Here is a 144,179-nt window from a genome sequence, read left to right as displayed (position 1 = left end):
TTACGTCAGTAAAAAGTTGATTTCCAAGAATAAAAAGCAAATCTCGAGAAAAACTGTGAAAAATACGCAATTGTTCAAACGTGCCCTACATCTTCTAGGCTCATTTTAACTGCCTTCCCAGTGTCCAAATGAGCCAAGGATAGCTCATCGGAAATCATGTCATGTTTAGTTTCCATATATACCTTCCGTTTCCATAATGGACATGATTTGACCCTCCAAAAGTTGAATCGACCAAGACTGGTCCAAGGTGAAAAAAGAGGCAGAACATTGACGTTTTAGTTGTTTTTTCACGTTTTCACTTGTCAATTGTGAAAACCAAGGCTTGTAAAGTTGCTTTCCTACATGTACTCCCTACTATGAATCTAATGGTGGTCTTATTTTGGCCAAAATGTGCCCGAACAAAAGCGCAGTGCCATGGGCGCTACACCTTTGGCATTTTAGCTGTCAAGAAACTATGTATGATTACCTAACAAGCACAAAAGATTCGAAATTACCCCAAAAGTTCTAAAAATTGGTGAAATGATTTTTGATCATGTGGTTTTTGCATGGAGTGGGGTTTCAACAAGGATGTCAAGTCTTCCTTCCTCATCTTGCTTTTTTAGGGCTTCAATCTTTGCATTAGATCTTCTAAGCTTTGCCCTTGCAATCGTGTTCCTCATGGCATAATGTTTTTCCATCTTTATCTGAATGTCATTTTCTTGATTGGCCTTGTCTAAGAGCTTCTCTAAATGCTGGTTTACCTTGTATAGCCAGTGCTCTCGGTTCTCATTAATCATGATGGAAAACTATTCATTCCATGTGAGCTGATTTGCAAGCTTAGCCCCCTTTTGTCTTTCTAGTTCTAGAGCTCTTTTTAGCCGTCTAGTCCTAGGTCTTGTTTTTGTTTCTTGTTCAAGTTCACCATACCTGTCATAGGCTTCATCAAGAAATGCCTTAGCTCTCATTTCTTATCCTTTATTCCTTAATGAGTTGAATCTCCATGACATCATGTTTGGCTTGAACCTCTCGGTTTTATTGCTCATAATATGAAATAATATATTTGTACCTCTCTAAGCTGGTCTGGAGATTCGTGATGAGTGCATATTTTTCCTTGATGACAATGCTAATGTCCTCATTTTCATCATGCTCATCTCAGTCAATAAGGTCAAAATCTTGTTCCGTTTCATGGAGGTCCTCCTCCTGATGTTGAATCTTTGTCCCTGTCATATTTTATTTACCTCTATGTACCTGCTTTGTTGGTGAAGAAGGTAGGGCCCATCCCACAATATGTGGGCCAAATACCTACCTATGACCTCTCTAATAAGTGTGTGCCAATATTCCCAAATCTTTGCTCTTAGGCTTGATGACCTCAACCTGCTTAGTTTGCTTCGGCTCACTGATCTCATCTCTGCTAGATGACTCAATGCACTCATGAAATGGTGGTGGCGAAGGAGACTGATTTGATGATGACGTACGATCTATGGGCTAAGGGAGAAGGTTTTACTATAGTCAATTCCATCAACTTGTGAAAAACCCTTAGCAACAAGATGATCTTTATGTTTATCAACTTTTCTGTTTGGTCCAAATTTGGTTTTGTAAACCCATTTGCATCTAACAATTTTTTGTCCCTCGGAAGAGGAACAAGATCCCATGTATCATTTTATAATAATGGATGATATTATTCATTCATATATGCGTCCCAATCTAGATGGCCTAAAGCTTCTGCAAAGTTGTCAGGATCATAATTCGTTGAAGCTTGAGCTAGTAAAGAAGAGGCTCTATCGAACTGAGAATGTGTGCGTTGCTTATCTATATAATCACCTGCAAGAGAAACTACTACATCCAGAGTAGCACAAACCCATTTTGGAAGTTGAGGAGCTGAAGGAGGATCTTGAGAAAGTGGGGGAGGATTTTCGTCCTCACTTTCATGATTTGAAGAAGATATATTTTCAGAAGTAGAAGGGATAGAGAGAGGTGGCACATCCACCGAAGGAGGCTCGTAGGCTGATATATTTTCAGCAAAATTTGCATCTCTTCTAATGATAACATTTTTGGACTTGGGTGAAAGAATTCAATATCCTTTGACATCTTCAAAATATCAAACAAAAATACATTTTTCACTCTTAGGTTCTAAAGCTTTATGTTTCTCATATGGAATATGGACCAATGCTTCACCTCCAAAAACACGAAAGTGACTTACATCTGGTTTAATTTAGTTCCATGCTTCTTCTAGAGTGATATTCTTTAAAACTTTAGTAGGAGTGCAATTTACTATGTAATTTGCACAGTTAATTTCTTCCACCGAAAAATTAAGACTAAGTCCTTTAGATTGAAGCATACAATTAGCCATTTCCTTCAAGGTACAATTCTTCCTTTTAGATACACCATTTTTTTGTGGAGTATATGGAACAATATGTTGCATTTGAATTCCATGCTCAGTACATCTTGATAAATCATCAAAGAATGTTAAGAAATAATTGTAGCCAGAGAATGAAACAACTAGAAGTGGACCACATAGATCACTATGCACAAGATGTAAAGGCGTTGAGGTGTTCCAAGAGGCACGTTTTTCAAAACTATCTCGATGATGTTTTCCGAGTACACATCCAGAACAAACACTATCTCTGCAAGATACCATAGGAATACCTGTCACCATATTTTATTTACATGGAGTTTGAAGCGAGTTATAGTTTAAGTGACCAAATCACTCATGCCAAAGTTTGCTCACTTCATCATTATGAGGATCAAATACTGAGGGAAGAGTTGATAATCCAAATTTGTTAAACTTATACAACCTTGTAGAATCATCACAATTCCAGTAGCTAAAATATATCTAGGATATCCTAGCTCCTTAATTACAACATCATGAGGTGAAAATTCAATTATTTTACCTTCACCTGAATGAGTTATCTAATATACAAATAGAGGGTTGCAGGATAGGTTGGAACACATAATACATCAACGAATTGGCCATTGTCTAAATGAATAGTTCCAGTCCCTAAAACACTAAGAGGTCTATCATCACCAACATATATATTTTTGGTGTTACAATCATTTAAAGAAGAAAACATGGCTTTGTTTTTGTCCATGTGATAAGAAGCTCCAGAATTGGTGATCCACTGATAAGAATGAGAAGAAGAAGATACATTTATTGCATAACCAAACCGAGATGCTTGACAACCACATGTAGGAAGTGTTATTCCTGAAGATGAAGTTGAAGTTGAAGAGTGCTCCAAATGGATGTGATGCTTCTTAATTTTTGCTTCTAAGGCTTCCATATTCTTAAAGAATTTGGATTCTATGTGTCCATCTTGATTACAAAAGTTGCATTGATATTGAAATTGCTTAGGACCCTTGTTTGGTTTAGGACCATTCTTTTTAGGATACTGCTTCTTAGGATTCTTTGAATTTGGCTGTTGTTGGGCACCTAAAGCTTTCTTAAAAGAGTTTCCAAGATTAATAAGACCCCTACTTCCTACAATACCATGTCCTCTAAAACTTCCCTAACACTCTCTACATATAGGAATAGGCCTTCCATGTGACAAAGCATTGGTTTCATTACTAGTGATTCTTGAACTATGAAAGGAAGGAAAATGATATTTCATTATAGGGAGGTTTATAGTTCCCTATGCAATAATAAGGAATGGAAGTGATAAGATGGAACAAACATAATTGAAAATACCAATCTTTCCTTTGACATTTAAGGCTAAATAATGACAAGAATTATTGTTTCTCTAGGTAAAATAGTCACAATAATTATGGTATCTCTAGGTATTTCCACAATGCCAGATTGCAGAAGATTACTTCTATTATGTATTATCGATCCACATATCAAAATTAATCCATGAGTATGCAATGATCCCAATAATATATTTTTATTAATAATACCACCTAATTTGACTTAATTATATGCATTAAGCAATTTCTCGAGGACGTGTTGATATATACTCTCAAATGATGAATTAGTGTAGAACAATAACAACCTCATAAAACAAAATAAATTGCATAGTCATTGCTATGATTTTATTCTTCATAACTTTAGTAACATAGTTTCCACTCTTTCCAAGTGAACACTTCCCAAATATTTATTTGTTTACCTTCTGAACAATTTGTCCAAACTTTGTATTTTCAGTAAAAGAGACTAATGAGCTTATTTTACGTTCATATATTATCTTTTGTTGTAGTAAGGAGAGGATGATTCTAAATGAAACATTCAAAATTATGACCAAATTTCTTCCACTTGCAACTCTTAATATTCCCAACTAGTATAAATTTGTTGTTATGTTCAAGGTAAAAGGGATTGAATTCCATTCATATGTACTCCAATATTGAAAATTGTTGTGATTTTCTCCATTGCACTGTCTCTCAATAGAAACATAACCTCTGCCTCCAAACTTTAAGGATCCGTCTAAATTTTCTTGCCTGAAAATTGGGTATTCAACCCCAAACGATGGTGATGGTAAGGTACTTTAGGTATATCTAAATTTATAACAAAATATTTCCACTTAAAGAGGTCAACCTGTTGTCCCTTAAGAAACCAATTTCCTGGCTATGTAGAAATTGTGCTTAAGACATTAATGTTTATTGATTATGTCACTTAGTTGTCACTTAATTGTATGTTATGTTCACAAATGAAGGACATGAAAGACCTGATTTTTAACCCTCAATACTTAGGTGACATGAAAGTCTCAGAATGCCATTTGATTGCTGAATATAAATGCTGAGTAAAGAATGCTTTGAGAAGTTAGAGACAATATGACTCTTCACAAAATCTATTTTTTGTAACTTAGAGGAAATGTATATGTAGGAACTTTAAATATAGGAGAGATCATTCACATAAGTAAACAAAGACCTGCAACTTCATTACCATATTTAAAGAAAGGAAGACACATGATGACACAAACAGAGAAATTACAAAATCATGCCCAAAAATGTGTGGAAAACCCCTGATTCATTCATTAATCATCAATTTATAAAAAAAACAATAGTATCCTCTCCAAGTTCTTCAAAAAAAAATTCCTCTTTTCTATAATTTTGCCTCTTTTTATGCATCATGGAATAGTTAGTAACCACCAAAACTATCAAACTGCTTAACTATCTTCCTAAATGCCTAAGGTAAAGGGCCATTATAGAATATTACATGGAGGGTAAAATACACCTCATTCTTCTTAAGAAAACAAGATAATAAGAAGTAACAGAAATCAAAGTATGGTTGGTGATTGTTGCTCGTTGTTTAAATCTGTGGCTTGAGTATGTTGTCCTGCTGATGCATCTTTGTTTTGATCTATCATCCATTCACACTTTTTCTGTAATTGTACAATTGACTTTGGTGCTTCATCTAACTTTTTGAGTGCTATTTTGCAAGTTTTAATCCTATAATAAGTAGGCTTGTTAGGATATAGAGTCTTCACCATCGAGAGAAGCTTAAAATATTTGTTCAGGAAGTTCACAATGGTGGCTCCTTTTAATACTATTGTCATTTCATGGGTGTTATCAACTTTTCTTTTTGCCTCAACCAGAAAAGTCTCATATGTTTTCCATGGCAGAAAGTTTCCATGAAGATCCCAGCAAGAAGAAAGCCCATAACTAACCCTTTCAACAAACAAGATGTTAAACTTTGAAATTGCTTCCTTTATCTCCTTTATCTTCTTCTCAGTAGTAATCCTACAGATTTTTCTGACAGTCATTTTATTGAAATCAATTACACATGTTGTTCTATCTGGCGTGTCATGTTCCTTCAACTCTGCAGTAGACTTAGAGTTAATGAAGTCTATCATCCTCTTTGCAAACTTTGATCTATCTAGATCTTTTTGCTTATTTTTAATGACCACCTCCTCCATAGGCTGAATTAGTGTTTTTCCTTCAGATATAGTCACCAAAAACTCCCAAATACCTTTGATAACCTCAATAACTTCACCCCATAGGATTTCTATGGCTTGAATTAAGGACATATTGCCCTTGATTTTCTCCTTTAGTCTTTTGTTTTCATCTTTAGCGCTCAGGAGATCTTCCCTGTATTTCCTAGCATTATCTCTCTCCCTTATTGCTTCTTCTTCACTTAAATTTAGTAGCTTTCAAGTCGTTTCCAAATATCTTTGAGATTTCTTCACATCATGCTTAGCCATTTTGAGCTCTATTCCCAATTATAAAACCTGATCTACTGGATCATCTATGTTGGTTGGCATTACTACTTTACAAATATGAGTGTCTACCTGTCTTTGCAGCTTCTCCAACGTTTCTTTAAGTAAAGAAACTTCTTCAGTCTTCTGCAACACATCTTGTAGGAGCTTTTCCTTTTCATTTTTTAGTTCAACTATCCCTGCAGCTAAGGGATGCTCACCTGTAGGTAGATTCAATTTTTTTTTCAAAGCTCCAATCTCTGATTTAGTAGATTGCAACAAATTTTGAATAGCAGGTTGATCATTAGGATTGACCCCTATTTTAATGATAATCTTCTTTAGCTCGTCAACCTAAGCATTCAAAGCTCCGGAGTTAGCTTTCTGCAACTTCAACTGTTGAATCGCATTATTTAGCATTTTTTCTGCCTTGATAGTTGTTGCATTTGTCTTATATAGATAATTTACAATCAACTGCCAAATTTACATATGCAGATTGACCTTGTTAAGCATTGGAAGATTGTGAGTGTCGAAAGTTAAAATCACAGTCTTGAAATTGCTAGAAGATCTCACTGATATTTCCGTAGGATGAGAAAAAGCAATTTTGAGTTGACTCTTCTCCAAATCCATGGCAGATAGCAATCTTGTTTGTTCAGGAGTTACCTGAGACTCAGCCTAAGCCTCCATATTTTACTTCATCTTCTGATTTCTCTCAACTATTTGAGCAAACATACTTTAAATTAAAGGAACCTGATCATGAACAACTTCTCTGGAGGATGGGGAAATAGGGGCACCTTTTGTCTCTCCTAACTGAATAATCAAACCAGGTTGTGCCAAATACATTACATCCTGAAGCTTGATCCTTTTTGTTGCTTCAGATTCATCCTCATCCAGATCAATAACTTCTTGTCTAACCCTCTTGACCACTTTTTCTGTAATGCTAGGGGTTTCAATCTCTATACCCTTAGTGTTTTGCAAGCCTCCATTTGCCAATTTTTCTGTTTCAGGTCTACTTTCATGTACAAAGGCAGAATAGCCATTCTCTAATCTTCTCTTTGAAATAATTTAGTGTTCGTCATAAGCCCACTCAACCTCCTGTAAAAGACACATATCATTCAACAATCTTTCAACTTCTTGGGCAACCTATCTGGTGTTTACAATGAAGGGTCCCATTGCTTTACGTAGTTTGAAGAAGAAGCCTTTCTTCATAGGAACAAAATGAACTTGATCAACATTTGAGCTCTGCCTTATAAATTCAAGGGAAAAAGCCTCATTGACACAAACTTAGGTAACCTATAAGGCTTGAAAAAGGCTCCATAAATCCTAATTGTTGGAGAGGTAAATCCCCTCTACGGATAGAGGCGATCCCTACTAGCCCAGAATGGGTCTAGCAAGAATCAGTCAATGCTACTATGCAAGTTCGTAATTGCAAATAAAAGGTAGGCAATAAACACCTACTTGGATTCCAATGCTATTGTTTGATGAAGAGACGTTGCTCTCGCTCCTTCATTTTGGCCAGTCACAATCCTCCACAATCCTCGTGGATAGACACCTCCACACACAAAGAGAAACACAAACACAAGCGTGAAATCTAATAAATGAAATTATACATCAGTCAGAAAGGACATAACTCACATTAACCATTACAAAGACAAATGAGAGTGGAACCATAATAGTAGTCATCTATTATTAATCAATAACAGAGAAGAGTACAACCAAAGTTCTGACGTCGAATCCTTCTCAAGAGGGTACAGCCAGCAAGTCTCTTAAGCATTCACCCTTGGAGGTAGATCTCCCAAGACAAAAACTCTCTCTCACACAAGTTTACACAAGAAAGCAACACTTCACAACCTTCCTTAAGCTCTCTAGCAATCCCACACTTGTCACACCAACTTCCTATCAAATTCACACACTAGCAGCAGCACTCTAAGCACTATCAATTCCACACTATCCAAACTAGCTGCTCATGGCAATGGTAGAGGCTTAAATAGGAGAAGGAGTCTCCATGAATGGTGGGAGGATGAGCTTATCTCCAAGGAAGGTGGCTCAAATGACGAAACAAACATGCCAGAGAAGGGAGGGCGACATTTACAAGGCCAACAACCAGGTCTGGAGTCATCTGGAAGGCTGGCTGTTAGAAGAAACTCGCCCAAACAAGATCAGCGCGGGTGTATAACTGCACTGGAGTGCTGACATCACATCTGAATAATAGGGAAGGCTATGTCAGCGCGACCCAATATGAATAGAAGATGCGCTGGTACATGAAATTCGACCAGCGCGGGAAACACGTGTGCTTCCGCACTGGAAGTGCATTCGTTGTATTATGAGGCGCCAGTCAGCGCGGTTATTTTAATAACAGTCGCGATGATGGGAAAAACTTTGGCAAAGTGGGTCACTTGGCAACATTAGAGAGCATGAGCATGATTAATTTGAACTCATGACACAGTAGGGAGACTGACATGGAGACAGTGACAAATTATTATGTAACAGATGCCCCCTAAAGCATGAAGCCCGAGAGAGTGGGAGGGGTGAAATGCTTTACAAAACTCACTGAACTGGAACACCACCAGGAAGAACCTGCACGTATGTACAACTGATATCTCTGAGAATCTATTACATGTAGTCTAGGCATGGACGCAGCCATCCAAAAGGCATACGAAGAAGGTCTGTGGTATGGATGTAGCCACCCAGCTGAAGAGACCATGATGATAATAAGGTATGGTCGCAGCCATCCCAAAAGACTCAGGTATGGGTGCAGCCATCCATCAATGAGTCATGTAATAATAATCCACAAAATCGTAACCTGGTTTGCAACAAAAAACCAGGGTCTCGCGCTCCAACCCGACCCGAACAAAGTACAAGTCCAAGCATGTGGATACATGAGCTGAAGTCGAACATGCATGAACATCGTCTGATTACCAGCCAATAATGAAAACTGTTAACAGACGCGAGAGGTACCACCAATAATGACAATGGTCCTCAAGGTACTTATAGGTACAATCCGCGGCGTGTGAATCAATGAGCTGGTGTCGAACACCCGCAAAATCATTCGATCAGAGGCCAATGATGAAAACCTCACGTCGAATACGAAGAACCTGCCATTGAGGCATGCAGGCTCTAAGGCACCTGAAGGGAGTCTCTAAGTCACCTTCCTGGATAATGAGCTGAAGTCGACAGGAAGTAACCTTGATCGAAGGTGGGCCATAATGTTTCCCACATCATCGACACGAGACAGAGAATGATAAGATATTTTGTTTGAGGTATCAGAGGGAGGTTGTAAGTCTGCAGAGGTCAACTTCTCTTGAACATATTGGCGGCACGATAGTGGATTTGGCAGTATCTGACATCAAATGAGTAGAGGTCATGGTGACAAGGCAATGAGCAGATGAGAGGCCAAATAGGATAACCCAAACCCACGGAGGCTAGTGTAAAACAAGATGAGAAATCCCCACCCATACATGAATGCAGACTAGTGCCATGTTCAAGAGCAACATACTGCCGACACGACAATTATTACAGTTCCATTTTCCCCACCATTTCTGGCAGGCACCCCGATTAGTTTTGGGAGACAAGCTTGACGGGGATAACATATGCTTGGAAAGCGTCATTTCGACGGTGTCCGATGTCATTAAGTTTTAACGAGTCTGACAAAGGAAGAACTCGGCGTCTTTTCATGTTTAGAGAGTTTGAAAAGACAACAGAAAAGAAAACTCCAGGGGGGTCCTTTTTCATAAAGTTGTGTCTCTCGAGCCCGAAAAAGTATAAAACAATGCTCGAAAGAACCGCCCGACCAGTGTGGTCGAGGAGTACTTTTCATAAGTAGTGACTTCGACCTGAAAAAGTAGAAAAGCGGACAGAAGCACGTCATTTTGGAGCCAATTATGAGTTCGAAACGACAAAAACCCGGCAATCTTTTTAGTTTAAACGGTCGAAAAAAGAGCTTTAAAGGCGACTGCCTCTCATTTCTTTAATGAGTCGAGAGGGGGACTCGACAATATTTTCATCTTTAAACGGTCAGAAAAGAGCTGAAAGAAGACCTCCATTTTTATTCTCTTTAACGAGTCAAAAAGGGAAAAATACTCGGCAATCTTTTCACATTTTACGAGTCAGAAAAGAGCTTAAAGGTGACTCGTCCTAGAGGAACGAGTGGTATAAAAGGTAGCAACTGGTTCCAGCAATGGTGGAACTGCTCAAAACATGTAATGGTCAAGAAGCTGGCTAATAAAACCACTCATCGATGCGGTTCCTCAGGGAAAGGATAAACAACCAAATGAGAGCATATGATCGGCCAAAGAGATGGTAGCAATGGAATGAAACAACCAAGGCTCATCTAGTAGAATTCAGCGGATAAAAATGGCAATCACGAGATGTAAATCGAGTATGGGTTCATTTTTACACAAGCTTGAACCATGGAGAACTTTGCTTGGGTTTGGTTTCATGTTTACACAAGCTTGAAACAAAAAACTATGCTTGTTATGAGTTCGCATGCCCCCAGCATAATGACGCAAAATGAGGTACTTGCCCCCCAAGCTTCATTGCATTCAACACAGTGGATGGAATGAAGATTCACCTTTGAGAGCTTGGAAAGAATCGACTTGGATTTTACGAGATCTTAATCAAGGACTAAATTGGGAAAAGGGGTTGTTTCATTTTTTAATGAGGTTGACACAGTAAAAGAACTATCCTCGTAACCCTTGTTTCATTTTTTAATGAGCTTGACACAAGATCAGGAACTATGCTCGACTCCTTGTTTCGTTTTTTAACGAGGTCGACACAAGATCAGAACTATCCTCGGGACTGATCCAGTTTCATTTTTTAAGGAGCTTGACACAGGAAAGGAACTATGCTCCGACCAGACCCACTTTCATTTTTTAGGGAGCTTGACATAGGAAAATGAATTATGCTCCGACCGAACTGCATCATAATGAACAAGAAGTGGGTGCTTCCAAGAGTGTTACTCTCGGTGAAAGGACCACATCTTGGAAGTCAGGACCTAATGCCCCCAGGACACTATGCACGACGGTGTCATAACTAGATACAGGCACGGGGTAGGTGGCCACGTAGTTGATCTGCGGTGGGGCAGATACAACTAGTGGATAAAAACTAGGAGGGGACGACAACTACGCAAGAGGCATTGGGGGACTAACGAATGACAATTGATCGATAGTCACAATTCTTCCATCGTGTGGAAAGCAAACCACACGGAAAAGCAAAGAAACGAGGGCCCCCATGGCGTAAATATAGTCGCGACCAAGGAGAAGACTAAATTCTAAAACACCTTGGGTAACCAAGACGTCAATATAGACGGTTTTTCCTCCCAAAGTAATAGGGAGCTTCGGGAGAACTCCTAGAGATGGACAGGCTCCTCCGTCGAAGGCCAATAGATTCTGAGTGACTGGCCCAAGCTATGGGGAACCTAAGGCTTGCCAAGTAGTGTACAACATAAGACTGACAGACGCCCCTTCATCCAAAACAGTGCCAGGGACTGCCTTAGCACAGGCATGTACCGTGATCTGGAAAGGCATATGGGATGGAAGGCGACCGGCGATCAGGTGATTCCAATCAAAGGAAGCAACCAGACTACTTGGTGGGGGAATCGTATGATTGCCCCCATGTGCTAAAGGAACCGAAGGAGAACCTTTGGGAGCAGCTGGGTTAGGAGAGTCATTTCGGGACTCAGGAGAATTTGAAGAGACGAAAAGAACATGGGCGTGATTCTCTTCCGAAATAGAGTGAGCGAGTGACAGACTCGAGTCGACACTGTTTCTGACCAATGGTTGGTCTAGAACAGGTTGGACACAGCCGGGTTCGGGAAGAGGGGCCTGGACAAGAGAAGAATGTGAACCAATCTCATTGTCGGGAGGCGGATGATCTGCAGCTGCAGAAAGACGTTGATATCCAACGGGGAGTTGGGGTGAGGGAGCTGGGAGACTTTCCAAGACACTGGAGGCTTTATCCATGAGTGGACAAAGGTGAAGGGGATGATTTCCTTCACAAAGTCTACAGGGGATTCGAATCTTCCCTTTTCCCTTACCATTCCCACCTGATAAAGTAGCATCGCCATGAGCTTCAGAGGACGATGAGGGGTGGGCCGGATCGTGAGACCATACTTCTAGTATCTTGGGAATGCCAGGACAATCGCGAAGAAGATGGTCCTCCTTGCATAATCGACAAGAAAACTTAACCTTCTACGGAGGAGCGGAAGGGGGCCCAAATTCAGGTGTACTCGGAGTAAGAGCTATACTTCTAGCCTCTCCCTTGGGAGCCTTCTTCTTCTTCGTCTTCTTCTTCTTCTTCTTAGACACCGGGTTACTCGAATCGAGACTTTCACCAGGCGAAGTAGAAGATGAGGACGTAGAAGTAGGCGTAGAAGGGGAGAGGTCCACCTTAGAATCGACATGATGTTGTTCAGGGGGAGGGACTGATGGATCAGTGGGTGAGATGGTAGGGACCAAAGAGGTTGAGAACAACCAAACTGGCAACCCAACAGTTAACCCTGGGAGGGACAACGTTGCCATATAAGGAGCACCAACATTTCCAAAAGGAGCGAAATGAGCAGGGTTCTCGTCAGAGGGGATCCCTGGGTTGGTGAACCCTGGAAAAGTTGCCATCGAGAACGAAAAGAAGCCTACTCAAGCTAACGCAAACAAGATCTAACCGGGTAATGTTAATCACGGCCAAATAAATTTTAAGACGCAAGGACACAACTTTACCTTTTCATGTTTTAAGAGTCGAGTAAAGGACAAAAAGGTGACTCTAGTCGCCTTCGAATGTTTTGTGAGCCCAAAGTGACAAACTGCTCAAGTGAGCATTTTCTTTTAAGGAGTCTGAAAAGGATCAAAAGTGACTACTCTAGAGAACTAGGCAAAAGGGTTTACCAAGCAATCCGTAAAACTGCATATACACCTTGGCAATCATATGAAAACCAAGGACTTCTTGTACGGCAGTCAATTTTCTCGAATACTGTGTTCGGTGCGTTACGGCTTGTAAGGCGGCAGACACGGCTTCCTGTGGATAAAGGATGATAACCTAGTGGGGTCTCCCCTATATACGTGACGGTACGTGGGAGCTCAAGTCCGTGCTAGACCACTATTGAGTCACAAAAGGAGGAATCACCCAACCGTAATGTGAAACAACAGTGACTAAGTTTAACGACGCCGGAGCACGTCTCTAGCCTAGACCTCTAAACAATGAGCGCTAGGTTCCAATGCGTTTTTAGGTTTATTCAGTTTATTTTATGGTTGATCTTTGATTAAGTTTCGGTTTCAGGTCCTACCGTATGTAATCTCTCACAATTCCCTAAATCAAAGCTATAATGAATGAAGTATCCTTTTCTTCGATGAACACCTACCTATGGGAGGGTAGAAATATCATTCCCAAACCATGACAAGCGAATGCAAACACTAAGAAACACAATGCATCAATACACTAATCTGACGATGCATCGATACTACTAATGAAAGATTTAAATTTTGCTTTCAATTTCTCAAACATGAAAATTCGTAATGAAAATGCACTTTCACTTTCGTATTCTAAATGAATGCAATTTTTTTTTGTGAATTCAAGAAGACAAACAAGCAAGTGTGAACTGATCGTTCCAAACAATTTTGATCTATGCTTGGTAGTGAAGAAATAGAATCAACATAATAAAGTGGTTCAATAATCAACACTAAAAATCAACCAGCAACAATCAGTGAAAAAGCCTCAAGCAAATCAATAAGAGCGTTGTGGATGAACCTTGAATAGACAAGTAACCCAAGCAAATGGTTTCTCGATGAAACTTCTAAAGGGATAGGTCACATGGTGTAAAAAACACAAGACTCACTCAAATGAAATCAAAGAGAGAGTGCCCCTAACCAAAAGTAATCAAAACAAGCTAGTGAGAGACAAGAAACAACAGGGGATAAGAAAGATTGATGAATTCAGGAGATAAAGTTATAAAAACAACTTTTCAGGAATCAACGCAAGTTACACACTGAGAACCCGAGATGATCACAAATGTCAGCACAATTTTTACACAGACAACCTGAGATGTCAGCGCAATTTTTACACAGACAACCCGCGATGGTCGTGGAAAAACACCTATTTTCCACGATGATGCGATTACAGGAGTCGTCGCGGGAATTAAGCTAGCAACCCAAGATCACCGTGGGTTAAAAGCTACAAAGTGGCGTTGACATCGCGACTGTACACGTCTTTTCCATGATGATCTGATTTCCAGGATCATCGCGACTGTTAGGTGTAATTATGCGATGCACAGGATGTTGCAAAAGGGTGAGAGCGATGACAGCGCGACTGTTAAAATTAAATCCGCGATGGAGCTCAAAAATAGTGACAGGCAAATCAAAACTCCCAAATCAAAACAACCAATCTTTCAATCAAACAGGGGCATTTCCCAGATCAACCCAGGAAACGCAAAAGACTGATAATTAATCCCCAAAACGTCAAAAGAGACCAAAACAAAAACTCAAGGCAAGAATGAACAAAAAGGGACAAAGGCCAGCTCCCCAGCGGAGTCGCCAAATTGTTGGAGAGGTAAATCCCCTCTACGAATAGAGGCGATCCCTACTAGCCCAGAATGGGTCTAGCAACAATCAGTTAATGCTACTATGCAAGTTCCGAATTGCAAATAAAAGGTAGGAAATAAACACCTACTTGGATTCCAACGCTATTGTTTGATGAAGAGATGTTGCTCTCACTCCTTCGCTTTGGCCAGTCACAATCCTCCACAATCCTCGTGGATAGACACCTGCACACACAAAGAGAAACACAAACACAAGCGTGAAATCTAATAAATGGAATTATACATCAGTCATAAAGGACATAACTCACATTAACCATTATAAAGACAAATGAGAGTGGAACCATAATAGTAGTCATCTATTATTAATCAATAACAGAGAAGAGTACAACCAAAGTTCTGACGTCGAATCCTTCTCAAGAGGGTCCAGCCAGCAAGTCTCTTAAGCATTCACCCTTGGAGGTAGATCTCCCAAGACAAAAACTCTCTCTCACACAAGTTTACACAAGAAAGCAACAATTCACAACCTTCCTTAAGCTCTCTAGCAATCCCACACTTGTCACACCAACTACCTATCAAATTCATACACTAGCAGCAGCAATCTAAGCACTATGAATTCCACACTACCCAAACTAGCTGCTCATGGCAATGGTAGAGGCTTAAATGGAGAAGGAGTCTCCATGAATGGTGGGAGGATGAGCTTATCTCCAAGGAAGGTGGCTCAAATGAGGAAACAAACATGCCAGAGAAGGGAGGGTGACATTTACAAGGCCAACAACCAGGTCTGGAGTTATCTGGAAGGCCAGCTGTTAGAACAAACTCGCCCAAACAAGATCAGCGCGGGTGTATAACTGCACTGGAGCACTGACATCGCATCTGAATAACAGGGAAGGCTATGTCAGTGCGACCCAATATGAATAGAAGGCGCTGGTACATGTAATTCGACCAGCGTGGGAAACACGTGTGCTTCCGCGCTGGCAGTGCATTCGTTGTATTATGAGGTGCCAGTCAGCGCGGTTATTTTAATAACAATCGCGATGATGGGAAAAACTTTGGCAAAGTGGGTCATTTGGAAACATTAGAGAGCATGAGCATGATTAATTTGAACTCATGACACAGTAGGGAGACTGACAGGGAGACAGTGACAAATTACTGTGTAACATTAATCACTGCATGCTCTTCAAATATGAACCAATCCCCACATTTCACATCCTTACTCAATTGGAGATACTCTTGAGCTTTAGGAAAGAAATTTGGGGGTAGACTTCCATTCAGAATTTTATAAGCCACTCGAAGAAATAAGGAAATAAACTCAAATAAATCACTATCTCCTGGATCACCCCTTATGAGGTCTATCCAGAATACCACTGATTGCTTCTTTTTGTTGATATCAACAACATTTAACCCCAAACCAGAGAAATGTTTAGCATTCTGGTAAAAAAATAAATAAGTAATGACTGAAGGAAATTTGAAAGAACCAATGAGAGGGAAAGTCATAAATTGAGTATTGATAACATCTACCCAGAATGTTGGGATATCTAGTACTATCTCAGGCTTCATGATTAAGGAGAAAAATCCCAACACAAATTTATCTACCTTCTTTGAGTCTTCTTTCCCTAGAATCTTAGCAATTAATTGCAACATAGGTCTTATGTCAACTCCAAACATTTCTAAAGAGAAAATATCACCATCTAAGGAGAATTGAATAGATTTAGGAGCCAAGAAAGAAGTGACAGGAGAAATATCCCAAGGAGACCTGCTATCATAATAAGAAATCAGGGATTATTTAGAAATGGTGGTGTAAGTTCTTGACATAGGGTAATTCAATCTTGGTGTATTAACTGTGAGGTTACTTGAAAAACGTTCTCCCCAGACTTATTCATTACAAAACATTTCTTGGGGTACATTACTGAGGCTAGCCATTTAATAAATTCACCATTTAATAAATTCAGGAAATAAATGAGTTCTTGGAACAAAAGCAACTAGAACACCTGACCTAACCATTGCCATGAATATAAGAGACCTCTTATGGTTCAAAATGACCTCTTGATATAACGAAAGATGTTTAATTGTACAGAGGGTATTAGAAATATCTCGATCAACATCCATTAATGGGGTATGGATAACTGATGAGGAACTTACGTATTGGGCCATGGTGACTGTAGGTGACAGATACTGATTACAATTACTCGCATGGTTGCTAACTCGGATTTGTTGAACTGGCTGCAAAACTGCTTAATATTGAAACAAGACTAATACAACGAGGTTTTGTTGATCTCTTATATATAAAATAATCAAACGTGGCGAAACAATAGCTGTAATTAATGAAATTAATTAATGGAATGAGAGGTGAGGTGATAGGGAATAGTGAATGAGGTGGTCAATAATGATTGAGGGTGGTGGATGATGTGGAGGAGATGAGATGGAGTGAAGCGATGAGGGTGGCCCGCTTTGGGGTAGGGAGTGTATGGGATATTCATCGGGCTTGAACCCCCATAGTAATCTCAGGCCGTAGATCTTGGTTAATCAGCTTGATGTCATTGTTAACTGCGGGGGTTGAGCCTGAGTTAAAACTCGTGCTCATTCCTCCCCATAGAGAACTTTATCTTCCAGTTGATCCCATGCTCACTTATATTTTATGATATCACTTGTACTTTAATATGGGTCGGAGGCCACCTTACATCGACTTTGAATGTCATTATCAATAAATAGCTGCTCTTTGAATTTTTCATTTGTTGGAAATAATACTCAGAGGGTAGGTAAATTAGTACTTACAAATCAATAAATTTTTCATTTCCATAGTCAGATTTATATACGCCACTTCAGTGAAGGGAACTTGCATGTGCATGCAATTGTTCTCAAGGTAACCAACGTATATCCAGTGAGCTTATGATTCAGTTAATTCATCATATGTTGATCTTTAATCAGTGCATTAATAGTTTATTAAACATTAAACAGTGATAGAATAAACCATCACACATAAGCGACACACATGAACACCAAGATTTAATGTAAAAACCCAATGTGGGACAAAAACCACCTACTGCTGTCCTCTTTTAATATAAGAAAAACATGTTTACAATCTTGTAATGGTGCAGATTCATACCAGTACGCAAGTACCCACCTGCAGAAGGCTACAACCTTCTCTCATTGTCCAGCTTCTACTGGAAGGGAGATATAACCCCGTAGCTCTTGTACTATCTGATCCATTTACTATTATGCAGGCCCCGACCTACAGAAGTCTCCAACCTTCACTCGTTTTCTAGCTACTACTTGAAGGGAGCTCCAACCCCCTAGTTCTTGTACTGGACGATCCATTTACTAGTACATAGGCGCCAACCTACATAAGGCTCCAACCTTCACACATTTTCTAGCAGCTATTGGAAGGGAGCTCCAACCCCCTAGTTCTTGTACTAGCCGATATGTTTACCAGTACGTAGGCACTAGCCTACAGAAGGCTATGACCTTCCCTCTTCCTCCACGGAACACGTTCCATAAATTTTTAGGCTAGATACTCCTGGAACACAACACCACAATCTGAAGTCCACATCAACAACATTGAAGCTCAAAATCATAATTGCAATAAAACCATCAAATACATATGCATCAACCAATCACTAAAACTCAATAATCAATCTTTGATATAACTAAAACTCAATCATAAATCTCTGAATTAGTCATTCACTCAAACCTCTAACATAAAACATTCACTGAACAACTGAATCAGACAATCATTAAACCTCTTACACAATTGAATCAACCATTCATTCAAACTTAATCAAATTCAACCAATCAACTATAACAGATAGATCACTATAACCAGTACATAGATCTAAACCCAAAACACTACATGATCATTCAAAACCAGTTGTATCCTCAAAAGCCATGCATCAAAATGTATACGCTACCTGGATAAACCCAAACTACATGTATACGCTACTTCCATTAATAAAACTTATGTATACCTTCAAAACTACTACAAATATAAACTTTTGAATCAATTCTTTGCCAACCAACAATATACTGAACATCTATTGTTAACTTACAAAGATTTACACATCCAATAACAGAGATCACTTCTTCTCACTTATAAAATCAATCAATCAAATACTAGCATCCATATGCATTCAGTTTTACATTCAGATATAAGAAGAATTCATTGATAGACAATAGTAAAACAACATCACTGATCTGATAGATTAGTCATCCTTGAACATCAAGATTTTATTTTGCATGTGCTACTTGGAAGAGCCAAACTAGCATGTATACGCATCTTCACCAAAGTGAACCAATGTATAGATTTGGAAATACTTACTTATAACTTCATTGCAATTCCTGAATTCAGACATACACAGATCATCACAAATAAAGGATAAAACATGTGTTAGCAATTAGATTTATCCCATCCATTATCAGATCACATAATGATAATTCATTATGATCTTGATCCATCATTAGATCTCATCCATCATCAAATTCTTAGGTGCATATTTAGTCTAGATTAAGAAAAGCATCAGAAACCCATAACATGCATATTTTCTTTTGATATAACACTTCATAAGATATTCGTAACTTTTGCACTTAGCCCTTTGATCTTCTCCTTCTTAGATAGTTTTAGCCTTTCTCAATACCTTAGATCAAAACAACACTTAGAGCCTGTGGTATTCTTAGACGTGATCAAATAACCATTACTCCACTCAATATTGTGGGCTAGTACCATGGTATTGACCCTTGGTATTATTTAAACTTAATTTCCTTAATTTTTCATCCCATACGTGCTTTTTCTTCTATGAAAGTGTGTGCATATGTATACGCTCTTTTTGTATAGTGAACCTGCATGTACACACTCTTTTTGTATAGTGAACCCATGTATACAAGTTAACACACCTGAGAATTTTCTTCATCCTATTCGTTTGTACCATGACTTTGGTACCTCTGAATAGACCTATTATAATGAGATTTTCCATTGTACATTACTTCTGAACTAATTCCTTTGAACTTCCCTACATTTTGTCACATATGTAAACACAACTACCATGCATTCTGGAACTTCTAATATCTCTCCTGTAGATTCATCTAGTTATGTAGATTCATCTAGTTACCATATACAAGTGGGTTGTTCTACTATAAGTGGGTTGCTATCAAGTACAACACATGTATCATAATGCCAACAATCACGCCCTTTGTACTTCATGGCAACCATGTTGGTGTTGACTAATGCAAGTTATAGAACATGTTAGAGATAAAATGAAACACCAAAATACTCTCCCCCTTTGACATCAAGGGAAAAGGGTAGACCAAGATACTCTCCCCCCTTAATATCAAGGGTGAAGTGTTGACCAAAGTGATGACTTTCATATCTGAACAGCTGAATATGAACATTGATAATGCTCCCCTAGGCACATGTTGAATTCTCTTATTAAACTCCCCCTTTATACATGCTGAGATGCATTATGTCATCCATGCTCCCCCTCAGCACATGCAGACTTTGCAGAAAAATATTTTCCAAAAGAATAATATGACTCTATAACTCAACTATGTGAGTATGACATTCCTATCACCAATGACTCATACATACATCAATCTCCCAACCAAGTGGGGATATACCAATTGTTTATACATGAATGAAATATAGCAATTATTACATCATCCTTCCCATGCATAGTGGGGGTACAAATTACATCATATGACCAAAAAGAACTCATTAAAATATTATGATAGACAGAGACATATTATGAGCCTTTATATGACCTTTTCATCGAATGATATACATGACATTTTTAACAAAGACCAAAGATCAAAACAAGACCATGATAGTCATCAACAACTATCATACACCATATATGATCTACTCCATAAGAATCTGTCAGCAACATCCAGTCCGGCAACCTGTATATGTCCATCATCAGTTCCCAATATATGACAATGTAAATATTTCCAACCTGTGATAAAGTATGCCACATATAGATATCAACTCATCCTTTTGATCTCATCAAGATCAACTTTCTCTGTTTCCTTAGTATAAAGAGCCTTTTCATAACGTTCCATGAATCAATTAAGCATATGTCATATCTTCAAGCAGTAACACAAAATCATATCATATGTATGTGAAAACACTATAGTCATTATCTATGATCATAACATCATCATCAAGAACTGCATGATATTTCCACATGAACCTTCAATATATCAACCATATATCATCACTAGGGAACATCCCACATCTGATAAGCATCGACCATGATAAACAACATATGTGATTATAAAATGTATCATCATAAAGTAAGAAGTCATCATCATTATGTGACTGAGTAAGCCATGTCTCTGAATATCCATGTCTTCAAATAGTTATGTCTTCATGAGACCTGTAATAACACCATTCTCTTGGCCAACCAACAATATTTATCAATATGCAACTTAAGTAATCATCCATGTATCCAACATAATGTGTATCCATCAAAGAGATAGCAATATGTATCTAGAAAACCATGAGCTCATAGTCATTTGTCTAGCTTTCTTGATACCATCAACAAAAACAATCCTTAACCATGTGAGAGCCAAGAACTATAGGAATCTTGCATCATAACTGCACCATATGAACTTTATGCATCTTTGAAGGCATGATGACATCAGCATAAAAGAAATGAGTGGTTCATCATCAAATAATGAAGTTTTGTACTCAATCTTTGTATTTCTCCTTGTCCTGTAAGCAACATATCATATGTACTTTATGCACCATCAAAAAGGTTATCCATAATCATCCATAAATCTGATCTGAATAACAACTAGGTGGCTCAAGCAATATAAGTATTGGCTGAGATTTCATCATATGAATCTCATGGCTGCATCATAGCATGATGTATCATTTAATCACTTCAGCAACATAAGTACCAAAGACTTCTAAACATAATGCTAACAATGCATTATTAGAAGCATAGAATATCCTCCCCCTGAACCTATGCCAACTATACACTGTCAGATCTGATCATTGCATATATCAGTAAGGATCATCAAGGCATCATCATCAACTAGTTATACATCAAACCATCAACAACTTATGAGGATCAATATAACTTCTACATATCATCAACAGAATATAATCATAATCAATCACAACAAAAAATATAATTGATAATTGACTAAACCATATTAGACCCCTTTTCCTGATATTTTCCCACTGATTCTTCATCAAACCAACATATACGCGACGCTGCAGCATCTAACTAGTGTATATATGCGACTTGTCTTCATTATATCTATGTATGAGAATTAGAGTACTGAAATTTCATACTTTCAGTTCTTCTCGACTCTGTTCTAGCTGTATATTGAGCTACGACACATATTTTTTACTATACTTCCTCCTTCTTCCATACCTTGGAGTGTGATGAAGTTTTCTCCTTTTGGTATGTTGGCCGAAATTTTCTCTTGAATTCTTTTGCTATATGCCTAAACTTGTTACAAGCATAACATCTAATATGTTTCATATTCCCTTTATAGTAGTCAATGGTTTTGTAACCAAACATATTGCAAGAAAAAAAATATCCCTTGAAGTACTTGGAAGCTGATGATGTTAGTGTGTGAAGGTTATTAGCTTGAACCATTCTACTTTTGCATCTTGCTGCAACATGTCCAAAATTATGACATATAAAACATTCAACATTATTCATCAAAGGAAAGAACCAATTATCACTTCCATAGTCAGGAGTAAATTATTTTATTTGAGGACTTTATTTCCTTGGTTGTTGATGGGGTTGACCTCTCATCTCCTTATTGAGAATTTTAGAATTTTCACTAGAGTTCTTTGTTTTAGTTTGTGAGCTAGATTCTCCTTTAACAGTTTCATGAAATCCAAGATCATATTTGATGGCAGGAGACCTTTGGCTACTATGAATATCATCCAAAATCTTAGTACTATCTTGAAATCATAAAAGTTTATCCTTTTCTTCTAATTTACCTTTTAGGATATTTACCTCAACCTGATATTGCTCTTCCTTTTCAAGATACTTCTTCTTCATGATTTCTTCAACTTTTATTCCTTCCTCCACTTGTTGCCTTAATTCGAAAACTTCGTTTTCTTTTTCTTCAAATGCTTGGAGTAGTTCTTCATTCTACTTATTTGAATTTTTGAGATCTTCTTTTAGAGAAATGACCATAGTTTCAAGAACTTCACAATAGCTGGTTCTTTCTATAAGTTCCTTGGTTGTTGTGTCCTTTTCATTCACTTCATTTATCAATGATGTCACTTCATCCTGTAGCCTTTAACTTTGATCTTCCTTTTCCTTATACCTCTTCTTTATTTTATTTCCTTCCTCCAACTAGGCTTTTAACCTGGTAACTTCTTCTTTGTAGGAACATTCCCTTTTATCAATTAGATCTTTTTGATCTCTAATTTTGTCTGTGAGCTTTTTAAATTCAGCCTCCATTTGATTTCTTTCTCTTTCACCCATAAGAGCAAATTTAGTTGTTTCATTGTCACTTTCATTATCTTCAAATGAACAGAGAAATGTATCACTAGAGGACAACAAATTCATACCTGATAGTTCTTTTGCTTGTTCATCTTCATTCTGAGGTGATTCTAAATCTGAAGAGTTGTTTCCACATAAAGGCCAATCTTCTCTCCCACTGTCACAGTTCCTTTGAGATGTATTCTTCTTTTGAGGTGCTTTCTTATTTAGCTTCTTTCACATTGTTACTACGGAACTCCTTCAAGCGATCAAGCTTCTGCCAAAGAACCTTCTCTTATACCAATTATTGGAAATATTACTAAGAGGAGGGGTGAATCAGTGTCTACAAAACAATAACTTTTTCATTTCCATAATCAGATTTATATACGCTACTTTAGTGAAGGGAGCCTTCTGTACTAGTACGTAGGCGCCAGCCTACATAAGTCTCTAAACTTCGATTTTTTTCTAGATACCACTAGAAGGGAGCTCCAACCCCCTAGGTCTTATAGTAGCCAATCCATTTATTAGTATGTAGGTGCCAGCCTACAGAAGGCTCCAACCTTCACTCATTTTCCATTTGCTATTGGAAGGGAGCTTTAACTCCCTGGATCTTGTACTGGCTAATATGTTTACCAGTATGCAAGCGTCAGCCTACAGAAGTATACGACCTTCTCTCTTCCTCTAGGGACCATAGACTCGATACTCCTGGAATAAAACACCACAATCTGAAGGCCATTTTTCACCCAACTTTCATACTAGACCCATCAACAACATTGAAGCTCAAAATCATAACTGCAATACAACCATCAAATGCATTTGCATCAACCAATCACTAAAACTCAATCATCAATCTCTGATATAAATGAAACCCAATCATCAATCTCTGAATCAATCAATCACTGAAACCTCTGACATAAAACAATCACTCAACAACTAAATCAAACAATCATGAAACCTCTTACACAACTGAATAACCCCTTCATTCAAACTTAATCAAATTCAACCAATCAACTAGAACAGATAGATCACTGTAACTAGTGCACAGATCTGAACCAATAACACTGCATCATCATTTAGAACTAGTTGTAACATCAAAAACCATGCATCAGAATGTATATGCTACTTGGTTGAACCCAAACTGCATGTATACACTACTTCCATTAATAAAACTTGTGTATACCTTCAAAACTACTGCAAATATAAGTTTTTGAATCAAGTATGTACCAACCAACAATATACTGAACATCTATTGTCAACTTATAGAGATTTACATAGGGAACAACAAATATCACTTCTTCTCACTTATAAAATCAATCAATCAAATACTAGCCTCCTTACGCATTTAGTTTTACATTCAGATCTAAGAAGACTTCATTGAGAGACAAAAGTAAAACAACATCACTAATCTGATAGATTAGTCATCCTTGAACATTAAGCTTTTCTTTTGCATACGCTACTTGGAAGAGCTGAACCAGTGTGTATATGAATCTTCACCAAAGCGAACTAGCGTACAGATCTGCAAATACTTACTTATAACTTTGCTACGATTCCTAACTTCAGACGTACCCATATCATCACATATAAAGGATAAAACATGTGTTAGCAATCATATCTATCCCATCCATTATCAGATCACATAATCATAAGTCATTATGATCTTGATCCATCATTATATCTCATCCATCATGAGATTCTCAAGTGCATATTTAGTCTAGATCAAGCAAATCATGAGAAACCCATAACATGCATATTTTCTTTTGATATAACACTTCATAAGATACTCATTACTTGTGCACTTAGCCCTTTTATCTTCTCCTCCTTATATAGTTTTAGCCATTCTCAATACCTCGGATCAAAACAACACTTAGAGCCTGTGGTATTCTTAGACGTGATCAAATAACCATTACTCCACTCAATATTGTGGGCTAATACCATGGTATTGACCCTTTGTATTCCTTCACATTAATTTCCTTAATTTTTCATCCCATGCTTTTTCTTCTATGAAAGTGTGTGCACATGTATACACTCTTTTTGTACAGTGAACCTACGTGTACACGCTCTTTTTGTATAGTGAACCCACATATACAACTTAACATGCCTGAAAATGTCATTTTTCTTCAACTTCCTGATTCTGATATGTAGTCCTTTGTTCCTTCATCCTATTCTTTTGTACCATGACTTTGTTACCTACGAATAGAGTCGTTATACTGATATTTTGCATCGTACATTACTTCTGAACTTATTCCTTTGAACTGCCTTGCATTTTGTCACATATGTAAACACAAGTGCCATGCATTCTTTCACTTCTGATATCTCTCTATAGATTCATCTAGTTACCATATATAAGTGAGTTATTCTACTACAAGTGGGTTTCCATCAATTACAACACATGTATCATAATGGCAACAACATTCTCTTTTGATTTTCAGAACATACTATCTGACTTTTATTTTTGTTCATTTTTTTATAAAATTAAAGAATGAATCTTAAACAAAAATGTATGCTACAACAAAACCCTTGATCTAGATTTAAATAGGAATGTAAAAAATTATAGATATAACCATAAATACAGATATGCAACAGAAATAACACTTCCTTTCATTAATATCAACTAATGAAATATGCTTACAAACATAATGGAAATGAGACTAGCTCAGGTGATGGTAGCTTATTTCTGAGAAGAGATGTAGCGGATAGATGCCTATCAACTAAGTCATAATGAGGCTCAAGGGTATTTTTATTATTGAAAAATAAGAGAAAACCCTAAACACCCAAAATCCTAACTAAATGAGGTGTAACACCAAGAGTTTGTGACTCGTTGGGCTTAGTTGGGCAGCGAACTTCCCGGGATCGTAACTTGGTCATATTATCTCCATTTTACATGCATGATACCACGTTGGAAATATCTCTCGGAGGAATACAACTGAGAATGTGATTTCAATGAAATATCCTAGAGGAATATTGCCAAAAAAATGTCGTTTTGGGGCCTTAAAATGGCTATGGCAGTTCACGACATGAAAAATTGCCAAAATAATAAATTGTGATACAATTAAGGGAAATGAAGAGAAATTGATAGAAAAAATGGTGAGGGTCCAAGTGGAATAGGCAGGTGGTCACCTATATGCACTTGGATCATTCATCCCCCCTTAGGAAGCAATGCTATGCATTGCATTGAGTTCCTCCTTGAGATGAGGAAGCTTCTACTGAACATGGTCCTCAGTGAGCCATTTTCCTTGGTGCAGGAGGTTCTCCGCTTTGACAAATCGATACAGTTGGATCATTTGCTGGCGAGTGTTCTTGATTTCCGTGTCCATGATCCGATCAGTTGTAGCTTGCTCAATGCAATGTAGAAATTTTTGTTTTCCCACCCTAGTTTTCAGTTTCACCTTATTTCTCTCATGTAGTTAAATGCCCTTTCCCATAACCATACATTTAACAAACTGAAAAAATAAATATTGTTGAAAACACAAATTCTGGAAATTTTACAGAACGTTGGAAATTGCAGAAATAAAAATCAGCAGTAATAAACATCCATTAAAACACATTTAAATACAGATATTTTTGGTCAATGTGACCTTGGAAAAACCCCCTACAACTCTTGGGGAAAACCAGTTCGAGAGCTCTTCTTTATTTTTGAAAATGCCTTTTTCACAGCGAGAAATATTCAACAAAAAAATCAGCAAGCAAATTTACAACTTATCTCTTTTCCCATGCTGCACAACAAACAGGACATCAATAAATGTTGTACGGCCTCCTCAATTTTCGTGCCCACTTTCAGCATTAAATGCTGCTATACGGCCAGCATTAAATGCGTTATACAGACTGCAATAAATGCGCTATATGGCCTACAATAAATGCATTGTACGACCCTCGTTTTTCTTGCAGAAAATCAACAAACTGCTCGATTTTTGTGCAAACCACTCCTCGAAAATTGTGCCAAAATCTGCCTTTCATTGTGTGCTGAACTAGCTGTACAAATTTGCTCAACTGCTGCCTTGGAATGTGTTCCAAGCTGCTATCTCATTCTCCTCCCTACTCAGAAATCTCTCTTGCTCTCTTGCTCTCCTTCTCCCAATATGCTCATGAAAGAATGAATGACCTTTTCCTCCTTTAATCTAACTCCAAGTGACTTTGGGTGATCCAAGTGACTTTTGGGTGATCCCTAAATCCAATGGCTGAAATAGATTGAGATCTAAGGCTGAGATTAAATGCTCATTTAAAACTCACTTTTTATTTTTTAATTCACCCCACTTTAATAAAGACCCACTTAGTCATTTATTTCCAAAGTCACTTTTCCTTTCTAATTTTTCATTGACTTTATAAAAGTCACTTTAAAATTAGACTTAGTAACTTTATCACTTAAAGTTACTTTTAAATTAGAATTAACTTTATAAAAATTATAAAGTTACTTTAGGGGAAATTTAATTCTTTTGGACACTTTTCCCTAGGCCAAAGATCAAAGCCTTAAGGAACCACATGTCCTCCGGTACAAAATTTCAACACTCCCTCTTACCGAGGAAGGTGTTCCTCACCACACCCATCTTGTCTCCGAAATAGACATGCTTGCCCCATGGTAAGGCTTTGGTAGGAAGATCTGCAACCTGCTCATCAGTGGAAATATACTCAAGCTTCACAGCTCCCTTCTAAACATAGTCTCTGATGAAATGATATCTGATCCCGATATGCTTTGACCTGTCATGAAAAACTGAATTCTCCATGAGTTTAATGCAACTCTGATTATCACAGTAAATCACTAAAGGTCTCAACGGCTGACCAAATAAGCCAAACAACATCTTCCGGAGCTAGATAGCCTCACAACTAGCTAGACTAGCTACCATATACTCTGCTCCCGTTGAACTCAGTGCTACTGACTGCTACTTCCGGCTGAACCATGACACTACTGCTGAACCCAACCCAAAACAACACCCTGAAGTGCTCTTCCTGTCAGAAGCACAACCTGCCCAATCAGAATCAGTGTATCTTTCCAATATCACTCCATCTCCCTGCTTGTAGTCCAGACCATAATCCATTGTCCCCTGCAAGTACCGCAAAATGTGTTTTGCAGCCACCGAGTGAACCTTCCTAGGCTCACACATAAACTGACTCATCGTGTTGATTGCAAAATAGATATCTAGTCTAGTGTTGACGAAATACATCAAGGAACCAATCAGCTGCCTATACAATGTGGGATCCACCAACTTGGAAGCCGAAGCATGAAGCTTCTTCCAGTTGGTGATCATCGGTGTCGACATGGGTCTACAATCCTCCATGTGGAATCTGCTAAGGATGTCCACAATATACCTCCCCTGCTCCAAGAAGAAATGCCCCTCCTCCTGCCACACCTCCAAGCCCAAAAAGTAATGCATCAAGCCGATGTCCTTCATCTCAAACTTTGTCACAATATCTCTCTTGCAGTGCTCTATGAGTCTCTCTGCACCTATAATGACCAAGTCATCCACATACAACACCAGAATGAGAGGCTCCTCACCAATCACAATAAAGTAAAGGTTCGGATCTGCCTCACTCTTTGTGAAACCCATCCCCTGCAAATATGTATCTATCCTGGAGTACCAAGCTCTGGGAGCTTACTTCAGGCCATAGAGGGCCTTCTTCAGTTTGCACACATGGGACTCCTTCCCATGCACCTCAAAGCCTTGTGGCTTCTCAATGTACACCTCCTCCTGTATGAAGCCATGGAGAAATGCAGTCTTCACATCCATCTAGAGGATCTTCCAACCCATCTCTGCTGCTATCGATATAATGGAGCGGATCGAAGTATATCGAGCCTCAGGAGCGAAGGTATCCTCATAATCAACTCCCTCTACCTGGGAGAACCCTCTAGCCACAAACCTTGCTTTGAATTTCTCAATGCTGCCATCTGCAGCATGCTTTACCTTGTAAAGCCATCTGGAAGTAACCACGGATTTGCCCTCAGGCCTCGGAACCACCTCCCAAACATCATTCTTCATGATAGAAGAATACTCCTCCTGCATGGCCTCTCTCCAGACCTGCTGGCTAGCTGCCTCCTCATAGCGAGAAGTCTCAGAGCCAAGGATGCTGGTAACCATCGCCATATAGCTACAAAACCTCTGAGGTGGTCTACTCTCTCTGACTGGCATCTTCGGCTCAGCAACAGATGTGGCATCTCTCAAGGTGTCCTGAAGCCACTTTGGCTTCCTCTTCCCTGAGCGCACTTCTCCCACCAGAGAATGAAACTCCTCCTCCTCATCATCATCAGGAGCCTGAACTCCTGACTGTCTGTCTGCTGTCCTCTTGCCTGCACCTGACCCTGTAGAAGCTGAGGTACCGTGTGAACTGTCCATGAGTGGACTCCCTAGTGAACTGCTCTGCATGCTGTCCAGAGCACCACCCCTCTGGCTCGGTGAGCCACTGCTCACTGACAGACCTGACATCCTCATAGATGTACCTCCGGATCCTCCTGATCCCTACCCACTGGATCCCTACGACTGACTCAACTACTCTTGAGGGTCTGGCTGATCCAGATACTCTAACTCTTGTGACATCCTAAAGGCCCTGTCCTCCTCGAACTTCACATCCCGTCTGACAACAAATCTCCTCTGTGCAGGAATGTAAATCCGAAAGGCCTTTGAGGTCTCACTGTAGCCCACAAAGATACCCTTCTCTGTGGTAGGCTCTAGTTTGGTCCTCTTCTCCTTGGGTATATAGGAGTATGTAATGCATCCAAAGATATGAAGATGACTAATATCAGGCTTCTTCCCAGAGAAAGCCTCCTCCAGAGTCATGTGACCCAAGACACGATGCAGACTCCTGTTCTGCAAGTAAATAGCTGTGTTGCAGGCCTCTGCCCACAAGAACAATGGAAACCCCTGATCATGTAACATGGCTTTGGCAGCCCCTATGATGGATCTGTTCTTCCTCTCTGTAACCCCGCTCTGCTGGGGGTTATAAGGAACAGTGAACTCCCTCCTAATGCCTGCTTCCTCGCAATAGTCAACAAAATCTCCAAGGGTGTACTCTCCTCCATTGTCTGACCTCAGGGACTTGATCTTTCGACCTGTTTGTGTCTCCACAAGAGCTCTGAACTCTTGAAACCGCTTGAAGACCTCACTCTTGGTCTTCAAGAAATAGATCCAGGTCCTCCTGGAGTGATCATCAATGAATAAAGCATAGTACTCATATCCACTCAAGAAAACATGAGACATCCGACCGTGCACATCAGAATGAATCAAATCAAGTATCCCAGTCGCTCTGCTGTCACTGCTGGGAAAAGGGAATTTGGCAAACTTGCCCATCGCACAACCTCTGCAAGTATCAAAGTGATCACTACTAAAATTTGGCACACCTATAGTGATCTCCCGCAATGTCCTCAAGGCTCCATGATACATATGTCCCATCCTGCAGTGCCAAATCTCACACATCTCAGAACCGCTAGCTCTGTTGTCGGTACTACTGCTTAATGCCAAAAGGGGTTGGAATGTAAACTTGTACACCTTTTTATGGCGTACACCTATCACTCTAGCTGAATCAGTTGGAGTGCCCCTAGGATACATCAACACCTGTCCTCCCCTGAACAGTACCTCATATCCTCTGTCCTCCAAAGCTGAGACGGATATGAGGTTCTTCCTCATCCCTGGCACATAAAGAACATCTGACACTTTCAAGGGAGGTTTGTACTCCCTCTTAAATGTCAGTGTCCCCACCCCGACTGCTCTAACAACTTTTTCATCACCGAGTACTACCTCTATATTAGTACAACTCTCTGAAATCTCTGAGAAGTACTCACGGACTCTTGTCATGTGACGTGAAGCCCCACTGTCCACATACCAGATACCTGAAGATGCTTCGCTAATTGAGGGAAAAGCATGCTCCCTCTGAACCTGTGTGGCAGGTGATCCTGCACTAGAGGACTCACACGTAGTGAACGCAAATTCCCAGTCAAAATGGCCTGAAAATTCCTCAATCTCTATGAAGCTACCACATCCTGGTTCTTCCCCTTCTTCTTCTTCTTCTACGGACACACAACTGCATAATGTACCATCTTTTGAAAATTCCAACACTTCACCTTGGAATAGTCCTTCTGTGTGTTACCTTATTTACCTTTACCTTTGCCTTTTCCCCCACCACTGCTTGTGGAAGCCTGCTTCTTCCCTTTGCCTTTCTTTCCTCCTGCCACCAGTGCTAAATCCTCATCCTGCTCAACTGGCCTTGCTGCCCCAAGCTGACCTTTCCTGATTTTTGTTTGAATGTAATCATCCCAAAACCTCTCCCATGTGGGAAGGGTCTCACGTGCACAAACCCCATCAACAAAGTTCAACCATGAACGGGGGAGGCCATTCACTGCAATCTGCACCAACTCAGTGGGTGGAATGGCCTCTCCAATCGCTGCCAACTCATCTCTCACATTAGTAATCTTTGTAAGATATCCAGCTGCACTATCATTACCCATCTTAATGTTCTTCAGCTTCTCCTTCAGGACCATCTTCTAGTTCTCATCGGTACTCTGGTAGAGATTGGACAATGCCATCCACATCTCATGGGCATTGCTCTTTCCTCTCACATGAGGAATGCAATGGTCTTTGATTTCGTCTAGAATCAGCCTCTTACCCTTATTTTTCTTCTTATTATACTCAGCCAACTGAGTAGCATCAGTAGGCACAACAACAGGGTTCTGTGTGGTATGCACCATGATATCCCAGACTTCTGCCTCCTCAAAGATACTCTGCATTCTCTCCTTCCAAATGCTATAATTTGTATGCCCATCCAGCCTATCATCCACCCTCAATCCCAATGACATTCTGCTATCCTAAAATTGAAAAACAACACTGCTGTAGTAAAGATAAAACTGTTGTTTATGAAAAAAAATCAGCTTGTTGGAATTTTCTGAGTGAAAAATCAGCAACTGTAATTTTTCCTTTTGCTGTCCCAAACTGCCCTTCAGCACTCAAGCTCTGATACCATGTAGAAATTTCTGTTTTCCCACCCCGGTTTTTAGTTTCACCTTATTTCTCCCATTTAGTTAAATGCCCTTTCCCATAACCATACATTTAACAAGCTGAAAAAATAAATATTGCTGAAAACACAAATTCTGGAAATTTTACAGAATGCTGGAAATTGCAGAAATAAAAATCAACAGTAATAAACAGCCATTAAAACACATTTAAACACAGATATTTTTGGTCAATGTGACCCTGGAAAAACCCCTACAACTCTTGGGGAAAACCAGTTCGAGAGCTCTTCTTTATTTCTGAAAATGCCTTTTTCACAGTGAGAAATATTCAGCAAAAAAATCAACAAGCAAATTTACAACTTATCTCTTTTCCCATGCCTCACAAAAAACTGGAAATTACAGCAAATCAGACAACAATAAATGTTGTACGGCCTCCTTGATTTTCATGCCCACTTTCAGCATTAAATGTTGTTGTAGGGCCAACATTAAATGCATTGTACGACCTACAATAAATGCATTGTACGACCTACAATAAGTGCATTGTATAGCCCTCGTTTTTCTTGCAAAAAAATCAGCAAATAGCTCCTCGATTTTTGTGCAAACCACTCGTCAAAAATCGTGCCAAAATCTGCCTTTCACTGTGTGCTGAACCAGCTGTACAAATCTGCTCAACTACTGCCTTGGAATGTGTTCCAAGCTGCTGTCTCGTTCTCCTCTCCGCTCAGAAGTCTCTATTGCTCTCCTTCTCCCAATCTACTCATGAAAGAATGAATGACCTTTTCCTCCTTTTCCTCCTTTAATCTAACCCCAAGTGACTTTTGGGTGATCCAAGTGACTTTTTGGTGATCCCTAAATCCAATGGCTGAAATAGATTGAGATCTAAGGCTGAAATTAAATTCTCATTTAAATCTCACTTTTTATTTTTTAATTCACCCCACTTTAATAAAGACCCACTTAGTCATTTATTTCCAAAGTCACTTTTCCTTCCTAATTTTTCATTGACTTTATAAAAGTCACTTTAAAATTAGACTTAGTAACTTTATCACTTAAAGTCATTTTTAAATTAGATTTAACTTTATAAAAATTATAAAGTTACCTTAGGAGAAAATTAAATTCTTTTGGACACTTTTCCCTAGGCCAAAGATCAAAGCCTTAAGGAACCACCTGTCCTCCAGTACCAAATTTCAACATGCAATCTGGATTTAATTATGTTGGTGTGAGTTGTTTTGGAATGTTGGATGTGTCGATTAATGGTGGAAAGTATGGCCAAATTTGATCCACATTGAACACTAAATGTAGGCCAAGGAATGGGGGAATGCTAAGCTAAAAATCATTATCTCCCACAGCCTTGGTGATGTTGTATGACCCATGTCCAAACAGATGAATCTTGTAATGAGGTCCAATGAGGTACTCCTTCTGCAAATGTAGCCAAACTTTTTTTCCCACCTGGAACTTGTGTGGCTCATGATGTTGATCATGTCGCTACTTGTACTTAGCATGGGCTTTCTCCAATATGCCATGGACCTATTTGAGGATGTTTTGAATGTGCTAAATGAAGATATTTTCCTTGCTGTCTTTGGATTGGACATAAGCCGAATCTGTCGGAGTCACTGCAAATGGTATGAGCACATCAATGGGAAATAGTGACTTGAATCCCAAGCCCACCTAAAAGTGGTTGTGTCCAATCGAGGTGTGGAGAGCCTCGTTGTAGCTGTAATGGACATAGGCAAGGCTCTCATCCCATGTATGTGGATGCTTTGAGTTGTACATGCACAGAATGAGTACAATCATTTTGTTGACAACTTCTGTTTGGCCATTAGTTTGGGGATGGAAATTTGTGGACTTAGTGAGGTTGGTGTCCAGCATCGACCAGAGACTGGACCAACATGTACTGAGGAACCTGTTGTCCTAATATGAGATGATAGATTTTGGGATTCGAAAGTTTACTCATACTCGTTCAAAGAAGAGTTTAGCAGTGGATTCTACTATGATACTCTTCTTGCAGGCCACCATAATGGCCATCTTCAAGAATCTGCCAATGAACACAAAAACACAATCATTTCCATGATTAGTAGAAGGAAGGTATGACATGTAAGTCACGGATATGGATTCGCAAGTTCGACTACGGGTAGCGAATGGAGTATAGAGACCTTGCTTCTTGATGTTTAGTTTAGCAATAGTGCAGGAAGTTCAGTATCTAATGAACTTCCCGACATCCTGTAAAAGGTTCAACAAACAAAAATTCTTCTACAGTACTGCCACCATTTTCTCGACGCGGAAATGCCTAGTGGCCCGACTGTAGTGCGCTTCCTAAATCATATTCACACACTCACTTGCAGGAACAAAAAGGTGTCCTAGGTGGCATAATAGAGCATCCTGGAGGTGAAAATCTAGAACTTGCGACCCTCCAAGAGATTATGGTATGTGTGGAAGAATTTTGGGTCGCTTTTGTAGATAAGTGGCCAATCATAAGTCTCATACCCACAGGAGTTGAGCACGGTGGTTAATGCCATGATCGGTGGTCAAATGAGGTAGTCTGCAAAATTATTTTTGCTGCCCTTCTTGTACTTGATATTCAAATGGAACTATTATAGGTATGTGGACACTTCTAATGGTGATAATTATACAACTTCCCTTGCATCTATATGAACTGCAGGGGTCGGTGGTATGTGTGGATGACTATTTCCTTCCGCAAAATGTAATGATTCCTTTGTCGACAGGTCTTCATAATGGAATACATATCTTTTTCATAAGTGGGATAATTACGGACTGTGTCTAAAAGTTTCTAACTGTGATATGGCACTGGATGCCCCTATTGAGTAGGGACTTCCCCAATAGCATAGTCAGAGGCATCTGTCTCAATCTAAAATGGTTGTTGCAAGTTTGGTAATTTGAACACTGGTGCGGAGCAGAGGTGATGTGTCAACTCTTAGAATTCCTTCTGTTGAGATTCTGACCAAAATAATTTTTCTTTCACTCAAGACTTGACTGAAGGGCAGAGTGTTATGAGAGATGTCAAACACAAACCTACAATAGAAGTTGGCAAGATCCAAAAGGATGTGGAGTTCTATCAGAGTGGTTGGGGCTGGCCAATCTCGAATGAGCTGGATCTTGGCTTGATCTACATGCATCCCCCGCTTTCCAATAATGTATCACATATACTGAACCTGGGTCATGCCAAGATTTCATTTCCCCAAATTGGCACACAGATTGTGTTGCTGCAGTGTTTGGAGAACCTGTCGGATGTGGTGGAGGTGCTCTTCCCAACTTTAGATGAAGGTGAGGATGTCATCCAAGATGTCATCCATCAGCCTTATGAAGGCTACAGGAGCATTCATCAACCCAAATGGAATAACTAACCATTCGAAAAGGCCCACCTTGGCTTTGAAGGTAGTCTTCCACACATCAGAGGGTTTTATTGCTATCTGGTGATATGTAGACTTCAAGTTGATCTTGCTAAAATATTTTCCCCCCTTTAGTTTTTCTAGAAGGTGATCTTTCCATGGGATCAGGTACCTATTCCAGACAATGATCTTGTTCAATGCTCGATAGTGATCTAGGTCCAAGTGTGACGAAGGACCCTTCCAAGACCTTTTACTTTTGTGATGTGTTAAATTGCATTTTAAAAGAACATTAATGAATACATATGAATGTGGAAAAGAAGAGGGACATAATAAACATCAACACATGAAGACATAAGAGTTTATATCGGAGTTCGTCTGGTAGGGACTACGTCTCACAACATCGATCATATAAGAAGAAGACTACTCTGGCTATTTGCAATGCAACTCTCTAGCTATCTAGTTTTGCAGCACTCTAGCTATGTCACTATAGCTCTGAGGCTCTACTTGACCTTCTGGTTCCTGGGCTCACCTTCCTGCATTGCCTCAATCAAGCCCTGTGGCTTTGTGGCACTATGGCTTTCAAGTGCTCTGAGTAACTCGTGGGCTTTGTCTAGCTATCTCTAGTTTTTGTCTGGCCCTTTGTTCTTCGGCTCTCCATCGGATGTAGCCTCCTCATTGGCTCTCTAGCACTTCAAGCTCTGTATCTAGCCCCGACTCTCTACATTCATCGTGTTTTATAACACATTTTTATGACAAAGGCCGCTTAAAACGGGATATGTTTTGTTTATAATAGAAGTCGTTTGCATAGAAGGATTGACAGGCGCAATAGAAACCTCGGAATGGCCTTTTTTCTATTCAACATAAAAACACGTGGAAACAGTAAAAAACCGAAAACCTCGGACTTCAAATTTCATGAAATCAGGTCTATAAATCCATCGTGTCTGCGCTATATCACAATTGCATAGCTTGATGTCAATATCCCTATATAATGGGGGATTGCTGATCGCCAATCACCGATACACCGATTCATCGATCACCGATATGCTATTTAGATCTAGACTGTTGATCTGTTCCTTGATTGGATGGTCTAGATTGCATCACATGTCAATATCGCATCGCCCCTTGGTATCTAGGATCACCAATATTCTGGCCGCAGATTTAATCTTTGTCATTAATCTGTTTTCCGATCAAACAACTGAGATTGTGCGTCGCAGATCGCTATCACATAACGCAATTGTTGTAGCCTAGGGGTTCTAACTTTAACATCTTCCAACGCCGATCGCTGACGCTAATCACCGATTTGATCACTCCATCGCATGTCTTAAGTCTTGATATCGCTGATAGCCTAACCCCGATTGCGATTAGTTGGAGATAGTTGATCGAGGGTTGTAAATGCCTGGCCATAAGTCTGCCCTTCGCACTTTGGTGAGCTCCAGTATTGTAGCAATAATGCTACAACTCCTGGGGCTTCCTGTCTCTTAATTTTATCAACCCGGTAGTTCGTACAAACTTGGAAGCGACGGTGCTATATGCACAAGTACTAGCTCTTGTCGCAGCTGTCACTTGGTCAGCTGGCACAAGTCCGCTAGGGCTCAAGCCAACTTCTATAGGCTCTCAGAAGAAGCTTGCTAAATGATGGACGAAAGCTAGCTCAAAGAAAACTAATCTACTTGGCGAAAATGAACTGAAAGAAAATCAAAGCATAGAAACCCTAGGAAACCCTAAATTGACTAGTCTAACCTCTATGATGCAAAAATGTAAATGAAACTCCTACCAATGATGCTATTACCTCTAGTAAGTGCAAATGCATGAATCTAAGCTACTTGCATCTGAAAAGACATGTTTTTGTATTTTTTTCTTAAGTGAATGGAGTGATTGTGATTTTGTTCTTATTAGGGTTTGGTTGTGCAGAGGTGGTGCAAGGAGGAAGGAAAGCTTGGGAAAGGTTGGGGAGGCTAGGAGAGGTCCCCAAGGATCCTCAGCATCCGTCCATAGAGGTTCCTCACGTTCAGAGGCTCAGCAACCGAGTGAGTGGCCTCCTACAGGATGTCTGCAGGGGATTCTACAGGAAACTCAGGGATTTCTACAGGATGTGTTGTAAGTGGAAGTTTTGGGTGATGGTGAAGGGATGGAATGGTTTGGGCAGATAGGTAAGGTGGAGATGAGACTTGTGATGACTCAGGGGCAGAGAAATAGGACAGAGAATGAGTGCAAAAAGTGGTTGGTGGATAGAAGGATGGGATCAACAAAAGGACAAAAGGATGAAGCTATGTGGTAATGAAAGAGTTGGAAGGTGAACCAATGAACAACAGTATAAATCGTATAGAGGAAGGTGCATGAAGTTGTGATGAAGGTGTATGGTGCAAGAGTGAAGTGCATGGAAAGATCTATCATAAACGAGACTATGTTGCAGCATGTATAAAGTGAAGAACTAAGTATTTTTGGTGGTTGGTTATGGACTACACCCCAATCCCTAACAGAGATGGCAGTGAGCCTTAACAACCTTTTTGCTGGAGCTCCAATAATTTATAACTATCCTCCTATCGAATCTAAGCAACTGAAACAAATTCACCATAAACTAATCCTATCTAAACTCATGAAAAAGACTAAATTAACAAACTGTAAATTCAAATTGCATGGGAAAGTAAAAAACTCAAAGTGCTGAAACGAAATGCAAACAACATTACAACACCGAGGAGAAACTCAGAATTAGATCAAAATCTGCTGCCTTTATTCATAATCAAAAGTCTGATATCATGCCAAAACTGGCTTACAACAAAAAGAAAAGACTAATTGGCGAACCAAAATGACTAACTAGCTAATCCCAAGAACGACTAACTACTAGGTACAAAATGACTACTAACTAGCTAACCAAAATGAGGCCCCAAGCCTTCTCATTTATACAATTCGAGGACCCAACAGTCCACCTAAAAGTTAGGGACTTGGCTGCCCAAGACTTGTAGTTAACAGCAGTCCAACTTGACTTGGTTGGCTGCCCTTGAGCTGATTGATTCGGTGGCCCTTGAACTCCGAGCTGATGGTGGAGAATTCGAGGTAAGGGCCCATAAATGAGGGGGACACCTTCCTACAAATCCTCTAGCTTGTTCTCCCACGAATTTGGCTGCCAAGTGCTCATTAAGACCTTCAAATTTGTCTCCAAGTTGACCAAAAAGGCTACACAAAGCACCCATTAGACTTGTTGGCATAATGACTAACCAAAATCACTCTATTAACACAAATATAATAAAAAACATGCAATAAAAAAAATGAGGATGGTGGACTAAGCCAAATTAGGAGGTTGAATGAGCCCAAATAATTGTACATTTTTGGGGCTCATCATCACCCCCTACTGAAAGTGTTGCTCATCCTCTGAGCAACCAATCTCTCTCCTTGTCTTTGATGGCCCTGGTGGCTTCCTTGGCTAGCATCTCGGCCAATTTCTCCTTTGGATTCCCTCTTTTCAAACTTCCTGTAGAAACAGTGCGCTGGTTTCCTGTAGAAAAAGTCCTCTATCTTCCTGTAGAAACAGACAGCCCCACCGTATCCTGCTTGGTTGTGGGCGATTCTCCTTTCAATTGAGCTATGACAGCCTTCATCTTCTCCTCCTTCTCTACTCTTCTTCCTCACTGTGGGAGCAACACCATTATGTTGTGCATTGCTGTGGCCAATATGACTCTACTTGAGAACCTGAAAGTATGCCCTTGCCAACATTAGCTATTGCTGAGTGGTTTTCCATGCATGGTCTTGCATTTATGATTTCATCTACAGTCCTGCCATGCCGAAAGTGTGAAATCTCCATTTTCTTTAGATGAGAAGGGTGATCTGAAATGAATAGCCTGCTAGTAGTGCCTTTGTTATTTGTCAGGATACCATAATAGCACAGAAATTCCGAAATAACAACTTTGAACACTGCAACCAACACTCTAAAATCAGTGATGGAAATCCATTCATACCTGAACATGACAAGATTGATACATTACATTCTCCTTCACTTGGACAACAAGCCAAGCTGATCATAACCTTTCACTCCTTCAAATTAGAACAGCCCATCCACTTTTCTTTCACAAGACAATCTTAAGAAGAGCAAATTCCTCCAGGTCTGCTTTCTCTGGACTTCCATAGATATTGAACATATTAAGGTTTGCAAATCTGACCCTCAAATCTTTAATGCCTCAATTTTTCCTATTTCTGTAAACATGCCAGTGCTCACAACAATGCATTTGCAGCAGCCGTTGGTACCTATAGTTCCTGCAAACACCATGCATGCTTTTGACTACAACTTACAGTCACACAGGGTGGCTGGATATGTTCTTTTGATCAGATTCTGAATTCAAACAGATTGCTCCATCATTAACAGATCTATAATGCGTAAAAAAAAAACTCTGAAATCAACACTTTCAAGAACCCTGGTAACCTTGGACACGGGCTTTAACTACCTTTCTCATTTCAAGCGTGAATTTTGACAAGAATCTCGGGTTTTCCTTCTGCAGAGCTGTTCTCTGCCCTTCCTGTAGACGCCTTCCTGTAGGCGGCTCTCGTTTCCTGTAGAACGAAACAGTGCTCCCTATAGAATGCCGATAAGCCGAAGGGTCTTGAAAAATGGCCGAGAAAGATCGGTGGAGGATGAAAAGTTAATAGATTGTGGAAACTTTAGTTGAAAATGTTGCAAGTGCAAGTTGGCAACCATCTGTGAGTTTCAGCTGAGCGTGGATTAATTGTTGCGTGATTTATGGTGAGGTGGCAAAAACATGCGCGGTGGCTTTTTCAAATTGAAGTGATGTTATGAACTGCTGTTGTTAACTATTTGTTCTCTGCTTGTATTCAATTCCATTAGTTGCACTAGAGTTTAGAATATCCCCAACTGACTGTGTTTTGTTTTTGAACTTCACGTGAATGGCTGATCCATGCATGCGTGATTTTTGCCTTGCTGAGTGCAATTGAACGTGGCTCCCTTCTTGGCTGAATCCACTCATCTCATTCATTCATGCATTGCTTTAGATTAGATCCATGCAAACAGAGGAACAAGGTTAAGTCACGTACCTCGAAGTTGAATGGTTGCCGTGAGTTGTTGTGGGCTGTCATTGTTGCATGCATTTTATTTTATGGTTGCATGATGGCTTGGTTGCTGATTCATGGCTGGTTTTCTTGTGCAGGTGTCCTCTGGCCAGATGCATGCAACAAGAGTTCATTTCCACGTTCAGATCTGCATCCTGAAACTGCTGCCATTGAATTTTCACAGGACCAGAACTTCTTTTTGCCATTTCTCCCAAACGGCAAACCGGATTGAGCTGAAACTCGGTGGGCATGTTCCTACCATCACGATGCATCTCACATAGCAAATTTGTGATCAATGGATGCACGGATTTCGAGAAAATTGGAAAATGGCTGAAGATTTCAGAGCTCGATTTCTCGGAAACCGTGCATCGGAATTGGCTGAAACGGCTTGGGTAGGCTACTATCACCCACGTGCATCTCCCCATGAAACAGGTTTTGAAACGGATGCACAGTTATGGAGAAAATGCAAAAATGGCTGATGGTGATGGAGGCTGATTTCTTGGAAACCGTGCACCGGAATTGCATGAAACTGCTCAGGCATGTTGTCATCGACCTTGTACAATCCCCTATAAAATGGTTTGTCAAATGGATGCATGGTTCTCACGTTATGGCAAAAACAAATTTTGCTCTATGTGTTTTTGGCTTCAAGGCATCTTGCATGTGTTTGCATGGTATGACAAAATGAAGTTTGGCTGTGATGCAGGTATGGGGATGATGGAGGAGGAGTTGGAAGATTGCATGAGGGCTTCTGAACCCTTGAGGAAGCTACCATGCTTGCCAAACCACTTTGTGAAATGCATGCCTAGTTTCCCACAATTTCTACAGGAAGTTCCTGTAGAAGCACAACGAGAAGCAAATGAGGTGGACAAATGATGGAGAAAGGCAAGGGATGGACACACAAGTGCTTGTAGGCCTAATCAACAGATTCCCACCATTAGATTCACTTTTGAAATTGTATTTGGCTCAACCAAAGGTTCTACAGGATGTTTCCTGTAGAAATACAGAGCTTCTTGTAGAAGACACAGTTTTGAGGAAAGAAGCATAATGACATGAAAAAAATGATGGAAAAGGGGTGAGGAATGGAAACACGGATGTGGGTAGGCCTCATGGACATATTCCAAGCCTTCAGGTCCTCCTCGGAGATCAATTTGGCTTTTTTGTAAACTTCCTGTAGAAGATACGAAACTTCCTGTAGAAGGCACAAAAACTCCTTTGTCTTTGATTTGAGTGCTCCTCCTATCATGAAACGTCCTTCCTTAACCTGCAATGTCATTACTGCAACATGAACTTATTCAATGGAGATTAGCTTCATTTTTCTTTTTCTTTTTTCTCTCTTTTTTTGAAAAAAAACTAGGGCGCCTCATGGAGGTTTTCACCCTAATTGCCTGCCTTGGGCTCCTCCAAGGGAGGTTTTCACCCAAAGATCTTATTCTCTTTTCTCTTTTTTTTTCAACCCATTGACCGCCTCATGGATGTTTTCAATCAATGAGCCAATCTAAGGCGCCTCCGAGGAGGCTTTCATCTTAGATTTTTATTTTTTCTCTTATTTTCATTTTTTCTCTCTTTTTTTTTTTTTTCTACCCTACCCTACTTGAAAAACAAAATCATTTTCAAGTATAAGAATACTTCCAATGGAGCCATGTGCACATCGAGATTAGAGAAAAAATGATGTGAAGGCTCGAAATGCATGCTTGGACAAGTATCCAGATCTCAGAGACAAAATGATCTGACTTTGAAAGTACAAAACATAGCTGAGGAAGAAAGTACTGCTGCAACTTAGTGACCTTCTGAAACCATATCTCAATATAGCTTTGATATCCTTGGTTCTTTTGCTGATCTGGATCATTCTTCATGTCACCTTCTATCATGATTTTCTCATCTTCCTCTTTTTGCTGATCTTTCTCTTGAGTACATGGAGGATTTGATGGTAACCATGAAGGAACTCTCTCGATCTCTGATTCTGATCTCTTCTCTTCATCAAGTGCAATCAATGGTTCTTTGATCTCCTCTTTTGAATCTTCTTTTGCTGGATGTGATCCTTCAATGCTTTCAAGATGATCTCTTTTTTGCAATGCTTTTCCTGAGCTATGGTGAAGATCATTGAGCTCAAAAGGAGTCATTTGCACATGTTGTGCCTCAGCTTTGCAATTGGGTTGAGCTACTCCATTGCATGGTTTTGGAAATGGAGGTACGAGTAGCTGAGTGGAGGTGTGAAATTGAGATGGAGATGGATGGCATTGTGGTTGGGTAGGCATTTGGGGGTGCCTTGGTGGAGGAGGAGGCGATGGTTGTGGATGAGCAGGTGGTGGAGGAAAATGAGCGGGATGAGAGTTGTACTGGGGCCTCCACTCCTGATAAGGTGCATTCCACTGAGGCTGTGGCTGAGCATAAGAGTGAAACGAATGAGCAACTGGTTGGGCATAATATGGATCTGTGAAGGAACAAGGAGAATATGACCAAGGAGGAGGTGTAGACCAGGAAGGATGAGCAGGGGGACCCCAAGAAGGCATGAAGGTGGCTTGGTAAGGGTCATAATAGGTCTCGGGTGTCCCTTGTAGTTCCTGCTGGTAGGGTATGGGTCCATGTGGCCTCCTTTGGTTCATATAACAGAGTGATTCAGTGGCTCTCTTGGCTCTTTGATATGTAGCTTTGATTCTGGGCAAGGAAGGGCACTGATCTGTAGGATGGTATTCCTCATAGATGAAACACACTTCTAGGGAGTGCATTGGACATTCGTTCCTAGGATGCTTTTTAAGGCACCTAGGACAAAAAATGACCAAAGCCCTCTTGGCTTCCTCTTGCTTCTTCTGGATCCACAAGGTATCCAGTTGCATGGCAAGAAACTGCCTCATATCACTCTTGAAATCTTCGATTTGATTTTCAAATTCATCTTTGGACAAGATGTTGCTCCCAACATCTCTACCTATAGCCATTTGCTCCAGAGGAATGTTTTCTTCTTCTTCTCCCCTAGAGGTTCTTTAAATATGCCTTGATGTCCACCCAGGGGTTCTTTAATCACAGCCATCGAAGAAGAACGTTGGCTGTGTGAAGCAGTGGGGGTGTTGTGCAATCATTTTTCTAACTTATCTCTACTCCTACAAGGCATGAAATAGATTGAACTGCAACTAACTATCTTGCGAAATTGAAATGAAAGCAGGAAAGGACTAACCTATTTTTCTCAAATGAAATTGCAAGAATGAAATGCTAGTCTACGCTTGCAGAATTGAAATCTGGAATTGAAAGGCTATTCTAGGGAAGCAGGAAATGCTAATCTATGAAAGCGGGAAATGCTAATCTATGAAAGCAAGAAATGCTAATCTACTTTTGCATAAATGAAATTGCATAATGAAAATGAAATAAACTACTTAGCAGAAGGTTGTAGTAGAAAATAGAAGAATAGCAACAATCACCAATACTCTGCCGCTTCCTCGGCCTCAGCGCCAAAAACATGGTGAGCTCCAGTATTGTAGCAATAATGCTACAACTCCTGGGGCTTCCTCTCTCTTAATTTTATCAACCCGGTAGTTCGTACAAACTTGGAAGCGACGGTGCTATATGCACAAGTACTAGCTCTTGTCGCAGCTGTCACTTGGTCAGCTGGCACAAGTCCGCTAGGGCTCAAGCCAACTTCTATAGGCTCTCAGAAGAAGCTTGCTAAATGATGGACGAAAGCTAGCTCAAAGAAAACTAATCTACTTGGCGAAAATGAACTGAAAGCAAATCAAAGCATAGAAACCCTAGGAAACCCTAATTTGACTAGTCTAACCTCTATGATGCAAAAATGTAAATGAAACTCCTACCAATGATGCTATTACCTCTAGTAAGTGCAAATGCATGAATCTAAGCTACTTGCATCTGAAAAGACATGTTTTTGTATTTTTTTCTTAAGTGAATGGAGTGATTGTGATTTTGTTCTTATTAGGGTTTGGTTGTGCAGAGGTGGTGCAAGGAGGAAGGAAAGCTTGGGAAAGGTTGGGGAGGCTAGGAGAGGTCCCCAAGGATCCTCAGCATCCGTCCATAGAGGTTCCTCACGTTCATAGGCTCAGCAACCGAGTGAGTGGCCTCCTACAGGATGTCTGCAGGGGATTCTACAGGAAACTCAGGGATTTCTACAGGATGTGTTGTAAGTGGAAGTTTTGGGTGATGGTGAAGGGATGGAATGGTTTGGGCAGATAGGTAAGGTGGAGATGAGACTTGTGATGACTCAGGGGCAGAGAAATAGGACAGAGAATGAGTGCACGAAGTGGTTGGTGGATAGAAGGATGGGATCAACAAAAGGACAAAAGGATGAAGCTACGTGGTAATGAAAGAGTTGGAAGGTGAACCAATGAACAGCAGTATAAAGCATATAGAGGAAGGTGCATGAAGTTGTGATGAAGGTGTATGGTGCCAGAGTGAAGTGCATGGAAAGATCTATCATAAACGAGACTATGTTGTAGCATGTATAAAGTGAAGAACTAAGTATTTTTGGTGGTTGGTTATGGACTACACCCCAATCCCTAACAGAGATGGCAGTGAGCCTTAACAACCTTTTTGCTGGAGCTCCAATAATTTATAACTATCCTCCTATCGAATCTAAGCAACTGAAACAAATTCACCATAAACTAATCCTATCTAAACTCATGAAAAAGACTAAATTAACAAACTGTAAATTCGAATTGCATGGGAAAGTAAAAAACTCAAAGCGCTGAAACGAAATGCAAACAACATTACAACACCGAGGAGAAACTCATAATTAGATCAAAATCTGCTGCCTTTATTCATAATCAAAAGTCTGATATCATGCCAAAACTGGCTTACAACAAAAAGAAAAGACTAATTGGCTAACCAAAATGACTAACTAGCTAATCCCAAGAACGACTAACTACTAGGTACAAAATGACTACTAACTAGCTAACCAAAATGAGGCCCCAAGCCTTCTCATTTATACAATTTGAGGACCCAACAGTCCTAAAAGTTAGGGACTTGGCTGCCCAAGACTTGTAGTTAACAGCAGTCCAACTTGACTTGGTTGGCTGCCCTTGAGCTGATTAATTCGGTGGCCCTTGAACTCCGAGCTGATGGTGGAGAATTCGAGGTAAGGGCCCATAAATGAGGGGGACACCTTCCTACAAATCCTCTAGCTTGTTCTCCCACGAATTTGGCTGCCAAGTGCTCATTAAGACCTTCAAATTTGTCTCCAAGTTGACCAAAAAGGCTACACAAAGCACCCATTAGACTTGTTGGCATAATGACTAACCAAATTCACTCTATTAACACAAATATAATAAAAAACATGCAATAAAAAAAATGAGGATGGTGGACTAAGCCAAATTAGGAGGTTGAATGAGCCCAAATAATTGTACATTTCTGGGGCTCATCATCACCCCCCTACTGAAAGTGTTGCTCATCCTCTGAGCAACCAATCTCTCTCCTTGTCTTTGATGGCCCTGGTGGCTTCCTTGGCTAGCATCTCGGCCAATTTCTCCTTTGGATTCCCTCTTTTCAAACTTCCTGTAGAAACAGTGCGCTGGTTTCCTGTAGAAACAGTCCTCTATCTTCCTGTAGAAACAGACAGCCCCACCGTATCCTGCTTGGTTGTGGGCGATTCTCCTTTCAGTTGAGCTACGACAGCCTTCATCTTCTCCTCCTTCTCTACTCTTCTTCCTCACTGTGGGAGCAACACCATTATGTTGTGCATTGCTGTGGCCAATATGACTCTACTTGAGAACCTGAAAGTATGCCCTTGCCAACATTAGCTATTGCTGAGTGGTTTTCCATGCATGGTCTTGCATTTATGATTTCATCTACAGTCCTGCCATGCCGAAAATGTGAAATCTCCATTTTCTTTAGATGAGAAGGGTGATCTGAAATGAATAGCCTGCTAGCAGTGCCTTTGTTATTTGTCAGGATACCATAATAGCACAGAAATTCCGAAATAACAACTTTGAACACTGCAACCAACACTCTAAAATCAGTGATGGAAATCCATTCATACCTGAACATGACAAGATTGATACATTACATTCTCCTTCACTTGGACAACAAGCCAAGCTGATCATAACCTTTCACTCCTTCAAATTAGAACAGCCCATCCACTTTTCTTTCACAAGACAATCTTAAGAAGAGCAAATTCCTCCAGGTCTGCTTTCTCTGGACTTCCATAGATATTGAACATATTAAGGTTTGCAAATCTGACCCTCAAATCTTTGATGCCTGAATTTTTCCTATTTCTGTAAACATGCCAGTGCTCACAACAATGCATTTGCAGCAGCCGTTGGTACCTGTAGTTCCTGCAAACACCATGCATGCTTTTGACTACAACTTACAGTCACACAGGGTGGCTGGATATGTTCTTTTGATCAAATTCTGAGTTCAAACAGATTGCTCCATCATTAACAGATCTATAATGCGTAAAAAAAAAACTCTGAAATCAACACTTTCAAGAACCCTGGTAACCTTGGACATGGGCTTTAACTACCTTTCTCATTTCAAGCGTGAATTTTGACAAGAATCTCGGGTTTTCCTTTTGCAGAGCTGTTCTCTGCCCTTCCTGTAGACGCCTTCCTGTAGGCGGCTCTCGTTTCCTGTAGAACGAAACAGTGCTCCCTATAGAATGCCAATAATCTGAAGGGTCTTGAAAAATGGCCGAGAAAGATCGGTGGAGGATGAAAAGTTAATAGATTGTGGAAACTTTAGTTGAAAATGTTGCAAGTGCAAGTTGGCAACCATCTGTGAGTTTCAGCTGAGCGTGGAATAATTGTTGCGTGATTTATGGTGAGGTGGCAAAAACATGCGCGGTGGCTTTTTCAAATTGAAGTGATGTTATGAACTGCTGTTGTTAACTATTTGTTCTCTGCTTGTATTCAATTCCATTAGTTGCACTAGAGTTTAGAATATCCCCAACTGACTGTGTTTTATTTTTGAACTTCACGTGAATGGCTGATCCATGCATGCGTGATTTTTGCCTTGATGAGTGAAATTGAACGTGGCTCCCTTCTTGGCTGAATCCACTCATCTCATTCATTCATACATTGCTTTAGATTAGATCTCTGCAAACAGAGGAACAAGGTTAAGTCACGTACCTCGAAGTTGAATGGTTGCCGTGAGCTGTTGTGGGCTGTCATTGTTGCATGCATTTGATTTTATGGTTGCATGATGGCTTGGTTGCTGATTCACGGCTAGTTTTCTTGTGCAGGTGTCCTCTGGCCAGATGCATGCAACAAGAGTTCATTTCCACGTTCAGATCTGCATCCTGAAACTGCTGCCATTGAATTTTCACAGGACCAGAACTTCTTTTTGCCATTTCTCCCAAACGGCAAACCGGATTGAGCTGAAACTCGGTGGGCATGTTCCTACCATCATGATGCATCTCACATAGCAAATTGGTGATCAATGGATGCACGGATTTCGAGAAAATTGGAAAATGGCTGAAGATTTCAGAGCTCGATTTCTCGGAAACCGTGCATCGGAATTGGCTGAAACTGCTTGGGTAGGCTACTATCACCCACGTGCATCTCCCCATGAAACAGGTTTTGAAATGGATGCACGGTTATGGAGAAAATGCAAAAATGGCTGATGGTGATGGAGGCTGATTTCTTGGAAACCGTGCACCGGAATTGCATGAAACTGCTCAGGCATGTTGCCATTGACCTTGTACAATCCCCTATAAAATGGTTTGTCAAATGGATGCATGGTTCTCACGTTATGGCAAAAACAAATTCTGCTCTATGTGTTTTTGGCTTCAAGGCATCTTGCATGTGTTTGCATGGTATGACAAAATGAATTTTGGCTGTGATGCAGGTATGGGGATGATGGAGGAGGAGTTGGAAGATTGCATGAGGGCTTCTGAACCCTTGAGGAAGCTACCATGCTTGCCAAACCACTTTGTGAAATGCATGCCTAGTTTCCCACAATTTCTACAGGAAGTTCCTGTAGAAGCACAACGAGAAGCAATTGAGGTGGACAAATGATGGAGAAAGGCAAGGGATGGACACACAAGTGCTTGTAGGCCTAATCAACAGATTCCCACCATTAGATTCACTTTTGAAATTGTATTTGGCTCGTCTAAAGGTTCTACAGGATGTTTCCTGTAGAAATATAGAGCTTCCTGTAGAAGACACAGTTTTGAGGAAAGAAGCATAATGACATGAAAAAAATGATGGAAAAGGGGTGAGGAATGGAAACACGGATGTAGGTAGGCCTCATGGACATATTCCAAGCCTTCAGGTCCTCCTCGGAGATCAATTTGGCTTTTTTGTAAGCTTCCTGTAGAAGATACGAAACTTCCTATAGAAGGCACAAAAACTCCTTTGTCTTTGATTTGAGTGCTCCTCCTGTCATGAAACGTCCTTCCTTAACCTGCAATGTCATTGCTGCAACATGAACTTATTCAATGGAGATTAGCTTCATTTTTCTTTTTCTTTTTTCTCTTTTTTTTTGAAAAACAACTAGGGCGCCTCATGGAGGTTTTCACCCTAATTGCCTGCCTTGGGCGCCTCCAAGGGAGGTTTTCACCCAAAGATCTTATTCTCTTTTCTCTTTTTTTTTCAACCCATTGACCGCCTCATGGAGGTTTTCAATCAATGAGCCAATCTAAGGCGCCTCCGAGGAGGTTTTCACCTTAGATTTTTATTTTTTCTCTTATTTTCATTTTTTTTTTTTTCTACCCTACCCTACTTGAAAAACAAAATCATTTTCAAGTATAAGAATACTTCTAATGGAGCCATGTGCACATCGAGATTAGAGAAAAAATGATGTGAAGGCTCGAAATGCATGCTTGGACAAGTATCCAGATCTCAGAGAAAAAATGATCTGACTTTGAAAGTACAAAACATAGCTGAGGAAGAAAGTACTGCTGCAACTTAGTGACCTTCTGAAACCATATCTCAATATAGCTTTGATATCCTTGGTTCTTTTGCTGATCTGGATCATTCTTCATGTCACCTTCTATCATGATTTTCTCATCTTCCTCTTTTTGCTGATCTTTCTCTTGAGTACATGTAGGATTTGATGGTAACCATGAAGGAACTCTCTCGATCTCTGATTCTGATCTCTTCTCTTCATCAAGGGCAATCAATGGTTCTTTGATCTCCTCTTTTGAATCTTCTTTTGCTGGATGTGATCCTTCAATGCTTTCAAGATGATCTCTTTTTTGCAATGCTTTTCCTGAGCTATGGTGAAGATCATTGAGCTCAAAAGGAGTCATTTGCACATGCTGTGCCTCAGCTTTGCAATTGGGTTGAGCTACTCCATTGCATGGTTTTGGAAATGGAGGTACGGGTAGCTGAGTGGAGGTGTGAAATTGAGATGGAGATGGATGGCATTATGGTTGGGTAGGCTTTTGGGGGTGCCTTGGTGGAGGAGGAGGCGATGGTTGTGGATGAGCAGGTGGTGGAGGAAAATGAGCGGGATGAGAGTTGTACTGGGGCCTCCACTCCTGATAAGGTGCATTCCACTGAGGCTGTGGCTGAGCATAAGAGTGAAACGAATGAGCAACTGGTTGGGCATAATATGGATCTGTGAAGGAACAAGGAGAATATGACCAAGGAGGAGGTGTAGACCAGGAAGGATGAGCAGGGGGACCCTAAGAAGGCATGAAGGTGGCTTGGTAAGGGTCATAATAGGTCTCGGGTGTCCCTTGTAGTTCCTGCTGGTAGGGTATGGGTCCATGTGGCCTCCTTTGGTTCATATAACAGAGTGATTCAGTGGCTCTCTTGGCTCTTTGATATGTAGCTTTGATTCTGGGCAAGGAAGGGCACTGATCTGTAGGATGGTATTCCTCATAGATGAAACACACTTCTAGGGAGTGCATTGGACATTCGTTCCTAGGATGCTTTTTAAGGCACCTAGGACAAAAAATGACCAAAGCCCTCTTGGCTTCCTCTTGCTTCTTCTGGATCCGCAAGGTATCCAGTTGCATGGCAAGAAACTGCCTCATATCACTCTTGAAATATTCGATTTGATTTTCAAATTCATCTTTGGACAAGATGTTGCTCCCAACATCTCTACCTATAGCCATTTGCTCCAGAGGAATGTTTTCTTCTTCTTCTCCCCTAGAGGTTCTTTAAATATGCCTTGATGTCCACCCAGGGGTTCTTTAATCACAGCCATCGAAGAAGAACGTTGGCTGTGTGAAGCAGTGGGGGTGTTGTGCAATCATTTTTCTAACTTATCTCTACTCCTACAAGGCATGAAATAGATTGAACTGCAACTAACTATCTTGCGAAATTGAAATGAAAGCAGGAAAGGACTAACCTATTTTTCTCAAATGAAATTGCAAGAATGAAATGCTAGTCTACGCTTGCAGAATTGAAATCTGGAATTGAAAGGCTATTCTAGGGAAGCAGGAAATGCTAATCTATGAAAGCGGGAAATGCTAATCTATGAAAGCAAGAAATGCTAATCTACTTTTGCATAAATGAAATTGCATAATGAAAATGAAATAAACTACTTAGCAGAAGGTTGTAGTAGAAAATAGAAGAATAGCAACAATCACCAATACTCTGCCGCTTCCCCGGCCTCGGCGCCAAAAAGATGGTGAGCTCCAGTATTGTAGCAATAATGCTATAACTCCTCGGGCTTCCTGTCTCTTAATTTTATCAACCCGGTAGTTCGTACAAACTTGGAAGCGACGGTGCTATATGCACAAGTACTAGCTCTTGTCGCAGCTGTCACTTGGTCAGCTGGCACAAGTCTGCTAGGGCTCAAGCCAACTTCTATAGGCTCTCAGAAGAAGCTTTCTAAATGATGGACGAAAGCTAGCTCAAAGAAAACTAATCTACTTGGCGAAAATGAACTGAAAGCAAATCAAAGCATAGAAACCCTAGGAAACCCTAAATTGACTAGTCTAACCTCTATGATGCAAAAATGTAAATGAAACTCCTACCAATGATGCTATTACCTCTAGTAAGTGCAAATGCATGAATCTAAGCTACTTGCATCTGAAAAGACATGTTTTTTGTATTTTTTTCTTAAGTGAATGGAGTGATTGTGATTTTGTTCTTATTAGGGTTTGGTTGTGCAGAGGTGGTGCAAGGAGGAAGGAAAGCTTGGGAAAGGTTGGGGAGGCTAGGAGAGGTCCCCAAGGATCCTCAGCATCCGTCCATAGAGGTTCGTCACGTTCAGAGGCTCAGCAACCGAGTGAGTGGCCTCCTACAGGATGTCTGCAGGGGATTCTACAGGAAACTCAGGGATTTCTATAGGATGTGCTGTAAGTGGAAGTTTTGGGTGATGGTGAAGGGATGGAATTGTTTGGGCAGATAGGTAAGGTGGAGATGAGACTTGTGATGACTCAGGGGCAGAGAAATAGGATAGAGAATGAGTGCACGAAGTGGTTGGTGGATAGAAGGATGGGATCAACAAAAGGACAAAAGGATGAAGCTACGTGGTAATGAAAGAGTTGGAAGGTGAACCAATGAACAGCAGTCTAAAGCATATAGAGGAAGGTGCATGAAGTTGTGATGAAGGTGTATGGTGCAAGAGTGAAGTTCATGGAAAGATCTATCATAAACGAGACTATGTTGCAGCATGTATAAAGTGAAGAACTAAGTATTTTTGGTGGTTGGTTATGGACTACACCCCAATCCCTAACAGAGATGGTAGTGAGCCTTAACAACCTTTTTGCTGGAGCTCCAATAATTTATAACTATCCTCCTATCGAATCTAAGCAACTGAAACAAATTCACCATAAACTAATCCTATCTAAACTCATGAAAAAGACTAAATTAACAAACTGTAAATTCGAATTGCATGGGAAAGTAAAAAACTCAAAGTGCTGAAACGAAATGCAAACAACATTACAACACCGAGGAGAAACTCAGAATTAGATCAAAATCTACTGCCTTTATTCATAATCAAAAGTCTGATATCATGCCAAAACTGGCTTACAACAAAAAGAAAAGACTAATTGGCTAACCAAAATGACTAACTAGCTAATCCCAAGAAGGACTAACTACTAGCTACAAAATGACTACTAACTAGCTAACCAAATTGAGGCCCCAAGCCTTCTCATTTATACAATTTGAGGACCCAACAGTCCTCCTAAAAGTTAGGGACTTGGCTGCCCAAGACTTGTAGTTAACAGCAGTCCAACTTGACTTGCTTGGCTGCCCTTGAGCTGATTGATTCGGTGGCCCTTGAACTCCGAGCTGATGGTGGAGAATTCGAGGTAAGGGCCCATAAATGAGGGGGACACCTTCCTACAAATCCTCTAGCTTGTTCTCCCACGAATTTGGCTGCCAAGTGCTCATTAAGACCTTCAAATTTGTCTCCAAGTTGACCAAAAAGGCTACACAAAGCACCCATTAGACTTGTTGGCATAATGACTAACCAAATTCACTCTATTAACACAAATATAATCAAAAACATGCAATAAAAAAAATGAGGATGGTGGACTAAGCCAAATTAGGAGGTTGAATGAGCCCAAATAATTGTACATTTTTGGGGCTCATCACACTTCTTCTGATGTGTTTTGCCTTTATAAAGCTTAAAACCCATTTTTATGAGAAATGCCTCCTCTTTCAAAGAAACTATTGCAAACTCATTTTGCGATCACTTCGTCATCTAGACTCGGATTGGAGTGTCGTTAACACTGTTAGAATTAGGACGACGAGATTTGTTGGAAATAATACTCAGAGGGGGGGGGGTGAATCAGTATTATCAAGTCACTTATTTTCTTTTCAAAACCCACATCATATACGCTACTTCAGTTAGATAAAATTGCATATATACGCAACTACAGAGAAGGAAACCCGCGTATGCAATGCAGACTTATAATTTAATTTATCTTACTGATGTTGATCATTAATCTGTGTATTAGAATCAAATAAACAGTAACCAGAAATAGTAAAACAGATCTAAAGACAATTACACACACAAGAACACAAGATGCAAGGTGGAAACCCAATGTGGGTGAAAACCACCTGCTGCAATTCGTCTCTATCTTATTTTAATTAGAAACTTCTTTTTACAATGTACTGGTGTAGTCCTTTACCAGTATGCAGGCTGCAACCTGCAGAGAGCTACAACCCTCTCTCGTTCTCCAGCTTCTCCTGGAAGGGAGCTACAACCCCCTTGGCTCTTGCACTAGCCAAGATACTAGTACGTAGGTGTTCTCCTACAGAAGGATACAACCTTCTATTTCTTCTAGGGACCACGTTTCATAAATTTCCAAACTGGATCCATGAACATCAATCAATCATCAAGAATTTATGCATCAAACAATCTCCTTTTCACCAATTAGAACTGAATCAAGTAGACACTTCTCTGACAGTTGTACCCAAAACACAGTAACAGTAACCACACACCAAAATCTAAACCCTGAACACTGCAGTAATAAATAGAAGCAGCTAGATCACAACTCAAAAGATATGCGCTACTTCAATAGCCTGAAACTTGTGTGCATACGCTTCTGTGTTTGGATCAACCTGCGTATACATTGTTCTTATTCACTGAACCAGCATGTATACGTGCCTTCACTTCACTAAACCTGCATACAGATCTATAAAGGATAATTCACTCTTTCAAATACTCAGACACTAATTAACACAGATTATCAGATTTATAGATCAAGCATGCACCACATATAACAGATCAAAATCATACAAAGATACTATCATTCAAGCCATAAGATCATGAACCATCAATAGAACTTATCCTTCTCTTTGTGCTAAGGTTCCGCCTTCTATCAGATCCAGATCTGCACCATAACCCCAATCACCAATATTTAAGATCTAGCAATTGTTAGATATTCAATTAAATCAGATGATCCTTTGCTAAATGATCTCCTTCCACTTTTATAGCCTTAGGCCTTTCACAATACCACAGTCCAAAACCATAATAAAATAATACCATGGATCCAATACTTGGGATCAACACTTCTAACTAGATACCATGGTCCAAAACCATAGGTTCAAATACCAAGGACTAACTACCACAGACCAAAAGTAATTTCTCCAACATATACGTGCTTTTCCTTGCATGAAAGTGCATGTATACACATACGCGCCTTTATAACATCTAACCCGCGTGTATATGCGTCTTCATCTAGGTGAACCTACGTATATATCTTTTTCCTTCATTCTAAGAGCCTATATTCACCTGCATATATATCTTTTTCCTTCATTCTAAGAGCCTGTACTAAGATCTGTCACCAAAGTGAGTTTCCATCAAGGATAACACCTGTGCCATAACTCTAATTCAGTGCCACGATGCCAACAATCTCCCCCATTGGACATGATTGCAACCCCAAGATCCTCAAAGTCATTCTCCCCCTTTGTCATCAAGGGTAAAGGGTTGTGCTCCCCCAGAGTACATGCTGAAATCTCTTCCCTGCTGTGCTGACCATGCTCCCGCTGACTCTAGGCAAGATCTGCAAAAAGATGTTCTTCAAGAAGAACCATGACTTATACATCATAAAAGACCTTCCTATCACAAAAATACTCAATACATACATCCATCACCCAACCAAGTGGGGATACATCATAAATTTACATATGACAACCAAGTACATTACATCTTCATCCCAGGCATAGTGGGGAAACCAAAATAGGTCGTTACATGACCTTAACACCAAAATAAAAAAGGGATACATGACATAGAGACGAAATATCTAGAGCAAGACTTATGAAAGTCACCAATAACTGATATCAGCAGCATCTGTCAATCACCATTCAGATCAGCAACCATCATTTCCTTCTATTCTCCTTCTGCATTTGTTCCACTTGAAACCAACAATAGCTGTGAACTTGAACCAAAAGCTTCTAAGATAATTCCAACAATGCATCATTAGAAGTTTATCTGCTCCCCCTGAACCTGTGCTAGATGGTCTCTGTTACACCCATATTAGAATATCTTCAACCAGAGCCTGTCCCTACTGATATCCATCAAGCCTCCATATACGCGATTGTCTCTGCACAAACCGGCGTATGTACGCAGATCCTCCTCAGGCAACTCGCGTACACCCATTTTTATCTGAAACAGACAGGTTTCAACAGCAAGATGATGCATCAACTACTCCTAGCTTCTGTCTGAGGTACTCAAAAGTTTCCCTGGGCAGTGGTTTGGTGAGAATATAAAAAACTTGTTCCTTAGAGGGAACATACTCCAATTTGACCTTTTGTTCCAACACTTGTTCCCGGAGAAAGTGATACTTGATCGGTATGTGCTTAGTCTTTGAATGCATAACAGGATTCTTTGAAATGCTGATTGCACTTGTATTATCACATAAGATGGAGATAGGTGGTGTACAAGTGATTTGAAAATCCTGTAAAGTTTGCATCATCTAAAGGAGTTGAGTGCAACAAGATGCGGCAGCCACATATTCTGCTTCAGTTGTAGATAAGGAAATCGAACTTTGTTTCTTGCTGAACCAAGATACTAATCTAGAACCCATAAAGAATGCACCACCACTAGTTCTTTTCCTATCATCCACGCTTCCAGCCCAATCTGCATCTGTATAAGCATGAAGAGTGAGATCTGTATCTCTTGGATACCACAGCCCATAGTTTTGAGTTCCTTGAAGATACTTGAAAATTCTCTTTACTGCCTAAAGATGGGTTTACTTAGGATTTGCGTGAAATCTTCCAACTATTCCCACTGCATGCATGATGTCTGGTCGGGTACCTATTAAATAGATAACACTCCAATCATGGATCTATACGTTGGTTGATGCACTATTGCCGATTCATCATTTGCACTGAGGCTACATCTTGTAACCATAGGGGTACTTACTGGTTTCGAATCTTCCATGCCATACTTCTTCAAAATCTGCTTGAGGTACTTGGTTTGAGACAAAAAGATACCGCCTTCATTTTGTTGGATTTGTAGACCAAGAAAATATGTTAGCTCTCCAAGTAATGACATTTCAAATTCTTTCTGCATCACCAAGGCAAAGTATTGACTCATAGCTTCTTCATTGCTGCCAAAGATAATATCATCTACATACAGAACAAGTATTGGCAATTTATCATTTTCAATTTTTATATAAATATTGCTATCTACTGATCCTTTTGAAAAACCTCGTTGATGAAGGTATTTGTCCAAACGATAGTACCAAGCCCTTGGAGCCTGTTTAAGACCATAGAGAACCTTTTTTAGTCTACATACAAGATTTGGATCATTCCCAAGAATGAAACCATCTGGTTGCTTAATGTACACTTCTTCTTCTAAGTCTCCATTCAGAAAGGCTAATTTCACGTCCATTTGAAAGACTATGAACTTCTGAAAGCTAGAGAGAGCAAGGAACATTCTGATGGCCTCAAGTCTAGCAACTGGAGCAAAAGTTTCTTCAAAGTCTATACGTTCTTGTTGAGCATACCCTTTACAAACAAGTCTGGCCTTGTTTTTAATCACTTCCCCATTTTCATTCAGCTTGTTTTTGATGATCCATTTAGTCCCTATGACATTCTCATCTTTTGGTCTAGGAACCAACTCCCAAGTGTCATTCTTTTCGATCTGCTCAAGTTCTTCATCCATTGCCTTGACCCAGCATTCATCTTTGCATGCATCTTTTACATTTTGTTGTTCAGTGGAGGAGAGCAATGCCAAATAGCTTGAGGCTTCTGCAATTGTTCTTCTTGTTTGTATACCTGCCTCCTTTTGTCCCAAAATTTGAGATTCTGGATGATTCTTCTCAACGTACCTGGATGGGGTCTTATCTTCTATTCTTATTTGTTCTTCTGGTGCCTCTTGAGCTTCTTCTTAATCATACGTCTGATTTGATGTTGAAGGATAGTCCTCATCATCTTCATAATCTTCGGAATTCACTTGCCTAAGAATGTTTCCTTCTTCAGCAACAACTACATTAATGCTATCAACAATTCTTCCAAGTCTTTTGTTGTAACACTTATATGCTTTGCTGTGGGGAGAATAACCAAGGAGAATGCCTTCATCTGCTCTAGGTTCAAACTTGCCAAGATTTTCATCATTATTTTTAATATAGCATTTGATTCCAAAAATTTTGAAATATTTTATCGAAGGAGTCTCACCATACCAGAGCTCATGAGGAGTTTGAGTGTTGTTCACCCAGACATTTGTCTTGTTGAAAATAACAACTGCAGCAAATTCGGCTTCACCCCAGAAGGTTGCAGGAGTTCCAGACTCATCAAGCATTGCAAAAGCCATTTGTTGAACCATTCTGTTCATTCTTTCCACTACTCCATTTTGTAGAGGAGTCCAAGCTATAGAGAATTCCCTTATTATTCCATGTTCTTCACAAAAGTCGAAGAATTCATTCGAGGTAAACTCTCCTCCTCGATCAAACCTGAGGCATTTGATTCTATGATCTGATTCTTTCTCCACCAAGGCTTTGAATGATTTGAACTTTTCAAAGGCTTCGTCTTTGCGTTTCATAAGTCCTATCCAACACATCCTGGAATAGTCATCAATGAATAATATAAAGTATTCTTCTCCTCGTGGTGACCTTTTCCTAGTTGGACCACATACATCAATATGGACAAGTTCAAGTGGCTTGCTGGCTGATCCTTCCTTCTCGAGGAAGTTAGTTCTGGTTTGCTTCCCAAACTGACAAGATTTGCATATTGTATTGTCCGGGATTCTGATGTCTGGAAGACCACGAACTACTTTTTATTTGCATGCTTTCCTTATATTTTAGAAACTAAGATGCCCCAATCTACTGTGCCATAACCAGTGTTCATCATTCTTGCTCAGATAGCATTGATGTTTTCCTTCTTTGAATATGTATAAATTATTTGGAATCCTTACACCTTTGATCACTGTTTTTCCCGTATCAAGATCACGAACACTACATCCATTTGATCGAAATATTACCTGAGTTCCTTGATCACACATCTGGCTGACACTTAATAGATTATTCTTTAAGCGATCAACATACATGACATTTCTAGCTTTTACCCTTTCTTTCAGCTGAACAGAACCTTTACCTTTTATGAGAGCAGGGGTGTCATTTCCAAAAGAAACCTTCTTCTCCTTCTCTAAGGCACTGTATGATTGAAGTTTTTCTTTATCACATGTCATTTGCTTCGAACATCCACTGTCGATGTACCATTGATTTTCCTTCCCTTCTACATATAAGGCTATACCACATATTTCTGGTTGGGGTTCTTTTATTTTCCATGATTTGGCACTTGAGGTTTGCTCCTTCTGAGTTGTCTTCCAAAACCTGCTCCTTGTTGAAACCCCGAAAATTGGGTCGACAACAAGGGGGATACCCACCCGGTCCGGACCTTGGTTGGCAGCTCCTTATCCGTTTGGTATAGCGGGTCCGACTGGGGATAATGGGACCAGTTTCCCAATCTAAGGGGTGTGTGTGTGTGTGTGTGTAGAATTGAATGATGCTGATCTAGGAGTGTTTTAAGCTAATTTAATTCAAACTTCTAAGCTAACTCTATGCTATTTTAATCTAATAAAGGAAGAACAACACATCTAATCTACACTAACCCGGGGTGTATTTCTTCTGTTATGCGATCTAAAAATATTTCGAACAATAACTGGTAATAAAGATCATTTAGCTATCATAAGAATAGAAATCAATTAAGATAAACCATTCTGCATAAAAAGTTAGGCAAAACAATTGTGAACAACATATCGCATAATAAGTTATTCATATATCAAGCACAAATAAATGACTCCACTGTACAGAAGTGCCAAATGGTAACCCACACATTCATGCATTAACATATAAACAACTGAAAACTGCATATCACTTTAAGAATATGAACAGAAACAAGTCAAGAGATAAAAGTACCATTTATGACTGGTTCCACTCATAAGCTTCAAGCAATAATGATTTATCTCTACTTGTTCTAACATCTACTAAGAGTACAAAAGTGCAACATCAGTAGCAGACATTAAATGCAAACATTGATAAATCTCGATCCGTCCATTCATCAAAAACCCCCTCTGAGGGTGCAAAAGTGCATGTTCTGAGGACAAGTTTTTTGACAAATTTCCGGACCCTTCTCCAAATGCCTGAGAAGGGTTTAAATACTGCTAACTAATTAATCTTAATTACATAAATTTAGGACACGGTTTCAAATGACCGCCCTTCTACTAAAGAAAATTATTTCTAAAAATTGAATCTAATTTCTAACCGTTTATGTATTTTCTCCTTAGTGTTGTAAGCAATGCAACATTCGCCTGGGAAGAGTCGGCTGGTTGTCTTCTTCTTTCATTTGAGTTACGAAAATAGAAACAACAAGAGCTGGCACCGATTTCTAGCAGACTGGAAGATATTTTCCTCTGGCTTGGTGTATTTGCTGTGCGTATATTTTGTAATATCCCAAATTTCTCTCAAACTGATTGTGCTGTTGCTATTTCGGTTTCCGGCCTGGCGAATGACTGAGCAAGTTCGGGACTTTGCTCTCTGAACAATTTTCTGTAATGAAAACTACTTCCATTCTTTGTTCCAAGCTTTTCTGGTGCGTTTTCCCTCTTTAACATTTTTCTTATTGCCTTACCGAGTGTAAGCTTCAGAATCTTTTGTGAACATGCTGCTTTTGTGCGCCTTTGACTCTGAGTCTTGGATAGTCTATTTCCATCAGTCTCTGTTGAGTGATACTCTGGAGTCCGCGGTCCTGCTGCATGTGGCATCCATTTTCGAAGGCATTTCTTCTCTGTTCTCCAAGTATTAACGCTTTCCCCTTTTCCTTAGATGTTTCCTGCACATTGATTTATATTAGTTGTTGTCTTACAGTTTACGCAAAGGAAAAGAGTAACGACGAAAAGATTGACATGAAAGCTTTAAGCTCTAATGAATGCATAATCATGACACTCATAATGAACTGACTCTTCGAAAATCACAACACAATCCTTCTCATATACTTTGGCGTACAATCATTAAATTCTTCTTAGGTGCACGCCCAATTTGGTCTACAGACAGCTTTCCTTGAACGTTGTGCCGAGGATAGTTTGCGATGAGTGATTTCTGCGACTCGCATCGCAGTGCCGAGGATTGCGTCGCTTAAGATGTGTTATCGCAGGAATTGGTGATCGCATTCATCGCAGATCGCAAATCGCAGATCGCAGTATCGCAGATCGCAGATCGCAGTTAATCATAATCATTGTGTGTTGTTTATGCGATGTTGCGATATGCGACGTCGCATATCGGCCGTCGGCGATTCCTTAAGTTTTTCATTTAAGAGCGCCTCACAATATAAGCGATGCGATGAATTTCACGTCGCTTCTTCTCAGCTTATTATGCGCATAGAAAAACGTCTCACTCTCTTCTCGCGATGCGATATAGCTTTTAGGGAGTTAAAATACAAATTTTTTTGATAAAATGTTTTTTGGATTTTTGTTAAGGGTCCCCATTTGCTTGGTGTTATTGCTAATACCAATCAAAGAGGGGGGTTGTTGGTGACCACAACAATGGCGATTCACTGTGAAGAACCAGTTATCTCTATTTTTCTATTGAATTTCAGCTTCTGAAGCAGAAGAATTTTCATATACCTAAATTTTGTTATGGACAGATAGAGTATATTATGCCTTATCCTAACATTGATACTTCATCTCAACCTTTTCGTATTCCAATCGTTTGTTTCCTCAGGCTTAGTTCTTGTATTCACACCAGACACTACTTGGTCTTTTAAAGATAAAATAAGGTCTTCTCTGCGCGCTGGCCTTTTAAAATATGCTCATTTGTCATAGGTAGAGCCTCTGCTGCCCGCAAGCGTCCATAGCCTTGACAGAGTTACCTGTTTATCCAGCAATGATCCTTTATCCTGCTTGAGGTTATTTACAACATTTCAGAGAGAAAACCCTTTTTGACATTTTTTCCCTTTTTTATTCTCTAAAGAACAATGTCTTGGTTTGGTGGCCAAATTATGACACAGTCATTCACTTGATTTACACTTTTGCTGAACAAGCTGGCTCGTGATGAGACCCCTTGTCTTTTGATTGCAACAATCTTGAGTCATTGCCCTGTTTTGGTAGACAGTATTGGCAAAGTCAGCAAGTTATAATATCTGTGACCATGATAAGCCGGCTCGTGATGAGACCTCTTATTCTTTGAGACATATTGTTTTCTCGGATTGTTCTTCTGAATGCTGCGATTTCCTTTAGCAGGGAGGAAGTCATTGTTTTTCCTTAAGAAAGCTCTGGACGACAATAATAAAGTTTCAAAATAGCAGCTTTACAAAGAATATTTATTTTATTATTGATACCTTTCATTGTGGTGATATAAAACAATTTTTTACCAAAGGTTGCTTTCATCAAATTTTTGAAGTTGAAACTAGCATCAATGTTTAGGCTAAAGTTAACTCTACGTGTCAATAATAAAAATCAGATTTTTCAAAAATTTTTGCTACTTGTATAAGCGAAAAGCTCAAAATCTGATAGAGATTTGGTGTCCTTTTCATGAACCCTTTTAGTGACCATCTACAACTAGTTTTATTCATAAGAAAGAAGAAAAACAAATAAAAACTAAAACTATCCTACAAAAATAGAAGAGTGATCTTCTATGGAAAATATTTTTTAAGAATCTGTCCATTAACAGGCAAAGAATCTCTTCTACCTGTTAAGTCCTACAACACAAATATCGATGGGCCTATGACTTCTACAATCTGTAAAGGGCAAAGCCACAGTTTCTGAAATTTCGTATGTTTGCCCTTTTCTTCATGAGCCTTATCCCATTTTAAAACTAAATCTCCCATCTGAAAAAAATTTCTGGTCATTATGCTTGAGTCAAAAGAGGATTTTATCAGTGCTTGGTGATGAGCATGGGTTTTCTTAGCTTGTTCTCGTCGTTATTCTATTTTAATTATTTCCATTTGTCTTAGTTGTATGGAGGAGGTAGGTACCTCATCGATGTGTTGTACTAAAGATAAAGAGGGAATGACTAAGTGAGTTGGAAGAACCACTTCTTTCCCATAAACTAAATTAAAGGGAGAAGTGCCAATTGAAGCTTTCTTCGTTATTCTATCTGCCCATAAAGCATTTACCAATGCTTTGTGCCAATTCTTTTGGTTTTGGTCGACTGTTCTTTTAATAATCCTAATCAGGTTTTTGTTTGTTGATTCAGCCAATCCATTACCTTGTGGATAGTAGTTGGCCGAATATTTTAGTTTAAACCCTCTTTTAAGTGCAAACTCAGTCATTGTATTTCCAGAAAAATATGAAGCATTATCAAATATTAAGGTCATTGACAATCCAAACCTAGTGATTATAAATTGATCTATGAATTCAATAATATTTTCAGAATTGGCTATCTTGAGAGGAACTGCTTCTACCCATTTAGTGAAATAATGTGTTGCCGTGAGGATGTACCTATGCTGCTTAGAAGAATGAGGAACGATCTCACCTATTATGTCCAAGCCCCACTGGCTGAATGGTTGCTCGATGTTTACCGGCTGTAGTGGCATGGACGATTTCTTTTGTTTCCCTGCAGCAGTCTGGCAGACTTGGAATTTCCTCACATAACTGTGAGAGTATTTGAATAGTGTGGGCCAATAATATCCTGCACGTAAGATTTTATGTGCAGTAGCATCTCCAGCATAGTGTCCACCTGCTGGTCCATCGTGGAGTTCCTGCAAAACCTTTTCGGCTTCAGTTTTCTCAAGACACCTAAGAAGCACAGAATCATATTTCCTTTTAAAAAAAACATCATTTATGAGCTGGTATTGTTTTTCTTTCAACCTCAGAGCTCTTTTCTTGGTGTGATCCAAGCGTGATGGAGCATACCCGTTCTTAAGATAATAAATGGTGTCAGCATATAATGATTCTGCATCGTTTAGGATTACCTCATACGTACGTACCTCGTAAGATGAATTCTCAGGAATTTGCAATGCTCCAACCAACATTTTGCAGAAGCCTTGGCCTCTTACAATGTTTGTTGGTTTGATCTCAAGGTCGTATTCTTGTAAAGCGGTGATCCAATTTGCTCTTTTTTCGCCCACATCCTTCTGTATCATAAGGTTTCTGACCGCTGGAAATGGTACTATGACTTTAGTATGGGCTTTGAGTAAGAAAGGCCTGAAATATTTGATTGCTTTGAAAACAACGTACCCCTGTTTCTCTACGTCGGAATAGTTGAGTTCAGCACCTTGTAAATTTGAGCTAAAAAATGCGATTGGAGCTTCCACTTTCTCTTGATTTGTTTGAGTTAGAATCATGGCATAAGATTTTTCTGAGGAAAATGTGTATAAGATAAAAGATTCTGAAAAATTCGGGGTTGCTAAAGATGGAGCGTTAATGATGGCTTGTTTTATCAAGTTGAATGCTTCATGCTCATCTTGACCCCATTTAAAACTTGAATTCTTTTTGATCATATTTTGCAAAGGAGAAACAATACGTGAGAAATCTGGGACAAATATCTTTACAAAATTAATTTGACCAAGGAAAGATTGCATGGATTTTTTTTTATGAGGCATGGATATTTTAGAAATTTCTTTGATTCTGTCAGGTTCAATGTGAATGCCAGATTTTGACACTATGAATCCTAGAAGTTTTCCTTCACTTAATGCGAAAAAAGATTTATTAGGGTTAAGTGAAATCCCATACCTTAAACATCGTTGAAAGATTTGTTTCAAGTCTTTGAGATGGTCGCTTCGCTTCTTGGAGTACATTGTTATATCATCCAAGTAAATCACTACAGATTTATTGACTAAGCCTTTGAATGCGATGTCCATGGCTCTCTGAAATGTAGCGCCGACATTGATCAAACCAAATGGCATCTTCCAATATGCGTATGTGCCCCATTTAGTTCGGAATGTGGTTTTTAACTGATCATCGGGATGCGCCAATACTTGGTTGTATACTGAAAATCCATCCAAAAAAGACATTAATTCTGAGCCTGCTATTGCCTGTAATATCTGCTCCATAGGTGGGAGGGGAAAATTGTCTTTTTGACAGGCTTTGTTGAGATTTTGGAAATCAATACAAATTCGAATATCTCCGTTTTTCTTTCTAACGCGTACCATATTAGAGACCCATTTGGAATGTCTGATGGGGAAGATTATTCTGGCTCTCAACAGCTTATTTAGCTCAGTTTTTATCTGATTTTCTAAATTGGGGTGGATTTTTCTGAGCTTCTGTTGGACAGGTTTTTCATTGTCAATCATCGGGATAGTGTGTTGAATGATAGAAGTGTCGTACGTTTTCAACTCATCGTAGTTCCAGGCAAAACATGTCTGTGTTGTCTCAAAAGACGGATGTATGCTAATTTCTCTTCAGGTGCTAGGCCGTGGCCTAGATTAACGTTTTGTGGTTTCTCATCGGTTCCTAGGTTTACTAAATCGTAGTTCAGAGTCGAACTGTAAAGTTTAGCATTGGTAGACCTTTTAAACCGACTTTTCAAATCATATAAGTCTTCTAACTTAACCACTGACCTAGGTATAGCATTATCAGTACTATGCTGTTGTATTTGATGATCGTGATGGTCTTCGTCAATTATTTGATTTGAGTAGGATCCTTCAGAAGTGAGGAAATTTACAATGTCTGGATCGTCATTGAACACTCTCCAGTTTGTAATGTTGTCAGGGATGGACGGTCTAAAAATTGATTCTATAGAGAATCTATCTGGACTAAAATATTCGGAGGGAATAAGTCTAGAGGCTACGTTAGCTAAGAGGTCTGCGCTTACATTTTGGAGTCTTGGGATTGACGAAATATTGAATGCTATGAAATGTGTAGTCAGATCTTGAACTAAAGATTGATAGTGCTTCAAATGACCTGATAGGCAATGTATGGTGTTACGTACCTGTTTGACGACAATCTCAGAGTCTCTGAAGACTTGAAAGTACTTAACGTTCAATCCGATTGCTTTGTATAGGCCTTGCACCAAGGCCTCGTATTCCGTTGTATTGTTTGTGCAATCGAATTCAAGCCTGCATGTAAGCATGGTCTTATTTCCGTCTGGGCTAATCAGAACACATCCCGCTCCTGCTACCTCGTTAGATTTGGAGCCATCAAAATATAATTTCCAAAACAAAGATGTATTTACAAAGTTATCTAAAAAATTAACACACTTCGAATCATCAGTTTGGGAAAATTTTTCTACTTGTGACAAAACTGAATTTTCTAAGTAAGGTGAGGTATGAGCATTAAAATTGCTGAGGAAAGAATCTACCGAGTAGTTTCCTATGATATTGTTGTTGTATGTTATTGCTTCATTTTCTCCCTCCAATTCTGTCACTATGTACTTCTGGTGTAACTCTCGTTCAACCTTTATTTGATTGGGTTTACCATTGTAGGGCAACCACATGTGCGACCAGTCGGTTGAGAAGTATCCATGGAGTTTTTCGGACCAATACCTGCTAAGAATTAAGCCATAGAATTCAGGGATATCAGCTACTAGAATGTCAATAACCTAACACACCTTCGAGTTAGATGACAATCTTATGTTCACTTGATTAAGTTCACCAATCACTTCGACTTGGGATCGATCAAGCTGAACTATGCGCACTGCGGATTTTGCGGTTGAACATTCAACTTGGCACATATTGATCTGGGTAAAATATTCGTTGAAGCACCGGAATCTATCAAACAATTGTGCACGTTTTTGTTGAAAATTTTGTAAGTGAGAGAAAAGGGGGGGTGTGAGACCTTGATCTCCCTCCAATCAAGGAGATGTCATTTGGGTCAATCTTATTGATCGTGTTGGTTGGAGGTCTTCCCGTGTTGTGGGAAGCTACAGCTGTAGGCAGAGATGTAGTAGGCACGGCATGCAATTATTTCATCATTATCTTCTGTTGATGTTTCAATTTTCTGAACTCATAAAGAGTGATATTAGCCCTAGTCTTTTTCATGTCATCAATAATGTTATACTCCATTTCATCCGACACAATCAGTGTTCTTGATGGAGGTGTTTGATCTGATCAGACTGGGCTAGATTGAGTCGCCTTTGGGGTTGTTTTCTTTGTTGCGACTTTATATTTTGCTGCAGGGCTTGCGCCCTTCTGCTTAGGGGTAGTTTGGGGAGGATCAAGTTGACTCTTGCTTCGTGTACTAACCAGAAATGCTTCTTGATCTTATTCTTGTGGGAGGATGAAATCCCACATTCCTTGTAGTTCGACAACTTCTTCGTCATTGGTCTGTCCTTCAGTGGTATTCTCTTCTTCTTCTTCTTCTTCTTCGGATTCGACGTTTGAGATAACGTTCGGTGGTTTCACCTCTATTGAAGGATTTATTTTAAAAGCTCTGTAGGGCCTTCTCGAAGAAGTTTCTGCTACTTGGTTTTTTATGTCAATCATCTCATTGGACATGGTTTTTAACAATTTTTGTAATCCTTCCAAATCGAAAGGATCTTTCGATTTTTTCTTCTTGGGGTCTTCCTTGTAGGAGACTTTCTTAGATTTGCATTCCTCTATCGCAGATCTTTTTTCTAGGGCCACTACGCGTTTTTCTACTACTATCGCCTCTGTCAAGTTTTCAACTAAGGTTGTCTTATTTGCCCTATCCACGAAGATTGCCAAGTTCGATGGTAAGGCCGTAATATAACATTCACATCTCACTTCTTCGCTGGGCTGGGAAGCAGCATGAATTTTGTTGAGGATTTTATTGAACTGTAAGTTAAAGTCTTTGATGGGTTCTCTAGCCTCGACTTTAAGATTGGATAGGTCATTTATTAACGTCGTCGTTGATCTGTCATCGCCAAATTTGGTAAGGAATTGACTTTGAAAAATGTCCCAACTTGTGATAGACCCAGAAGGTAATGAAAAGTACCATGACCCGGTTGTTCCTTGCATTGTGTAGGGAAAAAGATGGACGACAGCATCCTCGTTGGTAACTCCGTTGAGATTAACAGAAAGCATGAAGTTATTGATATGTTCTTCAACAAGAATGCCTACTTCTGGATTGAATTTGGGTAGCCATTTCTCAGGATGGGCCAATATTGGGCTCATAGGTGGAGGCATTAAAACTACCCCAGGATTGTTCCATGGAGACTGGGCCATCGTTGAGCTGCTAGTGAATGCAAGTGCAGAGGATGATCCCTGATGCTGGGAAGATGAAGGTATTATGATCTTCGATGATTGAAGAGGAGGGGTTGTGGAAGATGGATGAATGGTTTGAAATGAAGACGTGGGTGGCTGACTTCGCGGTGAGGGAGTTGAGATGGACGACGTAGATGAAAGAGTCTCACTGTCAGACTCTGGTGGTGTTTTCCTTGCTCTTTTCCTGGTGGGAAGAGGGAATTCAGTTGGCTGGATGCCAAATTTTTCACTCTTTAATCTGGTCAGAGGATGAGCAGGATTGTACTGCGAAGTCACGCTGCTTTGAGATTTTTCAGACCTCTGAGTAAAAATAGAAAATCCCTGGAGTTTGCGAATCAGAGTTTGAACTTCACGGGGTTCAATGATAGGTTGGTTTGAAATATTAGGGTATGTAGCAGCGGTTGATACCCTAGCGACTTCTGACTCTGGATTTAATCGTACTCGAGAAGTCAGGGGAGTTGGTGAGGGCGATTTACGCTCAAAATAGTATTTAGATTTTGATTTAGATGCCATTCATAGTTCGGGCCCTCCTTCTAGCACCAAATATGTTGAAGCCCCGAAAATCGGGTCGACAACAAGGGGGATACCCACCCGGTCCAGACCTTGGTTGGCAGCTCCTTATCCATTTGGTATAGCGGGTCTGACTGGGGATAATGGGACCAGTTTCCCAATCTAAGGGGTGTGTGTGTGTGTGTGTAGAATTGAATGATGCTGATCTAGGAGTGTTTTAAGCTAATTTAATTCAAACTTCTAAGCTAACTCTATGCTATTTTAATCTAATAAAGGAAAAACAACACATCTAATCTACACTAACCCGGGGTGTATTTATTCTATTATGCGATCTAAAAAGATTTCGAGCAATAACTGGTAATAAAGATCATTCAGCTATCATAAGAATAGAAATCAATTAAGATAAACCATTCTGCATAAAAAGTTAGGCAAAATAGTTGTGAACAACATATCACATAATAAGTTATTCATATATCAATCACAAACAAATGACTCCACCGTACAAAAGTGCCAAATGGTAACCCACACATTCATGCATTAACATATAAACAACTGAAAACTGCATATCGCTTTAAGAATATGAACAGAAACAGGTCAAGAGATAAAAGTACCATTTATGACTGGTTCCACTCATAAGCTTCAAGCAATAATGATTTATCTCTACTTGTTCTAACATCTACTAAGAGTACAAAAGTGCAACATTAGTAGCAGACATTAAATGCAAACATTGATAAATCTCGATTCGTCCATTCACCAAAAACCCCCTCCGAGGGTGCAAAAGTGCATGTTCTGAGGACAAGTGTTTTGAAAAATTTCCGAACCCTTCTCCAAATGCCTGAGAAGGGTTTAAATACTGCTAACTAATTAATCTTAATTACATAAATTTAGGACACGGTTTCAAATGAACGCCCTTCTACTAAAGCAAATTATTTCTAAAAATTGAATCTAATTTCTAACCGTTTATGTATTTTCTCCTTAGTGTTGTAAGCAATGCAACTTTCGCCTGGGAAGAGTCGGCTGGTTGTCTTCTTCTTTCGTTTGAGTTACGAAAATAGAAACAATAAGAGCTGGCACTGCTTTCTGGCAGACTGGAAGATATTTTCCTCTGGCTTGGTGTATTCGCTGTGCGTATATTTGGTAATATCCCAAATTTCTCTCAAACTGATTGTGCTGTTGCTATTTCGGTTTCCGGCCTAGCGAATGACTGAGCAAGTTAGGGACTTTGCTCTCTGAACAATTTTCTGTAATGAAAACTGCTTCCGTTCTTTGTTCCAGGCTTTTCTGGTGCATTTTCCCTCTTTAGCGTTTTTCTTTTTGCTTTACCCAGTCTAAGCTTCAGGATCTTTTGTGAACATGCTGCTTTTGTGCGCCTTTGACTCTGAGTCTTGGATAGTCTATTTCCATCAGTCTCTGTTGAGTGATACTCTGGAGTCCGCGGTCCTGCTGCATGCGGCATCCATTTGCGAAGGCATTTCTTCTCTGTTCTCCGAGTATTAACGCTTTCCCCTTTTCCTTAGATGTTTCCTGCACATTGATTTATATTAGTTGTTGTCTTACAGTTTACGCAAAGGAAAAGAGTAACGGCGAAAATATTGACATGAAAGCTTTAAGCTCTAATGAATGCATAATCATGACACTCATAATGAACCGACTCTTTGAAAAACACAACACAATCCTTCTCGGATACTTTGGCGTACAATCATTAAATTCTTCTTAGGTGCGCACCCAATTTGGTCTGCAGGCAGCTTTCCTTGAACGTTGTGCCGAGGATAGTTTGCGATGAGTGATTTCTGCGACTCGCATCGCAGTGACGAGGATTGTGTCCCTTAAGATGTGTTATTGCAGGAACTGGTGATCGCATTCATCACAGATCGCAGATCGCATTATCGCAGATCACAGATCGCAGTTAATCATAATCATTGTGTGTTTTTTATGCGATGTTGTGATATGCGACGTCGCATATCAACCGTCGGTGATTCCTTAAGTTTTTCATTTTAAGAGCGCCTCACAATATAAGCGATGCGATGAATTTCGCGTCGCTTCTTCTCAGCTTATTATGCGCATAGGAAAACGTCTTACTCTCTTCTCACGATGCGATATAGCTTTTAGGGAGTTAAAATACAAAAATTTTTGATAAAATGTTTTTTGGATTTTTGTTAAGGGTCCCCATTTGCTTGGTGTTATTGCTAATACCAATCAAAGAGGGGGGTTGTTGGTGACCACAACACTCCTGCATTCAGAATCTTCATGAATGAAATTGTTACAAATAGAACATTCTATTTCATTTTCAAGTGCAGAGAAGTTGTTGTAAGTCCTTTTCATGACCCCAGTCATACTCCTTTGTTTATGAGCTTCTCTAGTCATGATTGTCTTATAGGAAACACATTGAGCTGCTTTGTGACTAAAGTTATGAGAAGAAAAACATTATCCATTGAAGAAATTCCTGTGATTATCAAATCTACCAGCCAAATGATTGTAGTTCCTATTGACATCCATTCTTGAGGAAAATTGAGAAGATTTTACCTGTGGCTAGTTGTAGCTTCTGTTTGTCCTTAAAGTAGATTTCCCCCGATTTACCTGGTGATTTCCATTGGGTCTTTGTTCACTTCTCCTTGCAGCATCAAGATAACTCTTGGAGGTAGACGGTTTCTGCGCTTGAGTTGTTTCTTCATTATATCCCCGACCTGTCTTGATTAGTGGAGAGCGCTGCACTTTGATAATCTCATCTAATGTGTCAAATCCTTTAACAAATCTAAGATTAAGAGCTTTTGTTTTCTCAATCTCTTTTCTCAGTCCCACAATTTCACATTCTAGCCTTTCATGATGTTTTTCCTTTTCAGCAAGTTGGAATTTTAGAGTATCTATGATCACATTCTTCTCTTCTAAACAGATTTTGAGTCTAGAAATCCCTTCATAAAGACTTTTTTCATCTATAGCATCCACAAAATCATCATCTTCAAAAGCCATTAAGAGTTTATATTTATTACCTTGTTCATCTTCATCACTGTTTGAAATTCCATCACTATCTTCATGAGTGTAATAGCTTTTCTTATTTATGTTCTGTTTCTTGTTCCATCTAACAGGTTCCTTACCCTTGTCAATCTTATCCTTATGAGGAAATTTGGCAGCATAGTGACCGATTCTTCCACAAGAAAAGAATTTGAACGGTAACTTACCTCTAAATCTTCCAACACCCCGTTGAAGGTTCTTGACAAAATTTGATTCCTCCTCTTCTTCTGACACGTGTCCTCACTCATAGTCATCTCCTTTGCCTGAAGCCTTGAAAGCATCTTCTCTCCTGTCTAATGGTCCTCCTTTCCTCATTTCATAAGCGATGAGAATTCTGTGCAGTTGTGACATGGTAAGGTTTCGTAGATTCTCTTTTTCTTCTATTGCAGAAACTTTAGATTCAAACCTAGGGGACATAGATCTTAGAACCTTTTCAACCACAACAGCCTCTTTTATTTCTTTACCCAAATTTTTCATACAATTAACAAAGTCATCTACACGAAGGAAATAGTTAGCCACACTTTCATCATTGTGCATTCAGAGATTTTCATACTGAATTCTAAGGGTTTGAAGTTTTGCTCGTTTTACCTGTTCATCCCCTTCATAGCTCAGAACAATCTTGTCCCATATTTCTTTTGTGGATTTATACTACATAACCTTGACGAATTCTGATTGAGATAGACATCCTAATAAATTATTGACAGCCTTTGCATTTGTTTCATATTTCTTCTAACCAGCCGAATTTGTAGGAGTTGTGGATGGAAAATTATACCCTGTATCTATGATATCCTAGACTTCTATACCAAGAGATTGTAGATAGGCTGTGACTCTTACCTTCCAATAGACAAAGTTGGTCCCATCAAAAATTGGTGGCCTGATAGATGCTTCTCTCTCGTAGTTGCTCATGATGATGGATCTTCCTTCAAGCGATCAAGTTTCTTCAGAAGGACCTGCTCTGATACCAATTGTTGGAAATAATACTGAGAGGGGGGGTGAATCAGTATTATCAAGTCACTTATTTTATTTTCAAAACCTAGATCATATACGCTACTTCAGTTAGATAAAACCGCGTATATAAGCAACTATAGAGAAGGAAACCCGAGTATGCAATGCAGACTTATAATTTAATTTATCTTACTGATGTTGATCATTAATCTGTGTATTAGAATCAAATAAATAGTAACCAGAAATAGTAAAATAGATTTGAAGACAATTACACACACAAGAACACAAGATGTAAGGTGGAAACCCAATGTGGGTGAAAACCACCTGCTGCAATTCGTCTCTATATTCTTTTAATTAGAAACTTTTTTTTACAATGTATTGGTGCATTCCTTTGCTAGTACACAGGCTACAACCTACAGAGAGCTACAACCCTCTCTCATTCTCCAGCTTCTCCTGGAAGGGAGCTACAACCCCCTTAGCTCTTGCACTAGCCAAGATACTAGTACATAGATTTTCGCCTACAGAAGGCTACCACCTTCTCTTTCTTCCAGGGACCATGTTTCATAAATTTTCAAACTGGATCCATGAACATCAATCAATCATCAAGAATTTCTGCATCAAACAATCTCCTTTTCACCAATTAGAACTAAATCAAGTAGACACTTCTCTGATAGTTGTACCCAAAACACAGTAATAGTAACCACACACCAAAATCTGAACCCTGAGCACTGCAACAATAAAAAGAAGCATTTAGATCACAACTCAAAAGATATACGCTACTTCAATAACCTGAAACTTGCATGCATACGCTTTTGTGTTTGGATCAACCTGCGTATATGTTGTTCTTATTCACTGAAGCAGCGTGTATACGCGCCTTCGCTTCACTGAACCTGTGTACAGATCTATAAAGGATAATTCACTCTATCAAATATTTAGACACTAATTAACCTAGAGTATCAGATTTATAGATCAAGCATGTGCCACGTATAACAGATCAAAATCATACAAAGATACTATCATTCAAGCCTTAAGATCATGACCCATCAATAGAACTTATCCTTCTCTTTACACTAAGATTCCACCTTCATTCAGATCTAGATCTGCACCATAACCCCAATCACAAATATTTCAGATCTAGCACTTGCTAGATATTCAATTAAATCAGATGGTCCTTTGCCAAATGATCTCCTTCCTCTTTTATAGTCTTAGGCCTTTCACAATACCACGGTCCAAAACCATAATAAAACAATACCATGAACCCAATAATAGGGATCAACACTTCTAACGAGATACCATGGTCCAAAACCATAGGTTCAAATACCAAGGACTGACTACCATGGACCAAAAGTAAGTTCTCCAACATATATGCACTTTTCCTTGCATGAAAGTGCGTGTATACGGATACGTGACTTTATAATGTCTAACCCGCATGTATACACGTCTTTGTCTAGGTGAACCTACGAATATATCTTTTTCCTTCATTCCGAGAGCTTGTATTCATCTGCGTATATATCTTTTTCCTTCATTCTGAGAGCCTGTATTCACCTACGTATATATCTTTTTCCTTCATTCTGAGAGCCTGTACTGAGATCTGTCACCAAAGTGAGTTTCCATCAAGGACAACACCTGTGCCATAACTCTAAATCAGTGCCACAATGCCAACAAGATCTTCACTTTGGTTCTAGGCCAACATCATTCTGAAATCTTTGATTTTTGAGCGTTCATAAGCCTCTCTGTCCTGTGTGTCTTTCTGAAGCCTTCTAGATCAATCATCCCCACTAAGGAGCTTTTGGTCCTCCAAAAGCATGAGAAATAATCTACAACTCTCTCTATACCCTGTCTACATCACAAGCATCCTGGAATGGTCTCGCTTCCATCGCCTTCACCTTTTTCTCTAGAGCCTTAAGCGACGAGCCGACACCTGCTACCTCTACAACCTGTAGTACATTGTTTTGAAAATTACATGCTTTGAATGACATTACCAACTAATGACCCAAGTGTCCCACACTTTCCACGAGTTTATAACACATACTCGGAGGTCAAGTTTACAACAAGATGGACGCAATACCCCAACTATGACAACAAGGCTAACATATCATTGTTTCTTCAAAAAGTGATGGAAAACATATCATCACTGCAACACATGATGTACATACATAAGGCCAAACTATTGTTTTGACAAGTGATGGAAACATAACATCACTTTCAGAATGTAAAATGCAACTCAAAACATGATCAAACATCACTGTTGTTGGCCAAGTAATGGAAACACATCATCACGTTTACATTTTAAAATGCAAGAAGTGATTTACAAAAAAATGACCATGAAACGACAACATGTCTAGAAACCATTTTCACTTATCATGGTGAATGGGTCACCTCCTTGAGGAGGTTTTGCTTGTCGAACACCTGCTCTTCCTAGTTCATGCACTGACGCTTTGTCTTTAAGGTACTACTATGGATGGAGCTTCCAGCAAGTAGCTCTTTGATGTCCATTTCTATCACAATGAATGTAGTAGGATTTCTTCCTCCATATCTACTTAACCTATTTGTTTTCATGCTATGGAGAGGGTCTTTCACACCTCATGAGTGTCACCATTCTTTTCCAACAGTTAGAAAAGGTATGGTTACATAAACAACAAAAGGTAGATGTTTTTCGATGCCTTAATCTTCATTCATTAACATCACGATCATAATCAAAATGAACATTCGAAGATCGAAAGTGGTTATACCTTCCTTTGTTGTCTCTGATGTTAGTATGGCGATGAGAGCTTGCCTCAGCTCTCTCCCTACAATGGAAACTACCATAGGATGATGGGGATGTTTCCCATCATTCTCTTTCCCCGATGATGTCTCAGACAAATCTAACACCTTCAAGCACTCTCCTTTGGTGTACCTCAAGCCTGCAAATGGATGTTCCTGCACAACCTCCAAAGGTGGAGTTATGCCTTGGTTATTAACACCAAGTTCTTCTTTCTCCTCGTGCCTCATCCTTGTAAGGAGCCTCATGTTTGTCCCTATAATTGGGATCTCCAAATCTCCAATATAAATCATACTATGAGAAGATGAAATCGAAAGGAAATCAATATCTTTTACCTTCTCTTTCGATTTGGAAAGATCTGATGAGGGTTTCTCATCATGTGTCATTGGTGATTTTCTAACTGAATACATCTGCATGCAGAAAAGAAGAGGGACATAACAAACATTAGCACATTAAGACATAAGCATTGATAACGGAGTTCGTCCAAGAGGGACTATGTCTCCGGGCCCCGGTGTCAAGATGGTCTAGGCTACTGCATTAAGTTTTGTCAATAAAGGTGATGTACACAAGAGATGATGCCGTGATCATACAATGAAAAATGCCCTCACGCAAGAGTGGATCTAAGAGATGTTCCACAACTAGAACTATCAATCAAAAGACTCCTATCAGTATGACACAAAACCATGCATGATGAACATCTTGCCAACATGGAATAAAAGGGATTTCAATGCAAAACATGCATGACGACAACAAGAGTATCCTAGCAACATACAACAAGGGATCTCAACATATAACCTGATGAGTTATGACAGCAAGTACATCACATAAAAGATTTTGCATCAAATCAAGCAAGCAATGATGACAACGTAATAAACAAGATCTTGCATCAATATCAATCAAGGATCCCTACAGCACAATGCATAAGGAATAAATACATGAACACAGTTCTCTAGCTATCTAGTTTTGCAGCACTCTCGCTATGTTAGTGTAGCTTTGCGGCTCTGCCTGACTTTCTGGTTCTTTGGCTCACCTTCCTGCGCTACCTCGATCAAGCTCTGTGGCGTTGTAGCACTGCGGTGCTATCGCTTTCAAGCGCTCTGAGTAACTTGCAGGCATTGTCTATCTACCTCTTATTTTTGTCTGGCCCTTTGTTCTTCGGCTCTCCATTGGGCGTAGCCTCCTCATTGGCTCTCTAGCACTTTAGGCTATATCGTAATAAGATATCACTGATGTCAATAGCCCTGTATATCGAGGGATCACCAATACGCCAATCCGCCGATTTTCGATATGCCAATTAGATCTGGATCATTGATCTGTTCCTTGATCAGACGGTCCAGATTACATCGCATGTTGCTATCACATCGCTGCTTGGTATCTGGGATCTCTGATCTTCCGACCGTCGATTTAATCCTGGCCATTGATCTGTTTTCCGATCCGACAGCTGATATTGCACGTCACTGATCACTATCGCATATCACAATCCCTGCGGCCTAGGGGTTCAACCTTTGACATCCATTGATGTCGATCGCCAATGTCGATTAACGATTTGATCGCTCCATCGCATGTATTAAGTCCCGATATCGTTGATAGCCAGCCCTCAATTACGATAGTCAGAGATTGCTGATTGGGGGTTCTAAAGGCCCGACCTTAAGTCTGCCCTTTTCACTTCCTTTGATGCGATTTTCCTTTATAAGGCTTAGAACCCACTTTTATGAGAAATGCCTCCTTTTTAAAAGGAACTAAGGCAAACTCTTTTCGCGATAACTTCGTCATCAAGACTCAGATTGGAGTGTTATTCGCACTGTTGGAATTAGGACGACCAGATCTACGCTCTGGTCCTTGGCCGACATCATTCCAAACACTTTGATTTTTGAGTGTTCATAAACCTCTTTGTCCTGTGTGTTTTTTTGGAGCCTCCTGGATCAAATAGTCCATACAGAGTCTCCAAGTCCCATCCTTCTTCTGTACCAACACAATCAGGATCCCATAAGGTAATGAACTCAGGAAAATCTGACCTTTCTATTAGGGCCCAACCCTAACCCCTTTATTTATGTAATAGGGTCGAGTCATAGTTATAGTTAGTTAAAGATTCAATAAATCTCGTATTAATAATTGTAAGTGGTTGAACTGCATTGAATAAAGGGACCACAGTTAGTTCCAAATGGGCCATGGTATTAGATTGATGGTATTGAGAGAATCGTGGTACTGATGCATGGTATTGCATGTATGAATCCTATATAGATGATAGAGACACCCCATTGAGGAGCATCATGTATTATTTTGTAATTGAGCTCTACTCTGCTGGAGGTTGCCACCTCGAAGAGGAAAGTGAACATTGCTTTCATCTTTGAATAATAAAATACTTGTTTTTATCGTATTGTTTTGTGTTGTGGGTTGTATTTCTTTGTATATTTGTTATTCTGGTATCTTCTCATAGGTCAAGAGCATAACAAGTGGTATCAGAGTGCTTTCCAGGGCCAGTGGTATCTCCATTTTTGGGCAGAACGTTTTATAGGCTAGAGATGCATTTAGGCATCTCTAAACCACAGGATCTACCATTAAGCACATAAACCTGCTGATTTGGGGAGGCATGCATGTAGGAAATACAAGAGGTGATCACACTTTTTGGACTCCCTCGTAACCCCTAGGGGTACACCTTTGAGTAGTAACACATTAGACAAAACTGTGCATAGACTCGCTTCCACGTACCCTCGGGGTATATTGGAAGCCCTGTAGGCTCACCTAAACCTTGCCTTAGATAAACCGTCTGCCGGCTTGCTAATACAGGACACCGAGAACAACACTTGGAGTGATTACTCATGCGTACAATAGGGTAGTCGGGTACTATGGCTAAGGGTATGGATGATCCTCTTTAGTTAGTTCCCTGAAATATTGGGCCAAGTACTACTATTGGACCTTTATGTATATTGTGATTTGTAGCATGTGACACTCCTTGAGACCATAGTTCCCTCATATCTCTGAAGATCACGCATTATCTTCTTTGCCAGATCAGATCTAGCAGTTGGGGTTTTATCACTGCCGCAATAATTAGATCCACCAGTTGAGGTTCTATCGCCACAGTACCATTTAGATCTATCATCTCGGGTTCTGTCGCAGCCATAGTCCAAATCACATTCAACAGTTGGGGTTTTGCAGGTAGCTCTGAGCATTTTTGCAGTGAGACTTGTGGCTCCTATACCCTGGGGTGATTCTCCTAGGGCATTAGGCAACATTAAGTTTTATGGAAATTGGTCACTGCAGTTTTGATAAGCGGGGAGTAAAACTCCATTTGGAGTAGAAAAAAATAGAAAAGTCTTCCTAGGATGCTTATAAGAGACTTAGCCCTTAATAATCGAAATGACAAGTTGATAGTAGTGCTACCATTCACTTGTTAGCTTCAATTTTTAGGCAGTCCCAATTTTTTCAAAGTGACAACAAGTGACCCAGATCTGTGTATGGTAGTAACCAAAGCTCTAGTCATGGCCAATGAGAAGATTGAGAGCCTTGAAAAATAGTTGGCTTCTTTCCAGATCTTAGCAGATCAGATGCAGAAATTCATGGAAACATTTAATAGGAGATAATTAGGTGCATTCAGAGGCACATGGTTTTAATTAAGACCCTGAAGGAGAATCTAGTCATCATATTCACTTCCATGGAAATCACCAACATTCCCACCCTTGACCACCCAAGCTAGACATGTATAAATTTGATGGATCTAATTCAGCAGTATGGGTAGCACAAATGGGCCAGTATTTCACCCTGAATGATATCCTAGATGATGAAACTAAACTATGTGTGGGAAGCCTTTACTTGGACCAAGAGAGATGCCAATGGTGGAAGTGGCATCAGAAATGCGATCTCGGGAAAATTACTTGGTAGGTGTTCTAAAAATCCATTTGTGACTACATTGATCGCGAATCTAATTTTTTGGGTTGTCTTACCAAGCTCCAAGAGATAGGCGTAGTAAAAGACTACATTGAAACCTATGAGGCATTGGCCATATACACAGAAGGTCTAGGAGATGAATTCTACTTGGAATGTTTTATTTGTGGTTTGAAAGAAGCCATCCAAGACCATGTCCGGATGCACCACCCACCTACAGAAATAGACGCTTGCAAAAAGGCTATAGAAGTAGAACATTCTTTAGTTTCCCAATCGCCTCGTCCAACTTTCATATCCAAGGGATTCCCCACCCAGGCTGAGGGCACTACCCAAACACTTAAGGTTCAAAGGTGGTTGACTTTATGTGTTTGTCCTCGTAGCTCCTGACAGGGTAGTACTGCTCCTTGATGGCATCTCGTAATGAATTGCAAGTGGGAGTGTTGAAAACAGTGAGGTTGTACTTTCATCCTTCTACTCACAATAGGTTTTGCACTAGTCCTTGACATGGGGGGTGGCTTTGAGAAGAGAAAAAATAATCTTTTCCCAGCTGGAAAAATCATTAACAAAAAAATATCCTTCTAGCAAATTAAACCATTTATCTACAATGTCTACATATATTTGGCCCTCAAATATAGGAATACCAAATTTTACTTGTACCTTAAAAGGTTTTGAGCCTCCAGAGTTGTTGTTGGATGTGGATGTGTCGGAGGTGGCCAACTATTGAAGGATCTGGGAAAAGTTATCCATAATTGCATTCCTTTGTTTCTCGAGGGCCTCCTCGATAAATATTTGATAGGATCTCCTACTCCCTCATCTTTCTTTTCTCCCCCCATGGGAGGATGTCGGGATTTACAAGGCTGATATTCCAAAGGTTCGACGAGTTCGAGCCCTAACTCCTTATATCCCGACTTCGTTGGGGATATGCAAATAAAAACAGAGAAAGAGTAGATCGCTTTGATACCACTAATCTCAATTTAAACATGGATGCAAAAAATTATAGATATAACCATAAATACAAAGATGCAACAGAAACAAAACTTCCTTTCATTAATTTCAAATAATGAAACATGCTTACAAACAAAATGGAAATGAGACTAGCTTAGGCAATGGTAGCTGATCTCTGAGAAGAGATGATCCTCATTTAAATAGGCGATGACAGCTTATCTCTGAGAAGAGTTGTGGTGGCTACATGCCTCTGAACTGTGTTACAATGAGGCTTGAAGGCATATTTATTGTTGAGAAACAATGGAAAACTCTAAACATCCAAAACCTAACCATAGAAGATGAAACGCCAAACTGTGGGCCCCGTTTGGGTAAATTGGTACATCAACTTCTCAGGGTTGTAACTTTGGCATACGATCTTCATTTGACGCGTAAAATATCTCGTTAGAAAGATCTATCTGAGAACTACAACTTTGGGAAGAGAAACATCGGTCCATGGACCCATGTTGCTCCCAGGTTTCCCAAAACACGTTGTTTAGGGCCTCAAAACAGCTCCAGAAGTTTAGTACCCAAAAAACTGCTAAAAATAGTAAATTGTGCTACAATTAAGGAAACTGAAAAGCTGAAAGAAACAATGGTGGGGGTCCAAGTGGACTTTGTGGGTAGCCACCAATATCCACCTGGATCAAGAGATGTGGCGGCTAAATGTCTCTTAACTAAGTTACAATGAGGCTCAAGGGCCTTCTTATTATTGAACAATAAGATAAAACCATAAACAACCAAAACCATAAGTCGAGGAGATGTAACACCAAGAGTTTATGGGCCCCATTGCAGTAGTTAGGCGGCCAACTTCCCAGGGTCATAACTTAGTCATATTATCTCTATTTGGCGTGCATGATACCTCATTAGAAAGATCTCACTAAGGACTAGAACTAAAAATGTGATGCCAATAAAATTGTCTAGAGTAATATTGCCAAAAAACGTCATTTAGGGCCTCAAAATAGCTCCATGAGTTTAGGCCTCAAAAAATTGCCAAAAATAGTAAATCATGCTAAAATTAAGGAAACTTAAAAGAAAATGACAAAAACAATGGTGAGGGTCCAAGTGGAATAGTCGAGTGGCCCTTAATATCCACCTGGATGAACTGTAGGATTAAAATTTATTGTGACATCATAATAACGACGTGCATTGGCTAACACCAATACATATTTTAGATCTATATGTACAAGGTATCCAAACCAATTCTTCTCCTCTAGATGCCATGTGACCAAATACGATATTGTTTATAGGTCTGACATGGTTGATCAACTAAGTTTTCACCCTAGAAACTCCATCCAAATTGATGAAATTTATTTGATCAAGGTGTGGCGCATGAAGCTCTTCTGTAAAAAAACTCCTTACAAACATGAATCCCTGAAAACCTGTAACACCAAGGTTTGAATGACCTATTACCATAGGAAAATATAAATAGATAACATATCCATTTTTTACTACTAACACTGCTAACTAGCCTTCACATGCTAACAAAACTTGAGGCTAGGTCGATGTCATATTTCCATGACTTTCAACAGCATTTAGTTTTGACATGTTTATAGCCTTGATCTCAATACAAGGTTTTAACATTCATTACATTATTCACTATAGTCATAATACTCCTACTGATACTTTCCAGAAAGAGATTTGTTCTTAATTTGATATTACCGAAGAAATTGATGAGACACTTCCTATAAAAATATGCTCTCTAAGCTAAGTATTTTTAAACATCGTACACCATGTTTTGTTTTATTAAATTATTACAACAAGTTTCACATTATAGGGACAAGTACAGACAAATGGATCTCTACCACCAATTTTTATTATATATCTCTAAGGTTTACCATTTAGTAGACAACCTTAAACTATGTTCTATATTTTGATCTTAGTCAAACCTAAGGTTTCCTAAACATAAGTATCCACTATATATCTCTCCTATGCTCTTGAAATTTTTTCCATGTCCTAATAATTAACCTGAATAGTGGCTCTTAAACATTGATATTAAATCTCATATCTATGAATCTTCCTATATCTATTAACAACTCCAACTACAGAGAAATGAATAATGCAATTTCAACCCAATATTGAAGGAGTATCCACTGTGAGGTCTGTTCACTTGATAATCTAAGAATATTAGTTAAAAGAAGAGAAATATATGTGAAATAAGTAAAAACTAGTAGGGATAAACATATCTCTACCATCAATTTTTATTATTTATCTCGAAGAATTACTATTTAATATACAACCGTAATCTATATTAAACATTTCGACCTTAGTCGGCCATAGGGATTCCTAACTATAGGTATCCATTATATATGTCCTTCACTCTTCACATATTTTCCATGTCTTAATAATGGATCTGGATAGTGGATCCGAAAAGTTGATATTAAAACTCATACTTGTGAAGCTTCCTATATCTATTAACAATTCCAATCGCAAGAAAATGAACACTACAAGTTTCACATTTTGGATGCTTCTTCTAGATACTTTCCCTAATTCATAACAATTATTTGTGTTGAAAAACATGCAACAAGAAATGCTGAATTTAGAAAGTGCTAAAAATAGAACTTCTAAAAATAAGCAGGTTGAGCAATGAACATTTTGGCCACCTTGGGTGAGAGGTGAAACTGCTAAAGATAACATCTTATAAAAATAGCATTTCTGGGTCCCTTCCTATTTATAGTAGTCCCTTGTCTATCTATAGGAAGTAAATTTGAATTCATTCATACTAGCAGTTTGGAATATTAATTAATTAATTCTCCATGAGTTAATTAGTTAAGGAAAAGCAAACTTGAAGTCTTTGTGAGAACATGCAATTATTTCTCCACTAATTGGGGAATGTGTCCTTGATTTGCTCCCCTGATTGAGTAATCAAGGATGAGTTCTATATTGAAAGGATCAGTTGACATAGTTTAACTTAGTCAAGTTCAGTTAGATTAATTTAACAAGTTGTTAAATTAATGAGATATAGTTTGTTGATGCTTGCATGCATGTGACAACTATTATTTTGAAATAACTGTGTATTCACTCATGGATAACTGATGCATGCCAGTTCTGTCAGAGACCCAGTTGAGATTAGATGTGGGACAGTGTATTATCAGATGCTAGGATATTTCTAGTAAGCATTCCTTGCATGGGGAAGGAAGCTTCTTCCTTCTATGACTGCGTAGTTGGACCTGATGTGACAACAGGTATGATTAGGCCAATTTACATGTGTTCTGTAATTGGACCCCAATCAAATCTTCGCAAGGAAATAGGATCTTGCACCTAACGTGCAACCTTTATATACAAGGGTAGGTAGTCCATGAGCTTCATCATCAGAGTATGGGGAGAGCAGGATAGCTTTTGAGCTGATTTTTTTTGTATGTTGTTGAGGATTTCCAATTGATTGATAATACAAAGATGGGGTTTTAGGGTGGTGCTTTTCCCAGATAAATTCTTCTGTGTTATGTGTGATTGATTCCTTCTTAATAGTTATATGTGTTCATGCTTGATGTTTCTCATGCTTGATTAGCTTCCGCAAAGTTTATGGTAGATGTAGATCTAGTATTATGCTTTAGTAAATTACATATATCAGTTCGATCTATAGGTGAAACTTCTACATGATATCAGTGAGCTAGATGATTTGTAGAGAAAATTCTACATGGTATTAGAGCACAGGCGATCAAGGAAGAACAATATACAAGAAGGAATTCGAAGTTTATTATTTTGGATATAGATCTCAATTTCTTATCACATCTATTTCACCGATGGCATTCTATAGTTTGAGGCTTCAGTATGCCCTTGATGATAGCTCAAACTATATTTCTTGGAAGAATCACATGGAGGCAATATTGGAAGATAACGACCTTAAGAACTTCATTGATCAGGAAATCCCCAAGCCTATTGATGCTACTCAACTGGCAGAATTGAAGAAGTGTGTGGCTAGAGCCAAGAGAATTCTCTTAGTGAGGGTGGGAGATCACATTGTATCAAGCCTCCATGGGAAGGAGACTCCGTTTGCGATGTGGAAAACATTGAAAGATTTATAACAGAATAGCAGTGATCAGAGGAAGCCAACACTAAAGGACAAACTTCAAAAGATTAAGTGTGAAAAGGATGAGACGATCTCTATGTATCTGACCAAGCTCATCACATGCAGGGATGAGCTTGCAAGTGTAGGGGTTGTGACAGCTGATGATGATATGGTGAGACTAGCACTCGTTGGCCTTCCTAAGAGATGGCATAGCTACCAGGACTCGGTTAATGTAAGGGAGAAACTGCCAAATTGGGAATGACTATGGTCAGATTTGATGCAGGAGGAGATTAGACGGAGCACTAGAAATGGTTCTTCATCCATGGAGGATGAGGAGAACTATGCCTTAGCGAGTAAGGCAAAGAAGGGGAAGAAGAAGGTTTCTCTTTCCGAATCCAGTTCTTCCAATGGTGGGAAGAAGGTTGACAAATCAAAAGTGCGAAGATTTTGTTTTCATGAGGAGGGCCATTATGCTGCAAATGGTCCACAAAGGAAATCCAAGAGGCGATCTGGGGAAGGATCTGAAGGTGAACTTCACAGTTTGAGTTAGATTTCACACTCTTTGTATGCATGGTTTCATCCATGGTGGGATGTGGTTGGTTTCTTGACAGTGGAGCTTCTTTCCACATGACCGGTGACAAGAGTTTGTTTAATATTTTAGAGGAGAAAGATCTCCATATACTCATAGCGATGGGTAATGAGGAGAAGTATAGTTTCTCAGGTGTATGCACGGTTATTTTTCATAGGGAGAATGGAGCTCGCCTTACCTTGGCTGATGTGAAGTATGTACCAGGACTGAAGAGAAACTTGGTGTTGAACGCGACGCTGGAAGATAGAGGCTATGATGTAGTCTTCAGTAAGGGAAAAGTTTTCCTTAGACACATCATCACTAGATAGGTGAAGTAGATTGGTTCATGGGTCAAGAACCTGTATGCTATTGAGGTTCAAGATGCAGCAAAGCCTTGAGCAGTAAGGCAACTGATGGAGACTTGTTGGTTGAGAGGGAGGGTATGTTACCTCTCAACATGCAGTGCGAGAAGAAGTCTCAAATGATTGTGGAGGAGCCACGATTGATGTAGCAGCTTCAGGAGGTTGTGGAGTAGCCAAAACAAGGGAAGCTCAATGGAGATCGAGTAGAGATATATACTCATGCAGAGAGCTCCAGTAGGGGGAAACTTTGAGCTAGGTGGGTAGAGGGATCACATGCAGCCATACCTCTAGGTAGGAGGTGGGGTGATATAGAGTGATCGTCCCAAGGAGGAGGGGAAGGATCCTTGAGCTACCCAACCTCTTCGATGAGACCTTGCTATGGGAGCCCCAATGTGGAGTAGCAGGAACTGACTGATTGGGTAGAGTCAAATGTGGATGGAGCGGCAAAGAGAGCTATAGTGCAGGGAATCCTAGGGCATTGTAGAGCATGCAGGTTGTAGCAATGCGAGAGGCACAAGTGTGTTGCACAGTGCAGGGTAGCATAGAGAAGGGTGCAACAATGAGAGATGCATGGAGATTTTGCAGTAACGCAGAGGTCAGAGAGGGAGCACTTGTCAGCACTAGGTAGAGCTTCAACATCAAAGTATGTTTCTAGCCCGATAGAGTGGTCAGCTAGGATTTTTTCTTGTTCCGAGTGTTGCTGGAGCAACCGTACTTGGTAGATCTGTTGCATGCAGAACATTCCAGAGTTACATGATTGGGTTCGAGAGGAAGCCTTTCTTGTTGAGAGGGATTGTTGAAAAATGTTCAACAAGAAATGATAAATTTAGAAAGTGCTAAAAATAGAACAACTAAAAATAGCACCTCTAAAAATAAGCATTTTGGCCACCTTGGGTGAGAGGTGAAACTGCTAAAAATAACATCTTCTAAAAATAGCATTTCTAGGTCCCTTCCTATTTATAACAGTCCCTGGTCTATCTATAGGAAGTAAATTTGAATTTGGTCTTCCAATAGTTTGGAATATTAATTAATTAATTCTCCATGAGTTATTTAGTTAAGGAAAAGAAAACTTGAAGCCTTTGTGAGAACATGCAATTATTTCTCGACTAATTAGGGAATGTGTCCTCGATTTTCTCCACTGATTGAGGAATTAAGGATGAGTTCTATATTGAGAGGATCAATTGACTTAGTTTAACCTAGTCAATTTTAGTTAGATTAATTTAACAAGTTGTTAAATTAATGAAATATAGTTTGTTGATGCGTGCATGCATGTGACAACTATTATTTTCAGATAATTGTGTATTCACTCATTTATAACTGATGCATATCAGTTCTGTCAGAGACCCAATTGAGAGCGGATGTGGGACAGTGTACTATCATTGAGGTGACAACAGCTATGGTGAGGCTAATTTACATGTGTTTTGTAATTGGACCACAATCAAAACTGTGCAAGGAAATAGGAGCTTGGACCTGAGGTGCACCCTTTATATACAGGGCTAGGTAGTCCATGGGCTTCATCATCAGAGTGAAGAGAGAGCGGGATAGATTTTGAGCTGATTCTTTTTGTATGTTGTTGAGGATTTCCATTTGACTGATAATACAGAGATGGGGTTTTGGGCTGGTTCTTTTCCTGGATAAATTCTTCTTTGTTAGGTGTGATTACTTCCTTCTTATCAGTTATATGTGTTCATTCTTGATGTTGCTCATGGTTGATTAGCTTCCGCAAAGTTTATGGTAGATGTAGATCTAGTATTATGGTTTAGTACATTGCATATATCAGTTTGATTTGCAGGTGAAATTTCTACATGATATCAGTGAGCTAGCTGATTTGTAGAGAAAATTCTACAGTTTAAAGAGCTTATCCGCAAGATAAAATAATAACATAATTTTGATTTTCTAGGTTCCCCTCACCAATAATAGGATTACCATCCAACTTGATTTGGTATATTATCTGATATTTCTAAACGGTCCCATGAATTTCCTCATCCAGAGTCAAATGAGGAATCTTCAAATGGAGATGGAGATCATTAATTCACTTTGATAAGGTGTCACCTAACGAATAAACACCAACATGCCCATCTTGAATTTGCTATAGAATAGAGAACCAAGAACTAACTACAAGAATACATATCAGTTGAACAATTGAGTTTCTAACTCTCTTTAGGGTTCATACTTGGATCTTTATCATGTCCATTTGTAGATGTTCTTGGAATGTAAAATGAATATTACAAAATTAATTTTAGTTCATTTGTGGAGAGTTAGAAGGCATACCCTATACCCCTAAAAAAGTATTGGAATAAGATTTCGAACAATATAGCCTATTCTCCCATTTGAACTAGGTAATTGGAGTAAAATTTCCTTCAAAGATAAGGTATCCAAATGGGGCCTACCTATATTTTGGTTTGGGCATATTGACAAATCATTATTCTTATGGAATTTTAGGGAGTGACAAATACCCTTAGAAAGGTTTAGGAATTTTATATTTGATCATGTAATCATTTCTTTCATTTGCACAACCTTTGAAATTAATAACAACAATTTTCAATATATTGAAAAAAAATGTGGGACTCCTCTAAGGGAAGGAAGAAAGTCAAAGGACCCAAAAGCACTTATCCTAGTTGTAGAATCAGGTTTTGATTCATTAGCTTAATTGTGGAATGGTTATGTTTTTTGATCTTCTATTTATAGTTTATTTTGTACAAGGACTTTTATAGCTCCAAATACTACCTTATGTATTTGTGATGCTTAGTTTATCGCCTAGGGAAATCCCTCATTCCAGACTTAGTCCAAATATTCAAAAAACAATTTTTTACTCCTTGTACATGACTTTGCCCTGTATTAAACATTTGTACACTTAGGTCAGTCTATACCCAACCCGCATATATGTGTTAAAACACTTTAAAAAAATTCCTTAATTATGGGTAGAAATCACAGTTTTTACTTGTCGATTACCTATTACTGCCAGTGGCCCAACTATTCCCAACTGTTTCTCAACTAAAAATTTACTTTGGGAGAAGTATAAAAGGAATTCAATGGGAAGACCTTAAGGTGGAGAGAAAATAGAGAATTACTCTGCTGAGATTATCCCCTGATCAAGTCTGAAGATCCTTGTGCTTCAAGCACTTCCCCATGTTCAGGGAACCCTTGTTTCCTTGAGAGTTTATATACTTTCACTTGAGGGAGATATCCTTATGTTAGTTATGGAAGGAGCCTGTTAAAGAATGGGACTAGACGGACCTGGAGGACGGTTCCGCTTGGAGCCGGAAGAGGAAGACTCAGGTGAACTCTTTCTATGTTTTAATTATAGTTATCTGCAATAAAAGAAACATTGTCTTGTTGCTGATATCAGCTTTGTTCATGCATCTGATGTTATTGTTATGGTTTATGTATAACTGACTATTTCAATGTATAACTAGCCATCTACTTATGTGCTATAAATTTGATTTCACTATAATGCTTTATCTATATGCTACTGTGTGTCTTTGAATTGGTTGTTTTGTAGGTTCAAAGATCGTGAGGAGTTGCAGAGGGTTTGGATCCTGGCTGGAACTACCCGAACGAAGGACCCCTAGGTATGTACATCCTCGCATAGTTTTCTCGTTTAAGCATTTTTCCTAAGTTATTTGCTTGTTTCTTATTGTGGATTACTCCTGCTCTGCTGGGGTTCTGACCCAAAGCCCTAGTGGATTTTATCCCTTAACAAAATTGGTGACTCCACTAAGGACAACAATCTTGTTGTTCCTAGTTTGGGTTATTTAGTGCCAATCAGGGCTCAGCTTTCAGTCTGCTCCCTGTGATTGTACTGTCTGCTCCTATAGGAACTCAGACTTCAAGTCTTATCCTTTTTATTAGGCCTCATTTTTGTTTTTTCTTGTAAACTTCTATATATGCACTTTTTTCAGGTTATAGAAGCATATACACGCCTATTTCTCTGAACTGAAACTGCGTATACGCAGGATTCTTTTGGTTGAAACGCGTGTACATGCCACTGTGTAGAGACACAGTCATGTATACATTTGTTTTGCATGATTTTTTCAAGTCTTTTTATCTGGAAAGGTTTGTTTCTTGGCCCGTGTGCTACCTAAGTGGTCAGTTTCTGTTTTAGATTTTAGTTTTTCAGTGAGCCTACTATTTTGAGTTCTCTCATACTTTGAAGAGTTTTGGTATCGATTTGATTTATAATGAGTGATGTAATTTGTGTTTAAACACATAAGCCTTCTTGTAGAGGCTCTTGATTGTTCTGGTTTTCCAAAATAGAAGATTGATTGCAATCTTTGTGTCAAGCTTCAATTTTATGGTTTTCTTGCTTTGCTTCCCGTTAAGTCTGTGGCCATTCACTTCTTCTTTCTTTTTGAAAGTTGTTATTCAAAAATTTGAAAGTGTGCTTTTCTGGATTTCTTGATCAGTGTCTTTAACCTCTTTTTGCTGCTTTTGGATCATTTAGTACATATTGAAACATCTATTTTGTCAAGTTTTCATTCATGTTGAATTGACAACTTGCAAAGTTCATGGTGATTTACTTTCGATCTTTGAGTCTTTCGTAGCATTTTGAGTACTTTTGAAAAGTTTCTTTTATTTCTTTTTTGAAAAAGAAAAATCCTTCAAAAACTTTGTTTTTACTTTCTTTGTTGAATTTGTGTTTGGTTTCTTTTGGTTTTTGAGAGTGATTTGGGATCTTTGTGTTTAGTCCTTCTTGTTTTGGGAAAGCTTTTGTGTTCAAAACTTTCATTTTCTTTTTAGAGTAATCTATAATTTTTGCATTATCATGTGCACTTTGCATTATGGTAGTTTTTCATCATTAGATAATCAATAGTTTTTTAGTTTTTTGTGTGTGAAGTCTGTTGCAAGAAAAGGAAAGTGGAAAAAGTTTATTGCTTTAATAGAAGTTTCTTAGAACCCAAGTAGAATTTGCTTTTCATTGAAGAAAAAACAAGTGCATTGCATATAAGTTTGTTTTTCATTAATTTATTTTGTGTCGAAGAACACCATCAGTTTCACTTATGTATTGTCCCTTTGACTTAAAAAGAACAACCACTTAAAATCAAGCGCTAATAAAATAAAATAGAACTTTTTATATTGTCAATAGGTACAACAAAAAGTTTTAGGTTATTTAGGGCCTTGGATTAGGCGAGAGGAAAGTTAACTCTCCAAGGTCACTCTAAATTGTCAAACGTAGAAGTCTGAATAGAGAGTGAAAATCCGATAGCGTTAGGGAGACTGGGAAAGCTCTGTGACTGGGAGTTAAAAATGAGGGTTTTTGAAGATAAGGATGAGAGATACCCCCTCTCTTACTTGTTAGATCTTACCTCACGACTATTCTGCTTGGCTTCTGATACGAGTTGGTATCTTTAGTTTCCTATCCTAGGGATCTACACAGGTAGCTACGAAGGGGAATCCTATGGCACCTGAGGTCGATGTTGCATCACTTTCAGTGGTCCTTCTAGAGGGCACCCTTACGAAGCTTGGGGGCTTGCCCTGACAAAGGCTGTTGTTTGGAGGTCAGCATAACTTCCTTTGATACCTTCGCTCGTAGACTTGGGGTGTAATTACGCCAGTCTATTCTAAGAAGGACCTTACTATTCACTTTCTTGTATTTTGGTGTTTGGTCCTAATCACCTAGAGCGGAAATACTTGAAAGTTGTTTGACTCCTAAAATATTTTAGGGACATTTTTTGGCGTGAGTTCTATGCTCCTAATCCATCTAGCTCTCAATTTCTTGAGTCTTTATGTAGATCTTATTAAATAATTCAAAGTGGCTGAGCGATTTCTTAGATGGTACCGTAGACTTCGTGGGCTTTCACCTGCAAGTCCATAGCCTTCTTCTAGAAGGCGTAGGAGTGATAATTCCAGTGGGTTTCACCCAGTAGCAACCAACATATCGGGGATTGATCCTTTGCTTGGGGGCATTCGTGTGCAAGATAGGCCTAGTATTACCACAGAGTCAGAGAGGAACACCCGAATTATCTCTCTAGTCCTCTTCCAGTTGGAGGGATAATATTGAGGTAGAAGAACTCTCAGAGCCGTTAGCAGCTCTGAATTCTCCTCTTCCTTCTGATCATCTGAACGTAATTTTATACGTTGGGACTCCGACACATAGACCTTCAAGTCCAGGTCCACACACGCACATCCCTTCGATGACCACTGTTGGGAGCATGGCATCCACCACGAGTGCTACAAGTATGTAGACTCCCATATCAATACAAGGGGGAGGAACCATTTCCATCCCTTCTACATATTTATTTGGGTCGACTACTAGCACATCCTTGTTTGGGTGTACTTCCATTCCGTCAATGAGTGGAAGTTCCCAAGCGCATGCATCTAGTTTTGGATTCTTCCCTTTTGGTATGCCTTCTCTAGGTATTCCTTCAATTCCATTAAGTGTACCATTAACTGCCTCCACATCCATGATGAGTGGATCGAAATATTTTTAGGGTTTTTGTTTTGGAAGTGGTCATATACCACATTCCAATCTGATGGTAGGATCTATGCCTTTTTCTTTCACGAGTCAAAGCAGCAATCCCTTTCAGAGTTTGAATAATCCTGCAGTTAGTGGCACAGGAGCTAGGAATCCATTTTTCAGACAACAAGGGAATATCTCGTACTCCTCGGTCAGTTCATTTCAATTTTTTCCACCCTTAGCTAATGCATGGGACCCTTACCAAGGGTTTTCCACTCCTTATAATAATTTTTTAAGGGGAAACATTTCCGGTTATAGGGGTGTTTCGGCTGGAGTTTGTCAAACTCCGAGTTTTGCTAGACCACAAGGGTCACCTTTTGGTTCAGTAGGCTCTACTAGTTACTTCGAGCAACTTGGTTCCTTCCAAAATCCAATCCATTCTTTTCAAACTTTCAGGAACACTGCCCAATCTGGGTTGAATCCCCAAGGTCCTCCGAGACTTCCGTTTCTGGCCACGCTCAATCTACCAGGCTTCACTAAGTTAACAAACGATCTAATCAGATACAATCTGGCTTGGCCTTCGGTCCCAACCAAACTTCCATCGAATATCCCAAAATTCAAAGGGAAGAGTGGCGAAGACTGGGGCGACCATGTAACCACATTCCATTTATGGTGCTCATCGAACTCCCTCATCGATGACTCGATTAGATTGAGACTATTTCAACACACCTTAACCGCTAATGTGGCTAAGTGGTATATAGAGTTTCCATGGGGCACCTTTACATCTTTTGCCGATTTGGCTAACATTTTCTTAAACCATTTTCAGTTGCCTGTCCGTTACGAAGCCGGAACTGAACTTCTGGCCAATTTTCATCATCACACGGCTACTGACATTTCTTATCATATTCAGGAATGGAGACAGAGAAAGAGGTTCATCAAATCCAAAATTCCACTTGAATTATATCTCGAATGGTTTTTAAAATCATTACAACTCGAGATCTCCAAGGATGGTTTTATGTCCGGAGTATATTCCGAAGAGAAGGCTATCTTTCATGCCCAATAGTTAGAAATGATATATTCTCAGTCTGGGACCCTTCAGAAGATCTTTCCTGGTGCTCCTAGATCCACAGTTAATGTAGCCAAAACGAATCTAGGCCTGCATGCTGATGGTATTTTTGGATCGATTGATGCGAATGCAGTGAACCTTCTGAGCAGTTGTCTATACAAATTGCTTCTTCTAATCAGGCTACACCATTTACTACTCCACCCTCTCAACCTTCTTCTGTAAATGTTGTTCAGGCTTCTAACCCCAAAGGAAATCAAAATTCCAATGGGAAGAAGAAGGGATGATGTAAAAATAAGAATCAAGATGGGAAGGGTAATGCGAATAAGCCCAACAATAATGCTGGTGAGGGTAGGAAAGAATCTAAGAAGAAAGTTATGTTCCCATGCAAGCTATGTGGCGGGGACCATTTGACTCATCTCTGCCAAAAATTCAAGATGCTCAGTGCTTGTTAGTGCAGCAAGGGACTTCTAGCTCTCAAGTTGTGTTAGCCAACCCTTTCCCCAAGGGAAACAACTGCTTGCTGGTGTGAATTCAAATCCTGGTACCTCTACAGGGGGCATCCAAGAGGGGGACAATTCCTCAAATGTTTTCATGATGGGTTCTCACATCAATGTGGCCACACGGTCACGTGATTATGGTGAAGCTGAAACATCCAAGGATAAATATGTTCCCAAAACTATGGATCTACTTCATATTGAGTGACCCTCTATTGAGTCTATACATCAGATACTAAAAGGTTCTGCCAAACGTGTGACTATCAACCCTAATGCTAGGGTAGCCTAGAATTACTCCATTGTTGAGGATCTGGCTCAAAGTCCATGTGCTATGTCTACTTTAGAGGTACTCCAATCGTGTCCAGCTCAACAAAGTGCTTTTCTTTCAGTGATAGGGGCAATTGATCTAAACAATTCTTTAGTGCTCACTTTTGACATGCTCAATGTCAAAAAGAGACTCCCTCATCATATGGCTTTTCAAATAAAGTCTACTTATGAGAAAACTAACATTTTTCGAACCATTATTCATGAGGGAGCTTCGACGTGTGTCATGTCAATGTCATGTTGGAAGGCCATTGGCTCGCCTTCGGTTGTTCCTTCACCTACACTCTTGACAGCATTTGATGGTCATTCTCATAGGCCATACAGGATTATCCCAACCTTTCCTATATATGTTGGAGGAAAGGTTGTTAACATCAAAGTAGAAATCATTGATGCAAACCTCGATTACAATATCCTTTTATGGCGGAATTGGATTTATGAAATGGAAGTCGTAGTTTCAACTCTGTTTCATGTCCTTTGTTTTCCTCATGATGGGAGAATTATTAAAATCAATCAATTGGATTATTCTCCAGGTGATCCTTGGGCAGCTTCAGATTCTACCATTCCCTTGGTAGATAATCCTCATCAACCTATCAAGAATCTAGGAGTCGAGATGTACTCTTCCTTGATGGGTGTGTTTGATCTTCCCCCTCCTATAGCTAGAATAGATACAATTTCATCCTCCAAGGAGCCTTTAAGGAAAGAGTTTGTTCAAACTCACTATATTTTGGATCTTGGGACCTTATCTTCTTCAACGACCACATCAGATGAAGGGAAGGTGGGTGGAATAGAATCTCCTATGTCTGCAATAGAGCTTAGATTTGAAGCTAATGATGACTCTGCAAACGATAATCCTACTCCTTCTTCAGAGAAAGAGTTAGATAGTGATGTGGCTCATACTTGGACTCTTGATTCCACTTTTGCTTTGGATTGCTTGGATACAGTTTTTCAATCCGATGAAGTAGTTTTCAAAGCAATGACGGTTGTAGATTGACCATTGGAAGATCTATATGATCGTTCATGTTTTCGTCCTCCTTTGTATGAAGTTGAATCTAGGTCCTCCAGTCTGTCTACTAGCGATGTTTGTATGGTTCCTTTGGCTCCAACACAGATATTTGTTGAAGGTCATATATTGATTGGTTCAATGACTGTACCTATAAACATCTCTAGGAGCAAGCTGGCGAAGCCCCCTGATGGGCTCCACCTCAAGAAGTACTTTTCCTAGGTTACAGCCAAGCAATGGCTTCTTTGTATTTTTTTGTCTTTTTTGTACATACCTTATAAGGAGTTTTCATGATATCGACACTTTTTGATCGGCTTTGACAAGATTTTATGGATGACTTGGTTTATTTTGGATTCGTCGATGGTGCTAGTCGGCACACTCGGAACCTCGCTTCCGCAGCTTGTGTGATTTATTATGCAATTGGTTAGTTGATGGTATCAAGGGGAGTATGTATTGGTCCTACGTCAAATAATATGGCCAAATATACTTCCATCATTAATTTACTATCCAAAGCTATTTCTTATGGAATTGATTCGTTGGTAGTCTATCTTGATTCACAACTGGTAGTGTCACAATTGAATAACATCTATCAGGTTCGAGATCTTTGTTTATATCAGCAATATTTGAGAATGAGGGTGTTGCAAAGATCATTTGTTTATATTACTTATTTTCACATTCCATGATATGATAATTCATTAGTAGATTCTATCGCTAATCAAGCTTTAGATTGGCACATCATTCATTCATCAACATAAAATAAAACATCAGAAGTCGGAACTGTATATATATATATATATATATATATATATATATATATATATATCATAAAATATCTATATATATATATCATAAAATCACCCGTGTGTACATAAAGTGTGTCAAAAATAATATACAAAATCGGGACTAAAATGCCCATAATCATGTCCAGCACATCTAATGACCCAGCTCAGGATGAGCAGCTAAGTAGGTGACCGCTGCTTTGGCCACACACTGAAAAAGATGAACCCAGTCGCATGGCACTCCAACCACATGGCGCTGCATATCCTCTGGTAGATCTTCTACGGCCTCCATCGGTACCCGGTGAGTTAACCTCAACAAGTTTCACTAGACTGTGTATAAGACACTCTCAGTCTCCGGAGCCGCCTCTTCGACACCTCTTCCATGACGCCTATGCCATGGAAATCCATCTACTCGTACCAGACCCACATCTGGACCATGATCATTATATCGGTCATTTAATCCCATGAAAAATATCTTTAAGTTCATTTTCATATCTGAAAAACATAAAAAAGAAATACTAAAAATTGATAAAACTTTAAAAAATGGTTACCTATCTCTCCCCATGCTACATCTAGTGGCAATGCTAGATCTGGATCTCCCCTAAAATCCATGCCAACATAGGGATAGTCATCCACAATGATGATTTCCTGCTCCCACCAGGAGAAGAAATCATCGTTAAAAGCAATCCTCGTTATGTCTTCGCCTCCAAGGCATTTCATCAGGTCGACCCACCTACCCATTCGTGGATCTCAGGGGCTATTGATAGGAACTGATACTCTCGGGCGTAGCCCTGGAACCTTCTCAAAGAAGAAGGAGCACGAAATGGTCCCATATCCGAAGTTCTTGGTCTGTCCTTTCTAAATGGAGGATAGCTGACTCTTCATATTGGTTAGAAGAGGTGTACACCAGTCAAACATAGTAGTGAGACAATCTACAGCCAATCTCATGGATAGTTGTGATGATTGGTGCAATAAGGCTGATTCGTTTACCCTGGAAATGGTGAAGAGTATGATCCTTAGGGACAAACTCTCTACATGTTTGATTGGAATTTGGCTTCCAATCTTCTTAGGATGCTCCGGGCAGTGTATATGCACGTAGTCTTCCACCAAAAGACTACCTCGTGATCGGCTTGTCGAATGCACTAGTTATCCTCTCCGGGAGAGACTAGTGATAAAGTAGATATCTTCTATCTCTATCCTTCAAGGCATTTGATCAATCATGAAAGCATCATCTCCGATACTCCAATAATGGATCAAAATTTCAAGCAGGTGGGTGTTTGCCTTCATATTTGGCATTTTGAAAAAATTTAATAAACCACATCCTCTCAAGGAATCCAAGACCTATTGATCATTCATAACCTTATCATCCATAGTGGCATGCTCCCTTTCCCTCCAGGTGATTTTCATCCTGAAAGAAAATCAAGTTTAACCATTAGATTTTTATGTTTTAAATTCAAACCGCGTATACGGGGGTCCATTTCATACACAGTCACCTGTAGGGCCTGTGTATATGTGGGTCCATTTCATACACAATCACCTGTAGGGCCTGCGTATATGTGGGTTTATCATAACCAACCCATGTATACGTCGTGTTGGAATTTTTGACATAATTTCCAATGGTAAAACCTCAATTTAAATTTCTAAAAACAATTACATTTTGATGCAAGCTAGATTTGGGGGTTAACTGGTGATTTTGAGTCAATTTGAACAGTCAAATTATTTGAGGGGAAATATTGCTTCTTTTTCTCCACAACTTTTGCTCTCAACACAAATGGTAACAATGGTGAGTCAAAAAACTATTTTATAAGCTTTGAAAATGTCAAATTTTTTCAAAACTTGATTTTGTTTCATCTCATGTTTCTTTTAACTTGGGAGATTGGAGTGTCATGAATGGGTTGTTTTTAGGACATTTTGGACACTTTTTCAGAAATTTCAAGTTTGTTCCATGACTGCTGACCCGTCATGGCAAGTATCATTTTCTCACTAGCATATAGGTTAGGGAAGCCAATTTTCCGTTGCATTTTGCATACTAGCCTCCATTTTTCAATACACTTGCCATAGGCTTGATCCCAACGTGTTATGGTTCGTAAATCATCTTCACTCACCGATTTTTTAAATCATGACACGATGGTAGAGCCATACTTTTCATGGGCATCGTAGTTATCACCTCACTGACATTGGTTGCCCATGCTGCTTCATTGAGTAGGTTCGGGAGTCCTCTTTAGTCCCGCCATGACTTGTGCATTGAAGAATCATTCCTCTTTGCTTCTTTGCTTTTTTCTGGAATTATACCCTAGAGGCTCCTTTGTGTTAAGTTGTACTACTACATTACATTTTGACCATTTGCACGTTTTGGCCTTGAGCCAGCTTCACTTAGACTCGTGTTTAAGCCAATTTTTGACCATGTCTTCTGCAAAAATAAAACTTGCAATCCCTTAGCTTCTGCAACTTGACACATCTTCAGACTCATGGAAGGAACATCCCTTTGATTTTCCTTGACTAGTTTCACCTCCTTGCATTGAGCATACGATTCTTCCCATCCCGGAACTAGATCATCTGTTTCACTGACACTCGTTCTTTCCATTGTACTATAGCATATTTTTATTTTTTTTCCAGCTTAAAGAAAAAAAAAAAAATATGCTCATGATAGCTCATTGGAAATATCTTTTTGTCTAGCTATCATTTGACTCATCAAGCAAGTCATTTGGCCAACTGAGCTAGGAGAAAATTGGATTTTCCCAAGGTCATTTCAGAGGTGCATAAATTCTCCCGAGGCAACTATATTTTTGACATTTCTCCAAAACCATGACACCTGTGTAACAATTGAAGGAGTTTTTCCTTCTTTGGCATGTTTTGGACAAAAACCTCTCTCAATTTTCCTAAATTCATCTTTTATTGCTCAGAAACATCATTTGAGTGAAACCTATCCCGATGTGTGGAATAAGGGATTTGTCGAAATGAAGCGAAATGAAGGGGATAGGGAGCTTCTAAATTCTTGAGGAAATTTTGGGAAGTAGTAAGGGATGTTAGGAAGTATGGGAAAGTGAAATCTCAAAGATTGAGTTAGGGGAAGGGGTCGAAAAAGGCAAAACACAAGTCCAACCTAGAAAATTGCCAAGTTGTAGCAAGAAACTAGGGTTTGTGCGAAAATGAAGAATTTGGGGGATTTTAGTGATGGGAAGTGTTTAATAAGGTACATTATGGATAGGGGAAGGTGTATGAAGATCAGGATACAATATTTTCCGATGATTTGACCATCTGAGAGAAATTAGCTTCAAAACCCTAGGAGAGGGAAAGAACCTTGCCTAGGAGCAACTGAAGCATGAACAAGGTGTAAAATGACCCAGTGGAACTTAACATGATGATGACAACCCTTTGAATGATGGTACAGTCAGTTGAATGGTGACATGGAACATCATTTGGACAAATTTGACAAGGGTAAAATCAAACCCTAGACCTAATGCCTAGTGACCAAATTTTTCTTGAAGACTCACTAAAATGACAAAATTTGACCTTGAAATTTTAAACTCACTTTGTAAGAGCATGTTTGATCACTGGAGGAAGGCTGCAAAGACTGACACTAACACTACCAACCGAGCTTTGTATTTCTCCACCTTTCCTTTTGCATTTGTCTTCTTCTTGAAAACCCATTTGTTTCCAATGGGTTTCCTTCCAACCAGCAACTCCACCAGATCCTAAGCCTCATTTTTGTTCAAAGATGCCATTTCATCAACCATGGCCTCTTTCCAAAGTTTTCCATCCTCTAAATCTACTGCTTCCTTCATAATTCTGGGATCATCATCAGTAATAGATAAAGCAAAATTTTAATAGAAATTAGATGGACTATACCTTTTTGGTTGCCTTCTTTCTCGAACTGATCTTCTCACACCTGGAGTTTGTGGCTCTTCATCTTTTGATTCCTCTCCACTGCCTCTACCCAGAATTCTTGTCCTAACCTGGCACCACTGAGCATGCCTCTTGCCCTTTCCATCAATGTCTTGTTCATTTTTTCTGCAACTCCATTTTGCTCAGGTGTATATGGAGTAGTATTCTACCATGTTATACCATACTTCTTGCATAATTCTTCAAATTCCTTATTGAAAAACTCTCCACCATTATATTTCCTGAACACCTTCATCTTCTTCTCTTTCTGGTTTTCCACCAGAGCCTTAAATTCTTTAAACCTATTAAAGACTTCAGATTTATTCTTAAGGAAATATATCCATGTATTCCTTGAGAAGTCATCTATAAATGATACATAGTGCATAGACTTACCCAGTGATGGAACCTTCGCAGGTCCAAACACATCACTCTGCATAAGCTCTAATATATGTTTTGCCCTCTTACCACTAGAGGGGAAACTCACCTGATTCTACTTCCCATATACATAATTTTCATAGAAATAATAATCCCAAAATTTATTAATCACACCTTCTACCATACCTTTACCATGAAGTATTCGAAGGCCCTTATCTCCAATATGTCCAAGCCTTTGATGCGGCAGCATGGTCTTCTCTATAGAGACCGCTAGATTTTCTGCTCCACTTTCAGGAACCACAAAACTATTGCACCCATCAACAACAGTTCTACCTTATAGCTTGTATAGAGTTCCAATCTGAAATCCCCACATCAATACCAGTGCTCCTTGAACCATCTTGTAGGTATCCTTCTCGAACACTGTTTTTACCCTTGCATCATCCACCTTGCTTATAGAAATCAGATTTTTGGCCAATGCAGGAATATGAAGAACACCCAAAATTGTTCTAACCCTTCCACCTTGCAACTTCAACTTTAATTTTTCATGACCAACAATTCTATTCTTCCTATCACCCGCTAAGAAGACATCACCACCATCATTTTCTCATACTCGCAGAACCACTCTCTATGGCGATTGAAGTGAAAATATGCACCTGAGTCAATCAACCATGTCTCATGATCTACATGTGTACTTGAAGAAGCCAAGTACACATCCCCACCTTCATCTGAGGTGATTTTCACCTCTGTAGAAGGAGCATCATCAGATGCCTTTCCTTTATCAGAAGCTTTAGATTTACAGTCCCTTTTGTAGTGCCCTTCCTTTCCGCATTTCCAACAAATCACCTTTACAGGTTTTCCTAGAGATTTAGATCTCCCTTTAGATTTATATCTCCCACTAGATGACTTATTTTTGTTTTTGTTCAGGGACCGTCCTCGTATATACAAGGAATCACCATTCTGGCTCTCCATATTTTTCCATCTCATCTCCTCCATCAGCAAGGATGAGACTATTTCATCAAACTGCAAGGCAGTTGCATTGCTACCTATTGCAATAACCAGACTATCCCACGAATCTAGTAGAGAACACAACAAACTGATGCACTTATCTTCATTTGAAATTTTAATATCAATAAATAATAACTGACTTACCACAGTATTAAATGCATTCATACACTCTATCACCGAGTCTCCATCTTTCATCCTCAGGTTATACATCTTTTTCCGTAGAAACAGTGTATTCACCTGAGACTTATATTGGTACAAAGTCCCTAACTTGTCCCACAAATCCTTAGTCGTAGCTTGCCCTTATACACTCAATAATACTGAATCTGAGACACACAATCATATTGTGCTCTTTACCTTCTGATCCAACTTCTTCCATTCTTCATCAGACACACCCATTGGTTTAGTACCCGGATCTACCATGTTCCATTGATCTTTATCCACCAACAAATCCTCCATCTTGTGTTTCCACAACTCAAAACTCTGACCATTAAATTTCTCAATCTCTATCTTTCCAGTACTTGCCATCTTCTTTCACCACTAAAATCAATCTTGCAAATCTGCCACTGAACAGGGTCTACCACAGGCCCAAGTGAAACCCCTTAGCAACAAAGGCATCCCCTTGAAGCCAAATTAGCTCTGATACCAATTGTAGGTTTTAACCCCATACAAAAATTACCTGCATACAAATTCTAAAACACATAAAATAAACAATGCAAGAGCATAACACATAAAACACATATACATAGAGTTTTTCCCCTAGATCCCAAAACCAAGACTACTAGCTTGATTTTTCATTATGTTCCTTTAAATGTTACAATACATATTTATACATGCCGAAGCATCAAATACCATGGACCAAATTTCATCACGTCCAAAACCATGGACCGAAAACCATCGTGTCCAAATCCGTGTGTGTAAACCATGCACAAAACCATAGGTATGCCCTCCCAACCTAAAATAGGGTCCAAAAAAAAATTCCACGTGGCATTACCCCAGACCCCGTACAGGGGGGCTACCTGCCCCCCTCAAACCCCCCGGATAGGGGGGGTGTTAGGCCCCTATAATACTATTGTTTCCCCCATTATTATTGTCATTGTATCCCTTATTGTTATTATTGTTCCCCTATTGTCCCCATATTTTTATTAGTATGCCCCATAGAAACCCACTGTTGTTATTTTTGTGTCCTTATGGTATCACTGTTATGTCGGCTTGATTACATTATGACCCCTTAGACTCCTATATATAGAAGGGAGGGTTAGTCATTTGAATCATTCAAGAATTGTTCATTTGTGTAATGTAAAGGAGGTTTCCCCCTAGAAGAGGTTGAATTCTAAAGCATTGATCTATCTTTTTATCTTTTTGTGAGCTGGTTTTCTAACATTTAGTATCAGAGCTTTGGATTCTAAGGTTTCATTGCTCCAAATAGGTCATCATGGAATTTTCACTTTAACATTTTTTCTGCGACGTTTCAGAAGTGGAAAAAAAACCCATCTAAGACGAAATCACGATGAACCTTGTGCCCAAATTTCAGAGCTTGTCTCGCTATCTTTTTGGACATATGATCTAAGGAAGTTAGTGTTTTTGCAAGCTCCAGAATTTAAGCTAAAACAGGTCATCGTGGGATTGTCGCTATCTCTTTCACTACAAAATCTCAGAAGCTAAAACAAAAAACCATTTTAGAAGAAATCGTTCTGAACCTCGGTTCCGAATTTCAGATCATGTCTTGCTATTTTGCGGAGATATAGTCTAAGGAAGTTAGGGTTTTTGCAGACCCACATATTATATTCCAAACAGGTCACCTAGGGAAAATCGCCATAACTTTAGTTTTGAGTATCATATTGAAATTTTGTAAGACGTTTTAGAAAGAGGACAACCTGTAGGCTTTTGTGTATCAGTTTTAGGTACTAAGGTCGAAACAGTGACACGTGGAACATCGTACAAGTTCACTCTACTAAACTAGTTTATAATCAGGTCACAGTGGGAGATTTGGCATAAATCTTCCTTGGAGAATCCAATCTTGATCATACTTGTGGGGTTAGAAAGTGGACTTAGAGGGCTACCGCAGGATGAAATTTTAGATATTCAAGATCTGCAGCTATAGAGATACAACAGATTCAATATTGAGCTCTTACAAAGTGAAAAAAAAGGTGTGTAGTTTTTTTTAATTTTGCATAAGATTGGTTTGAAAGATTAGTTTGAAGGAATTCAAAGGGACTAGTGAAGAATTATTAGCATTAATTAATGCCCCAAATAAAGAAAATTGAAACACCTAGTAAGCAACCTGAAAGCTCTAGCATGATTCATGAAGAAGAGGAAGAAATGCAACATGATATATCAAAATTACAAGACCAAGTACAACAAATTTCATTCTCACTAAAGGTAAATGAAGCTAAGATGAATGGCGTGGAAACTAATATGAATGGCATGGATGTTAATATGGAAGCTAAGATGGATGGCATGGAAGTTACGATGAATGGAATGGACACTAAGATGAATGGAATGGACGATAAGATGGAAGAATTGAAGATAAATTTGAATAAGTTGCTACAAGAAATGGTCACTAATGGTGAAAGGGTAGTAAAGGAAAATCATGATGAGAACAAAAGAAATGTTAATCACGATTTCATAAACTCTAATGTTGGATTGAAGACTCACCATGTTCCAAAAATTGATACGATGAAGTTTGATGGCAAGGATCCTAGGACATGGATATTACAGATGGAGCAATTTTTCGATCTCCATAATGTGAAAAACACACAAAAGGTACGTATTGTAACTTTAAATTTGGAACCAAATTAGTTTTTATGTTATTGATGGATTTGCTCTCGTAAACGAATTGTCACTTGGGAAATTTTTATGGAAGAGATGATAGCACGTTATGAGGATACAAAAAGCAACACCTTTTTTAGCCAATTCATAAATCTCAAACAAAAGGGTTCAATGATGGAGTAGATTGAGGACTTCCAAAAATTGAACATAAGGGTAAAAGATATTCTAGAGGAGAATAGGATTGATGTGTTCATAGGGACTTTAAAGTATAATATCCAACATGAGCTTCGCCTTTGGGAATGTGATTCATTGGAGAAGGCATTCAGGTTAGCAAGAAAAATTATGGCAACTAGGAAGCCTACCACTCACAACTATAAAGATGGAAATGTCGTTGCCCCTAGCCTTCAACAACCTACAAGGTTGACACCACAAAAATTGGAAGAAAAAAGAGCAAAAGGGCTTTGTTGTAGTTTGTTTTCGGGAAAACTAGTGTCTTTTTTATCTGCTAGTCCCACTATGATTGGCAGCTATCTTAGAAACAAACAATCAAAGAAATTTGCGATTTCCTCTATGTATGATAGACAAGAGAGAAGCACAGGAAAAACCTGGATATTCCACTTAAATCCTTGCTTGATTTCTCTCTCCCTTGATAGAGCTTGCAACTCCTCTCCTACTTGTCCCGCTTAGAGAATACCTATATTAGCATATAAATGTCCAAAAATTTATTCATACTTTTTAATCTAAATAATAATAAAAAACATAACAAAAACAAGCCTTAATATAAAATAATAAGTACTTACTGTCCACAAATGAAAAAGTGTGACACAAAATTATTGATTGCTTTATAATATTATATTATATTTTCCTTAATATTATTTTCAATTTTTAAAAATTAGAGAAAGACCAAAAAAAATACTCACCAATTCTTTTCATTTATTTATACTATTATAAGTTCCTATGTAAATTCTACGTACTTCTATTCATAACTGGAAGCTCTCTAATTTTTAGTGTTGCAGATCTATACAAGTGTGAGTAAGGATAAGAAGTGCATACAACGAATGACAATGGACAACAACAAAATCAATTTCAGAAATAATTACTTACAGACTACAGTAGAGCCTTTGCAACAAGAGAATATATTGGACAAAAGATTGATTAAGAAGACCAAGGGAAATGAATACTACAAGTATTTGGTGAAGTGGAAGGACCATCGAGTAGTTAATGGAACTTAGATGACTCACCATCCAATAGTTGATGCAACTTGGATGACTCTCACATTATTACATAAAAGTGGAAAAACTTGGAAACTTGTTTTTTTTCATTCCATAATTTTGTGTACACACATACACTAAAACACACACATATCTATGTCTGTGTGCGTGTGTTGATATGGACTTGGATCATGCCATAGGATTTGTTTTAATCCTCATAACCAAAGGCAGTGATAATTGGACTATTATTTTATGACTACACGAGTTGGAGGCATGTAGGAGTGATAGCTAATAGAGTTTAGAGCGGAGTAAACAAGTGGGCCACAAAAAACTTAGTCTTTTGAGCTTCAATTAGAGTCTATCACTTGAAAAGCATTGGTGTAACACAGCTAGAGTTTCTTCAAAAGAACCATCAAGAGACATCTTGACGGTGATGTGTCGTGGGATTTTGTCCTCTGGGTAAGTGAAAAAGGAGCACACCAAGCAATTCATTGGGGCGATGAGCAAAAGGTAGATGTGGTAGTGAACCAATATAGAGAAGGCCAAGGCTACATGGAAGCTAGTTATATGGATATGAGTTGAGTGAAGTGGGACCACAACACCACTAACTCTTCCCGAAGGTAAAGGACTTACTCACACTTTTGAAAAGGGTTGGGGAGAATAGTTGACGAAGGGCATGGAAATAATTTGATAGGAATAATTCTCATTCCTTAAACTGTGTCTCTTGGAGGATCTCCTTTGCACACAGCTTTCAATGGGATAGGGTGAAATCTCAACATAGATAAAATGATTGTGCACCAAAGTATAGCTCGAGGTGGCATCTAGAAGCTCACAAATAAAGAGAGAGGGGAGATAGGTCTCATGGCGTGGTAGCATTGCAAGAAGAAGGAGAAAATAGTATAAGCAGCTAGGGCTAATCATGTGAGTCGGGATAGTGTGAATTATACATATATGCAAAGGCCTCACTCACTAGTAGAAAAGAAGGCTTGGACTTGGGCTTTCATATAAAGGTAAGCCATCCTGTTTTAATCAGTGGCAGATCCTTCGCTATCGACAATGGGTAACCATCATTGTCTCCTGATTGATAGACTCTTACAGGTGTTCAACTTCAGCTCATCTATTCACACTTGCTAGATTGTACTGGGTACCTTGACTCTCATTATCATTATCGATGAGCAGTCTCGTGTTTGTTAATGGTATACATGATTGCCCGATAATCAAACAATTTCTCACATGGTCGACTTCAGATCATTTGTTCCCATTGTGTAGAAATGTACCACGACGGTGAGTGAAGACCTCAGGTTGCATCAGCATTATTTGGTTCACTTGACATTTGCTCCTGTTGCTGCTAGTTCACACCATTCCAAATTATATGTTGCAGTCCTTCACAATGACATCTTATATGCCAGCATCCGAGTTGCGATGTAGAACCATCTTATTCCATCATGTTCATTTGGTACTATTATTATCAGTTTTTGACATCAGTGATTAGCTTCATGTTTCAGCTTCATTGATCATCTTCTAATATATGATATTCAGACCTGTACTTATTCGATTGTGATCAAATAATTCATTATGTACTTTCAATTCCTTATACTTGTATACACAGTGGATCCGCTTGTACTTGATATGCAGACATGCTTTACTTTCTCTGAGCATGCGTATGCCCGCCTCAGACAGATATTTATTTTAGTTCTAATATGGTAACTTTTGACTCTTTCAGCTCATTTTTGTCACTATGAGATGAAAATCATGTTGGAGATGATGATATCATCTATCATTCATATCTGGAAGGCTTATATATTATATTTCTTAGGTTGAGAGTTGTAGGAAAGCTTATATATTCTCTCTTATGTTAAGATTTGAAGGAAATCATATATCTTTCTTATGTTTAAAGATGTAAGAGGATAAACACTCCATTAAAAAAAATATGATCTCAATGTTAAAATGAAATGTTATTTAAATAATAAATGAGAAAAATTTAAATTTTTCTAAAGTAAAAAATAAATTAACTAAAGAAAATTATTATTTATATTATTTCTAATCACATAAATAATAGTAATAATAATTAAAACAATACACACAATATATTTAAGTTATAAAATAATCTAATTAATTATTGAAAAAATCTTATTATAAATTTAGTTATTTAAATATCATTTAAACACTTTAAAATGCCTCGTAAATTAATTTATTGATCATTTTTAAAATTTATTCTCCTGATGATGATGATGGTTAACGTCCAGTGAGACAAAACTTTGGTCTATCGGACCTATAGAAATGAATTATTTAGTTTGATTTAAGATTTTATTCCTATGCTCAAAAAGCTTGGAGAGAAGCCTTCTGATTTCACTGTAAGTTTGACATCGTAAAAGGCTAGGAACGTCAGTATTGCAAGAGAGATTTTGAAATTGAGATCTAATGTGGTTTTACACGGAGCACTCTAAGGGGAAGTGATTTTATTCCTGCATGTTCATATTCTTACAGAGATGGTAGAACCTTTCCATCCATGGTGTTCTAGGAACTTTCCAACGACCCGTTTCACTATGGAGCTCATGAGAGTTCGTTCTAATCTTGGCTATATTAATTTTCTTCTTTGAGCTATTTAAAACAGAGAGATACTTTTGATCTTCTAGGTTGGGGTTGATGACCTCCTTATAATACCTTAATTTTCTTTTAGCTGCTAAATCTTTCTCACACCACATTTTTTCTTTGAACTTCGACGTAACAATATTTTTAATGTTATTAATGTTTTATAATGCAACATTCTCATGAATCTCCCAATGGTTTAACCAGGCCCTGGTGTCTTTATACCAGCCTTGCTTGAGCCTTAGGTGGTTTTGGATGGAATTTAAAGCTAGTTTAGGAAGTCTATGATCTCCTATGTTATTGAGTTTGCGCTTGTACAACAGAAGCCTAGTCATAGCTAGGCTCTCTATAGGGTAAATACCCACTTCTATAAGGAGACTATGATAGGGTGTGTTGCTTTTAATTTTGGGGTTATACGTTATAAAAATCTTATGGATTTGCTCAATCTTTCTCCAGGATTCTCTAGAGATGCTACAACCCCAATCCTTACCTCCATATAAGATAACCGGAGTGACTAAATTTTCAAAGAGGAACTTATTTCTATCCCACATTACGAGGTTTGCCATTTTACAATTATTTTCAAGACCAAAATAAGCTTTCCACCCCCCCCATTAATCCTTTTCTCAATGCTATAGTTCGAGTTGAGCTTTTGATGAATATCAATTCCTAGGTACTTGTAGGAAGATACTTCCTCCAAGTTACTATTTTCATAGATAAAATAATCATATCCAAACTAATATCCCAAAAAATATCTTTTTTTTCAAATAATTAAAATAAAAAAATAAATCATTTATCAAATTATGAATTATAATGATTTTATTGACTAAATTCTATTAAACAAGTGAGAATAAAAAACTTCAAAAAAATTCCAACAAAATAAAGATGGAATACCATATCATAGATTGAACTCGTTGACTCCATATAATTTGCAAAATTAATATTTTCCCATAATCTTCACATCTAAAATAATAAACTTTTAATATTACAAAGTAATTTTTGTTTTAAATTTGGTTTTTTTGTTCATTAATGTTCAACCATAATGAACCTTTTATATTAGAAAATGAATTCGGTATAAACATAATCTTTATTAACATATATATGTCCAAATATTTATTCATATTTTTTAATCTAAATAATAATAAAAAAACAGAACAAAAACAAGACTTAATATAAAATAATAAGTACTTATTGTCCACAAATGAAAAAGTGTGACACAAAATTATTGATTGCTTTATAATATTATATTATATTTTCCTTAATATCATTTTCCATTTCTAAAAATTAGAGAAAGACCAACAAAAAATACTCACCAATTCTTTTCATTTATTTATAATATTATAAATTTCTATGTAAATTCTTAGTACTTCTATTCATAAATGGAAGCTCTCTAACTTTTAGTGTTGTAGATCTATACAAGTGTGAGTAAGGACAAGAAGTGCATACAACAAATGAAAATGGACAACAACAAAATCAATTTCAGAAACAATTACTTACAGACTACAGTAGAGCCTTTGCAACGAGAGAATATTTTGGACAAAAGATTGATTAAGAAGACCAAGGGAAATGCATACTACAAGTATTTGGTGAAGTGGAAGGACCATCGAGTAGTTAATGGAACTTGGATGACTCACCATCCAATAGTTGATGCAACTTGGATGACTCCCACATTATTACAGAAAAGTGGAAAAACTTGGAAACATGTTTTTTTTTATTCCTTAATTGTGTGTACAAACAACACACACTAAAACACACACATATCTATGTCTGTGTGCGTGTGTTGATATGGACTTGGATCATGCCATAGGATTTTTTTAATCCTCGTTACCAAAGGCAGTGATAACTTGACTACTATTTTATGACTACATGAGTTAGAGGCATGTACGAGTGATAGCTAATAGAGCTGAGAGCGTAGTAAACAAGTGGGCCACAAAAAACTTTGTCTTTTGAGTTTCAATTAGAGTCTATCACTTGAAAAGCATTGGTGTAACACAACTATAGTTTCTTCAAAAGAACCATCAAGAGACATCGTGAGGGTGATGTGCCGTGGGAGTTCGTCCTCCGGGTGAGTGAAAAAAGAGCACACCAAGAAATTCATTTGGGTGATGAGCAGAAGGTAGATGTGGCAGTGAACCAATATAGAGAAGGCCAAGGTTACATGGAAGCTAGTTATATGGAACGAGTTGAGTGAAGTGGGAGCACAACACCACTAAATCTTCCCCAAGGTAAAGGACTTACTCACACTTTTAGGAAGGGTTGGGGACAATAGTTGACGAAGGGCATGGAAATAATTTGATAGGAATAATTCTCATTCCTTAAACTATGCCTCTCGGAAGACCTCCTTTGCACACAACTTTCAATGGTATAGGGTGAAATCTCAACATAGATAAAATGGTTGTGCATAAAAGTATTGCTCGAGGTGGCATCTAGAAGCTCACAAATAAGGAGAGAGGGGACATAAGTCTCATGGTGTGGTAGCATTGCGAGAAGAAGGAGAAAATAGTATAAGTGGCTAGGGCTAATCATGTGCATCGGGATAGTGTGAACTATACATATACGCAAAGGCCTCACTCACTAGTAGAAAAGAAGGCTTGGACTTGGGCTTTCATATAAAGGTAAGCCATCCTATTTTAATCAATGGTAGATCCTTCACTATCGACAGTGCGAAACCATCATTATCTCCTGATTGATAGATTCTTACAGGTGTTCGACTTCACCTCATCTATTCACACTTGTTAGATTGTACTGGGTACCTTGACTCTCATTATCATTATCGGTGAGTAGTCTCACGTTTGTTAATGGTATACATAAATGACCTGTAATCAAACGATTTCTCACATGGTCATCTTCATATCATTTATTCCCATTGTGTAGAAATGTACCACGACATTCAGTGAAGACCTCAGGTTGCATCAGCATTATTTGGTTCACTTGGCAGTTGCTCCTGTTGCTGCTAGTTCACACCATTCCAAATTATATGTTGCATTCCTTCACAGTGACATCTTATATGTCGGCATCCGAGTTGCGATGTAGCACCATCTTATTCCATCATGTTCATTTGGTACTATTATTATCAGTTTTTGACATCAGTGATTAGCTTCATATTTCAGCTTCATTGATCATCTTCTTATATATGATATTCACACTTGTACTTATTCGATTGTGATCAGATGATTCATTATGTACTTTCAGTTCCTTATACTTTTATACATAGTGGATCCACTTGTACTTGATATGCGGACATGCTGTAATTTCTCCGAGCATGGTTATGTCTTCCTCAGACAGTTGTTTCTTTTAGTTCTAATATGATAACTTTTGACTCTTTCATCTCATTGTTGTCACTATGAGATGAAAATCATGTTGGAGATGATGATATCATCTATCATTCATATCTGGAAGGCTTATATATTATATTTCCTAGGTTGAGAGTTGTAAGAAAGCTTATATATTATCTCTTAAGATTTGAAGGAAATCATATATCTTTCTTATGTTTAAAGATGTAAGAGGGTAAACACTCCATTAAAAAAAGTATGATCTCACTGTTAAAATGAAATGTTATTTGAAGAATAAATGAGAAAAATTTAAATTTTTCTAAAGTAAAAAAAAATTATTGTTTATATTATATCTAATCACATAAATAATAATAATAATAATTAAAAAAATACACATAATATATTTAAGTTATAAAATAATCTAATTATTTATTGAAATTTTATTATTATAAATTTAGTTATTTAAATATAATTTAAACACTTTAAAATGCCTCGTAAATTAATATATTGATCATTTTGAAAATTTATTCTCCTTATGATGATGATGGTTAACGTCCATTGAGACCAAACCTTGGTCTATCGGACCTATAGAAACAAATTATTTAGTTTGATTTAAGATTTTATTCCTATGCTCGAAAGCTTGGAGAGAAGCCTTTCGAGTTCACTGTAATTTTGACATCGTAAAATGCTAGGAACGTCAGTATTGCAAGAGAGATTTTGAAATTGAGATCTAATGTGGTTTTACACGGAGCACTCTAAGGGGAAGTGATTTTATTTCTCCATGTTCGTATTCTCACAGAGATGGCAGAACCTTTCCATCCATGGTGTTTTAGGAACATTCCAACGACTCGTTTCACTATGGAGCTCATGAGAATTCATTATAATCTTGGCTATATTAATTTTCCTCTTTGAGCTATTTAAAACAGACAGATACTTTTGATCTTCTAGGTTGGGGTTGATGACCTCCTTATAATACCTTAATTTTCTTTTAGCTGCTAAATCTTTTTCACACCACATTTTTTCTTTGAACTTCTAAGTAACAATATTTTTAATGTTATTAATGTTTTACAATGCAAGATTCTTGTCAATCTCCCAATGGTTTAACCAGGCCCTGGTGTCTTTGTATCAACCTTGCTTGAGCCTTAGGTGGTTTTGGATGGAATTTAAAGCTAGTTTAGGAAGTCTATGATCTCCTATGTTATTGAGTTTGCGCTTGTACAACAGAAGCCTAGTCATAGCTAGGCTCTCGATAGGGTGACAACCCACTTCTATAAGGAGAATAGGATAGGGTGTGTTGCTTTTAATTTTGAGGTTATATGTTATAAAACTCTTTTGGATTTTCTCAATCTTTCTCCAGGATTCTCTAGAGATGCTACAACCCCAATCCTTACATCCATATAAGATAACCAGAGTGACTAAATTTGCAAAGAGGAACTTCTTTCTATCCCACATTACGAGGTTTGCCATTTTACAATTATTTTCAAGACCAAAATAAGCTTTCCACCCCCCATTAATCCTTTTCTCAATGCTATAGTTCCAGTTGAGCTTGTGATGAATATCAATTCCTAGGTACTTGTAGGAAGATACTTCCTCCAAGTTACTATTGTCATACATAAAATAATCATATCGAAACTAATATCCCAAAATTATTTTCTTCTTTTTTTAAATAATTAAAATAAAAAAATAAATCATTTATCAAATTATGAATTATAATGATTTTATTGACTAAATTCTATTAAACAAGTGAGGATTAAAAAATTCAAGAAAATTCCAACAAATTAGAGATGGAATACCATATCATAGATTGAACTTGTTGATTCCATATAATTTGCAAAATTAATCTTTTTCCATAATCTTCACATCTAAAATAATAATCTTTTAATATTACAAAGTAATTTTTATTTTAAATTTGGTTTTTTTTGTTCATTAGTGTTCAACCATAATGAACCTTTTATATTAGAAAATGAATTCGGTATAAACATAATCTTCATTAACATATATATGTCCAAAAATTTATTCATATTTTTTAATGTAAATAATAATAAAAGATATAATAAAAACAAGCCTTAATATAAAATAATAAGTACTTATTGTCCACAAATGAAAAAGTGTGACACAAAATTATTGATTGCTTTATGATATTATATTATATTATATTTTCCTTAATATCATTTTCAATTTTTAAAAATTAGAGAAAGACCAACAAAAATTACTCACCAATTCTTTTCATTTATTTATAATATTATAAGTTTCTATGTAAATTCTATGTACTTCTATTCATAAATGGAAGCTCTCTAATTTTTAGTTTTGCAGATCTATACAAGTGTGAGTAAGGATAAGAAGTGCATACAACAAATGAAAATGGACAACAACAAAATCAATTTCAGAAACAATTACTTACAGACTACAGTAGAGCCTTTGTAATGAGAGAATATATTGGACAAAAGATTGATTAAGAAGACCAAGGGAAATGAATACTACAAGTATTTGGTGAAGTGGAAGGACCATCAAGTAGTTAATGGAACTTGGATGACTCACCATCCAATAGTTGATGCAACTTGAATGACTCCCACATTATTACAGAAAAGTGGAAAAACTTGGAAACATGTTTTTTTTCATTCCTTAATTTTGTGTACACACACACACTAAAACACACACATATCTATGTGTGTGTGTGTGTGTGTTGATATGGACTTGGATCATGCCCTAGGATTTTTTGTAATCCTCGTAACCAAAGGCAGTGAGAATTGGACTACTATTTTATGACTACATGAGTTGGAGGCATATAGGGGTGATAGCTAATAGAGTTGACAGAGGAGTAAACAAGTGGGCCACAAAAAATTTAGTATTTTGAGTTTTAATTAGAGTCTATCACTTGAAAAGCATTGGTGTAACACAACTAGAGTTTTGTCAAAAGAACCATCGATAGACAGCGTGAGGGTGATGTGTCATGGGAGTTCGTCCTCCGGGTGAGTGAAAAAGGAGCACACCAAGCAATTTGTCGGGGTGATGAGTAGAAGGAGGATGTGGAAGTGAACCAATATAGAGAAGGCCAAGGTTACGTGGAAGCTAGTTATATGGAACGAGTTGAGTGAAGTGGGACCACAACACCACTAACTCCTCCCGAAGGTAAAGGACTTACTCACACTTTTAAAAAGGGTTGGGGACAATAGTTGATGAATGACATGGAAATAATTTGAGAGGAATACTTCTCATTCCTTAATGTGTGCCTCTTGGAGAATCTCCTTTGCACACAACTTTCAATGGGATAGGGTGAAATATCAACATAGATGATAGGGTATAAGCAACTAGGGCTAATCATGTGAGTCGGGCTAGTTTGAATTATACATATACGCAAAGGTCTCAATCACTAGTAGAAAAGAAGGCTTGGACTTGGGCTTTCATCTAAAGGTAAGCCATCCTATTTTAATTATAATTAAAAGCTTGGTTGCAGTAGTTTTGGTTTAAGTATTGGGGTTTATAATAATTTTTATAAAATTTTATAGCCTGCATTACAGAATAATCTTTCCAACAATATATCCTATGCTCCCATTTGAGCTAGGTAATTGGTGGCAAAATTCCTTCAAGGATAGCATATCCAAATGTAGGCTACTTGTATTTTCTTTAGGTCATCTTAACAAAATATTCCATATCTCTTTATTCTTATGGAATTATAGGGAGTGCCAAATACACTTGGAAATGTCTTAGAGTTTTTTGTTTGACTATATGATCTCCTCTTTCAGTGGGACAATCTTTGACATAAAAAACAACCATTTTCAATAGATTGGAACCATTTTAAATTTGGTTTTTTTTTGTTCGTTAATTTTCAAGCATAATGAACCTTTTATATTATAAAATGAATTCACTATAAACATAATCTTTATTAACATATATGTCCAAAAATTTAGTCATATTTTTTAATCTAAATAATACTAAAAAACATAAGAGAAACAAGCCTTAATATAAAATAATAAGTTCTTACTTTCCATAAATGAAAAAGTGTGACAAAAAATTATTGATTTCTTTATAATATTATCTTACATCTTCCTTAATATCATTTTTAATTTTTAAAAATTAGAGAAAGACCAACAAAAAGTACTCACCAATTCTTTTCATTTATTTATAATATTATAATTTTATATGTAAAGTTTAGGTACTTCTATTCATAAATGGAAGCTCTCTAATTTTCAGTGTTGCAGATCTATACAAGTGTGAGTAAGGATAAGAAGTGCATACATCAAATGGAAATGGATGAAAACAAATCAATTTCAGAAACAATTACTTACAGATTATAGTAGAGCCTTTGCAACGAGAGAATATATTAGACAAAAGATTGATTAAGAAGACCAAGGGAAATGAATACTACAAGTATTTGGTGAAGTGGAAGGACCATCGAGTAGTTGATGGAACTTGGATGACTCACCCTCCAATAGTTGATGCAACTTGGATGACTCCCACATTATTATAGAAAAGTGGAAAAATGCGTGAAGACCTCATGGGCATGAGCCCATGAATTTGGATGAATGCCACATTATTACATAAAAGTGGAAGAACTGTTGAAGACCTCATGGGTAGGAGCACATGAAGACCTTATGGGAAGGAGCCCATGAATTCTCTGTTACTTGGGAGTATGATGAAGAGGAATTCATAAAATTTGATTGATTGAGAGGTAAAAATATTTTATGAGAGTTGGTTCCTTAATGGTGGGTTTGTTAGAATAGAGTTGTTTTTGATTGCCATGTAATTCATTTAAATTAGATAACTGTTGGGATTTGGTTCATTTTCCCTAAATTGGTCAATTCGACCATGTTTCTATGGTTTTAGAGCGAGTTGTAGTGAAGTATTTATTAAATGATTGATTTAGTAAAAACAGTGAGTGATTTTTCTAAAAATAACTTGGAAACCACTTTCTTTTCATTCCTTAATTGTGCAAACACACACACACACACCAAAACACACACATATCTATTTGTGTGTGCGTGTGTTGATATGGACTTGGATCACGCCCTAGGATTTGTTCCAATCCTTGTAACCAAAGGCAGTGATAATTGGACTATTATTTTAAGAATGCATGAGTTGGAGACATGTAGGAGTGATAGCTAATAGAGCTCAGAGCGGAGTAAACAAGTGGGACACGAAAAACTTAGTCTTTTGAGTTTCAATTAGAGTTCATCACTTGAAAAGAATTGGTGTAACACAACTAGAGTCTCGTCAAAAGAACCATCAAGGGACAACATGAGGGTGATGTGTCGTGGGAGTTCATCCTCGGGGTGAGTGAAAAAGGAGCGCCCCAAGAAATTCGTTGGGGTGATGAGCGGAAGGAGGATGTGGCAGTGCACCAATATAGAGAAGGCCAAGGTTACATGGAAGATAGTTATATGGAACGAGTTGAGTGAGGTGGGACCAAAACACCACTAACTTGTCCCGAAGGTAAAGGACCTACTCACACTTTTAAAAAGGGTTGGGGACAATAGTTGACGTAGGGCATGGGAATCATTTGATAGTAAAGATTGCACAGATTTCATCTTCCCTTCGGGAGGAATGGATGGCAATGAAAGACTATTATGATTCAGATGATTGGGATTATGATTCAGATGATCGGGATTGCAGAGGAGTTGGAGATCACATTTGTTTCGCACATTCACTCTTTGGGAATACTCGATGATGCAGAGAATTAGATGATGTTATTGCTTACAATTTAATTGATAACACATGGAGCTGGCTTCCCAGTTGTCCCTTAAGTCATCGCTGCTGTGTTGGATGTAAGCCCTATTACAGAGCTATAGACGTTGAACCAAACTTACTTATCAAAGTCCAATGAAACAATTTCACTGTGGTTTATATAAAACAAAATGTCTTTACATATTTATAATTTTGATGTTTAAAATTTGTCTTATGAATTTAATGATTAACGGTTCTTTTTCAAAATAAAATAAATAAATATTATATTTAAAATAATTAATAAAACTAAATTATAAAGGGAAAATCAAATCCTTTTCATTAATTTGTTTTATGAAATGGGCATAAAACAAAACTCCATGTATGGCTTTCTGTTTCTACACAAGGACCTGGATTAACTCCTGTCTTGCCCTTTCATTCCTTAAGGATGGGGACTTATCTTGGTCGAAAATAATATGGGAAGAAACTCTCGCAGACTCTGCAATCCTTATACACTAAAGTTCGTTGAAATTTTGGCCCCACACGTAAGATACCCCTCAGATTGCGTTGTTGTGGACCAGAAAGATAATGACACTACATACAAAGTTGCAACTGTTGGGATGCGCTGGTTGGATGATGAAAATATATTTGTGGGAAATCCATAGTTGGTGGAAATTTACGAATCGTCCGAAAAAAGATGGAAAATAGTGGGAAACCTTCCAGAGAATTTAAGGTGGGAAAATCTCAGTGAGCTTGTTCACTGCAACTGAAAATTGAAATTCTACACATAATGTGGGTGGAGAGAGGCAACCAATTCCGTTCGAGGGGGAAACCGGTTCTGCTATAGCGCCCAACGCCATGAAAATGCATTTTGGAGATAAAAATCACACTTTGAATTAAATGAAGGAGTTGCCGCTCACAGGTGTGTACGGCACCTGAGAGACTGCACTCAAAACAAAGAGGAGAATCTCTCTCATGTTCACTCTACATTACATCAAATGAATATTACAATATTAAATACATCACTGAAAAATAGGTAGTTGTAAACAACCTCCTAAACTCTATGAACTAATCCTAAACTAAGGAGATACGTTACAACCATATAACCATTTCTCCATTATTTTTAATTCCCCCCTTTAATGGAGAAAGGGTTATTCTGCACTCCTAACATCCCTCTATGTAACTCATACTTTACTCGCCCTAGAGGCTTAGTAAAGATATCAGCTAAATTATCACAAGTATTACAATACTCCACACATATTTCTTTTGGCTGTATCTTTTCTCAAACAAAATGAAACTGAGTGTCAATATGTTTAGTATTTTTATGGAAAACTGGATTGTATGCAAGCTTTATTGTGCTCTAGTTGTCTGTTTTGATGCTGGTTGCTTCTTTCTGACTTTCGCTTGCATCGCCAAGAAATCTCCTCAACCATATGGCTTCGCATGTTGCTGTACACAACGCCTGGTACTCAGCTTCACATGATGATAATGCTACAATACTTTTTTTTTTTGCTACTCCACGAGATAACCACGGATCCAATACTAAATGCATAACCTGTGATGGATCTACGATCATCCAGGTCACCTGCCCAATCAGAATCTGAATAACCTGCTAAAGTAACATCAGAAATGTCAGTGTATAAAATACCATAATTACAAGTACCACTAAGGTACCTCAACACACATTTTGCTGCAATCCAGTAACTTTCAAGTGGTTTGGACATAAACTGTCTCATCACACTAACAGGATATGCCAGATCAGGTCTAGTTGTCGTGAGATATATCAAACTTCCCACTAGTTGTCTATACAAAGTGGCATCCACCTGTTTTGTGCCATCATCACTGCTTAACTTGAGATTCTGCTCGCAAAAACTTTATGAGTCACAGGATTATATAACTTGTATGCCTTATACTCTGTGCCATATCCTACAAATATACATTTCAAGGCTTTGGGGTCTAACTTCTTTCTATCTGCTTTTGGTATATGAGCATAAGTTTTAGATCCAAATATTCTTAGATGACTAACTTCTGGTTTGAGTCCAAACAATGCTTCAAAAGGGGTTTTGAAGCCTAGACATTTAGTAGGACTACTATTCTTTAAATAAACAACAGTATTAATGGCTTCTACCCAAAGACCATTTGATATACCTTTACCTTGAAGCATACTTTTGGCGCACTCCACAAGAGTTCTATTCTTGCGTTCTGCTACTCCATTCTGCTGTGGAGTGTGTGGCACTGTAAATTGCTGCATAATCCCATGCTACTTGCAGAAGTTCATGAACTCTTCTAACCTGTATTCTCCCCCTTGATCCGAGCGAAGAATCTTTATCCTCTTTCCTGTTTGGTTCTCTATCATACATTTGAACTCTTTAAAGTACCGAAAGGCTTGACTACTTTTACTTAAAAAATACACCCATGAAAACCTAGTGCAGTCATTTGTAAACAATAGAAAATAATATGCACCTCCTAAGGACCTAGTTTGCATAGGTCTACAAATATTTGTATGCACTAGTTCTAGGAGGTCTCTTTCCTTTTTGTTGACATGCAAAGGGAACTCTTCTCTATGCATTTTCCCTAATGCACATCCATCACATTTTAGCTTGACATAATGAAAAATAGGAAGTCCATCGACCATACCTTTCTTCTGAAGTAAGATGAGGTCTTGCAGATTGAGATTTCCAAATCTCTGATGCCAGAGATTTTCGACTGTTGATCTAGCTGCAACCATTTCTTGTCGTGGCATACTCTTTGCATCTAGTCTCTACAAATTCCCCACACGCACTCCTGTTGCAACTGTTTCCATCTGGCTATCCTTAATGACAGAACCATTCTTAAAGAATTGCACCTGCATGTCTTGGTCTGTAATCATTGAGATAGAGATCAAATTTTTCTTAATTCTTGGAACATATAATACATTTTTAAGATGTTTAATGTCACCACTACGTAGCTTCACAGGAATATCTCCACATCCTTTGATCTCATACCCACTGTCATCTCCTAGATAAATTTTTGATCCACATGCAGATTCTTCAAGAAATTCAAAACAGTCTTTCTTACCGTTCATGTGTGAGGATGCACTAGAGTCGACATACCATATGTTGTCCTCATCTCCCTTTGATGCTGAAAGAGCACAATCGACTGTGAATAGTCGAAGATCATGGCTGTGGTCCTCCTCTTCTCCAGCAAAATAGCCCTGATGTTTCCTCTGTTTGCCTTTTCTTTCATCCGCCTGCCTCTTATAGCATTCTTTAATCTGATGACCAGGTTTCCCACAATAAAAACATCTCTTAACATAATTATCAGTCATACCTCTGAATGGTCTCTTTTGAAAAGAGTTGGCCCCCTTCTGCTGCTGCTGCTGCGGTTGCTGGTGCTGATGTTGGTGCTGGTGCTGCTTTCCTCTGTACTGTCGCCTCTTTGCCATCAGAGCTAGGTCATTGCTCTAAGTTTTCAGATTCTGTCTTTGCTCCTCCTCCTAGAGCAGAATCGCTGTCAGCTCATCAAATGAAGGGGCTTTCTCCCTTGCTGACAGTCTTGTGATGAATATCTGATATTCATCCATCATTCTGTTCAATGTGAGTGTAACTAGATCTGAGTCAGACGCTTTTTCTCCAATAGCTCCCAGTTTGTCTCTTAGATCCTTAACTCTGGCCATGAATCCACCAACGGACTCATTCTCGTCCATCTTCAATGCAAATAGTTTTCCCTTGAGTGCCAGAACACGATTTTTATTCTGAGTCTCGTACAGGTTCTTGATCGTTGTCCATAGATCAACGGCTGACTTGGAATCTTTGATATGTGGGATAATATTGTCCTTAACGGACATCTTTAGTATAACTTTTGCTTTCGTTTCTCTTTTATCACAGTCTTGTTCTTGGGTTGCTCTTCCAGATCTCGGCTCATTTCCCTCAACGATCGCCCATGCATTTAGGCTCTTCAACAAAGTTTGCATTTTGAATTTCCAGTTGGAGAAATTCGTTCCATCGAGTTTGTCAGACTCGTGGAGGTATGATTCTATGCTGTTGTTCATTTTCGCCCAACTGAACACTCCAATTGGCCACCACCGGGCAAGTCCGATCTACTTCCACTGAACAGATCAGGAAATTCACTGTGCCACCATCGGGCAAGTCCAATCTGCTACCACCGAACAGATCAGGGACTTCACTGTGCCACCATCGGACAAAACCGATCTTCTACCACCGAACAGATCAACAAGCAAGCTCCACACGCCACCACCGGGCAAAAAATCGATCTGCTTCCACCGAGCAGATCACAGAGCTCTGATTCGCCACCACCGGGTAGGTCCAATCTGCTACCTCCGAGCGGATCACGGAACCCCAATTCGCCACCACCGGGCAGGTCTGATCCAAGCGGATCAAGGAACCTCAATTCACCACCACCGGGCAAATCAAATCTGCTATCATCGAGCAGAAATCTCCACGTGCCACCACCGGGCAACTCCGATCTGCAACAAAAATTGCAGATTTCCAGAGAGAAATAGGTTGGCTCTGTGGCGCTCTAAACAGCTACAAATCTACACCAGTTGCTGAAAAGAAAAATTCACAGTGTCCATGGAAATTGGCGTGCTTAACAGCCACGGATCCTCTAACAGCCACGGATCCTCGCCAATTTAGTTATAATTTTGCTGGTGCACTTATCAGCCCCAAACCAGCACCAATTGGCGCATCTATTCTTTAAAAAATAGCGCCAATCTGTTTTATTCTGGATTGGCGCGTCTATCTTCAAAAAATCTGCGCCAATTGCTCAACCTTTTCTCCGGCTCAGAGATGATCAGTCATCTGAGACCCTTCGCTCCAGGTGTTACTGCAGTTCCACCTGATCACACAAATACATTTACATGCACTCCTACCACTACAGAAATGTAACTAATGATACATCCCTAAAAAAATGAGGCTATCTCTATCCTAAGCTCTGATACGAAGATAAAAATCACACTTTGAATTAAATGAAGGAGTTGCAGCTCACAGGTGTGTACGGAACCTGGTAGACTGCACACAAAACCAAGAGGAGACTCTCTCTCACGTTCACTCTACATTACATCAAATGAATATTACAATATTAAATACATCACTGAAAAATAGGTAGTTGTAAACAACCTCCTAAACTCTAGGAACTAATCCTAAACTAAGGAGATACGTTACAACCATATAACCATTTCTCCATTATTTTTAACTTTTGGACCATTCCCTAGGAAATTGAGGAAGGGTGCTCTACGTTCCCAGTTGATCACCTGCAGTTCCCGTATCCTATTCATTTCTGCCAACGATGTTTCCGTTCGAAAAGCTGGTGGACAAAGGAAGCGCAAGCACGTGATTAGTGTGTTGGAGTTGAAGTTTAAGAGTGAAGAGGGCCACTCGGTACCTCTGTCCAACTCGCCAGCGTGGGAATGGGGGAAGATTTCACAGATGCCTTCCTCCCTTTGGGAAGAATGGATGGCAAAAGTTAACCAGAGAAGTATTTACATTTGGATTGCAGAGGAGTTGGAGATCACGTTTGTTTCGGATATTCACTATTTACGTGTTGGATATCCAGAGAAGCAGTAGATATTATTGCTTACAATTTAGTTAATAACACATGGAGTTGGCTTCCCAGTTGTCCCTTAAGTCATCACCCCATGGGAGCTATAGCAATTGAACCAAACCTAAGTATAAATTCCAGTGAAACCTACGTTCCAAAGTCCTGTGAAACAATTTCAGTGGTTTATCTAAAATAAGTGTTCCAGATATTTAGAATTTTGATATTTAGAATTTGTCTTATGAATTTAATGGTTAAGAATTAGTTTTTCTTTTCAAACTTATAATTTGGTATTCGGTATGAGGTTGTTTTCTTCTCAAAACTAAAAATAAAAATTATAATTTGGTATTGGGTATGAAGTATTGGGTATTTTCTTTTGTGTTAGATTATTTAGTTTGAGTTTATTTTAGTTTGATGAGATCTCAATTGTGTCTTGTAGCAGAGAAATACTTGAGTGTGTCATGTGGGAGAGGTTTTAGTATTTAAATCAAATTCGTTTTTAGTATTGATGGAGGTATTTTTAAATCGTTATGTTTTCTGAATTAAATTTTCCTGAACATCATTGATGGAAGCATTATTAAATTGTCCATCAATTTCTTTTTAACTTTAATAGTCTTGTTCTTACAGAGTTTGGCTAGATTGTTTTCTAATCTTGAAATTATAAAATGTATAAGGCTATTTCTCAAAGCTGGAAGTGGTAGTATTAGCATTGAATAGGGCATTCAGTTCCTTTTTCCTTCTTCTATGAAAAATTAATCAACATCATTCAGCCATTTTTTTTTATCTTAATGTTGTATAATAATGTTGTATAAGACTTATTCCATTTAGAGAAGTAGAAATGTTGTATAAGACTTATTGGATTTTATTTCATTTTAATGATTCTAGGTTGTTTTTTCTTTTCAAAATTTATAATTGGGTATATGGAGAAACAATAAAGAAGTAAAAATAAATATATCATATAAAAGATAATTAATAAAAATATATATATTTTTATTAATTTTATAAATTATTTTTAGAGTTAAGGATTTTTTTTTTTTTTTTTATGGTAATTAAAAAAATCAATAATGTTTATTAAGATTTTTTTATATATCACAAAAAAGTAAATTAATTGAAAACTTTTAATATTTTATTTTTATGTTTGAAAAGAAATTTAAAAAAAATTCTCACATTATCATAGTTATGTTAACATAAAATGTAAAAAAGGTGGGTAGCATGAGAGATATTATGAAAGTTAAATAGAATGTGAGTATACGATGGACAATTCTCCCTAAATTTGGCAGAAATAATATTTTTAATATTGTCATTATTCTTTGAGATGATCTTCTCCTTTATCTCCTAATAGGTATGCCAAGCTTAGACATCATTATGTTATCCTTCCCTGATTTTAAGATGAAGCCAAAAAGGTGTTGGATAACCATCCTGCTTCACCGCAGTGACTTCCATTTGGTTACAGGAAACTTTCCCTAAATCCTTCACTAGTTGATGAATTGACTGACCAAAATCAATCGTTGTTGGAACCCACTCTCTCTGAAAGTGAATCCAATGAGTCTACCTGATATATTCTCAGTATGGGACCCTTCAGAAGATCTTGCTTGATGCTCCTAGATCCACAGTTGATGTAGCCAAACCAAAGCTAGGCTTGCATGCTGATGGTATTGTTGGATCGATTGATGTGAATGCAGTGAACCTTCTGAGCCAATTGTAGCAGTTGTCTATACAAACTGCTTCTTCCAATCAGGCTACATCGTTTACTACTCCACCTTCTCAACCTTCTTCCGTAAACGTTGTTCAGGTTTCTAACCCTAAAGGAAATCAAAATTCCACTAGGAAGAAGAAGGGACGAGGTAAAAATAAGAATCAAGATGGGAAGGGTAATGCGAATAAGCCCAACAATAATTCTGGTGAGGGTAGGAAAGAGTCTAAGAAGAACGTTAAGTTCCCATGCAAGCTATGCATTGGGGACCATTTGACTCATCTCTGTCCAAAAATTCAAGATGCTCAGCGCTTGTTAGTGTAGCAAGGGACCTCTAGCTCTCAAGTTGTGTTAACCAACCCTTTTCCCCAAGGGCGACAGATGCTTGCTAGCGCAAATTCAAATCCTGGTACCTCCGCAGGGGATAACTAGGAGGGGGACAATTCCTCAAATGTTTTCATGATGGGTTCTCACGTCAATGTGGCCACATGGTCACGTAGATATGGTGAAGCTGAAACATCCAAGGATAAATCTGTTCGCAGAACTACGGATCCACTTCATGTTAAGCAACCCTCTGTCGAGTCTATACCTCAGATACTGAAAGGCTTCGCCAAACGCACGACTATCAAACCTAATGCTAGGGCAGCCTAGAATTACTCCATTGTTGAGGATCTGGCTCAAAGTCCATGTGCTATGTCTGCTTTAGAGGTACTCCAGTTGTGTCCAGCTCAACAAAGTGCTTTTCTTTCAGTGATAGGGGCAGTTGATCCAAACAATTCTTCACTGCTCACTTTTGACATGCTCAATGTCAAAAAGAGACTCTCTCATCATATGGCTTTTCAAATAAAGTCTACTTACTGGAAAACTAACATTTTTCGAACCATTATTGATGAGGGAGCTTCCACGTGCGTCATGTTGATGTCATGTTGGAAGGCCATTGGGTCAGCTTCGGCTGTTCCTTCACCTACACTCTTGACAACATTTCATGGTAATTCTCATAGGCCGCACAGGATTATCCTAACCTTTCCTATATGTGTTGGAGAAAAGGTCATTAACATTGAAGCATAAATCATTGATGCCAACCTTGATTACAATATCGTTTTAGCGCGGAATTGGATTTATGAAATGGAAGTTGTAGTTTCAACTCTATTTCGTGTCCTTTGTTTTCCTCACAAGGGGAGAATTATTAAAATCGATCAATTGGATTATTCTCTAGGTGATCCTCGAGAAACATCGGATTCTCCCATTCCCTTGGTAGATAATCCTCGTCAACCTATCGATAATCTAGGAGTCATGATGTACTCTTCCTTGATGGCTGTGTTTGATCTTCCCCCTCCTACAGCTAGAATAGATAAAATTTCATCCTCCAAGGAGCCTTTACGGAAAGATTTTGTTCGAACTCACTATTTTTGGATCCTGGGACCTTACCTTCTTCTATGACCACATCAAATGAAGGGAAGGTGGGTGGAATAGAATCTCCTATCTCTGAAACAAAGCTTAGAATGTTAGAAAATTATATATTATGGAGCAATGGAACACATAAAATATTGCAGAAATATAAACACAGAAAATGCATAAAACAAGAGAGACACAGATATATGTGGTTCACCCAGTTTGGGCTATGTCCACCTCAAACAGCCTGTCCTTCCATTCTATTATCCAGCAAAATGAAGAGACACAACCTACAGCATATCCATTGTAATATCCTCTGTTTTTTCTCACAGTCTCACCTCTTTGTTTCTCGCTCACAGAATACACATCTATTACACAACCTCAAATACAATGCCCTCATACAAAGAGAGGGGTCGCCTTCTAGGGAAAAAAACCCTAAACTAAACATAAGTTTTACCGTCAGATCATCTGCCTAATGAACAACCCAGATTGACTAGAAATTACTATACTTTTACAAGGCAATTTTATAGCTATTTTTAGCTTCGGGGGCACTACCTCCGAAACCCCCCGCCAGGGGGGACTCCCAAAGGTCGCAGCCGCCCCCCCTGGACCCCCCCTGCAGCGAATATTTTACGGGCGGCAACGCTATTTCAAACTGGGGTCCAATGTGGTGATACCTTTGAATATAGAAGATAATCAGGCTCCACACCTAACATAGATATGAATCTACTGATAACTCTGCAGACGATCATCCTACTCCTTCAGAGAAAGAGTTAGATGGTGATGTGGCTCATACTTGGACCCTTGATTCCACTTCTTCTTTAGATTGCTTAGATATAGTCTTTCCATCTGACGAAGCAGTTTTCGAAGCAATGATGGCTATAGATCGACCAATAGAAGATTTACATCGTCATTCATGTTTTCGTCCTCCTTTGCATGAAGTCGAATCTAGGTCCTCTAGTCTATCTACTAGCAATGTTTTTACGGTTCCTTTGGTTCCAAAACAGATATCTGCCAAAGGTCATATATTGATTGGTTCAATGATTGTACCTATAAACATCTCTAGGAGCAAGCTAGCGGAGCCCCCTGATGGGCTCCACCTCAAGAAGTACTTTGCCTAGGTTACGGCTGAGCAATGGTTTTTTTGTATATTTTTGTATTTTTTGTACATATATTATCAAGATTTTTCATGACATCGACACTTTTTTATCTGCTTTGGCAGGTCTTGATGGATGGCTTGGTTTATTTCATATTCACCGATGGTGATAGTCGGCACACTCGTAACCTTCCTTCCACAGCTTGGGTGATTTATTATCCAATTGGTCAGTTGATGGTATCAAGGGGAGTATGTATTGGTCCTAGGTCAAATGATATGGCCGAGTATACTGCCGTCATTAATTTACTATCCGAAGCTATTTCTTATGGAATCGATTCATTGGTCGTCTATCTTGATTCACAACTGGTAGTGTCACAATTGAATAACATATATCAGGTTCGGGATCCTTGTTTATATCGCCAATATTTGAGAATGAGGGTGTTGCAAATATCATTTGTTTATATTACTTATTTGCACATTACACGATCTGATAATTCATTAGCAGATTCTATCGCTAATCAAGCTTTAGATTGGCACATCATTCATTCATCAAGATAAAATCAAACATCAAAAGTCGGAATTGTATATATATATATATATATATACATATATATACATATATATCATAAAATTGCCCATATCCTCTGGTAGATCTTCTAGGGCCTCCATTGGTACCTGGTGAGTTAACCTCACCAAGTTGCACTGGACTGTGTATAAGACTCTCTTAGTCTTCAGAGCTGCCTCCTCGACACCTCTTCCATGACACCTGTGCTGCAGAAATCCATATGGTCATACCGAACCCACATCTGGACCATGATCATTATATCAGTCATTTAATCCCATCAAAAATATCTTTAATTTCATTTTCATATTTGAAAAACATAAAAAAAATCATAAAAATTGATAAAACTTTAAAAAATGGTTACCTATCTCTCCCCATGCTGCGTCTGGTGGTAACGCCATATCCGGATCTCCACTAAAATCCATGCTAACATAGGGATAGTCATCCATAGTGATGATTTTATTCTCCCACCGGGAGAAGAAATAATCGTCAATAGAAATCCTCGGTATGTCTTCGCCTCCAAGGCATCTCATCAGGTCAGCCCACCTACCCATCCATGGATCTCAGGGGCTATTGATAGGAACTGATACTCTGGGACATAACCCTGGAACCTTTTGGAAGAAGAAGGAGCACAAAATGGTCCCATATCCGAAGTTCTTGGTCTGTCCTTTCTGAATGGAGGATAGCTTACTCTTCATATTGGTCAGAGGAGGTGTACACCAGTCAAAGACAATAGTGAGACAATCTACAGCCAAGCTCATGGATTGTCGTGACGATTGGTGCAATGAGGCTGATGTGTTTACCCTAGCAATGGTGAACAGTATGATCCTTAGTGACAAACTCTCTACATGTTTGATTGGAATTTGGCTTCCAATCTTCTCAGGATGCCCTGGGCAGTATATATGCACGTAGTCTTCCACCAAAAGTCTACCTCGTGATCGGCCTGTCAAATGCACCATTCTCCTCTCCAGGAGAGACCAGTGATAAAGTAAATATCTTCTATCTCTATCCTTAAAGGCATTTGATCAATCATGAAAGCATCATCTTCGATACTCCAATAATGGATCAACATTTCAAGCAGGTAGGTGTTTGCCTTCGTATTTGGCATTTTGAAAAATTTTAATAAACCGCATCCTCTCAAAGCATCCAAGGCCTATTAATGATTCATAACCTCATCATGAGCAGTGGCATGCTCCCTTTCCCTCCAGGTGATTGTCATCCTCAAAGAAAATCAAGTTTAACCGTTAGATTTTTATGTTTTAAATTCAAATTGCGTATATGCGGGTCCATTTCATACATAGTCGTCTGTAGGGCCTACGTATACGTGGGTTTATCATAACCAACCTGTGTATATTCCGTGTTGGATTTTTTGACATAATTTCCAATGGTAAAGCCTCAATTTAAATTTCTAAAAACAATCACATTTTGATGCAAGCTAGATTTGGGGGTTATCTGGTGATTTGTAGTCAATTTGAACAGTCAAATTCTTTGACGGGTAGGATTACTTATTTTTCTCCACAGCTTTTGCTCTCAACACAAATGGTAACAATGGTGAGTCAAAAAACTATTTTATAACCTTTGAAAATGTCAAATTTTTTTAAAACTTTATTTTGGTTCATCTCATGTATCTTTTAACTTGGGAGCTTGGAGTGTCAAGAATGGGTTGTTTTTGAGGACATTTTGGACACCTTTTCAGAAATTTCAAGTCTGTTACATGACTACTGACCCATCATGGTAGGTATCATTTTCTCACAGGCATATAGGTTAGGGAAGTCATTTTCCTGTTTCATTTTGCATACTAGCCTCCATTTGTCAATACACTTGCCATAGGGTCAATCCCATCATGTTATGGTTCGTAAACCATCTTCACTCGCTGATATTTTAAATCATGACACGATGGTAGAGCCATACTTTTCATGGGCATCGTAGTTAGCACCTCACTAACATTGGTTGCCCATGCTACTTCATCGAGTAGGCTCGGGAGTCCTCTATAGTCCCACCGTGACTTGTGCTTTGAAGACTCATTCCTCTTTGCTTCTTCATTTTGTTCTGGCCTTATACCCTAGAGGCTCCTTTGTGTTGAGTTGTACTACTGCATTTCCTTTTGACCATTTGTACCTTTTAGCCTTGAGCCAGCTTCACTTGGACTCAGTCAGTCTTTGTGTTAGGGTCCCACCCTAAAACCCTTATTTGTGTAATGGGATCGAGTCATAGTCAAGAGTCAATAAAGCCCATATTAATAATTGTAAGTGGTTAACCTGCAATTAATGACGGGACCACAGTTAGTTACAAATGGGCCGTAGTATTAGATAGATGGTATTAATAAAACCCATGGTATTGCATGTATGAGTCATATATAAAGGATAGAGACTCCCTACAAGGAGCATCGTGTATTATTTTGAATCGAGCTCTGCTCTATTGGAGGTTGCCCCCTCGAAGAGGCCAGTGAACATTGCTTTTTGAATAATAAAATATTTGTTGTTGTCTCTCATTGAACTATGTTCTGGGTATCTTTCTTCACATATTCTGTATTTGGGTATCTTTTTGTAGGTTAAGAGCATAACAAGTGGTATCAGAGCACTTTCGAGGGCCAGTGGGATCTCCATTTCTTCGCAAATTTTTTTCGGATAGAGAGGTGTTCTAGCGTCTTTAAACCATGGGATTTGTGATTGAGCGCATAAACCTACGGATTTGGGGAGGCATGCACACATGAAATACAAGAGGTGGTCACGCTTGTTGGACTCCCTTGTAACCCCTGTGGGTACCCCTTCCAGTAGTAGCGCATTAGACAGAACCGCACATGGATTGTCTTCCAAGTACCCTTTGGGTATATCGGAAGCCCCCTAGGCTCCCTTGAAACCTCGCCATAGATAAACCATCGGCCATCTTGCTGCTACAGTACACCGAGAACAACACTCAGAGAGATTACTCGCCCGTACGATAGGGTAGTCGGGTTGTACGGATAAGGGTACGGTTGATCCTCCTTAGTTAGAGCCCTAAAACATTGGGCCAAGTACTACTGCCAGACCCTTATGTATATTGCGATCTGTAGCACCCGACACTCCTCGAGACCATAGTTCCGTTTTCTATCTGGGGATCACGCATCATCTCTACAAGATCCGCTCATGCAAAGGGGTACAACAGCAGCAGACATCAGTCTCGTAGTTCCGAGTTAGCAGACCAGCCATTCCAATCTATTAGATCCATCAGATCCACAACAACAGTCTGTTCCGCCACCCAGAGCTATCCGATCCACCATTCAAATCTCTCAGATCCACCAGATCTGAGTAGTTGTGTGAGGTTCCTATACCCGGGCATAATTTTCGTAGGGCTTTTGGCAGCATTTACATTTTGAGGATTTGGTGACTGTAGTATTCATAAGGAAGGAGTAAAACTCCGTTAGGAGTTTTCAGAAAAAAAATAAAAATAATAATAATAAATAAATAAATAAATAAAATCAAAATAAATATATAAATAAATAAATAATAAAAAAAAATAAAAAAGGCTGAGATCTCCTGGGGCGCTTATTGGTGATCTAGCCCATCAGAATCAGGACGACGAGCTGAGCATGGTGGTACCATTCAATTCTTACTGAAAAAAACTTGGCGGTCCCAAATCTCAAGAACATCTGATCGGTGCATGGTAGAAACTAGAGCTCAAGCTATGGCCAATGAGAAGATTGACAAACTTGAACAAACCTTGCAATCCATCCAGAGTCAACTTGACAGACTATCTCTCCTAATCCCGAAGGGCAAGGAGGAAGCCCACGAGGAGGCGTATAATGGCAATGGACACAGTGAGGGTGAGTCTAGCCACTCTCCTCATCTCTGGCGCACCCACCAACAATCTCGTCAGTGACCTCCCAAGTTGGATATGCATAAATTTGAAGGTTCTCACCCGGCAACATGGATAGCACAAATGGAGTAGTATTTCAATCTGAATAACATCTTAGATGATGAGACTCAGCTTATGGTTGGGAGCATGTACTTGGACAATGAAAGGTGGCAATGGTGGGAATGGCATCAACATTGCAATGGACCTTTTCAGGCTTGGACCAACTTCAAAAAATCTCTTACAGACCGCTTTGACTAAGAATCTTATTTTTTGGGTCGTCTTACTAAGCTCCGACAGACTGGCACAGTGGATGAATATATTGCAACCTTTGAAGCCTTAGCCTTCCGCACTTGGGGTCTCTAAGATGTGTTCTACATGGAATTTTTTATCAGCGGTCTTAAAGAAGCCATAAAAGCCCAAGTCCTACTACACCACCCTCCCACATGGACGGAGGCTTGCAAGGTAGCTCGTAACATGGAACGTGTGTTAGCAGCCCAGTACAGTTGCCCAAATTTCTCCGCTAAAGGTCGCCCCCCATAGGCTCACAACACGACTCAAACACTTAAGGTCCAAAAGGTGTCACCTGTAGAAATGGCCGAAAGAAGAAAGCAAGCATTACGTTACTACTGTGATGAAAAATATTCCCAGGTCATAATGCAAGGAGCCCAAATTTTTTCAAATTGATGCCACTGACTACAGCTCATCAGAGGAAGATCCACCACTTGAGGAACATGAGGTTGTAGAAGAGGACAACCAAAAGGGCAATGTCTCTAACGAACCAGTTATTTTGCTGCATGCTTTGGCAGGGATTTCTTCACCTCAAACTCTCAAAATCAGAGGTTTTATTAAACATCACCCAGTAGTAGTCTTGATTGATAGTGGAAGTACACATAATTTCATCCATCAAAAAGTCACGGAAGCAGTGCATTGTTTTGTATGAGAAGTTTCTAACTTCCAAGTCCAAATTGTGGGTGGGGGCACAATGAAATGTGAATGCTGCTGTGAAAATGTCAAACTTCAAATGGGGGATTATCAGTTGAAAACCCACATGTTTGCCATACACATGGGAGGTTGTCACATTGTCCTCGGCGCTGAATGGCTCCACACTCTTGGGCCAATCACCATGGATTTCCAGGAGTTATATATGTGTTTTAAGCAGAACAACTCCACACATTCCCTCCGTGGACTCCAGGTGGGAGCTCCCTCTATCATTAGCTCGCATAGGATGGAAAAATTGCTAAAAGAGGGCCATCATGGAGTTATAGCTCAATTTAATGCCATCCAGGTAGTCGCTACCAAGTCTCTGCCGATTCATCTTGTGATGCAACAGATTTTAAATAACCATCTGTCGGTCTTTTGCAAGCCTCATGAGCTTCCACCCTCGAGAGGGGAACATGATCATAGCATCACCTTGGTTCTAGGGGCCCAACCCCAAAATGTGTGCCCCTACAGATATCCATTCACCCAAAAGAATGAAATAGAAAAATTAATCAAGGAACTTTTGGAAGCAGGTGTCATTCGTCCCAACATTAGTCCTTATTCCTCACCGGTGGTCATGATACTCGAGAAAGATGGGGAGTGGCGGATGTGTCCAGACTTCAGGGCCCTCAATAAGTTGACGGTCAAAGATAAATTTCCCATCCCGGTGGTTGATGATTTGTTGGATGAACTCAATGGGGCTCAATTCTTCACTAAGTTGGATCTTTGCTCAGGCTACCACCAAATTCGCATGAAGGAAGTCGACATTCCAAAAACTGCTTTCTAAACTCATGAAGGCCATTATGAGTTCCTGGTCATGCCATTCGGTCTTTGTAATGCCCCATCTACTTTTCAGAGCCTTATGAACCACCTTCTCAAACCATATCTCAGGAAATTTGTACTTGTCTTCTTCGATGACATCCTCATCTATATTTGCTCTTGGGCTGCACATCTTTAACATGTAGATCTACTCTTGCAACTGCTTCGCAAGCCTAAATTATTTGTCAAGATGTCCAAGTGTTTGTTTGGCATGGAAGAAGTTGAGTATTTGGGCCACATTGTGGGGCGTGAAGGTGTCAAGGTGGACCCAAAAAGAGCCAGGCAATGCAGGATTGGCCTCAACCTAGGACCTTGAAGAGCCTGAGAGGATTTTTGGACCTCACAGGCTATTATCGCAAATTTCCCACAATTATGGTCGCATCGCGAAGCCCCTCACTCAACTCCTGAAGAAAAATTCATTCTTCTGGAATGAGGACGCACAACAGGTCTTTATAGCTCTCAAAAATGCCATGTGTTCCACTCCCGTCTTAGCACTACTTGATTTCACCAAATCTTCTGTCATTGAATGTGATGCTTCGGGTACGGGTATTGGGGTGATATTAATGCAGGAAGGACCACCTTTGGCCTTCACAATTCAACAACTAAGTGGGAAGAATCTCGGCCAATCTACCTACGAGAAGGAAATGGTGGCCATCTTACATGTAGTAGAGACCTCGCGACCTTACTTATTTGGGCAACGTTTAGAAATCTGCACAGACCATCAAAGTCTTAAATATTTTTTGGAGCAACGCCTATCCTCCCCACAACAAAATAAATGGCTCGCCAAAATGTTGGGATATGATTATGAGATTGTTTACAAGAAAGGGCAAGACAATAGTGTAGCAGATGCATTATCTCGCCAATTTTAGGAGGAAAGTACCCTGCTAGCAATTTCCCTTCCCATTCCAGAATGGATTGAAGAGGCTCGCGGGGAATGGTTTTCACATCCCGGGCTCTCCCAACTCATTTCTCAATTGCAGGTGGATCCAAATTCCACCAAGGGCTATTCGTGGCAGGATGAGATTCTTCGCTACAGGGACAGAGTCGTAATATCACCAACTTCCACCCTCAAAAGTCGCATTTGGGCAGAATTTCACTCATCCCCCATTGCAAGACATTCAGGCTTTCAGAAGACATATGCTCGCACCAGAAGATAATTTCTTTGGACAGGCATGAAAAAGGACATCCTTACTTTTGTAGCAGAATGCGATGTCTGTCAACGCCACAAAGGGGAGACCGTCAATGCACTAGGCACATTACAACCATTGCCCATCCCGGCATCAATATGGATGGAGGTTTCTATGGTTTCATTACAAGTCTTCCAAAGTCAAGAAACAAGTCAGTCATCATGGTGGTTGTGGACAGACTTTCAAAGTATGCTCATTTCTGCGCCCTACCCCACTCGTTTACACCGACTTTGGTCGCTCAATCTTTCATGGATCAAATCTTCAAATTGCATGGCATGCCCACTTGTATTGTGCCCGATTGCGACCCGATCTTCACCAATAATTTTTGGCAAGAACTCTTCAGGCTACAAGGCACTAAACTAAAACTCAGTACTTCCTATCATCCACAAACAGATTGTCAAACTGAAGCAGTCAACAAATGTCTGGAAACCTACCTTAGGTGTTTCACTTCAAAAAAGCAACATCTTTGGGTACAATGGTTAACTCTGGCTGAATGGTGGTATAACACCAACTATCATGCCACCACCAAAATGACTCCCTATGAAGCAGTATATGGTCAACTCCCTCCTTCCCCTACTTCTTATATCAAGGGGTGCTCAAAGGTACAAGCAGTGGATCAACTCCTACAACACCACACAACCATGCTCGCCCATCTTAAAGAGAATCTTGATCAAGCTCAAAACCACATGAAGCAACAAGTAGACTAGCATCGCTCAGAGTGCTAATTTCAAGAAGGGGATCAGCTCTTTTTGAGGCAGCAACCATATAAGAAAACATCACTCAAAGACAAGGGTTGTCAGAAACTATCCCCAAAATTCTATGGACCATACCAAGTACTTCAGTGCATTGGAGAAGTGGCTTACAAGTTGGATTTTCCACCTACTGCAAAAATCCATCCATTTTTTCATGTCTCATGCCTCAAGAAAGTGATTGGGAAAAATTGCAGAATTCAACCCAGTCTACCTGAATTGGACGAAGAAGGGTCAATCTGGCTCCAACCTGAATAGGTCCTAGACACATGAGACAGGCACCTGCGGGGCCGCTTGATTAGGGAAGTCATCGTCAAGTGGAAAGTCACCTCTCCAGAAGATGCAACTTGGGAACCAGCCACTATTCTTCAGCAGTTTTCGCAGCTTCAGCCTTGAGAACAAGGCTAGTCTTAAGGGGAAGGGCATGTTAGGGTCCCACCCTAACCCCCTTATTAATGTAATGGGATCGAGTCATAGTCAAGAGTCAATAAAGCCCATATTAATAATTGTAAGTGGTTAACCTGCAATTAATGATGGGACCATAGTTAGTTGCAAATGGGTCGTAGTATTAGATAGATGGTATTAATAAAACCCATGGTATTGATCCATGGTATTGCATGTATGAGTCATATATAAAGGATAGAGACTCCCTGCGAGGAGCATCATGTCTTATTTTGAATCGAGCTCTGCTCTATTGGAGGTTGCCCCCTCGAAGAGGCCAGTGAGCATTGATTTCTGAATAATAAAATATTTGATGTTATCTCTCATTAATCTATGTTCTGGGTATCTTTCTTCGCATATTATGTATTTGGGTATCTATTTGCAGGTTAAGAGCATAACACTTTGACTCAGTGGTTTCCCTTGTGTTTGACATCGGCTTACATTATCACACATTGGGATTCATGTAGTTACTTGGTTTCCATGACCCTGGTTTCCATTTGAGCTTATAGGTGGATTCCTTGCCTCTATGTCAACTTTCATTATTGTTTGGTTTAGAGGGTTTCTATTGTACGTTAGTTACATCTTGTGTACGTCGGAAACATGCTTTGGTTAGGTTACTACATCTTTTTGTCTGATTCCTTCCACATTATTGGCCTACGGGTTACACACACGCTAGATTGATGAAGGATGCCTTAATGCCTTCTTTCTAGCAGATCTTTCCCTATTGACTACTTTGGGGCAAAGGTCTAGAGTCCATTTGGCAGTACCTTGGGGTTTGAAGTCATCAGTGGCATATCCTTCACTATCGATAGTGGGAAACCATCATTGTCTCCTCATTAATATATTCTTTCAGGAGTTTGACTTCAACTCATCCATTCACACTTGTTAGATTATAATCGGTACCTTGAATCTCATTATCATTATCGGTGAGTAGCCTTGCATTTGTTAATGGTATACATCAATGATCGGTAATCAAACGATTTCTCACATGGTCGACTTCAGATCATTTATTCCCATTGTGTAGAAATGTACCACGGCAGTCAATGAAGACCTCGGGTTGCATCAACATTCTTTGGTTCAGTTGACTGTTGCTCCTATTGCTGCTAGTTCACACCATTCCACATTATATGTTGCAGTCCTTCATAGCGACATCTTATATGCCGGTACCATCTTATTCCATCATGTTCATTTGGTACTATTGGGATCAGCTTTTGACATCAGTGATTAGCTTCATCTTTCAACTTCATTGATCATCTTCTTATATATGATATTCAGACCTGTACTTATTCGATTGTGATTAGATGATTCATTATGTCATTTCAGTTCCTTATACTTGTATACATAGTGGATTCGCTTGTACTTGATATGCGGACATGCTTTACTTTCTCTGAGCATGGGTATGCCCGCCTCGGATAGTTGTTTCTTTCAGTTCTAATATGGTAACTTTTGTCTCTTTCATCTCGGTGTCACTAGGAGATGAAAAACATGTTGGGGATGATGATATCATCTATAATTCATATCTGGAAGGCTTATATATTATATTTCTTAGGTTGAGAGTTGTAGGAAAGCTTATATATTCTCTCTTATGTTAAGATTTGAAGGAAATGATATATCTTTCTTATGTTTAAAGATGTAAGAGGATAAACACTCCATTAAAAAAAATATGATCTCACTGTTAAAATGAAATGTTATTTAAAGAATAAATGAGAAAAATTTAAATTTTTTTGAAGTAGAAAAAAAATTAACTAAAGAAAATTATTATTTATATTATATATAATCACATAAATAATAATAATGAATGACTTACTTAACGCAGTTGAATCCCAAAATGATATCTAAAATAATAATAATAATTAAAACAATACACATAATATATTTAAGTTATAAAATAATCTAATTATTTATTGGAAAAATCTTATTATAAATTTAGTTATTTAAATATAATTTAAACACTTTAAAATGCCTCGTGAATTAATTAGTTGATCATTTTTTAAATTTATTGATAAACATATCCTCGCATCCATATAAGATAACCAAAGTGACTAAATTTTCAAAGAGGAACTTCTTTCTATCCCACATTACGAGGTTTTCCATTATACAATTATTTTCATGACCAAAATAAGCTTTCCACCCCCCATTAATCCTTTTCTCAATGCTATAGTTCCAGTTGAGCTTGTGATGAATATCAATTCCTAGGTACTTGTAGGAAGACACTTCCTCCAAGTTACTAATGTCATACATAAAATAATCATATCCAAACTAATATCCCAAAAAATATCTTTCTTTTTTTTAATAATTAAAATAAAAAAATAAATCATTTATCAATTTATGAATTATAATTATTTTATTGACTAAATTCTATTAAACAAGTGAGAATAAAAAACTTCAAAAAAATTCCAACAAAATAAAGATGGAATACCATTTCATTAATTGAACTTGTTGACTCCATATAATTTGCAAAATTAATCTCTTTCCATAATCTTCACATCTAAAATAATAAACTTTTAATATTACAAAGTAATTTTTATTTTAAATTTGGTTTTTTTTGTTCATTAATGTTCAACCATAATGAACATTTTATATTAGAGAATGAATTCGATATAAACATAATCTTTATTAACATATATATGTCCAAAAATTTATTCATATTTTTTAATCTAAATAATAATAAAAAACACAACAGAAACAAGCCTTAATGTAAAATAATAATTACTTACTGTCCACAAATGAAGAAGTGTGACACTAAATTATTGATTGCTTTATGATGATGATAGTGGTTAGCGTCCACTAAGACCAAATTGGTCTATCGGACCTATAATTTTCTTAGTTTTTATTTGTCTGGCTCCTCGTCTTTCTTGGCAAGATGGATGCTGTAGCTTTCTTTTTTTTCTCTACGGTCTTCCAACTTCCTTTATCTAGCATCTCCTTCATCTCTTCTTATTCTTGGGACATTGGTGTCTTAGGTTCGCAATCTATTGTGTTCATCCTTTTGAAGGTAGTCGGAGAAGAAGTTTGGTCTAAGAGATCTGATTTTCTATTAAATGAAGATTTATTTTGTGCGATATTCGAATCCTCATAACTTTTGATGTTTGAGGGGACAGGGCTTTCTCCATGCTTTCCTTGAGAGTTGTTCCTTTCTTGCCTGATTTCTTGTCATCCAGAGTTTTCTCTAGAGTATTCTTCTTTGATGACAGTGTAGTGTCCTTTTTGTGCTCCTTCCCACCATGTAGATATATGGTGTTTTTTTCTAGCAGAATTTTTCTGGGAAGCTTTTGGGCAATTTTTGGCTAGATGGCCTGTCTCAAAGCAGGATCGGCATCTGAAGAGGACACTTTCATAATCGAGTTTCTGGTTCCACACATAGTCTTTGTTCGTTAGGTTTATTTTAGCTGGGAATCTGGCGCTGATGTCCATTTCCACACAGATGCGTGCATAGGTTGTTCTGGCATATTCCTCTGTTTCTGGGCACCTGCATTAAAATTTTCCAATTGCATTTCCAATGACTTTTAGCGAGGAGAGATTATAGATATGCAAGGGTAGGCTTGGCAATCTCACCCAAATTGGTGTTGAGGTTATGACTGTTGTTCAGGGGTCGAATGATTGATTCCATGGCTTTATGAATAGGCCTGAGTTTTCCCAAAACGAAGGGCTGGAATCTACAATATATTATTTTCTTTTAGGATTTTCAAAATCTACTATAAAGAAACCCCTAGCACAGGGGTAGATATTAATTTCATCAGAAATGACAGGCTTCCATACCTCTGAGATCCAATTGTGGAGAGCTGTTAGCTCGACCAAAAACCATTGAACCAGTAGATTAGGGAACTTTTGGAAAACTTCAAAGCCTCATCAAGTGAGGCCTAGACCATCGGGACAGTGGGAGCTCGGGCTTCATTGATGATATGGGCAGGAGCTTGCCATGGAAAATTTTAGTGGTGAATGTTCGCCCTTTGGCAAAATTAAGTGGTTTTAAATTTTTAGTGGGTGAATATTTTGTATCACAGTGCATTTTTACAAATCACCTCAAATAGCCCACCTTATTTTAAGGGAGAGGGTAAAAAAGGTAAATTTAGCCCTTGAAATTAGGAGTTACAACCTTCAATTAATAAAAATATTAAAAAATGAGAGGTATGGTAAATAAATAAAGCATTTTTTATATTTACTCCATATGTCACCTTATATACATGCAAGGGTGTAAACAAATAAAAATATAAGTGGAGGTATGGTAAATAAATAAAACATCTTTTTATACTTACTCAAAAGGTATGGTAAATAAATAAAAATATAAATAAACTATACTTATGGTAAATAAATAAAACCTCTTTTTATATTTCGTCCATAACCCTCGTTCTATTTATGAAGGCTCAAAAAAGAGGTTTTATTTAAGTGAATCCTATGGGCCAGATACCATATTTGTAAAAGAGGTATGGTAAATTAATAAAAATATAAATAAACGAGAGGTATGGTAAACAAATAAAACATTTTTTTTTATATTTACTCCATAAGTCACCTTATATTTACGAACACTCAAAAAATGGGTTATATTTAGGTGAAACCTATGGGCAAAATACTATGGGACAAATACCATGGGCTAGATTATTATTAATACCATGCAAAAAACATTATTAACCCTAATATTAGTATTAATAAAAATAAAAGTAGCAAATGGTATTGACCCATGGTATTCACCTGGAATGTAGCCTATTTAAATGGGGAATTAAACCAACATAGATCCATCTTTACTCTGAATCTACTAACCCCCGAGAGTTATCAAATATTGTGATATGAAAACTAGCATAGAGTGAAAAATATTTGGAGCCTAGTAAAAATGGATGTTGTAAGTTAATGTATGTTAAACATTTTAGCTTGGTTAAAATAAAAAATAAAATAAAAATCAACTATTAATTTTTATAAATTACTAATAGTAATTTTTCAGCTCCATGTTTATGATAACCCATGGTATTGACCCATGGTAATACCATGATATTCATGTGAGCATAGACTATTTAAAGGGGAAATTCTATCATCTTAGATCCATCTTAATTCTGGGTCTACCAAGTAGTCAGAGGGATAAATAGATTTCATCCCCCTAAGAGTGGTAGATGTGGAGTTAAGATGGATATAGGTTGGTTATGATAATGAAGATATTAAATAGACTTAGGAAATTATATTGTAAAAACATCTTAAGGTGAATGGTTGAAGCATAGACAATGGACAAGTATATTTGTATACTTCTGTTTTAAATTGAAACAAATCCAGGGCTAAAAGGAATGGATTGATTGCACTAGTCATCCTTCTATAACTTTCCAACATAGGTTGGAGTAAACAGATTGTAATTTGGGTAATTTTTCTAACTGCAAACAAGAACATACTTGTGTATTGGCAGGGTGGTTACGAGGTCCCTAGAAGTGATGAATTTGAATTTTTCTTGGTTTTATATATAGTATTAGGTTTTTTCTCATGCTTTTTGTGAATGACACAGGTGAATTTTATCCTACACCCACTAGGTTATCTGTTGGAAATATTACTAAGAGGGGGGGTGAATCAATGTTATCAAGTCAAATATTCCTTTTTCAAAATCAAATGATATACGCTACTTTAGTTAATTAAACCCACGTATATACGCAAATATTCAGAAGGAAACCCACATATACAATGCAAACTTTTAATTTACTTTATCTTTCTGATGTTGATTGTTAATCTGTGTTTGAGAATCAAATAACCAGTAACCAGAAATAGTAAAACAGAGTAGAAAGACAATTGCACACAAGAACACAAGATATCAGGTGGAAACCCAATGTGGGTGAAAACCACCTGTTGCAATTCATCTCTATCTTCTCTTTAATTAGAAACTTCTTTTTACAATTGTACTAGTGCAGTCCTTTACCAGTACGCAGGCTGCAACCTGCAGAGAGCTACAACCCTCTCTCGTTTTCCATCTTCTCCTGAAAGGGAGCTACAACCCCCTTAACTCTTGCACTAGCCAAGATACTAGTACGTAGGTGCTGGCCTACAGAAGGCTACAACCTTCTCTTTCTTTCAGGGACCACGTTTCATAAATTTTCAAAATAGATCCAATCAAACATCAAGAATTTCTACATCAAGCAATCACCTTTTCACCAATCAAAACTGAATCAAAATAAACACTTCTCTGACGACTATACCCAGATAAAAGTAACAGTAACCACACACCAAATCTAAACCCAGAACACTGCAGCAATAAACAGAAGTAGCAAGATCACAACTCAAAATATATACGCTACTTTAATAGCCTGAAACCTGCATGGATACGCTCTTGCATATGGAACAACTTGCATATACGCTATTTTCCTTTATTGAACCAGCGTATATATGTGCCTTCACTTCACTGAACCTGCGTACAAATCTATAAAGGATAATTCACTCTTTTAGATATTCAAACACTAATTAACCCAGATTATCAGTTTTATAGATCAAGAAAGCGCCACATATAACAAATCAAAATCATACAACGATACTACCATTCGAGCTTAAAGATTATGATCCATCAATAGAACTTATCCTTCTCTTTGCACTAAGGTTCCTCCTTCATTTAGATCCAGATCTGCACCATAACCCAATTACTAGAATTCCAGATGTAGCACTTTATCAGATATTCAATAATAATCCAGATGATTCCTTGCCACATGATCTCCTTCCTCTTTTATAGTTTTAGTCCTTCCACAATACCACGATCCAAAACCATAATAAACCAATACCACGGTCCCAATACTGGGGATCAACACGTCTGACGAGCTAGCATGGTCCAAAACCATAGGTTCAAATACCAAGGACTAACTACCACGGACCAAAGCTAAGTTCTCCAACATATACGCGCTTTCCCTTGCATGAAAGTGCATGTATACGCACACGCGCCTTTGAAACATCTAACTCACGTGTATATGCGTCTTCATCTAGATGAACCTGCGTATATGTCTTTTCCTTCATTCTGAAAGCCTGAACTGAGATCAGTTACCAAAGAGAGTTGCCATCAAGGACAACACCTGTGCCATAGCTCCAAACCTATGCCATAATGCCAACAATCTCCCCCTTTGGACTTGATGGCAACCCAACATCCTCAAAGACATTCTCCCCCTTTGTCATCAAGGGCAAACGGTTGTGCTCCCCCTGAGTACATGCTGAAATTTCTACCCTGCTGTGCTGACTATGCTCCCCCTGATTGTAGGCAAGATCTGCAAAAGATGTTCTTCATGAAGAACCATGACTTATACATCATAAAATACCTTCCTATCACCAAAAGACTCAATACATAAATCCATCACCCATCAAGTGGGGATCATCCACTGAACCAAGTGGGGATACATCAGAAATTTACATATGACAACCAAGTTCATTACATATTCATCCCAGGCATAGTGGGGAAACCAAAATAGGCAGTTACATGACCTTGACACCATAAAGGAGATACCACAAAAGAGATACATGACATAGAGATGAAATATCTAGAACAAGACTTATGAAAGTCATCAATAACTGATAGCAGCAACATCTGTCAATCACCATCAACAACCAAGATTTCCTTTTTTTCTCCTTCTGCCTCTGTTCCACCTGAAACCAATAACAACTGTGAACTAGAACCAAAAGCTTTTAGGATAATGCCAACAATGCATTATTAGAAGATTATCTGCTCCCCCTGAACCTGTGCCGGATGGTCTCTGTCAGACCCATATCAAAATATCTTCAACCAGATCCTGTCCCTACTGATATCCATCAAACCTCCATATATGCGACTGTCTCTGCACAAATCGGTGTATGTACGTGGATCCTCCTCAAGCAACTCGCGTACACCCATTTTTCTTTGAAATAAACAGATTTTAAGAGCAAGATGATGCATCAACTACTCCGAGCTTTTGTCTGAGGTATTCAAATGTCTCCCTGGGTAGTGGTTTGGTGAGAATATCAGCAACTTGTTCCTTAAAAGGAACATACTCCAATTTGACCTTTTGTTCCAACACTTGTTCCTGGAGAAAGTGATACTTGATCGGTATGTGCTTGGTCTTTGAATGCATGACTGGGTTATTTGAAATGTTGATTGCACTTGTATTATCACTTAAGATGGAGATAGGTGGTGTAGAAGTGATTTGAAAGTCCTGCAAGGTTTGCATCATCCAAAGAAGTTGAGTGCAGCAAGATGCAGCAGCCACATATTCCGCTTCAGTTGTAGATAAAGCAATCGAACTCTATTTCTTGTTGAACCAATATGCTAATCTGGAACCCATAAAGAATGCACCACCACTTGTGCTCTTCCTGTCATCCACGCTTCCTGCCCAATCTGCATCTGTATAGGCATGAAGTGTGAGAACTGTATCTTTAGGATACCATAAGCCATAGTATTGAGTTCCTTGAAGGTACTTGAAGATTCTCTTCACTGCCTGAAGATGAGTTTCCTTTGGATTTTCCTGAAATCTCCCAACTATTCCCTCTGCATGCATGATGTCTAGTCGGGTACCTGTCAAATAAAGTAGACTTCCAATCATAGATCTATAGGTTGGTTGATGTACTGCTACTGATTCATCATTTTCACTGAGACTGCATCCTGTAACCATAGCGGTACATACTGGTTTCAAATCTTCCATGCCATACTTCTTCAGAATCTGCTTGAGGTACATGGTTTGAGACAAGAAGATACTGCCTTCATTTTGTTGAATTTGAAATCCAAGAAAGTCTGTCAATTCTCCAAGCAAGGAAATTTCGAATTCTTTTTGCATCACCAAGGCAAAGCTTTGACTCATAGCTTCTTCATTGCTTCCAAAGATAATATCATCTACATACACAAAAAGTATTAGCAATTTGTCATTTTCAATTTTTATATAGAGATTGCTATCTGCTGATCCTTTTGAAAAACCTTGTTGATGAAGATATTTGTCCAAACGGTAGTACCAAGCCCTTGGAGCCTGTTTAAGACCATAGAGAGCCTTTTTTAGTCTGCATACAAGATTTGGATCATTCCCAAGAATGAAACCATCTGGTTTCTCAATGTACACTTCTTCTTCTAAGTCTCCATTTAGAAAGGCTGATTTCACGTCCATTTGAAATACTTTGAACTTCTGAAAGCTTGAGAGAGCAAGGAACATTCAGATGGCCTCTAGTTTAGCAACGGGAGAAAAAGTTTCTTCAAATTCTATTCCTTCTTGTTGAGCATACCCTTTACACATAAGTCTGGCCTTGTTTCTGATTACTTCTCCATTTTCATTCAACTTATTTTTAAAGATCCATTTTGTCCCTGTGACATTCTTATCTTTTGGTCTAGGAACCAATTCCCAAGTGTTGTTCTTTTCAATCTGCTCAAGTTATTCATCCATTTCCTTTACCTAGCATTGATATTTGCAAGCCTCTTTTACATTTTGAGCCTTAGTGGAGGAGAGCAATGCCAAATATCTTGAGGCTTCTGCAATTGTTCTTCTTGTTTGTACACCTGCCTCTTTCTGCCCCAAAATTTGAGATTTTGGATGATTCTTCTGAACATACCTGGATGGAGTCTTCTCTTCTATCCTTATCTGTTCCTCTGGTGCCCCTTGAGGTTCTTCTTCATCATCAATGTGATTTGGAGAGTAGTCTTCATCCTCTTCGATGTTTTCATAATTTACTTGCCTAGGAAGGTATCCTTTTTCATCAACCACTACATCAATGCTGTCAACAATTCTTCCAAGTCTTTTATTGTAACAATTATATGCTTTGTTGTGGGGAGAATAACCAAGGAGAATGCCTTCATCTGCTCTAGGTTCAAGTTTGACAAGTTGTTCATCATTATTCTTAATATAGCATTTGCTTCCAAAAATTTTGAAATGCTTTACCGAAGGAGTCTCACCATACTAGAGCTCATGAGGAGTTTGAGTGTTGTTCACTCGGACATTTGTTTTGTTGAGAATAAAAACCGCAACAAATGCAGCTTCACCCCAGATGGTTGCGGGAGTCCCAGACTCATCAAGCATAGCACGAGCCATTTGTTGGACCATTCTATTCATCCTTTCCACCACTCCATTTTGCTGAGGATTCCTAGCTGTAGAGAACTCCCTTCTTATTCCATGTTCTTCACAGAAATCAAAAAAATCATTTGAGGTAAACTCCCCACCTCTGTCGGACCTGAGGCAATTAGTTTTGTGATCTGATTTGTTTTCAGCCAAGGCTTTGAAAGATTTGAATTTTTCGAATGCTTTGTCCTTGTGTTTCATAAGTCCCAACCAAACCATCATGGAGAAGTCGTCAATGAATAATATAAAGTATTCTTCTCCTCGAGGTGACCTTGTCCTAAATGGACCACATACATCTCTATGGACTAGTTCAAGAGGCCTGCTGGCTGATCCTTCCTTCTCAGGGAAGTTAGTTCTGGTTTGTGTACCAAACTGACATGATTTTCATATGGTGTTGTCTGGAATTTTGATATCTGGAAGACCACGAACTTCCTATTATTTGCATGATTTCCTTATTTGTGAAAAGATTAGATGCCCCAACCTCCGGTGCCATAACCAATGTTCATCATCCTTGCTCAAATAGCATTGTTGTTGTCCTTCTTCAAATATGTATAGATTATTTGGAGTTCTTTTGTCTTTGATCACTGTTTTTCCTGTATCAAGATCATGAACACTACATCCATTTGATCGAAATATTACCTCTGTTCCTTGATCGCACATCTGACTGACACTTAGTAGATTATGCTTCAAGCCATCAACATACAAAACATTTCCAGCTTTGACCTTTTCTTTCAACTGAGCAGTGCCTTTTCCTTTTATGGC

This window comes from Pinus tabuliformis, chromosome 1_1 (genome assembly GCF_031772625.1).
Source record: "Pinus tabuliformis cultivar Carrire ecotype Pingquan chromosome 1_1, CPIR1, whole genome shotgun sequence".
Lineage (NCBI taxonomy): Eukaryota > Viridiplantae > Streptophyta > Pinopsida > Pinales > Pinaceae > Pinus > Pinus tabuliformis.
The sequence above is the reverse complement of the archived record's forward strand: the minus strand, read 5'-3'. Positions refer to the sequence as shown.